The 144,179-nt window shown below is 43.8% G+C and overlaps 1 protein-coding gene across 2 annotated transcripts; it reads right to left on the minus strand.

Annotated features, from left to right (window-relative positions):
• Window positions 1-15,081: 15,081 nt before the first annotated feature.
• LOC120051928 (potassium voltage-gated channel subfamily C member 1-like) lies at window positions 15,082-121,574 on the minus strand. 2 transcript variants are annotated; one of them, XM_038998810.1, is made up of 4 exons: window positions 120,957-121,574; window positions 70,952-71,912; window positions 42,129-42,332; window positions 15,082-15,227 (listed from the first exon to the last, which is right to left on the minus strand). In XM_038998810.1, the coding sequence occupies exons 1-4, from the start codon at window positions 121,572-121,574 to the stop codon at window positions 15,082-15,084; spliced, it is 1,929 nt and encodes a 642-aa protein (XP_038854738.1). The 2 variants fall into 2 exon arrangements, with proteins under 2 accessions (XP_038854738.1, XP_038854739.1); XM_038998811.1 differs by lacking the exon at window positions 15,082-15,227 and adding an exon at window positions 39,016-39,131.
• Between the last annotated feature and the right edge of the window lie 22,605 nt (window positions 121,575-144,179).

Below are 144,179 nucleotides of genomic sequence, written 5' to 3' on the forward strand. Positions count from 1 at the left end.
CCGATTTGATATTTTTTACGTTTATGAAAATGTATGAAACATGTATTTTGAATAAAAAACATTTGGGATGTTTGACTTGAATGTATTAAATGTGCCATTTTATTAGGATAAACTAAATACATATGAGTTGACGATGTTTGTGCTGCAATAATCATGTTTTAACTATGACCCCTAAAAGTCCTCAACATGAGCATCAGTCAGTAAGCTCCATAATATCAGTCATGATAGGAATTGTTAGCTAGATGTACAAAAAATGCACAGGACACAAATAGAACATTTTGGCATAAGCTTTTAATATTTTTATAGAGTTTTTGATGTTTTCTCTTTGAATTGGATTTGCTTGTTTTTCCAGTTAATTTTGTGGGTTTTTTCATTTTATTATTCTTGTTTTATTTTCCTATCTGCAATGGAGAAGAGTTTTTCAGTTTAATTAGCATTCACTTTCAAACTTTCATACTTTTAATAATAAGAACTGTGTTTAAGTCTCTTTTTTCACAAACTTGTTTGTTAAATTATTACTGTTTATTCATCTTTTTTCTTTACACGTTTCAAAAATATAAAAGGTAAATTATAAACATTCCATTGAAATATATTTTATACAGTTCTTGTTTCTTTTTTTTTCCTGTGTTATGACATTAAAATTGTATCCAGTATCAGTCTTTATAGCATAAACCCCATTCAGTGTTATTGTAGTAACCTTCTCTTCTTCCGTCTCTGTCTTCCCTCTCTTTCTCCCCTGATAGGAAAGTGGCACGGCTGCACCCAGTGCCTTATTCCCTTAGCGGCGATGTAGTCACAACAGTTGGCAGGACCAATAGAAACATTAGCTGCATTGGCGCTAGTAGTGCAATGTTCTTTCAAATGTAAAAATCATAACACAAATCTGCAACAAAAACACAAATCAGACAAAAGAGTAATAAACAAGTCACCAAATGATAAGAAAATAAATAAAAGCACCAAATAAGGAAAAATAACAGATAAAAATTAAGTAAAGCAATGATATTGACATATCTGTATCTAGAGGGGTAGATTAATAGATACATAATCTACTGTTATAGACAGAAGAAGTGACTGTCAAAATTATATGTAGAGATGTACAGATGCAAAAGACAGATGGACATGTAAAAATATAACAGAATGGACAGATTGGCGCTATGTTACTATCACTGCTGAGATATCCCGGACTGTTGTATGTATCAGGAAAGATATCGGACTCATGAAACTGAGCCTATTTCACCTCCCAAGTGCAATACACATAGAAAGATAGCCAGTGTATTTCTACCAATTCAGTCAAGCCACACTGCAGTGAACCAAAACTAACAAAAAAATGTACATAATAAAAAGTGATATAGATTCCTTTTTTGTAAAGAGTATGTTTCAGTTTGCATATCCCCCCCCCCCCCCATCCTCTCACCACTGGCTGACAGAGAAAGAGGAAGACAGAGATTGCCGGCGAAAAGAGAGTTACTTCATTCTGGCCATTCACAAATAAGTCGTCTTTTTTTTCTCCCACGCATGCATTAGAATTGAACTTCAAACAATATGTTAGAAAAACACAACAAGGATGCAAAAAGAGCTTCTTCCTCAAACATGTGTGGAGGGAGAGAAAGAGAAGGGGATAGGAAACGGGATGAGAGGGAGGAAGACGTCGGGGAAAGAGAATTTATGACAGGGGGGTTTCTGGTTTTACTCTGCTCCTCTCTTGATATGTTTTGTATTTGGGTTTCAAGTAAAGTTATGCAAGTGTTGAGCTGTCCATCCTCTAAAGTGGGTGTGGCCAAGTTCAGGAGCTGGATCACACACACCCCCACCTGCACAACGTGTCTTCAGGTAGCCCACACACACAAACACACACACACATTCCTATTGACACACAGTCAGACTCACAACTGTGGTAGTACAGTCATTCACATAAGGTGGCGGTTATTCACAGTATATTCACCTGTTTTGTGAAAACCCATCCCAAAACTCAGAGACTAGATGTGTATGCATGCTATAAAATCAAGATGAAAACGTTTTGTGTGTTCTTTTTTTTTGGAGGTGGTAAGGTTACTTTGACAGTAAGTTTAGGTAAATGGCATTGGACTCCCCCACAAATTTGAGGGTTTGGAAGAAATTATTGCTCTGACAATATACCCCCCCCCCCCCCCGACATTTTAAATGGAACGTCTGTGTGGGTTGTGCTACCAGAAGGATGATGGGGGGGTATGATCCATTCACCTCTGTCTTTAGCTGTACCTAAGCCAGTTGTGCCCTTCCCCTCTTCTTCCCATCCACCTTGCACCCGATCCCTCTCCTTCTCTACCCCACAAACAATCATTTACATCTTCAGAATGAAACGTCTAGTAGTGATGCATCCTTCCATAATCTATGATTACTTATGTCTCTAACATTTCAAATCATTCTTTTGGTAACAAACATAGTGCCATAATAAACTTTTTTGGAAAGGGAGAGAGTGAAAGAAGGAGTAGGCAGGAGTTGAAAGAGGGAGAGAGGGAATGAATATGAAAGGGATGGGGGTCGAGGAGAAGGAAAAGGTGGAGGAATCAGACAAGGTGATGAATGACAGAGATCCAGTGTATCAAATGAAAACTGCGAGGACAGGGACATAACCGTGAGTGGCAAACTCCAGGGTCTTCAGGGGAGCCCCTATTCTAATTACTTTAACCCCCACACCCCCATTTACTTCAGTAAACAATGCACCATGCTAGATATAGTAGCTGCCCCTTTTTTTCCACCATTACCCTGCCCCATTCTTGCACTGCCACACAACAGACAGACCCAACACACTGAACTCCTTTGGCACAATGAAACACTGAAGTATAATCATATGCTACAGTCAAACTCTTGCATAGGTAGTTGCTCAGTTCTCAGTACAGTTAGCCCCCAGCATCTCTGGAACATCATCAAAATCTTCATCATTGCGTAATAACAAATAAACAAACAAAAACAAAGCAACAGTTTTGGCAAGTTAACACTCATTTGAGACAAAAATATAAACTAGCAATATGCAAATGAATGTGACCCAAATTGTATTTGACACGGTCTGTGACGTCATTTTAACCCCCCACCCCCAAACATAATTAACACGCCTCCTCCTCCATGTAACATTAAATACCACCCTTGAGATGAATCCTGCTCTGCTGGAACACTCGGCTAGACCAGAGTGTCACCAGAGACTAACCACGGCTCAGATGATGACACTCTTCACTGGGGGGGATAAACTACATCCCGCGCAATGCACTGGAGCCCAGTTGAGGGCAACAAAGAGTAGGCTACATCAGCAGCATATTATCTAAACTCTGATGTAGGCCTAGCTAAGGGTTTGCGGTGACTGGCGAGATATGACCTATACATACAGGCCTAGAAACTGAACATAGCAACATTAGTTTTCACTTGAAAATAAACATGGAAAAACAGGGGGAAATAAAACCAAAAAATCTGTTGTTGAGTGTGGTGAGGTGCCTGGTGCGATGCATCCAGCCATACTGCAAAACAGGCCGTGGTGGTGGAAGGTCAACATGAGCTTTTGTTCATCAACAGAAACAGCAACAATTTATCTAGATAAGCTCAAGATGATAGCATAGATAGACCGTTCGGCGTTCCCTTCATACATATTTGAACAGCAGTTTTCCTGGAAATATGCTATCCCCACCTGAGGAAATGGAGCAAAGATGGCTGCTTCACCAACGCCGGGGTCACCAGTATGTGTAAAACAAACACTGTTGACCGTCACAAGGGCTGTAGAGTTAGCGAGCTTGGGGGGGGGGGTTTATGTTAAATGCCACAACGACACGTTATGCACATCCCTATAATCATGGAGATAGGCCTACAGTACATTATGTCATAGCAGTACAAAGCTATGCATCGTATAGCTACAATATCAGAGCTGAGCTAATATGACACTATCTGGCCAGTCAGTGCAGTGCTACAGGTGCTAGCTAGCTACAGTACAGGGTCAGAGCTACAGTATTATTGGGCTACACGATCCAATCGATGTAATTTCTTGTATTAGGTCATCGCGAATCTCGTTCACTTGATCAGATACTTTCTCCCAATGCGCTGTAGGCAATTAGCCTGGGGACGGTGTGAGGTCTGATCTCCGCTAGGTATCGCTACACTGCTTTAGTTAGCCGAGATCTTATAGAGTCTACAACCGCGTCCTGGTGGTGAAGCTGCCATCTCCCACCTTGAGCACGAGACTGAAAGAACAACAACAGAGTCCATCATGGTCGTATTCATTAGTGCACACCGTAGCAAACAGCTTTGCAGCGGAAAACGTGTTAGACAAGTTCAGGGATAGTCCCTCCCGTTCCGAGCTGTTTGCTTCCGTTTGGATCCTAGTGAATATGACCCATCGGATCTGAGTACAGTCCAACTAAACATAGTTATACAGACAGACAGTGGAGAGGGGACGTGGATGGACAGTGGGGTGGAAGACAGAGAATTGGCAGCAGGGGACGCAATCAGGGCGGTAGGACCAGAGCGTGAGAGCAGTAGACGAAGAAGTAGCAGAGCACAAGAAGAGTAGTCATCAAAGTAGTAGTAGAGTAGTTGTAGTATCAGGGGAAGTTCATCGCATAGTTCATCTCTGGTAGATTTGGTGGTGTTTGTATCTTATTTATCTAAGAAAACATTGTTCAATGTGTATCTTGCAATCCTATTTTTTTTTCGTTATTCCTTTTTTATTATCCCAAAACAAAATATAGATCTTTTTTTTAATATAATCCTGCTCTTTTTAATTTTTTATTAGTTGCATATAACATAAATATTTTTTGTTTCCTCTCGATTTTGTTAATTTTTTCAATTCCTAGCCCTCTTTTTTTACGGAGGGGGTGGGGTGAGGGCTTGCAGAAGTAGACTCATGCAGAATAGTCATGCTGGTAAACAAAGTAATAAAAATGCATTTTCACTTTTTTCCCGGAATTGTTTATCAAAGTTCACCCTGTTCCCGCTATTTTCTCGCACTTCCTTGTGAACCTTTCTGATCCCCCCAGAGGTGCAGTGCTCTTTGATCAGCCTCCTTTCTACAGAAAGGAGAGAGACCTTTACAGTAGTCACTCTCTCAACGAGCAGTTGACCATTTGTTATCTTGACACTTGCAAATAGTTACCAATTGGATATTTTTGAAAAAGGTTGATGTGACAATGATTGTTTGGTTTAAAAAATAAAGTCTCTCTGGTCTCTCTCTCCATCCTTTTGTTCTCTACGTTTCGTTCTTCAGGTTTTTTTCGATCATGCCATGCAGTTTGCTACGGAGGAGGAGCAATGCTGAGATGCAGAGGGGTGGAGATAAAGAGAGGGAGAGATTGAGAGCAAGAAAGTGAGGGCAATGTATGTCCTTGTTTTCCAGCTGTCGCTTCCGTTCTTGGCATGCGCGTTGTGGTCATGCTTCCAGTGTCTCTCTCCTTTGGCGTCCTCCTCAACTCTTCAGCACACACACGCGCACACGCACACACACACTGGTTTTCTTTAGGTCCAAATCCTTCAAAGTGGTCGATGAGTAGATCTGTTAGGGTCAGCCGACACACTCTCATGCAACACGAGTCAGCATCAGTCAGTCAGGGAGTGTATCGTATTTCAGATCTACGCACAGGTTTATATGAAATGGCCAATGGCCTGGTATACTATATGCCTGGTTGCTCTACTATTGGGGCCCATAATTCAGCATCTTCTGAAGTGTGTCTCTTGTGAGAGGTAAGAGGAGGGCTGTCAATCAATGAAAACAGTCCAACAAGTGTGACTGACTGAACATAAGAAGGTAGTGTCAGCATAGTGGGCTGACTCAAGAGTCACTGGACGCAATGGTTGTTCAGCCTCATAGCTTTGCATAGTGTTTGGCTGTAAAACAGTAGAATTACTGTTATGTAAATGTATTTTGCCATTGGCTAGCACCTGGCTCTCCTTTTCTGTAGTCACATCCACGCTGACTATGTTGAGTAATCTCAGACCACTGCAGTAGTTTGTTTATATAGCCTACCCTACTATATGTCCGATCTTTGAAGTACTAAATAGGAAGATTTAAAAACAATTGAATATACTATATCTGAGAGCCGGTAAGATGTAATTTGACAGTGGGTTAAAGCATACATTGTCTATGACACAGTAGGATGACAACCAAGTTGTGGAACATTGTCCTACTATCCCATAACCCTTTGGCTCTTTCCTAGGGGCATTCTGTTCTATTGTTTGTTTCTTTTATTGTTTGTCTGGGATTTCAATGTCAATGACTTAGTATAATAAGACTCTGTAAAATATGCTGACATAAGGTATGTGTTTCAGTGTGATGCTTTTCCAGGTACTCAGAGTCACTGTAAGTAAGTCTGTCACGTTGGTCTGGAGTTTGTTTTCTAAGGGATGGTGCTGATTGAGGAGTCCACAGGAACGAAGGATGCTTCTGGTGTGGAGGGATGAACAAATCTTTTTGACTCTCTTTGTCTTCTATCATCCGCTCATCATCGCCTTCAGTTCTCTCTTTCTTTCTTTCGTTCTCTCGCTCTCTCTCCTTTTTTGTCTCTCTCTCTCTCTCTCTCTCCGGTTACGTATCCCTTCAGCCTACAGTGAATCCAGTAGGGAGCTCTGGGTGAATTGTGTCCTAAGGTTGTTCCTCTTCTTGGACAGAAAGGGACATTTTAGAAACTCAACACTGGAAAAAAAGAGGAGAGAAACAAGGAGAAGAATCAGTGGAAGTTTCAGCAAACCTAGAAAATCAACCAGCTACGACTGGATGTGTAAAAACCTACATGATCCAGGGTAGTTTAGTTGATATGATTAACCTAAAATGAGCTTGAATGGGAGTTTGAATTCATTTCACATTCTCAATTGTTATAGTCAAGTGTTTGATTGTATGACTGGATGGGTTTACTTATGATGAGTACAACTGTTCAAAGCAAATTATTCAACTGATCGATAGGCGATAAAGCAAACGAAATACCTGTTTTTTGCAAAGCACATCTGGCATGCATGTACACAAGATACGAAAAGGCAGAAAAGCCTGTAAGTTTTGCACAGACACACGCACAGACACCAATACAATTGGCGTGGGTGGTTTCAGTTCTTGTGGGCTGTTAGGTCTGCTGGTGTTTGTCTACCTCTTAATTCATTGGTTAGTCATAATCCAATAGGGTGCTTTTCCAGGAAAAAGGACTGAGTCAGTGATTTTGGAGGTCAATCCCATACAGGACTACAGCCCACCAGGAATGTTAGTTTAGCTTAACACAGACCAAGAGCTGAGAGCACTTCAGAAACTATTCATACCCCTTGACTTTTTCCACATTTTGTTGTGTGACAGCCTGAATTTAAAATGGATCAAATTGGGATTTTGTGTCATTGGCCTACACACAATACCCCTTAATGTCAAAGTGGAATGATGTTTTTAGAACATTTTACAAATTAATAAAAAATGAAATGCTGAAATGCCTTGAGTCAATAAGTATTCAACCCCTTTGTTATGTCAAGCCTAAATAAGTTCAGGAGTAAACATTTGCTTAACAAGTCATATAATAAGTTGCATGGGCTCACTCTGTGTGCAATAATAGGGTTTAATTATCTGTAAGGTCCCACAGTTCGAGTAGTACATTTCAAACAGATTCAACCACAAAGACCAGGGAGGTTTTCCAAATGGGTAGATGGTAAAAAAAATACATTGAATTTCCCTTTGAGCGTGGTGAAGTTATTGACTACACTTTGGATGGTGTGTCAATAGACCCAGTCAGTACAAAGACACAGGGATCCTTCCTAACTCAGTTGCCGGAGAGGAAGGAAACAGCTCAGGGATTTCACCACGAGGCCAATGGTGGCAGTTACAGAGTTTAATGGATATGATAGGAGAAAAGTGAGGATGGATCAACAAAATTGTAGTTACTCTACAACACTAACCTAAATGACAAAGTGAAAAGAAGGAAGCCTGTACAGAATAAACATATTCCAAAACATGCATCCTGTTTGCAATAAGGCACTAAAGTAAAACTGCACAAAATTTAGCAAAGAAATGTACTTTGTGTCCTTAATGCAACGCGCTATGTTGTGGGCAAATCCAACACACACATCACTGAGTACCACTCTTCATATTTTCAAGCATGGTGGTGGCTGCAATCTGGTTATGGGTGTGCTTGTCATCGGCAAGGACTAGGGAGTTTTTTGGGGGGATCAAAATAAATGGACTGGAGCTAAGCAGACACTGGGAGACAAATTCACCTTTTAGCAGGACAATAATCTAAAACACAAGTCCAAATATACACTGGAGTTACTTGCAAAGACAATATTCAATGGTCCCGAGTGGCCTACAGTTTTGGATTAAAATGGGTTGAAAATCTTGAAAATGGCTGTCTAGCAATGATCAACAACCAACTTGACAGAGGTGAACGATTTTTAAAAGAATAATCTGCAAATATTGTATAATCCAGTTGTGCAAAGCTCTTAGAGATTTACCCAGAAAGACTCAGTTCGCTGCCAAAAGGGATTCTAACATGTATTGACTCATGGGGTATGAATACTTATGTAAATGACATATTTCTGTATTTTATTTTAAATGAATTTGCAAAAAAATCTAAAAACAGGTTTTCACTTTGTCATTATGGGGTATTGTGTGCAGATGGGTGAGATTTTTTATATCTAATGCATTTTGAATTCAGGCTGTAACACAACAAAATGTGGAATAAATCAAGGGGTGTGAATACTTTATGAAGGCAGCCTACACACACACACACACACACACACACACACACACACACACACACACACACACACACACACACACACACACACACACACACACACACACACACACACACACACACACACACACACACACAGATAGGCAACATGGAGGAAAAAATGAGACATGAAACAGCGCGAAGCACGGAATCACAAGACACACACGCAAACACAAAACACAGTTACACACACACACACACTGCGAAAACACAGAGCGAAACAGCACACAGAAGACAAAACACATTCTTACACTGAGAAGTGATCAGCTGCCTTCCTCCTCTCATTTAGTATTTTTCTTTCTTCCTCAAACTGTCCTCCATTTCGTGGTTCTTCCTTTGATGACAATCCTTTTTTAATATACAGTTCCTACTCCCCCCCCCCCCCCCCCCAAAAAAAACATCATACGTAATGTCTGACAGTCTTTCTGTCCATTTCCTATCCTCGGGAGACGTTTGTAATCCACCTTTAGGGAAGATGGAACTTTAACGTTTATGGTGGGGTTCTTTTCATTTTCCCCAAAGTCTGTTGTTTCATTTTGGGGTTTTGTAATGGAAGCAGTAGAGATAGCACATCTCAAAATACCAATTAAAAAAAGAATAGGAGAAGGTGGAGAGGTCGAGATGGGGTGAAACGTGTGTGTCGGAGGGAGAGGAGAGTGGAGGGATAAAACAATCTCAGAATCACATAACAGGGTACATACTGTAGGTGAGCTGGGATGAGGACACAGGACATACAATATTTACAGGTCCATACATACAGTAGAGAGGAAGCAAAACATTTCAAACCTTCTCTCTGTTCGGCTCTGATAGACATTACGTCTGGAAGCACTGATTTAAACCAACATAGAGAGAAATATACCTGAGTTGTGAATGGAGGGAGACTGACGAAGAGAGGGAAAGGGGAAATGTGGAAAAGGGGGAAGACAGAGGTGTAGTCAAAAACATTGCACTGATGATATTATTAAATTAATTTCTACGTCAGTTGATGGCTAGACTACAAACATCCTCCATTTTAGCATCTTAAAGTAATTCTCCATTCTTAGGATTGGTAAAAAAGTGGCTAAAGAACTTCTTCCCAGAGTTTTTTTTATCTGCAATGATTGAACAAGAACATGCTATGATACACAGACCTGAACATCACTCTATTAACTGAAACTACTAACTAAACCATCAACTTGCCCATCAATAATGAGCAAAATAACCACCTATCACAACAACCTCTACTGATCCATTCTAGAATGTCACATGCTCGCCTCCTACTGCTTGTCAAAGAGCAGCACCCTCCTGTCCCAGTGACAATGGGGGAAAATTCACCACCCATCGGGGCACAGACGTCAATTCAATATCTATTCCACGTTGTGCCCAGTGGGTATTGACTATTCCTATCCCCTATAATAGGGCTCTGGTCAAAAGTAGTGCACTATATAGGGACTAGGGTGCCATTTCAGATGCATCAAAGCACTAAATAGGGAGTAGGGTGCCATTTAAGATGCAAACTAAGTTTAAAAAATGTGCAGGATGCACAAGGATGTAGCATAAGTATTTTTGTTGAGTCATGTATCTGTCTGTAGCCTACGGTTGGTTACGTGTGAATTCTACCTCCAGGGGGGAAGTATAGTCTATTTGTAGATTGTTAGTGACAGTTGAGGTTCGTTTTGCTATCTTCTTTGACTCAATATGTGTCCTAAACTAATAACCTGTAACCTGGGATATGATGTGCATTTAAATGTTACTTCGTTTTGCTACACCTTGTGGTTACTTATTATCAAAAGAAAGGATCACTAATAATGTAGATGTTGTGTGAGCTTTCCCTTCATATAGGGGAGGTTAGGGGAATTTGGGACCTGCTCAAAAGTAGTAACGTCTGTTACTTTCAAACGCTAAACCCCTAAATGTTGGGTATGTACTGTATCTCAGGATATTTCAAGCAAGAGGGGGCCAGGAGAGGATGGACTGATGGAACAAGAGAGAGGGAGAACAGAGAGGAGAGAAAGTGATGAAGTGTGTTGAAAAGTCGGTCAGGTTTGGGTGAGCTTTGGCCGATGTGGTTTCACCGGAGGGGCAATTGAGTTTTGAAGACGTTTTCTGATTAACGTGGAAAAAGGAAGAAGTAGATTATTTTTTTCTCTAGTATTAATTCACAGTTACTGCTTCTTTTTGCATATACCTGATAAGCACTGGGCTCTCAGAATAGTTCTCTGTAAAAAGATAACAAAAATTAGAAATCATAAAGTAATTATTATTACCAGTTAGTCTAGTAAGGTCTATAAGAAATAACAGAGCAGCTAAACAAGACCACTGGTTACCCTTCCCCATCCTTAAAAAATACAACTTTCCCAAACCCCCTCCCCATTAGGGTACCAATGGTCTCTTCCACCCTATAACATCTTAACATGCATATATAAGCTCAACTCTTCTCAGACAAAACTGTGAGAGGCGAGTAGTTTTTCCCCCTAATAGCATGCTGTTAGTCTATATGTTGTGTATAGAAATATACACATTCATATGCACTTAATATATACAGTAAATATATACACAATCATTAAGCTCATGATCAAATCTGATGTCTTCTCAAATCATATTTCCTTGATTTTGAATATAGACATATCAATTCCTTATTGCTTGCAATGGAAACCCCATGCAGATTGAAATAAGTCAAAACTTTACAACTGTACAGAACATTTGGACCAATAACAGGTATGAGAAGAATTCCTATAATTAAAGAACAAACACCCAAAGCACTAGATCAAGGGAGAAGACAGGGGAGGAAGGGAGGGATGTAGGGATGAAGAGAGAACATTAGAAAATATTGATTTTGTAGTTTGTAGACTGGTGTCTGGGTGTCAGCAAATCCATATATAGGAAATATATCTATGTATACTACCATATATAACTATATTATCATATATATTACTCTAGTGCAAGTTGGGGTGAATTCCATTTATATTATATCAACTCTGGAGGTGAATAAAAATGCAAACCATGAATTGAAAACAATCCGACATTTAATATAACAGGCCATTTTCAATTAATGAATTGAGATTCAATGGATCTCCTGAATTGACTGCAATCAAAATGGAATCCACACCAACCATAGTTACAGGTCAAGCTGTCACCCTCCCTGACACTCCCACCTCAAACTCAAACTCTACACAGATGAAGGCTTTTCAGATTCTCGCGCACTACTATTAGATTAGCATGGTCCCAGATCTGTTTGTGCTGTCTAGCCAACTCCTATGTCATTGGCAAGCTAATGTGACAATGAGTGACAAAGACTTGGTAATAGAGCACGAACCGACTGGCAATCAGGCCTACTATTGGATAAGTACAGATGCAGATATGGAGCTATGTCATGTGACTCACGACAACAGTTCATATTCTAATCTAATAAACGTCAAACCTCCTCACAGCATCACTTGAGCCTGTAGAGGATACAGTTCTCAACCTAATGAGTCCTGAGCTTTGAATTATCTAACGGTTTTGTCTTATTGTATTTTTTTTTGCTTCGCTCGCTAAACGAGGTTGCCCTAATAGCCTTTTTAGCTTAACGCTATCTAGAGTGTATACAGTCCACACCTGTATATGGCTAATGCTAATGTTGGTCATAGAGAATGCCCTTTCTGCGAAATGTGAAAAGATTTCACCTTCAGTCTTTACACAACCCTCTGTCTCTAGTGAGAGAGGAGCAGGCGGCAGAGTAAGAGATGAGGAGGGGGAGAAATGGGAATGTCAAACCCCAAAAAATCACATAAAATCAAACTGACAAGTTTCAAGCAACAGAACTGGATACAACCAGTTAGAGACATACGCATTACCTTAATAGATTGCAACATTCGATGCCAATAAATATCAATAATAAAATCGACGGTAACATCGGAAAATACAAAAATAAACATTTCTGTAAATCAACCGCTTAAATGAAAATATACAATCCATAAGAATGACAATAATTTAAATGTCGACATTGGGTATATCAAGATAGAATGTTTTTAACATTGTCACTATAACCTCGTCATCTTCTACATTTCAACAAACAATTTCAAAAGAAATCAGGATTTTAAGAAGTTTTGGTCTCTTTTTTTCTAATGTCTGGTATGGAGGGAAAACATTTGTCCTCCTTCAACACTTAATTTTCCCTCCTTTTTTTCCCAGAAAACAGTGAGAAAGAAAGGAATGATCTGTAATTCTGATGAATTGGCACTCTTGCATCTTGGGCCAGAGGTAGATGCATGTCTGTGCACACAAAACCACACAACTCCCATGTGTGCCACAGATATACAGCATACAGCACATCTCCATAGGATTAACTATACATAGATACAAATATATTTCTATACATTGCATATTTCTATATATGTATATTGCCTTTTTTGTTCATTTTGTCATTGATTCGTTCTGTTCTTCTACCAAGCGCTGTCAGTCCATCCTCCATTCACGGTGCCCTCTTTTTATGTGAGGTGCGATGGTTCAGCAGCCAGGACCGGGAGGTGGGGGGGTGGGAGGAGGGTCAAAAAGGACAAAAGAGAAAAAGAAAAAAGAAAACTGAAAAAATCACTACACTCAAATCATAAGAGTCATTGTGAGTGTGGCAATGTGGTGAAATGCTCGATACAGGAAGACAACGAAGGATTGAGGAAGTGGAGGGAGATCGTTGATGAAGATGAAAAAGACCGAAACTGATCTCTCGTCTAACGGGTGACCCGAAGCCACTTCTGATTATAGCCAAACCCTCCTGACACTGACATGTGCAGACTGTATAGTTTGATAAGTGTACAGATTGATTTCTGAAGAGCCATATTTAGAAAAAGAGAAAGAAGCTACATTTAATTTCACGCACCTGCATACAAGAGGGCAGGCAGGGCCGGTATATGGTCAATGATGAGAAATACTGATCTCTGCTTCGATGGCCCCGCCCCTTTTACTGCTCCCGACCAATGGGAATGAGAGAGTCCACCCCCCACCCCTTCTTCTCTACCACCCCTAACCCCGCCCCCTAGAGAAAGAAGAGAGAATCCCTCCATCCCTTCTAATCCTCACAACCATTATAAAAATAGTTTGTTATTATGTCCAACCTCTCTGTGGGTTAGGATGCTACTCGGAACCTCTTCTTTAAAACAATGATGGTTGTTGTTCAGGCTTTCATCAGAGTCTGTGTATTGCACAAAAGCCCCAGAACGCTTTGCGTTCTCTCCAGCTCTCTACATGGCACTGATAATATCAATAATGATAATAATAATAGTAGTGAATGAACGCTAGAATAATACAACTCTCTAGCACCCCCCCCCCCCCCCCCCCCCAGCTTTTAAAATGATACATTGCTGTTTGATCGATCGGTTGAGTCTCTATAAGTGTGTGTGTATGATAAGGTCTATTTTCAGCACACAGGAACACATTTAACGGTCCAATGAGTCAACTCCCCTGGGAGATCTAGCACTAACCAGTACATGGCTTGTTTTATGGGTGATACTGAAAAATACCTTTCTTATTTTGGGCTTGCCTCTTTTCTTTTCAAAGATTTTCTGTTAAATATAAGAATTTCTTTGTGTGATTTTTATTCCTACTGTTTTTCGTTCGATTTTTTCTTCAAAAAACAAATGCATGCATTTTAGTATATATTAGATATTTTGTTGGTGTTAGTTAGTGTAAGTGTGTTCTTCTCCCAAATACAAGAGGTGTGTGTGTGTGTGTGTGTGAGTGGATGGGTTTGCTGTTGAGGCTTGATGACGTGTGGAGGTGTAGAGTATTAGAAGAAGTCTCATTTGACTAAGGAGCTCTTTAGGATTAGTGGTAATATGGAGTGCAAGAACAGCACACATTTAGTATAATACAGGGAGGCCTGCTATTGTAGCTCACTACATTATTTATCAGTCTAAATCGCTAACCTACACTCAATCCCTGTTAATAAGGCAGGTGTGTGAGAGTATACGTGTGTGCGTGTTTGTGAGAGAGAGAAAGAGAGAGAGAGTATACGTGTGTGTGTGTGTGCGTTGATGAGTGTGTGTGTGTGCGTGTGTGTGTTCTCATTGCTCCATCAGGTGTAACATTGCTGGAGACTAACACCGAATATCTCTTAACATTTTGCTTCGGCTTAACATATTGCACATTGCATGTGGTGGGAAAGTGCATGTAGTCTTAGAATGAATAGCAAAAATATCCACTAAGTCCCTTATACACTGGATGCCCGCCTCTACCTGGCTTTCAATAAAGAACATTATTACATGTGGCTAAATGGCACCCCCTACAGTTCATTATCATTATCACTATAGGACTAATATCAGTACTGGGATTACAGTGGTATTGGTATGTCTCTCTTTCCTGATGCTCCTTCTGTAGTTGACTTGTTGGCTTGCTTCTCCACATCATGACGCTACAAAATGGAGGGGATGGGGGAGTGACAGCGGCGGAGGTTGGTTCCCGGGGGCTCGAAAGGGTTGGTGATGGGGGTGAGGCGCATGGGGGCTCCTGACATGCCCGAAATGTTATTGAGGCTGTGGGACTTCTCATAACCTGTCGCTGTGGTGACCGGGTTGTCATGTTTACAGGGTTACATTAGGTTAGAGGTCAAGGGGTTACCGTAGAGGTGACAGAGGTTATCAACAGTGGTGTTTTGGGGAAAGTAGTATTTGGGTTAAAAATAGTTTAAATGCAGGACATTTGGTACAAAATAAATATTAAGTAAAATTGCATAAATGTTTGTGGTTAATTTAAATGTTTTAATGATTATTATGTTATTTGTTCATGTTTAAGGAGGACATGGATATAATTTGGATGACAAAGATGTGGTGTTAAAATATATAATGGGTTAGAAATAGCAAAGAATAACAATTGTTATGAATAAAAAGGTTTCAAAAAACAAAAACAATTAAAACCCAAATCATACCAAATCAAGTCAAATCAACAGTCAAACCAAAAATTTAAATCAAGTTTTAAGGCCAAAGTAAACAAACAGACAGACAAGGGACAGAGAGAAAGACAGACAGAGACAGACAGACGGGAGAGACAGGACAAAACAGGAAAATGAGTTATGAAAATATGTCATCAAAATATTGCCACATCAATACAAAATGGTGCTCTCTGTCAGTAGTGCCAGCATACACAGTACAACACAGTAAAGTACAACACAGTAGAGTACAGTGGAATATAGTAGAGGGGAGAGTACTGATGGATAAAACAGCTGGTGTCAAGCTCCAGTGACTTTTAGCTCCCTCTGGCACACACAAAGAGAGGGAAGAACACTCATGTGTCTCTTAGAAAAAGGAGAGAGAGAGAGAGGGCAGACTCAGCATCCAGATGTTTTAGCCTCCAACACTGAATTCTAAACCTCCAGACAGACAGACTTACGACAGACAGAGGGACAGACAGACAGACAGGGCAACAGTACATACAGTCAAAGCTCTATTCAGCACCTCCCCAGAATAACGTGACCAACTTGGACCTGGTGAAGTCGTCAGGATTTGGGAACAGAAACACTAGCAGAACATTTAATGTGTGTGTGCTGTCTGAAGACCGTATGAAAACACTGACAGCTTCACCGGGCCCAACAGAACCTGGCTGCCTCTCCCTTATTCACCCTTTACACCTACCTCTCAGAGCCCCCATCACAGTAGTAATGATCTCGTATTAGTTTGACCTTTAGATCAAAACAAATAAAATGAATAAGATAATATTTGAATGTCCAGAGGTGACCTGATCAGAGATCAGCACTCCTACTCTGAGACGGTTTGTGAATGCAGGACCATACTTCCTCTCATGGTCCAAGCCTGCCTTCTTCCCTTCCTCCTCCTCCTCCTTCCCAGCGATGTAGTAGAACGCAAACATAAAACACAGTTTTTGCACCTTTTCATGTTGTGGTTAGCCTCTATGCACATATTATTATGCTAGATTAGGGTTCGAATTTGCATTACTCCCAACTAGTCATTGTGGCTGGAGTTCAGAATGTAGTTTTTGTCACTACTGTACATCTCTGCTTCCTCAGCATTTCCAACAACTTGTGTCGGTCTGTTTGACATTTTTAGAGAACAGATGTCATTAACCTGGAGAATGATCAGGTAGGGTAAAATATATCAAGGCTTGACACAAGCTCAAGCTGTTGTTGCATCTTCCAAAATCTCACACCACCCCTTTAAGGGTGAGCCTAAATTCAACCACCTTTTAAGAGTGAGCCAAATTCTAACACCATCCCTTTCAGAGTGAGCCAAAGGTCGCATTCCCCTGCTCAGACGTTGCATGCATCAACCAATGGTTGCGTGCCACATCATTGACGGTGCTGTCAGCAACATCTGAGCAGGGGAACATGACCAATATCTAACACCACCCCTTTAAGAGCAAGCCAAAATCTAACACCACCCCTTTAAGAGTGAGTCTCTCTCTTTCCAGATAAAATTTAGACTAAACTTTGTGTGTGTCTGTGTTTGTTGTGAAGTTACAATAGAGCAGCAATCTGGATATAAACCTCCCCACACATGACCAAGCAGTAGAATCCTCAGGTTAGGTGGCATAACAGGATAGGTTTGATCATCCTCTGTTCTCTAAACTCAAAGCAGCCATATCTCCTCCTAAGGTGTCCTTTCTTTGTGTTGTTTTTGTTGTCGTGAATGACTTTGTTCCATCGTTACTGATAATAGAGAATGTGTTCCCGGGCAGGAGAATGAATGAGGGCGGAAAGACAGTCACAGCACATGTCATCAAACATGAAATTGGGATCCAATTCAATCAATCACAGATAAAGAGAAACCACACTGTGGTTTACGCTGTATACAAGGTCTCACAGACATTGTCATTGGATATTTTGATTTCGTAAAACCACATCTACCCTTAAAATACAGCATCAACATTCTGTATGAAACCTGCAGCCCTGCTGAAATAAACAGCATAGACCAGCATAAATTTCCAGCTGGTCTATGCTGGTCCATACTGGTCAGTGCTGGTCGGATGCTGGTCTAGCTGGTCTGACCAGCATGTTCTGGTTCTGCTGGCCGACCAGTGTGGTCTAGCTGGTCAAGCTGGTCTGACCAGCATGGTCTAGCTGGTTATGCTGGCAGACCAGCCTTTGTTGTGTTTCCGTTCTGTTTTCGCTGATGACCAGCCTTCATTGTGTTTTCGCTGATGACCAGCCTTCATTGTGTTTTTGCTGGTGACCAGCATAAGCTGAAGCCAAAACCAGCATCAAGTGACATTTATGCTGGCTTACAAAGTGATGTTTAATTCCTATTGGAATCCAACCAGAGTGGATTCCCACAGTCTGCACTCAGAATGACTGCCAGGGTTTAGAAGATGAGGGTTGTTCAAAATTGTGACGCAGTTGTCAAGTCAACACGTCCGTCAGTGCTGCTGTGAACCGCATCACAAGAGACGTCCCAAATGGGAGATGTATATATATATATTTTTTTAAATCTCAACGTTTGAGTTGCTTTGTGAATCACTAAATTAGCTCAATGTGATTTTACTACACCGCTGCTCATTGCATCCGAGTTGCTTCTTGACATAGGCGTTTCAAAGAGCTGTCAGTCAAGTTGAGCTCATGAATATAAGCTCCCCACCCACTCATCCTGTCTTTTAAAACTTCCTGGTAGTTAGCCATGAGAGAAAAGGTACTTTTCAGAATGACTGTTCAGGACCGTTGGGTGCCATGTAGAACCCTTTGATTTGTCTCTTTAGGGGAACCTTTCGATTTCCATTTAGAACCCTCTCATTAAGAACCCTCTGGTTCCCGGTAGAACTGATGACAGGTTCTACAGTTATACTTATAGGATACTACAGATGTGCCTGAAGTATCCTATAAGTATAAGTTACCTGCTACTGAGTTGCAGTAAACATCCAGTGGGGCCATACTTGTTAACATAAGCAAGCATTTAATGTTAAATGGGTTCTCATGCACAAAATGTGTATCAGCCAATGAAAAGTGTTTATTTACTTGCATGTGACGCAAAATTGTACTGGTCCCATCAGATAACATAGCACATGTTAGCCCTATACTAACCTCAACAAATCGTACTGATTATGTCCTGGCACAACTTCTTCATCAACCTATAAAAGATCTTAGACTTTATATCGACCGACCAATGTCATTTCTTAACCCTGGACACTAGAGGGATATTTTAAACCTACAAATTCGAGATTTACTACTGTAACAAAATGTTGTGTGCCAATATTGCAGTGATGCATCCTTGATTAGGCTACTAGCTACTACTAACGTAAGACACCCTTTTCACGTTTTCGCATATATGACAAAACCCGGCGTTTTTGTTTACCAGTTTCACACACATCCATGTGCTTTTATGGGGAAAATATAAATGAGGTCCTTACAACAACAAAAACCTGTTCACTGCCGGTCCTTGATGCTCGATTCAAAATGCATGTGATGAAGTGGATGATTCTAATAATGCACAGCCTACTAAACATTGTAGCCCTACATTTAGGTGTACACGTCCATGTAATATAGCCTATGCAATATGATTATTAGACAATAGCAGTGTGTTTGTGTGCAGGCTGAAGAAGGTAGCTCCTTATTAAATTCAATCATAATCTTAATTTTCAAACTGTTGTCTGTACGTCCCTTTTCAACACAATAGCAGTGCTTGACTTGGGCAGGAGCTCACCAGAACTGAGTACTTGCACCTCAAATGTTCTAATGCTTGAGTTCCTGCACCCCTTATCAAATATTAGCTCAAAAGTATTGTACAGTTCCTGCACTTAAATATATACAGTACCGGCACCCAAAATGAGTACCGGCACCTATTTTAGTCCAAGTCAAGCACTAAACACTAACACAATACATGTAAATCAACATTTCAAAAGGGGGGGAAACTCATGTGAGATTCAAACCGTTGCCACAATCTGTGACAATTACGTGGACTAGGCACTTTACACAGAGAGCAATTTGACCAGTCAGTCAAATACACGTGATAGTTGCTTTGACGATCAGATCTGTTGGACTTAGTTATGTTAAGGACACTTCCATCCATGAACAAGTGTTGGAACGCGTCCAACTACTTTGACAATTTTAATTGGCTGACGCACCTGTGCCAGGATATAATCAGTACCACCTGTTGAAGTTAGCATAGGGTTAATTTGTACCATGTTATCTGGTGGGACCAGCTACAATTTAGTGTTTGATCACATGCAAGTAAATCAACGCTTTTCATTGGCTGATATGCATTTTGTGCATGAGAACCCATTTAACTTTAGACGCTTGCTTTTTTACAGTTGAATTAAGGTGTTATTGTTGTAAAATGACTTGTTTACCTTACTTTCACTGCACTTTGAAATGTAGGTGGGGGCAATGTGCTGGTGAGGCTCATTAGCATATTTGGAGGCATGGTCTAAAATATGTTTTATTTGTGCCAATTGTTTGTGGAAGTATTGTACCAAGTTTAAGTGTTTTATCGTTATGTTGATGAAGGTTGAGGTAGAACTATCGTACAGTGCAGTGTGCCGCCGCGATCACTGCTCAATGAGTGCAAGTCCATAGACATTGAAAACCGGTGCAATCATCTAGGTGTAGCGTGTGGTGTCTGGAAGGTGGAAAAGATGGCAAGTAGTGCAGACGAAATGGAGAAAAGGTTGGTGAAGCAACAGCTGTGCTAGAATGCGAACAATATGGGTGTCGGTTCTGATGGTATGGAGCGGGAGGATGAGGGTCAAGGACTGAAATGGTCTGTAGTGGGAAAGACATAGGAAGAAGATAGATCATGATACTGAAAGCAGTGGAGTGTTTAGTTAAGAAAGCATAAAGAGCGCCAAGGTAGGTAGAAAGCAAAAGTAATAATGTGTTGGAGTGGAAAGCGGTGACAAGGTTTTATGAGACCACAGGGCCTCATTTACACCCTGACTAACTAATGCCGTAGAAAAAGAGGTAGGTCAAATTAGCTCGGTTCATTGGAAATGGTACAGTTGAAGTCAGAAGTTTACAGACACCTTAGCCAAATACATTTAAACTCAATTTTTCACAATTCCTGACATTTAATCCTAGTAAAAATTCCCAGTCTTAGGTGAGTTAGGATCACCACTTTATTTTAAGAATGCGAAACATCAGAATAATAGTAGAGCGAATGATTTATTACAGCTTTTATTTTTTTCATCACATTCCCAGTGGGTCAAAAGTTTGCATACACTCAATTAGTATTTGGTAGCATTGCCTTTAAATTGTTTAACTTGGGTCAAACATTTCGGGTAGCCTTCCACAAGCTTCCCACAATAAATTGGGTGACTTTTGGCCCATTCTTCCGGGGAAAGCTGGTGTAACCGAGTCAGGTTTGTAGGCCTCCTTGCTCGCACATGCTTTTTCAGTTCTGCCCACAAATTTTCTATGGGATTGAGGTCATGGCTTTGTGATGGCCACTCCAATACCTTGACTTTGTTGTCCTTAAGCCATTTTGCCACAACTTTGGAAGTATGCTTGGGGTCATTGTCCATTTGGAAGACCCATTTGTGACCAAGCTTTAACTTTCTGACTGATGTCTTGTTGCTTCAATATATCCACATAATTTTCCTACCTCATGATGCCATCTATTTTGTGAAGTGCACCAGTCCCTTCTGCATCAAAACACCCCCACAACATGATGCTGCCACCTCCCCCTTTTTCCTCCAAACATAACGATGGTCATTATGGCCAAAGAATTCTATTTCTGTTTCATCAGACCAGAGGACATTTCTCCAAAAAGTACGATCTTTGTCCCCATGTGCAGTTGCAAACCTTAGTCTTGGCTTTTTTAATGTCAGTTTCGGAGCAGTGGCTTCTTCCTTGCTGAGCGGCCTTTCAGGTTATGTCGATATAGAACTCATTTTACTGTGGATATAGATATTTTGTACCTGTTTCCTCCAGCATCTTCACAAGGTCCTTTGCTGTTGTTCTGGGATTGATTTGCACTTTTCGCACCAGAGTACGTTCATCTCTAGGAAACAGAACGCGTCTCCTTCCTGAGTGGTATGACGGCTGCGTGGTCCCATGGTGTTTATACTTGCGTACTATTGTTTGTACAGATGAACGTGGTACCTTCAGGCATTTGGAAATTGCTCCCAAGGATGAACCAGACTTGTGGAGGTCTACCATTTTCTTTCTGAGGTCTTGGCTGATTTCTTTTGATTATCCCATGATGTCAAGCAAAGAGGCACTGAGTTTCAAGGTAGGCCCTCAAATACATCCACAGGTACACCTCCAATTGACTCAAATGATTATCAGAAGCTTATCATAAGCTTCTAAAGCCATGACATAATTTTCTGGAATTTTCCAAGCTGTTTAAAGGCACAGTCAACTTAGTGTATACAGTGAATTATAAGTGAAATAATCTGTCTGTAAACAATTGTTGGAAAAATTACTTGTGTCATGAACTAAGTAGATGTCCTAACCAACTTGCCAAAACTATAGTTTGTTAACAAGAAATGTGTGGAGTGGTTGAAAAACGAGTTTTAATGACTCCAACCTAAGCATATGTAAACTTCCGACTTCAACTGTAGATTGTTAATATTGTGTGGTAGCCAGGCTCAGCAAGAGAAGATTCTGAAAATGGAAAAGCTTAATGGGAAGAAGATTAAAAGCCATGTCACTGGTGCTTATGCTAGATTGAGGGGAGTCATCACTGGGGTCCCAATATCTATGTCTATAGATGATATTAAAGAAAATGTGAAGGGAGGAAGCGTGATTGAGGCCAAAGTGTTGATCAGTAGGAAAGAAGGTCAAAGAAGTGAAGCCTATCAGTGCTGCTGAGGTTTGAGAAGGTTATGCCTGGGAAAGTACAGATAGGATTCCTTAGTTTCAATGTCGTGGAATTTGTCCTGTCCCCATTGCGGGGTTTTAAAAGTCAAAGAATGGGACTGATAGCTGTTCAATGTAAAGGAAGGAAAATATGTGCTAAGTGTGGAGGGGAACATGATTACTGTAAATTTGGGAGCAATGTGAAGGTTAAGTGTTGTAATTGTGTGGGGGAACATAGTGCAGCATTCGGTGGATGCCAGGTGCAGAGAGAGGCTCGAGAGGCTCGAGAGGCTCGAGAGGCTCAGAAATATAAAATGAGTCATGATGTATCGTATGCAGAGGTGCTAAAACAGATTGGTGGAGCTACAGTGTGGAATGATGCCGCTTCCATAGCTGCTCATGTATTAAGTGGACCTAATGTCGGGGGTGGTGTTTCTGATGGTCCTGGCATGGTTTCAAGGCCTGTTCAGAAATCTTGTGCTCATGAAAGTGTGGTGTCAAAAGACACTTTGATAATGAATAAAGTTGACATCATAGCTTTTATTGGTAAGGTTATCAATACGACTCGGGTTGTGGAAAGTAGGTTATTGTGGAGACGGCAAAATAGATATTGGGGGTAACAGATGTTACTGTTGAAATGGTTGTTGACATGCTGAAAAATCCAAAGGGTGGAGTGTTTCAGCATGATATAGGTAAAGATTAATGGGGTAGGTTGGGAAGGGGTTTTGGGAGAGGGGCAGGGTGTGGTAGAAGTTAGTAGGGATTTATTTGGTTTTTATTTTCATGCTAGTACAGAATTGGAAAGATCATGATTTGATCGTACATTCCAGCACAGTAGGTAACGGCATGCACTTAAACGTTTGTTTGCGGACTGCCATGATATCATAGAAGATAAAGGTTGAGCGCCTCATTTGTCATGTCCCAGTTCTACATCTTTGTAAGAGCTTGTGACTATCAAGAGCTGTGCTGTTAAGAGGTTACTGTGCATTTTCCAGTAACTTAATGGCAGTTTTTCATCAGGAAGTTCATGTTTAATTTTTGTTAACTTACTGTCAGCTTGCTGCAAGCAGTTATTGTAAAATTCACAGTAACTTACTGTGGCTGATCTCTGTCACGCTCACTGACCTGATGGTGTAGCAGGAAGGTCAGTTTGCTACCAACCAAGAGGTTTAGGCAAGGTGAGGCTGGTTCCCAAGTGTGCTCACCACCAGGAATGCTGAGCGTTATTCGCTATCTTGTAATCAGTTAGGTTGCCAGTTAAGGTGCCAGTAAGAAACTGGCAGTTAGTTGCCAGTGAGTTACTAGCAGTTACTAGCTATTAAGTTACAGTGAATTTTTACAATAACTTACTGACAACTGGTTGCCAATTAGGTAACGCAGAATTCAAAGCAACTTCAAGGCAACTCATTTCCATTAAGTTCCTGTAAATGTAGTCATGTTACGTTTGATACCGGAGCTCCGAGGCATGCGTTGAAATTGCTAAGCAGCTAACTTCGAAGCAGTGTGCCGATGCGTGCATCACTTTATCAGTAGTACATCATCAATGACATCCGAGACTTCGTTTGATTCCATGCTTTTTCAAACCGTGTGTTGCAAAATGCGAGATCCCACTGATTTCGCCGCGGTTCAGATTATGAAAAATAGTCAACTTGAAGGCAGAAAAGGGAAGCACGATGAAAGATACAAACCTGGTATTCCAACTGATTATATGAGTTTTGATGAAAACAGTGAAAAAATACTTCCATCTGATTATCACACGCTGCTATTTATTGCTGACCAGCAGATGTCAATAATGTACATTGTGAACAGATAATGAAGCTCTGAGTAATGAACCATTTTCCGGCACAATTTGGTGAATGCGCTGAAGCCTTCAGAAGGCCTCAGTTTCCCATCACACCCCCTTAAACTGGTACAACACTTCAACTGGCGGTTGGCACAAACACACATATATACATTCCCCCACCTACATTTCAAAGTGAAGTGATGATTGTACCTTATATTCAAAATATTGGTTAGAAAAATGTACCATTATACTAGATTATCCATACATGTACCCTAAAAGGAACCAACCAATACCATGTGAGTTCCTATGTGTACCTCTGAAGGTACCTGAAGGTCTACCTTTGAACTTTTTGTACTCCAGGGAACAAGACTGTACTCTAACTGTACCCTAATTTTGAGTGTGGGGATATATGTTCTTGGTAATAAAGATGCTCCTGGTGGAAATCCCCAAAGTATTTATGCACACTTTACAACAAGCACTGCTATTTTTTCATTGGTGTTGTCAGATAATCTGACAATTATTAACTTGGTTCTTGGAAACTTTTAGCAAAGTGCAGAAATGTATTCTTGCCTTTAATCTGTGGCCAATCTCTGTCATGCCCACAGACCAGGTGGGGTTAGCAGGACATTCAGGTCATTAACAACCAACAGGTTGTGAGTTCAAATCCCAAGTGAGGTATAGTCTCAAGTAACCAACATTCAGCAGCATACTGTCCTTTTACAGCAATAACACCTTACATTTGTCTGAACCACACCCATCATTATCATATTTACAAGCATACTGTCACGCCCTGACCTTAGAGATCCTTTTAATTCTCTATTTGGTTAGGTCAGGGTGTGACTAGGGTGGGCAATCTATGTTATCTATTTCTTTGTTGGCCTGGTATGGTTCACAATCAGAGGCAGCTGTCTATCGTTGTCTCTGATTGGGGATCCTAATTAGGCAGCCTTTTCCCACCTGTTGTTTGTGGGGTCTTGTTTTTGTGTAGCTGCCTGTGAGCAGCCCAGGATGTCACGTTTCGTTTTCTTCTGTATTGTTTTTGGTGAGTTTCATATTTATTAAACATGTGGAACTCTAAGTACGCTGCGCCTTGGTCCATTCATTCAGACGAACGTGACAGAAGATCCCACCACCCACGGACCAAGCAGCGTGCCCAGGAGGAGCAGGGATCCTGGGCCTGGGAGGAAAGCCAGGAGTGGAGGACATCCTGGACGTGGGAAGAAAATCATGGCAGGAGACAGAAGCCTGCCATGGAAGCAGGCGGAGGCAGCGAAGGAGCAACAGTGACAACGCCGGGGTTCGCGGCCACAAAGACAGCCCAAAGGACAGCCCGAATTTATTTTGGGGGAGGGCACACGGGGTGGTCGGCGAAGCCGAGGTGTGAACCAGAGATAACCTGGGAGGAGGTAGAGAGGTGGTCGGTCGACCCAGCGAGAGTGCCAGAGCCCGCCTGGGAGTCAATAGAACAGTGTGAGGGATACCGGTTAATGGAGTTGGCGAGGAGTATGGGGCAACGCAGGCGTTTGGAGGAGCGTGTCACCAGTCCGGTGGAATCTGTGCCGGTCCCACGCATCAGGCCTCCAGTGCGCCTCCCCAGTCCGGTACGTCCTGTGTCTCCTCCTCATACTCGCCCTGAAGTACGTGCCCCTAGTCCGGTACGTCCTGTGCCTGCTCCTCGCGCTCGCCCTGAAGAGCGTGTCACCAGTCCGGTGCAATCTGTGCCGGTCCCACGCATCAGGCCTCCAGTGCGCCTCCCCAGTCCGGTACGTCCTGTGTCTCTTCCTCGTACTCGCCCTGAAGTGCGTGTCACCAGTCCGGTACCACCAGTGCCAGCCCCACGCACCAGGCTTCCTGCGACGATCCCCAGTCCAGAGCCTCCGGCGAGGGTTTCCAGTCCGGAACCTCCGGCGAGGGTTGGCAGCCCGGAACCTCCGGCGACGGTTGGCAGCCCGGAACCTCCGGCGACGGTTGGCAGCCCGGAACCTCCGGCGACGGTTGGCAGCCCGGAACCTCCGGCGACGGTTCGCAGCCCGGAACCTCCGGCGACGGTTCGCAGCCCGGAACCTCCGGCGACGGTTGGCAGCCCGGAACCTCCGGCGACGGTTGGCAGCCCGGAACCTCCGGCGACGGTTCGCAGTCCGGAGCCTCCGGCGACGGTTCGCAGTCCGGAGCCTCTAGAGACGGTTCGCAGTCCGGAGCCTCTAGAGACGATGCAAGGTCTGGAGCCTCCGGCGACGGTTCCCCGGTCCGGTTCCTCCGGCGACGATCCCCGGTCCGGAGTCTCTGGCGACGATCTACGGTCCGGAGTCCCCGGCGACGATCCACTGTCTGGAGCTTCCGTCGATGATTTACGGTTCGATTCCTCCGGCGATGATTCACGGTCCGGAGCTTCCGGCGAAGGTCCCCGCACCAGAGGCGCCACCTAAGTTGGCGGGGCGGGGTCTGCGTCCCGCACCAGAGCCGCCACCGAGGGTAGATGGGTAGAGGGTAAACCCTATAGGTTCAGGTTTGCGGCCGGAGTCCGCACCTTTGGGGGGGGTACTGTCACGCCCTGATCTTAGAGATCCTTTTAATTCTCTATTTGGTTAGGTCAGGGTGTGACTAGGGTGGGCAATCTATGTTTTCTATTTCTTTGTTGGCCTGGTATGGTTCCCAATCAGAGGCAGCTGTCTATCGTTGTCTCTGATTGGGGATCCTATTTAGGCAGCCTTTTCCCACCTGTTGTTTGTGGGGTCTTGTTTTTGTGTAGCTGCCTGTGAGCAGCCCAGAACATCACGTTTCGTTTTCTTCTGTATTGTGTAAATATATGTGCATGTGTCTACTTTCTAAATACAATATATTTATGCATTAGCATGCATTACTGTTTTCATGTCTTTACACATGCATCTGACTAGCATCACTTTATGTGTAGGGTACAGCACACACATCATTTTTCAAAGGTACAGTGCATGGCTGTGTAGGATAACCTCCTGCGTTGGTCTCTCTATTCAAACTCTTTGTGTTTGAGACGTCGACCCATATAACAGCCCACATCAATCCCAGCCCTGCAACTCTTAGCTGATTAGGAAGAGTGTGTGTGTGTGTGTGTGTGTGTGTGTGTGTGTGTGTGTGTGTGTGTGTGTGTGTGTGTGTGTGTGTGTGTGTGTGTGTGTGTGTGTGTGTGTGTGTGTGTGTGTGTGTGTGTGTGTGTGTGTGTGTGTGTGTGTGTGTGTGTGTGTGTGTGTGTGTGTGTGTGTGTGTGTGTGTGTGATCTTAGGGTTCCACAAGCAGTAGGGGGTGGTTTGATTGAGATCGATTTCTCCCAAACGGTTGGCCTATCGTGTCCTACAGTAATGACATGTTTGTTTTCAGGCTTTAAAGAAGCTTCGCTTAGCTCAGCTCAGCTTTACTCGCTGAGACCAGGACAGGACAGGGACCGGGACGAAGGCCCTGCTCAGGAGAGGTTGAGGTGGGAACGAACAACGTGGTAAACATGAGTAATGGCTGGTAACCGTTGGACGGATTCCAGGCATACCTAGCGTAATGATTCATTTGTGGAATTGTAATGTCATGAAACAGGGCTGGGAGGTTTTCCTTGGTCAGGTCACAGGGTTGGGGAAAAACTCTGGGCCCTCGTTATATAACTCTGAACTAGAGCCTTGGGTTTTTCTTGGTCGGATCAGGTGGTCTGGACAAAACTCCCGGCCCTATATAATGACTTAGAACTAGGCTATGTGTAAATACAATGGATAGATAGGTGAATATGTGGTTGGTAGTGACAGTTTGATTGGCAAATGGCTATTGGCCGTACTGTTCATCTAACATTACCCAGATCACCTCCTTCACAGCATCCAACACACCATGCAACATGCACCTTACAACTAGGAGGTGACAGAGAGAAAGAGACTGAGAGAGATAGAGATAGAAGTACAAGCAAAAATAGTTCATTAAGTTATCACAAAAAATGTCAAACCATAAATATCAACAAAGAGAGCAAAATAATAATATAATAATTATAATAAATTAGCCAATAAACGGTACAAATATCATCTCTTTTTGCATACTCTACTCTCTTTTTTTATTGACTTTATCAGGAACTCCTATTGTTTGATTAGCACTCGGGAGAACTTAACTCTGTTTCATAGCTTCATTTTTGACACAAATGCATACTGTATTCTCACACACACTCGAACACACACACACACACACACACACACAAACATACACACACACACGTGCGCCATAAAACAAGATGATTTAAAACTGGCCTGCTAGTATGTGATCTATATGCATTGCCAAAGATTTCTTGCTGTAAAACATGCATTGTGCATCACTATCAAAGACTATCAATGCTATTAGATCTCAGAGTATAAAAAAATCTACTTGAATTCACTTTTAGATTTGTAAAAGCTAATGTATGTAATTCTACTCCATTCTTGCATTACATCCTTACATATATCAGGTTGAACACATTCACGCCACTCTACATGGCTTTACAGCAAAGCCTGGTTGTTTAATGCAGCAGAATGCAGCACTGTTCCTGCCAAAGCCGTGACATACCAGCTTGTTCCTCCTATACCCTTTTCACACTACCGAGCCAAACAGAGCCGAGTCCAACCAAGCTGTACTGCGCTGGCCTGGTTAGTGGTTACGCATCCCACTACAGTTGCTGGAACTCTGCTGGAATGGACAATGTGAAAAGTAAAGAAGTAATCTGAGCCAGCGCAGCATGGTTCGGGTCAGCTTGATAGTGTGAAGAGAGTGTTACAGAGGAGGAGGGCAGGAAGCTAGTCGGTTGTACGTACCTCAGGTCAAACTTTAGTTATGCTACGCAGGTGCAATGACTGGGGATGTCCTGGGGATGGGATGGAACGGAACATGGAAGTTAGTCTGAGAGGGGGAGGGAGGGGAGGGGGGAGAAAGAGGGGAGTGAGGGAGGAAAACAAGGGGGTACAAGGGGACAAATATTTCCCCCAGCGCAAATCTACATGTAGATAAAGTTTCCAATATCAGAGTTGTTATATACTTTGTTATGGCAGCCATTTTGTATTATATCTAGTGTTTGGATCGTTGGTAGTGGATGTAAATAAATATGCATGCTCAGGTAGTTGATGTCAGATACTGTATACGCTATATACACCAGTATTGTGCAGTAAATAACTTTGTAGCAATAGAGTTCAATAATATGTGTGCTGTAGAATTACTGTAGTACAACTGTAGTATCACTGTAGTATTAGTGTAGTATCACTGTAATACAACTGTACTATCACTATAGTAGTATCACTGTAGTATCACGGTAGTATTACTGTGGTACAATACCACTGTAGTATCGTATCACTGTGGCATTAGTGTAATATCACTGTAGTATCACTGTGGTATCACTGTAGTAACATATCACTGTAGTATTACTGTGGTATCACTGTAGTATCTATCACTGTAGATTCACTGTGGCATTAAATACAAGCAGCTTAAATACATGAATATATACAGTTGTCGGAAGTTTACATACACTTAGGTTGGAGTCATTTAAACTAATTTTTCAACCACTCAACAAATTTGCCAAAGTATAGTAAATTTAAATGTATAGATTTCATTTGCATAAATGTTTCTTATTACTTTCCCACTTTTTTAGTATCATATATAAATTATGATATATTTGCATTGGCTGATTATTGTTATGTCACATTACGAAACAACATGTAGATTTGTAATCACCCGAGGCAATATTTGAAACACATTTTTCACATTTATGGATGTATGACAGACAACAACACAATTGACACAGTAACCATACATACAGATGTTCTACTGTATGTATCAGACATAGCATGACAAACTGAACCCCGTTTTAACACACAAGCACCATATTATCCCCATAGAACATTGAGTTGATTCATAGGAAACCACACTGGGGCCTAGATGGCCAGCTCTCTGCTATGTCACATGGACACATATATGAACACACATGCTGAACACACATTACTTATGATGGGGAGAGGGAGAGGGGCACTATAGATGAATGAATGAGTCTACTACATCTCCTCCTGAAGAATCTAATTCTACTGTTCTTTTCCTCATGCATATTGCATGTACCTTGATAGTGGCCCATGACGGAGAGAGAGAGAAAAAGAGAGAGAGTGAGAGAGAGACAGAGAGAGAGAATGGGGGCGGAAGAGAAAGAGAGAGAGAAAGAGAGAGCGAGAAAGAGGAGGGAGGGCAGAAAAGAGAGATTGAGGGAGAAAGAGAGAGAGAGGGAAAAATAGTAAAATGGAGAGAAAGAGAGAGAGGAGGGACAGGACAGACAGAGAAAGAGAAATATTCCCTGAGGTGAAAAGGGTTAGTTCAGTATTATGGTAATATTCGACGCAATCACATCTAAGAAACAAGAAACAGTTTGCTGTACTGACACTGCTACACTGAACATAGCCCTTAGATGTATATTACACATATATGTTCTGTATATACAGAGGATAACCAGAGTATATACAGTAGAAATGATTCCATGTTGGCGTCAATGACCGAGATATGACAATAAATACACACACACACACACACACACACACACACACACCCTCCAGGACTCACTGTCACATGCAGTATATCCCAGTCTATTTGTTGACATAATGCAGACTCTATGTCACTGTCACATGCGATCTGTTTACCGTCTGCCCTGGTTGTCTCCCCCTGTCTGGTACAGGTACCCCCCCCCCCCCCTCTCCTGAGCCTTCACTCGTCTCCAGCACACAAGCACTTTTGGGGCGAGTGACTCTGAACTTACAATGGCTAGCCCCATGTAGTTATATATTTTTAAAAATGATTGTGCATTTTGCTATTTGCCTCATGACTCCTGCATGCATTGTTGACTACGAACAATGTTTGTTCCCACACTCGGAACTCTTACTCCCTATTGGTTACACAGACGTTTGGCCTCCCATCCCATTCAAACTACCTCTAGCCGGCTTTGTATTCATGTTACCTGATGAAATTGCTGTACAATATGATCTTGTTGCCATCTGATGCACATTCAGATGTCATAAATCATCACTGCAGAGCTCTCCCTGTCCTCTGCCTTGCCTGATTGTATTACTGCTGATGATATCTGGAAATGTGCATGTACACTCTGGCCCATCTACTGTTGCTAGCCCCAATTCTGACTTGTGCTCTGACATCTGCTTCACTGATTTCTGCTCTTGTAAAAGCCTGGGTTTTCTGCACGTTAACACTAGAAGCTTATTACCTAAAATGGATCAATTGAAAGTGTGGGTTCAAAGCTCCTATCCAGATGTGTCGGTCATTACTGAGATGTGGTTAAGGAAGAGTGTTTTGATTACTGATGTTAACCTTTCTGGTTATAACCTTTTTCGGCAAGACAGATCTTCCAAAGCAGGGGGAGTGGCAATCCTTACCAAGGATCACCTTCAGTGCTCGATTGTCTCCACCAAGTCTGTCCCCAAACAATTTGATTTGCTGGTTTAAAGTATTAAACTTTCAAATAGCTCTTTGTTGACTGTTGCTGGGTGCTATCATCCTCCATCATCAGCAGTCTGTACCCTAAGCTCTCTCCTGGACCCTTACACTAAGTCTGAATTTGTCCTGCTAGGTGACCTAAACTGGGACATGCTTAAACCACCTGACCAAGTCCTAAAGCAATGGGACTCCCTAAATCTTTCTCAGATTATTACCAATCCCACAAGGTATGACTCCAAACACCCAGAAAAGGCTACTCTTCTTGATGTTATCCTCACTAATAATACTAACAGGCATCAGTCTGGTGTTTTCTGTAATGACCTTAGTGATCACTGTTTTACAGCCTGAGTTCGCAATGGCTGCTCAGTGAAACGACCTGTCCTGACTTGTCATAGACGTTTGCTAAAAAACTTTAATGAGCAAGCCTTCCTTCATGACCTGGCCTCTGTAAAATGGTAAAGAATCAGCTTGATCCCCTCTGTCGAAGACGCTTGGACCTTCTTTTTGATATTTTCTGTAGTATTATTAACAAACACCCCCCATAAAGAAAATGAGAATTCAAAAAAGGTTCAGCCCCTGGTTCGACCGTGATCTTGCAGAGTTACTCCACCTCAAGAATTGCATTTGGCAAAAGGCTCGGCACACGCATACTCAGGCTGACTGGCTCTCGTTCAGGCAAATGAGAAATAAGTGCACTCAGGCTATCCGGAAGGCCAAAGTTAGTTACTTTAAGGAGCAGTTCTCTCTCTGTGGGTCTAACCCCAATAAATTCTGGAAAACGGTTAAAGACCTGGAGAATAAACCCTCCTCTTCATAGCTGCCCATGTCCCTTAAAGTTGATGATGTGGTTGTTACTGACAAGAAGCACATGGCTGAGCTCTTTAATCACCACTTCATTAAGTCAGGATTCCTATTTGACTCATCGCCAAGCCTGTCTCTCCTTTCTGGGGAGGTTCCCATTGCTTATTTAAAGGGGGAGATCAAGCTGATCCTAACTGTTATAGTCCTAGTTCTATTTTGCGCTGTTTATCAAAAGTGTTGGAAAAACTTGTCAATAATCAACTGACTGGCTTTCTTGCTGTCTATAGTATTCTCTCTGGTATGCAATCTGGTTTCCGCTCAGGTTATGGATCTGTCACTGCAACCTTAAAGGTCGTCAATGATGTCACCATTGCCCTTGATTGTAAACAATGTTGTCCTGCTATTTTTATTGACTTGGCCAAAGATTTTGATACGGTAGACCATTCCATTCTTGTGGGCCGGCTAAGGAGTATTGGAGGGGGGTAAAGGGAGGGGAAGAGAGAGGGGGAACAAAGTGGCAAAGAGATAAAGAGGGAGAGGGAGAGTGAGAAGCAGAGAGAGAAATAGGGAGAGGGGAAGAGAGAGAGAGAACACCATTGTGGAACGGCATCTCCTTCTGTCCATCAAGGATTCCGAGTGCAGCACAGAGAGAGCAGCAGCCTAATGGCGGTGGTGCTTTGTGTCTATGGGGGAAAGTCAATGGTAGAAGAGATCAACTGGAACAGCGCACATGAGAGAGATTAATTGAACGGACCACTAATTCTAAACAAACCCACTCCAGTCAAATATGGCACCCTATTCCCTATATAGTGCACTACTTTTAACCAGTGCACATTGAGGGTAGTGAACTTCATAGGGAATAGGGTGCCATTTTGGAAGCACTCCTGGACTACTCCAGTGTTTTAAAAGCAGAGCCTGACAGACTGTAAGTGCCACTCAAGCTGCTCTCAGGGGAACACTATGGTCCTGGATCAGCTCTTACAGGACAAAGGCACTCTGCTCCACTAGGAATCCTTAGGGAGGAGATTCACCCTGGTCCCGGATCAGCTCTTACAGGACAAAGCCACTCTGCTCCAATAAGAGTCCTGAGGGCTGATGCTGCACTACTGTCTGCTTTAGGGTTAATAGGGATAGGATTTGTCTTTCGACAAATAATACACTCTAATTAATAGTACATGAGAATAAATACTAAAATGATAAACAAACACTGTAGAATAAATAATAATAATAATACAACTTGAACTCAGTGCATTGTGGGAGCATGGTTTGATGAATACATGTAGTATTATCTGATTTGATTACTTACTAGTACAACATATTTACATATTATTAAAGTGAAAGAATTATGCAATCATTCATTTGAATAATCTAACCCAGAATGCTTTGCACAAAAGTCCCAGAATGCTCTCTTCCACTGTTTCCTTGGCAACAGTGGGAAATAAGGAGAAAGGGGAGACAGAATGAGAGAGAGCGAGAGTATGAGAGGAAAAGAGGAGGCGCGGTAAAGATGAAGAAGGAAAGGAGGTGAAAAATAAAATAAAACTCACAAGAAAGAAAACCCCAGAATACATTACAGACAAGAAAATAACAACCACCAAGAAACAAATTATACACACATCATTGTACATAAAACACAACACAATATCCACACACACCCTCAAACACACCAATTACACTATTACAACTATACAATATTTATCAGAGGAAAGTATTAAAGAGAGAGGGAGAGAAAGGCTGCTTCCCAATATGTCCTGTCTCCTGAAGTGTACGCTTGTGCTTCCCTCGGCGCATTTGAAAAGCGTTGGATTTGTGTAACCATTGGATTTGCTCTAGACAGAGTTTCCACCATATGTTTGAGGCATACCAATCTTTTTCTTTTAAATCCATGAGGGGGAGTGAACAAGTGCACACTTCAGGAGTCAGGAGAGATATTGGGATGCAGGGTATAGACGTAAGGAGCCCAAGACTCCAAGCTTTAACCTCTCCTGACCTCTGCACTTTAGCATTTGTCAACAGAGGTCAAAGCTGCACGTGTTATAAAATAAACCACACTAAAATAAAGCCAGCAGAACCACTCTGGGCACAGAAACAAAGGAGAAGCGCCAGAAGGAGGAGTAGGAAGAAGGGGAAGAAGGGGAGGTTTAAAGCACTATATCCCACTTTAAAAGCGGAAGGCCGGCAGCCATTTTGGGGCGCCTTTGGAGGATGTCTTTTTTTGCTTTTAGAGTGTGGATGAAGCTTCTATTATTAATATTACAGGGCCGTCAGCGGCTGTGGCTCAACACACTAACCACCACTAACACCAGTCAGCTAGTCACCACAGACCGTACGGCTACTACCGTCACTTACCTAGCACTGCACGTAGCAGTGTGTCTGTCTGTCTGTCTGATGGTTGGTCCGTCAGTCGGTCTGGTTGTAAGTCTGTCTGTCGGTCGGTCGGTCGGTCGGTCGGTCGGTCAGTCGGTCTGACTGACTGACTGTCTGTCTGTCTGCTTGTAAAATCAGTCTGTCTGCCAGTCTGTCTGCCATTCTGTCTCTGTCTGTGTGTAACACTGTATGTGTGGAGGGGTGCGCTATACACCTGCCCAGTGCCGGTAAGCCGTTCATTCCCAAAGTGTGTACAGGATCTAGACTAGACCTATACGTTTTGATCTAGCCTGGTCTTAGTGCTCTCCCACTAAAAGACTGAAGCACACCTTAAAAAGCACTAGACTCGTGAACAGTGTTTCAGCACAGCCAAATGCATCCCCCACTCCAGCCACTAACATTCATAGATCTACTGCTGTATAGACTACGATAGCTTGTCAGCTTGAGTCAATGCCACTCGTATAGGGACATTTGTGGTGGTTGGGGATTAGGGAGCAGGCATAAGATCTGATCCAGAGTCAGTCTTGGTTTAGGGTTGTAAAGGAGAATGGAGAGGACTGACTCTGGACTAGCACATATGGCCTGGGCACCCCCCTGGTACTGTGATGAAACAATGTTTTGGTCACCTCAGAGTGGAGGGCAATTCCAGAAAAGAGAGAGAAGTAACCAGCTTTCACTTCAAGAAATGAACCAGTACACACCAGTGGCCTTTACTCTGCTACCAGTTTATATCGACAAACATGTTCACACTGATTTGGTTCAATCATCTGGATTTAAATAAGTCACAGTTTTTTCTCTCTGAATTCTCCAATATTGTCTATGGATTATACAGTATCTTGGATTTGTGTATTGTTTGTGTGACTGTTTGTACACTGCTAAACATGGCAGTTGTACTGGTGTCTCTGAGTAAGGCGAGAGGAGACACCAGAGTAAAGAGCCACAGGAGTGAGAAGAGGACACGGCAACACAAAACAAAAAACGACAACAAAAACAAAGGGAGCACAAAAGGAAAACACAGGACACACCACGGACAGACAGACGGACGGACGGAGGGAGGGACAGAGACTGGGGAGAGGACAGCGACAGACAGACAGCCAAGTGTAACGCAGAGCAACAAGAGCCGACATACAAACGCATGACACGACACAACCTGAGGAGGGAGACAACAACAACAGACACGTCAGAAGACATGGCCCCCCTCACAACCCCACCCTCCTCTCCATGGTGGTCCTCACACACATACACACAAACGCACACGCACATTGCAGAGAACAGAGGGCTAGCACTGCAGCCGACATACACACACATACACGCAAACGCACACGCATTTGCACGCACACAGCGCTAACCGATGGACAGAGGGACATCCACAGCCAAACACAGGTACCGTAGCTCATTCACACCCACACACTCCCGATCAGAATCTTGAGTTATGTTGGTAGCGTTGCGTAGTGGCTTAATTGGTCAAATGGGTCATGAAGGGCTCAGTTTATGGTGTGTAACAGGGCTCTAAGACGGGGAGTCAAGGGGTAGGCTACAAGTACATGTGGTGAGAAATCCTGTGTGTTGTGTGTGTGGAGGAGTAGAGTTCTGAGAGGGTGAATTTGAATGGAGGCCTGGGCTGAGATTGCAGACGAGGTCTCTGGGAAGGAGGGAGGGAAGGATGGAGGGAGGGAAGAGATGAGGAGGGGGAGGTGGGGGTGGCCATCATATAGCTCACATCACGTTACATAACGCCATTTAGCCTCCCATTGCACAATTAAGCCCGGCTCCTCTCTTTCTTCCTCTCTCTCATCCTCTCTTTCTCCCTCTATTGGATCCAATGAGTCATGTAGGTCTAATCGGGCCCATTCGCTCAGGGCACATTCTCTCACCCCTCAGTGGAAAACGGTTGTGGCATTTTGGTGGTGAGAGAGAGAGAGAAGAGAAGGTTGAGTAAGAGAGAGAGAAGAGAAGAGAGAGAAAGAGAATAGAGAGTGGGGGAGAGAGAGAGACAGAGAGGACTACACTGGTCTGCAGGAACTGAGAGGGGGTTTGGGGTCATCCGGAGGGCAGAAAAGGAGGTTAAAGGTTGTGCGTCTGTCTGTGTGTATAATGTAAGGTTAAGTGCAGAAGTTGAACTGAATGAAATTGACCAAAAGCTAAGCCATAGTTGGGGTTGAACTGTGTTAAATGTGGGGAGACGTAAACACATACATTTCCAAACATACGTTGATGTACAGTGCCCTCCTGAATGATTGTCACCCTCGGTAAATATGAAGAAAAAAGGCTGTGAAAAAATGTCATTGTTGTTTATCAGCTTGATTTTACACTCAAAATATCCTATGAATCTGTCCTGTAATTGAGTAAAAAAAACATAAAATAAAAATAATAAAAATTCATCAATAAATCATTATTTTATTCAAAAACATGTGTGTCACAATTATTGGCACCCCTAGAAATTCTTAGGAACAAAATCTAATTAATGTACTGTATATTCCGATTAAGATATGACTTTTTAAAGTTCATCTGACTCTTTGGGAACTCTTAAGTGGTCCATCCATGACTTCCTATTTCCCTGGGATATAAATATGAGGCGACACACAAGCTAAACTCCCTTAGTCATCCATCAACATGGGAAAGGCCAGAGAACACACAAATTAAATTACTTTTTTTTTTTATTTTTTTTTTTAAAGTTGTTGACCTTCACAAATCTGGCAATGGCTATAAAATGATAGCTACAACCCTGATAATACACATTTCCACGATTAGGGCAATAATTAAGAAATGTAAAACAACTGGAGCAGTGATAATCCTGCTTGGAAGAGGACGCAAGTTTATTTTGACCCCACACAGAGTGAGAAGGATGGTTCAAGAGGCCAAAAAAATCTCCAAGGATCACAGTTGGAGAATTGCCGAAGTTGGTTACATCTTGGGGTCACCAACTCTCCAGAACTACAATTAGACGCCACCTCTATGCCAACAAGTTATTTGGAAGGGTCGCCGCCTCTGCTGTCACCAAACCACAAACGTAAGCGCCTGGAGTTTGCTATATGTCATTGGAACCAGGTTTTGTTGTCTGATGAGACTAAAATACAGCTTTTTGGCAACAAACACCAGAGGTGGGTTTGGTGTAAAAAGAGCCATAGTCATACAGAAAATAACCTAATCCCCATTGTGAAGTATGGTGGTGGATCTGTGATGTTGTGGGGATGTTTTACTTCCAAAGGCCCTGGGAACCTTGTTAGGATAGCATGGACTCCATCAAGCACCAGAATATTTTCGTCCAAAACCTGTCTGCCTCTACCAGGAGGCTAAAACTGGGTCATCCGGCAGGACAACGATCCAAAGCATACCTCTGAATCCACACTAAAATGGTTCACTGACCATCGAATCAAGCTTTTGCAACGGCCATCCCAGTCCCCTGACCTAAACCCCATTGAAAACCTGTGGGGTGAGCTGAAGAGGAGAGCCCACAAGCGAGGACCATGGACTCTGAAGGATCTGGAGAGTTTCTTCCTATGTGTTTTCCCAACTCATCAAACATTATAGGAGACGACTCAGAGCTGTTATCTTGGCAAAGGGAGGGTGCACAAAGTACTAAATGCAGGGGAGCCAATAATTGTGACATGCATGTTTAGGAATAAAATATTTATTTATTGATGACCATTTGTTTTTCTTTGAACCATTTTAACTCAATTAAAGGTTCGATTCATATGATATTTTGAGTGGAAGATCAAGCTGATAAACAACAATTACATTTTTTCACTGCCTTTTTAAGTTCATAATTCAAGAGGGCACTGTATGCACACACACAAACATGCACACACGCACCTGCGCACGAACACACACTCGCAAATACGCACGCACACACCCGCATCCGCGCACGAACACAAACGCACGCGCACACCCGAACACGAACACACATACATTTACCCTCCCACCCTACACTTAGCACCATAATCTACCATGAAAATGCTGAACCAAACCTTAAAGCTTTACTGGAACAAGCAGTTAACTGTCATGCATTCTTAAACATACAACCTTTTAAGAGTGTGTGTGTGTGTGGGGGGAGGGGCATGTTACTTCATGTGTGTGTGTGTTTTGCTGTGGTTTGTGTGTGCATATGTGTGGGCGTGCACAAGCTTGCCATGTTACTGTCTTACTGTGTGTTTGCTCATTGTGCTTTCAACCAAACTTCTGTATGTGTCTTTTGTGTTACCTCTGATTCGCTATGGTTTGATCCAGGAAGAGGCTGAGTTTGCATTGAGGTCCTGCTGTAGCAGAGGCCCCTCCGGCTTGAACCACTCCTCTCCTGGGGGGGATGCCGGGCTGGCCGCTGCAGCGTCTGGTGTTTGTTGTGAGGGGAGTGTTGGAGTGGGGTTTGTAGAGGAGTGTATTTGGGATCGGGGACGTTAGGGGCAGGCCGGGCGGGGGGTTAGTTTTAGGTTGAGGTTGAGGTGGCGGTTCAAAATGGCAGGTGGAAGGGGTTGGATTGTTGGAGGTAGAACCATGGGGATGTCAGGTGAAATAAGAAGCAGGTGAGTGGTACAAGGTAAATAAAAAAGATGTCCAGTGAGAAAGCATGGAGAAATGGAGGGCAGGGGCAGAGGAGGGGAGAGGAGGATGAATGGATGGGTGTAGCGATAGCAAGCAGACAGGGTGTGGAGAGGAGAGAGAGACAAAGAGGAACAAAGCATGACCAATAAATGAGAGCCAGAATGAGAGCCACAAGATAGATAGATAGATAGATAGATAGATAGATAGATAGATAGATAGATAGATAGATAGATAGATAGATAGATAGATAGATAGATAGATAGATAGATAGATAGATAGATAGATAGATAGATAGATAGATAGATAGATAGATAGATAGATAGATACTACATGACCAAAAGTATGTGGACACCTACTCTTCGAACAAATCATACCAACATTTATGGGCATTAATATTGAGTTGGTCCCCTATTTTCTGCTATAACAGCCTCCACTCTTCTGGGAAGGCTTTCCACTAGATGTTGGAACATTGTTGTGGGGACTTGCTTCCATTGAGCCACAGCGAGGTCGAGTACTGATGCTGGGCAATTAGGCCTGGCGTTCCAATTCATCCCAAAGGTGTTCGATGGGGTTGAGGTCAGGGCTCTGTGCAGGCCAGTCAAGTTCTTCCACACTGATCTCGACAAACCATTTCTGTATGGACCTCGCTTTGTGCACAGGGGCATTGTCATGCTGAAACAGGAAAGGGCCTTCCCCAAACTGTTGACACAAAGTTGGAAGAACAGAATCGTCTAGAATGTCATTGTATGCTGTAGCGTTAAGATTTCCCTTCACTGGAACGAAGCGGCCTAGCCCAAACCATGAAAAACAGCCCCAGACCCTTATTCCTAAGCATATGGGCAGGTAGCCTTCTCTGCAAGAGAACACGTTTCCACTGCTCCAGAGTCCAATGATGCCTAGCTTTACACCACTCCAGCCGACGCTTGGCATTGGCATGGTGATCTTAGGCCTGTGTGCGGCTGCTTGGCCATGGAAACCCATTTCATAAAGGTCCTAATGAACAGTTCTTGTGCTGACGTTGCTTCCAGAGGCAGTTTGGAACTCTGTAGTGAGTGTTGCAACTGAGGACAGACAATTTTTACGTGCTATGCTCTTCAGCACTGTGCAGTCTCATTCTGTGAGCTTGTGTGGCCTACCACTTGCTCCTAGACGTTTCCACTGCACAATAACAGCACTTACAGTTGACCGGGCAACTCTAGCAGGGCAGAAACTTGACGAACTGACTTGTTGGAAAGGTGGCATCCTATGACTGTGCCACATTGAAAGTCACTTCATTAAGGCCATTCTACAGCCAATGTTTGTCTATGGCGATTGCATGGCTGTGTGCTCGATGTTATACAGCTGTCAGCAATGTGTGTGACTTAAATAGCCAAATCCACTCATTTGAAGGGGTGTCCAAATACTTTTGTATATATACATACACAGACAGAGAGACAGAGAGACAGAGAGACAGAGAGACAGAGAGACAGAGAGACAGAGAGACAGAGAGAGAGAGAGAGAGAGAGAGAGAGAGAGAGAGAGAGAGAGAGAGAGAGAGAGAGAGAGAGAGAGAGAGAGCGAGAGCATGACTACAGACAGTAGAAGACAGATTGACAGTAGAAGACAGATTGACAGCCAGATGCAGTGTGATAGCTATTCAGTCAGCGATCGTACTGTACAGATCTCGTTTCAGAACAGGCTGTGAAAATGTGCATTAAAGCTGAAGAAAGAAAAAGCAGAGCTAAACCGGTGGGTTGAAATAGAGTACCTGTAAGTGCATGTATGTCGAAAAACGATATTATTAATAATAATAATATATGCCATTTAGCAGATGTTTTTACCCAAAGTGACATACAGTCATGTGTGCATTAATTTTACGTATGGGTGGTTGAACCCACTATACTGGCGTTGCAAGCACCATGCTCAACCAACTGAGCTACAATGGAGCACTATTGATATGTATTGATATGTACTGATATGTATTGATATGTGCTGATATGTATTGATATGTACTGATATGTATTGATATGTACTGATATGTATTGATATGTACTAATATGTATTGATATGTACCAAACTCAGGCAATAATACCTATATGTTATTTTACAACTCCAGTGTCCAGAACGGCAATAGAAAGCACCACAGCACATTCACATATACAGTAGTAGATGTGGGGTGCCAATGTAATTGAATACAGCATGTGGGAACTGGTCCAACAAAATATCAATCCATTGATATTTCACGTATGCCATAATGTGTCATAACCCAGTTCATATAGGAATGTCTGGAGCGTGAGACAGCTCAAAACAGCCTGTGGGTAGTGTGGGCAGGGTCTGTGACTGTCAGTCAAAATGATTGGTTATGAGAAATATGAGAAGGGGGAGGGGTCAGGGGAGAGGAGAGGAGAGGTGGTAGGGAAATACCTAGTGTTTCCGTAGTGTGTGTGTGTGTGTGTGTGTGTGTTTATGTATGTGTGAATTGGAAGTCAAATTCTTCCAAGAGCTGCAGTTGATTACGTTTGCCTGGTACGATGGAACCAATGGAATAGTTCCAAAAGCAAACAAAAAGCTCAATCAAACACACCTCAAATACTGTTAAGTTTAATGAAAGTATTTGACCTAAGGTGTGTGTGTGTGTGTATGTGTGTGTGTGTGTGTGTGTATGTGTGTGTATGGGAGTGTCATGAGCACACAGTGAGTGTTGAGCTGCTGAGTGTCGAGCTACTGAACCCTTGGGTATGGCGGAGCGCAGCCCCTGACTCTGACCCCGGCTCTAACCCCGGCCCTGACCCTGTCCTGGGCATACCTTTCCTCACGTTGCCGTCTGTAGCACGGAACTCTCCGGTACTGAGGAGGAAGCAGGCGCGGTCATGGGGATAGCGCTCACGGCTTCCGCCGGTGCCCAGACCCCCAGCAGCAGGACTCCTCTCCTCCCCAAGCACCATGTCTATGGTGGGGCAGTCCTCATTAGCCAGGGCTGCGTTGGCCGCATCGCCATTCTGCTTGGAATCTGGAGGGGAGAGGAGGAGGGGGTAGAAGAGGGGGGAGAGAGGGGAAGGAGGAGAAAGATAGGGGAGGGATGGGTCGGAGGGAGGGGGAAGACAAAGAGGCATGTAAGAAATAGTAAGGAGGGTCGACAGAGAAGGGTGAGGAGGTGGGAGAGGGGGGTGGAGGGAAGAAAGGGTAGGGAGGGACAGAGGAAGAAATTAGTAGGGAAGAAGAAAGATACGGTGAATGGGTGGGGTGTAAGGAATGGGGAAAGGAGAAGGGTGGGAGAGAGATAAAAGGAGAGGTAAATGGATGGAGAGGAGGAAGAGAGAAAATGTGTGGAAGACAGGAGAGATAAAGTGAAGAGGAGGTAGAAAGAGGAGAAGGGGAGGAGGAAGAATGTGTAAGAAGAGGGGGATAAAATGGAGAGGAGAGAAGGCAGAGAAATAAATAAGTAGCAGGAAAAGGGGGGGATGGGGAAAGGTATGACAACAAGATCAATTAGGTTTAAGGTGAGATAATAACAACAAGGAAGTAGAGAAGGACAGGAATGAAGAAGGAGACATAGAGGAGGGTGAGGTGTGAGAACGAGAGAGGGGGAGGAAGATAAAGGGTGAAATGAATAGAAGACGAGATGAGATTGTTAAAAGCGAGAGTGCGGGTGTACATGGTGAAGACGGTGAGGCGAGAAGAAGGAAAGGAGGCAAAGAGGGGGGAGAAGAACATCAGTGTCCTGTGATAGCCCTGCTCGTCATGTGACCAAAACACTGCAGTGGAGGAGAGGAGGCAGGAGCCCAGCGTCTCCAGGTCCACAGACACACTGACACACACACACACACACTGAGCTGAGCATCATTACATTAACACACACATTACAAAAGAGAGAGAGGGAGAGCGAGAGAAAGAGAAGAGAGAAGGGGGAGGGTAAGAAAGAGAGGAGGAACTGAGAGATACAACAGAGTGTAGATACTCACATACTGTACATGCGCACTCGTACAAACACACACACACGCGCACACACACACACACTCATGGTGAGATGCTGCGGGGTAACTTGTGCTTATAGCTTCCGACACAGCTGTCAAATCTAATTTGACTTGAGTTACTGCTCAACAATTTACAGAAATAACCCAGAGGGCCAAACCTCACAATGACACACAGAGAGACAGCGAGAGAGAGAAATTCAGTAAATAGCATATTACAGAGAGAGGGAGAGAGGTGTGTGTGTGTATATGTGAGTATGTGTACAGTATATGTCATTGAGCGAGCGTGTGTGTGTGAGCGTGCGTGCGTGCACATGTCTGTGAGCATGTGTGTGTAATATTCATATGTGTAAACATACTGAATTGTAATTGGATGCATTTTACCGCCGTATGATTGGTTAATAAGAATTTGCCACTTTTTTTCAATTTTCGCCGAAAATGACATACACAAATCTAACTGTCTGTAGCTCAGGCCCTGAAGAAAGGATATGCATATTCTTGGTACCATTTGAAAGAAAATGTGTGGAAATTTAAAAGGAATGTAGGATAATATAACACAATAGATTTGGTAAAAGATAATACAAAAGAAAAAAACAACCGTTCTTTGGTATTTATTTTGGTACAATCATCGTTGAAATGCAAGAGAAAGGCCATAATGTATTATTCCAGCCCAGGTGTAATTTAGATTTTGGCCACTAGATGGCAGCAATGTATGTGCAAAGTTGTTGACTGATCCACTGAACCATTGCATTTCTGTTCAAAGTTTTGTATCAAGACTCCCCAAATGTGCCTAATTTGTTTATTAATAACTTTTCACGTTCTAAACTGTGACCTCTCCTCAAGCAATAGCATGGTATTCTTTCACTGTAATAGCTACTGTAAAGTGGACAGTGCAGTTAGATTAACAAGAATTTAAGCTTTCTGCCAATTTCAGATATGTCTATGTCCTGGGAAATTGTCTTGTTACTTACAACCTCATGCTAATCGCATTAGCCTACGTTAGCTCAACCGCCCAGCAGGGGACCCACCAATCCTGAAGAAGTGACCACCCAGGTGGTGAGGTCATGGTCAGTTAATCATGGTATGAGACACGTGAACATGCCATTTATAGCTAGCTAATGAAGAGCTACGTTAAGAAATATCCTATATTTTGTTATTTTGTGTGCAAAATAAGACATGGTGTCAGAGTAAAAGGACAAAAATATGGATTTTGCTGGAGTTCCTTCACCTCAAATGGACTGGGAGTCTACAAACTTACTCGATGCTTTGAGTAAGTTCAAGGAGCTAATGTTCGCAGGTCCGCTGAGGGAAAGAGAAGAATAGGAAAATTTCAGCTACCTGCCCCTCTGGATCGGTGAAAAAGGGAGAGATATTTACAACATGGACACTTACCGAGGCTGAATCAAAGGAACTGAAAACATACTACGATCGTTTTGAAGCAAATGTTGTGCCGAAGACCAATACGATTTTCGCTAGGTACAAATTCCATGAGAAAGTACAGGGAGTTAGCGAATCGTTTGAACAGTTTGTGACTGAGCTGCGTCTGCTTGTGAAAGGCTGTGATTATGTAAACCGCGAGTAAGATTACTCACCGTCAATGAGAGAGAAACTTTTGAATATTGGGTCTGAGCTAACGCTGGACAAAGCTATTGACATAGCCAGATCTCACGAGCCAGCACAGGTTCAGATGAAAACCATTTCAGGCGGCATCACGTGAACAAGCAGTGCACGCAGTCAGGCAGACGTCAAAACACACCTCCAGTGCGCAGAGAGCGCGTCTCAGAACGGAGAGAGACATAACTCCAAAACAGAGCGACACAGACTCAAAATGCCCCAAAACATGTGGATATTGTGGATACAAAGTGCATGGCGAACAGGGAAATCGCCCAGCTAAAGGCAAACACTGTACAAAATGTGGAAAATGGAATCACTTGGCAGAAGTGTGCTGAGCTTACCGTGGAAAAACAGTACACACAGTGAGTGAAGATAATGCCAATCAAAGATTAAAATGCTGATGAACTGATTATTGATTCAGTTCTCTAATATCAGAGAATCAGAACAAGCTTTTGCTGACATTGAGATAGGAACACAAGGCACTGAGCTAAAGTTCAAACTAGACATTGGTGCACAAGTAAACATTATTCCTCTGAATAAGTACCGCAGCTTGACATCTGAGTGCGAGCTACAGCCCATCAGGCGCAGACTGACTGGTTATGGTGGTGAACAGCTCCCAGTAAAAGGCACATGCACTTTCAAATGCAAATACGAGGAAAGTGACAGGATGTTGGACTTTCACGTTGTTGACACTCGAGCACCTGCAGTGCTAGGTCTTAAATCATGTTTAGACATGGACCTCATCAAGCTAGTTTTATCAGTGACGGCACCAGTAGAGACAGAAAATGTTTGCTGATGTTTTTACAGGAATAGGACTATTCCACAGAGAATGTACCATTCACCTTGACCCAGACGCAACCCCTGTGGTCTACCCACCGAGAAAGATTCCCCTTGCTCTCCGTGCCCGTCTGAGGAAAGAGGTGTAGAGCATGGAGCAATCTGACATAGTCACCAAGGTTACAGAACCGACGTTAGTGGTGGTGGAGAAACCACGCACAGGCAAGCTCAGAGTATGTCTCGACCGAAGAACAAGGCTATCAAATGCCCCCATTACCCTTTACTGACGCTAGATGGAATCACACACAAGCTAGCGGGAGCACGCTACTTCAGTGTCATGGACGCCAGATCAGGCTACTGGGCTATCAAGCTCACAGAAGAGTCATCTAAGCTCACAACGTTCAACACACCGTTTGGACGCTACAGGTTCCGTCGCCTGCTTTTTGTGATTATCTCAGCCCAAGACGAGTTTCAGCGAAAGATCGACGAAGTGAACGAAGGCCTAGATGGACTTGTGGCAATTGTGGATGACATCGTTGTCTATGGTCGAACCAAAGAGGAACACGACAGAAACCTCTGCGCAATGCTGCAAGGTCCCGCGAGAGACGAGTCCGGCTCAACCCAGAGAAGAGCACAGTCGGCGCTACAGAGGTCAGCTACTTCGGACATCTTCTCACAGCTAACGGAATCAAGCCAGATCCACAGAAGATCTCAGCCATAAAATAAATGGAGCCACCAAAGAACCGTGCAGAGCTGGAAACACTGCTTGGCATGGTCAACTACTTAGCCAAGTTCGCACCCAGCCTCTCCAATGCTAAGGCACCCCTGCGTCAGCAGCTAAAGCAGTCCGGTGAGTTTCTCTGGGACAAGCAACACGACATTGCTTTCCAGAAAGTGAAAGACTTGATCACGAGAGAACCAGGGCCAATCCATGCCTACTACGACCCCAACAAATAGCTCAGACTCCAAGTGGACGAGTCAAAGTATGGACGAGGTGCAGTGCTACTGCAAGAAGGAAAGCCCATTGGCTACACTTCCAAATCTCTCACAGACTATGAAATCAACTACGCTCAAATCGAAAAGGAGCTCTACGCCATTCTGTTCGAAGGTAAGTGTTTCCATCAGTACGTATATGGACAACAAGTCATTGTGGAGTCCGACCACAAGCCCCTCGAGTCAATTATGAGGAAATCGCTAGCCGCAGCCCCGCCATGGCTACAGAGAATGATCCTTCAACTACAAAAATACGACTTCACAATCACTCACCGTCCAGGCAAAGACATCCCTGACGCAGACACACTCTCCAGGAAGTTTCTTACCTACAAGGACAGCAGCCTCAGTGAAGACATGGACATGCAAGCGCATACTGTGTACAGTAACTTACCAGTTAGTGACACAAAACTGAAGGAGATCCAAGCAGAAACAGAAAAGGATTCACAACTCACACAGCTGAGGAAAGGCATACAGGATGGATTGCCTGAGGAGAGGAGAAAATGCCCCCAGAGCGTCTCAGAGTTCTGGAACCATCGTGATGAACTATCAACGTAATAATTTTCAAAGGAGAGAAAATCATTATTCCTACCAGTCTCAGAGAAGACATTTTGACAAAGATCCATGCTGGACACATGGGCATGGAAAAGTGCAAACAGAGAGCACGGGACATTTAGTTTTGGCCCGGAATGTGCAAACAAATAGAGGACATTGTTGGTAAATGTGCCACCTGTCTTGAACGACGCCCCTCAAACACCAAAGAGCCAATGTTACCTCACTGTATCCCAGACCGACCCTGGCAGGTCGTGGCAACCGATCTGTTCACCTGGAACAACGAGGACTACATTGTAACAGTGGACCACTACAGCAGATATTTCGAACTCGACAAGCTTCACAGCACTACATCTGCAGCTGTGATACACAAGCTGAAAGCAATTTTTTGCCAGGCATGGCATTGTAGAGACTTTAATATCTGTCAACGGCCCCTGTTACAAATCCGATGAGTTTTAATCCTTCACAAAAGCATGGGAGTTCACACGTCATCACAAGCCCACATTACCCTCAAAGTAATGGCCTTGCTGAAAAATCTGTGCAGATTGCTAAATCACTCATGGACAAAGCAAACGCAGACGAGAGACCCCTACCTCAGTCTCCTTGAATACCGCAACACTCCAGTTGACAACCTCAAATCACCAGCCCAGCTGTCGATCAGCCGCAGACTTCGCTCAATCCTTCCCAGCACCAACCAGCAGCTGCAACCTGAGGTCATAGGCTACAAGGAAATGCATTAAAAACGTGCACAGAGACGACAGCAACAACAAAAGCGATACTACGACAGGTCAGCTAGACCACTGCCACCCCTGATCGACGGAGAGTCAGTTAGAACCCAGGAGCATGGCCTCTGGAAACCAGCAGTCGTCATCCAGCCAGCTGACACTGAACATTCATATCACATCCGTACCGCAGGAGTGGTGTACCGAGGCAATCGTCGTCACCTACTGAACACAAAAGAACAATAAACTGTCCCCTGAAAGAGAACGTGATGGACTAAAACACACACACAACACACACCATACTTACCTGCAACACCACAAGAGCTGTAGACTTACACAGAATCATGCTCAGCATCATATCACACAAGGTCCGGAAGAGAGGTCAAGCCCAGAGCTGTCCTAGACCTGTGAAATGTCAAAAGGTGTAGGCAGATCGCTGCCCTAAAAGAGTTCCAGACTGTAAACTTGTTATTGAAAAGTTGACTTGAAATGCTTTGGTATTGTATTTGTTTGAAATGTTAAGTGAAAGCTGAGTGAATTGCTACAGTGAAAGCTGAGTTGCTGAGAATCCTTTGTTCTAAAAGTGACAGTATGCTGAATCATTGTTTCAGAGTCTGTTATGTTGATTCAGTTGGTGCAGTATGCAGTATAAATGGTTATTTACCTTGAGTTCAAACTACAGAGCATGTATTCAAAAGAAACGCTTATGTGTAAACATACTGAATTGTAATTGGATGCATTTTACCGCAGTATCAAACTGCGCTATGATTGGTTAAGACCACCCAAGTGGTGAGGTCATGGTCAGTTGATCATGGTATGAGACACGTGAACATGCCACTTATAACTAGCTAATAAAGAGCTACGTTAAGAAAATATCCTGTCGTACTGCATTTTATTATTTTGTACAAAGCGTTCAAAACAAGACAGCGTGTGTTCAAACAGGCGTATAACACCTGGTAGTGGAGCCAGGGGGCGTCGGAACATTAAGAGGTCAAATATTCATTAAAGTAAGAGGCTTCATGAAGATCACTCACTATACCAACTACAAAACTGAAGTATGAAGATCGCTATACTGTCTGTCCCTCCTTACCTCTTCTTACCTTCCTCTCTCTCATGTCCAAATAGCTACATGTTAGAACACTGATATTCTGGATGAATCTGTAAATATCTGTTGTATTTGCCTGTTTATACCTGTATTAGGATACAGCCACACACCAGTTGACAGCATATTAGAAAAAAAGAAAGGGCCATATTTTATCTTCCTTGATGCTGTTGTTTTTGATGGCAGGTTTAGTACATCTGACTAACTATTGTGTGGAGGCAACATGGAGACCAGATGCACTCGGGGAGGTAGCTCCGCTCTGCTCTTCTCAGCAGCATAGACTGTTGGGACAGTTCAAAACAATACAAAAGCAACATGTCAGGCTACATTTTTCATTGTAAATATGCTATTGGTACTGACCCTGGAACTGACCCTGTATATAGCTTGCTTACTTTCTCGTTCTTATTTCTATTAGTTCATTTTCAGCTGTTGTCGAACACACATGGGTGTGAAAAGACTATTCTCTTCCTCAATAGTGTGCAGAGAATTCTACTAGGAAAAAAAGCCAAAATGAGTATGACATCCGGCATTTAATGTACAATTGATTTTTGAAATTTCACATAGTATAAAACTAGGGATGCAGTGATATTACATTTTTGGCCGATACCCAATGTGCTCCTTGCCAAAACAAACCCGATACCAATAACTGATATTTACAATTTTAGCTGCCTTTTAATCATTCTAGTACAGTTAAATAGTTGAAACACACACACACACACACACACACACACACACAGACCAAAAAGTTATTTTGTTGGCATTTACCTATGTCCCCATTACCAGTAAAACATAATCAAAACCTATTTTTTTCACTTACTTGCTGTGCTGTTTCGTTGTTCATTTGTTCAGTCTCAACCAGGATTTCTTCATAAATGTCAAGCAGTGAAGTTTCAGCTCTGTCTGTCCGTGGCCTCTCTTCCTCGGTGCGCACTGTCACTGTGTCCGTTTCCATCTTGTCCAGCTGTGTCTGTAACATTTCACGTAAACTCTGTTTCTTGTCTGCATCGAAGTAGCGGTCCTTGTACCTAGCATCGTGCATGGTGATGACACAGTTAGAGGCTCAGAGAGAATGCCACCGAATCGCTTGTTCACGGCCTCTAGTAGAATACTTTTCCAAGTTAATCCAACGGTCTGTGTTGGCATTTTTGTTGAGCAGGCGTTTCAATGCCATGACAAGTTATCACGTCTGCTGCAAATGCAGTTGAGCTTATTTCTAGAAAGTAGCTCATGAATGTGAGTTTCAACAATACTGTGTTACTCCGGTAGGGCAACATCTGGAAAAATAGCGCCTACTTGGTAGTGTGTACCGGTGCTCGACCAGTTGGCAAAAGCCAACATCATCCACGACAGAGAACAGTTGATTGTCATGGGCAATGAATTCCATTATCTTGGCATTAATGGATTTCGCCTTTGAGTTGTCTCGCTGAAATTTTCTTACTCCTTCAAATGACTGCTCGACTTGTTGACTGCTCGATCCACACAGCAGACATTGTGCTGTAGGTTAGGAATGCTGTGTTGCACATGTAGCGCTAAATTCTTTGTGGCATCATTACGTCATCTACCTACGTTATATAGGTATGCACGTCAGCTTTGACATTGGTTTTGCACATCGGCGTTAAACTAGACATCGGGCTGATGTTGGCATTTTTAGCTAATATCGGCCGATTCTGATATGCTTACCGATATATCGTGCATCCCTATATACAACTTTATTTTTTCACAAAATCAAAAAGCCTACTATTTAGGACTATTTATGGGTATTCGGACACGGCTTTAGACATCAGAGGCCGGTTTCCTAGACACATATTAAGCTTAGTCCTAGACAATTTTTTTGTATTTATTTAACCTTTTATTTAACCAGGTAAGACCCATTGAGGTTAAAAAGGCAAAACAGGGAAATAGCAGCGTGTACATAAGATATTACAGAAAAATACTAAATACACACAAAAGACAAAGTGTCACAAATTACAGATACAATTGAAGATTAGAAACAACTACATCTATCACAAACAGTGTCGTCGATCAGAGTCTTAAAAACAGGCATGGACAGTAACCTCCCCTAACTTTAATATATGTTGAAGCATGTTCTAGGATGAAGGGGCATTATGGGAAAAATATTGTTTCCCCATCTCAGTTATAGCCTTAGGAACAGACAAGGACAGCAGCGACTGTGAACGAAGACTATTGAGTGACTGATCTGGTAAAAAGGAACAGAGATACAAAGGGAGTTGTCCTATCAATGCTTGTACACAAATGTGTACCAGTGCTTTAGCCTCCTGGTGGAGAGAGAGGTCCATTGCACCATCGCATACAAATCACAGTGATGGGTGATCTAATGTAGCGTTTGCAATACATCTTAAAGCACCATGATACACGGTGTCCAGAGTTTTCAAGGTACTTGCTGAGGCCTGCAATTATACAATATCACCATAATCCAGCACTGATTTTTTTTTAAGTGCTTTGAACATGATCCTTTCTGACTAACATTGAAAAGCAAGATGTGTTCCTAAAATAGAAATCCAATTTCAACTTCAGTTTCTTGGTTATCAACGTGCTGTTTAAAATTCAGCTTTTCATCTAACCAAATCCATAGATACTTATAAGAGGTGCCCCTATCAATTTGTTGGCCTTTTATTGTTAAAATCTGCAAGTGACTCCATCTGTTTACTTTCAGGGAAGAGAAAACCATTCATTTTGTTTTCCTTGCATTAAGCACACGTTTCAATTTAAAAAGCTGCCTTTGAATAACATCAAAAGCCAACTGTAAGTCCTGAACAGCCTTCTCAATATTAGATGCGCTAAATAATTTTGTCATCAGCATACAGATGGAGATTTGCAGAGTCAACAGTCTTCCCTATATCAATTATATACAGTGTAAAAAGGATCAAACCTAAAATTGAGCCCTGGGGAACTCCTTTTGTAAGCCTTTGAAACTCAGATTTCATACCCTCCACACTGTGTTCTGTCAGAAAGGTAGTTTTGGAACCAATCTAATGCATCAACACTTAAACCAACCTTTTTTAGTCTATACAACAGCAGGGCATGGTCAACAGTGTCGAAGGCCTTCGATAAATCACTAAAAAGTGAAACACACTGATTTTTCTTGTCCTGAGCATCTAGAATATCACCTACAACCTTACTTACTGCAGTAATTGTACTATGCTTGGCTCTAAAAACCCGACTGGAATTGAGATAAAACTGAGTTATTGTGAAGAAAGTCTTTCAACTGTGAGTTTACCAGGTTTTCCAAAACTTTTGCCAGTGCAGACAGTTTAGATATGGGACGATAGTTATCCAACTGGAACGGATCTCCACCCTTATGTAAAGGTGTGACATAGGCGCTTTTCCAGACTTTTGGAATGGTATTACTCTCCAAATAAATATATGAGTGCAATGCAGCAATGCTCTCGGCACCAATTTTTTTTTTTAAATAAGGGTTTAATTCATCAGGGCCAGCCACTTTCTTAATATCAATATATTTGAGTGCCTTCTGAACTTCTGAATGCTCAATCTTGGTTAAATGAAATAGATGAACCATAGGCCGGCATGCGGCAGTTTCATTCACAGCCTCATTCGAGATGTTAGGAAAGAGTTCATTATCAACTAAATGCCCAGCTTTAGCAAAATGCTCATTAAACATGTCAAGCAGTTTATTCTTGTCAGTCACGTCCATTGAATTTGAGGTCAGACCAGAGGAGTTTGTGTTAGCATTCATGGATTTAATGGTTTTCCATAATTTCGTCGGGTTATTGAGGTTTGCCTTGGTAGATTCGTAATAGAAGCTAGATTTGTATTTCCGTATTGACACGGTGCACTTATTTCTCAATGCCCTGGATAACTGCCATTCAGCCTGGGAATTACCCTTTCTAGCTTTGGCCCATTGTGTATTTTGTTTATGGATCAAATCAGATAAACCTCTTGCCCGGTACTTTTTGAGAGGGTGTGTTTGTCACAGATAGTATAAAACATGGAATGAAAATAGGAGAATGCCTTTTTGATGTCTGGAATAAGCGCAATCCTATCCAAGCTGCATGCATAAATTCATGCAGGAATGCCTGCTCACAGAACTGCGTAAAATGTTGTTTGACTACGAAAGAGGGGGCAATTTGGGGATTTTGGTGTCTCTAATGCAACCAACTGCACAATGATCACTTAAATCATACCAACGGCCGAGTATTTATGCTGATTGTTAGTTAGAATGACATCAATAAGTGTTTGACCCCCCCCCCCCCCCCCCCAACCACGCATCAGTTCAGCCAGAGAATCCAGGGATTCTACTTTTTCAGATGGAGGTCTATAGCATCCTATTAAATCTAAGTTCACAGCTTTCGATTAACTGCAGTTTCAATGCTAAAAACTCTAACTGTTTTGGTTTAGATAAAGACCTTAGTTCAGTAACCATATATCTGTCTAATATAGATGGCTATACCTCCCCCTTACTTCGTCGGTCACATCGATAAACATTATAACCATCCAAGCCTATAGACTTATTTAGAACAGATTTCTTAACCCAGGTCTCGGACTGAACTAAGACATCTGGGTCAGCAGTGTGAACCTAAACTTTTATCATGTCCATTTTCGGCATTAGACTCCTCACATTAATATGAGTCAGTCCCAACCCTGATTTAGTTTTTAAATCATTTGGAATCAGAAGTAAAGTACAAAGAACAAGAAGAAGCCTGAAGGAGGAGAGATTACAAGAAACAAACTCGGTTTATCATTTTATCTGTGGATTAATTGTCGGATTAGAGTACCTTGTGCATTTCAGGTAAAATAACAACCCAATGTTTTTATCCCAGGACAAATTAGCGAGCTAGCTAAATTGCCACAAAAGTTTAATGATTTTCGACCTGTCCCCAAATTAATATAGTTGGTTCAGAGTTAATTTTGATATTTCAACCTGTGTGTCCTGATCGCATCTGGTGTGGTTGGACAAAATCAACATGCGCGCGATGGCACACGCGAGCGGTCTGGTCAGCGGTGCATGTACACTAGATAGTGGTAAATTGCAGCATGCTACTTAGGCCGCCCTGGTGACTTTCTTTTGGGCGTGCTGGCAGCATATAGCAACATGCTCGATTGTGCGTCAAGAATTCAGCATAGCAAGTTTGTATGAAGGTCTGGTTATTAAATGGGTAGATAGTTCAATAGTAATATCCTCTAAAACGCTCTGGTGACAAATAAACTTTGCTGCCCTGTTTCCAATTGTCCACATGGGTGGGAGAACCTATTCAAGTAAGTAACGTTAAATACATTTCGAAATGTATAAAAAAAAACGATGTATTATTAGCTAACTAGCTACTGTGCAGGATAACTCAAATGAGCTGCTAAATGAGTTAGCTAGTTGGCTAGCTAGCTATCTAGCCAACGTCATATACTGTATAGATAACAGGCCAAGTGAATTAAATATCACCAGCTACCTAACTTCATATTAGCTAACTATCTTGATGTATTTATCACCGTAAAAACTCCAAATGCAGCTAGCTAACAGCCTTGGAGGATGGTGAAAGGATAGCAGCCCCAACTGTCAAAGTGAGTAGGCTATTCTGGATAGGGCAGGTACTTTTGTGTAGTTCCTGTCCCTAGAAGTGAGGACGGAGATAATAGTAACATAATATTCAGTGCCCCAGGCAGTGATGCAACCGGTCAGGATGCTCTCGATATTGCAGCTGTAGAACCTTTTGAGGATCTGAGGACCCATGCCAAATCTTTTTAGTTTCCCCGAGGGGGAATACGTGCTGTTTAAAATTCAGCTTTTCATCTAACCAAATCCATAGATACTTATAAGAGGTGCCCCTATCAATTTGTTGGCCTTTTATTGTTAAAATCTGCAAGTGACTCCATCTGTTTACTTTCAGGGAAGAGAAAACCATTCATTTTGTTTTCCTTGCATTAAGCACACGTTTCAATTTAAAAAGCTGCCTTTGAATAACATCAAAAGCCAACTGTAAGTCCTGAACAGCCTTCTCAATATTAGATGCGCTAAATAATTTTGTCATCAGCATACAGATGGAGATTTGCAGAGTCAACAGTCTTCCCTATATCAATTATATACAGTGTAAAAAGGATCAAACCTAAAATTGAGCCCTGGGGAACTCCTTTTGTAAGCCTTTGAAACTCAGATTTCATACCCTCCACACTGTGTTCTGTCAGAAAGGTAGTTTTGGAACCAATCTAATGCATCAACACTTAAACCAACCTTTTTTAGTCTATACAACAGCAGGGCATGGTCAACAGTGTCGAAGGCCTTCGATAAATCACTAAAAAGTGAAACACACTGATTTTTCTTGTCCTGAGCATCTAGAATATCACCTACAACCTTACTTACTGCAGTAATTGTACTATGCTTGGCTCTAAAAACCCGACTGGAATTGAGATAAAACTGAGTTATTGTGAAGAAAGTCTTTCAACTGTGAGTTTACCAGGTTTTCCAAAACTTTTGCCAGTGCAGACAGTTTAGATATGGGACGATAGTTATCCAACTGGAACGGATCTCCACCCTTATGTAAAGGTGTGACATAGGCGCTTTTCCAGACTTTTGGAATGGTATTACTCTCCAAATAAATATATGAGTGCAATGCAGCAATGCTCTCGGCACCAATTTTTTTTTTTAAATAAGGGTTTAATTCATCAGGGCCAGCCACTTTCTTAATATCAATATATTTGAGTGCCTTCTGAACTTCTGAATGCTCAATCTTGGTTAAATGAAATAGATGAACCATAGGCCGGCATGCGGCAGTTTCATTCACAGCCTCATTCGAGATGTTAGGAAAGAGTTCATTATCAACTAAATGCCCAGCTTTAGCAAAATGCTCATTAAACATGTCAAGCAGTTTATTCTTGTCAGTCACGTCCATTGAATTTGAGGTCAGACCAGAGGAGTTTGTGTTAGCATTCATGGATTTAATGGTTTTCCATAATTTCGTCGGGTTATTGAGGTTTGCCTTGGTAGATTCGTAATAGAAGCTAGATTTGTATTTCCGTATTGACACGGTGCACTTATTTCTCAATGCCCTGGATAACTGCCATTCAGCCTGGGAATTACCCTTTCTAGCTTTGGCCCATTGTGTATTTTGTTTATGGATCAAATCAGATAAACCTCTTGCCCGGTACTTTTTGAGAGGGTGTGTTTGTCACAGATAGTATAAAACATGGAATGAAAATAGGAGAATGCCTTTTTGATGTCTGGAATAAGCGCAATCCTATCCAAGCTGCATGCATAAATTCATGCAGGAATGCCTGCTCACAGAACTGCGTAAAATGTTGTTTGACTACGAAAGAGGGGGCAATTTGGGGATTTTGGTGTCTCTAATGCAACCAACTGCACAATGATCACTTAAATCATACCAACGGCTGAGTATTTATGCTGATTGTTAGTTAGAATGACATCAATAAGTGTTTGACCCCCCCCCCCCAACCACGCATCAGTTCAGCCAGAGAATCCAGGGATTCTACTTTTTCAGATGGAGGTCTATAGCATCCTATTAAATCTAAGTTCACAGCTTTCGATTAACTGCAGTTTCAATGCTAAAAACTCTAACTGTTTTGGTTTAGATAAAGACCTTAGTTCAGTAACCATATATCTGTCTAATATAGATGGCTATACCTCCCCCTTACTTCGTCGGTCACATCGATAAACATTATAACCATCCAAGCCTATAGACTTATTTAGAACAGATTTCTTAACCCAGGTCTCGGACTGAACTAAGACATCTGGGTCAGCAGTGTGAACCTAAACTTTTATCATGTCCATTTTCGGCATTAGACTCCTCACATTAATATGAGTCAGTCCCAACCCTGATTTAGTTTTTAAATCATTTGGAATCAGAAGTAAAGTACAAAGAACAAGAAGAAGCCTGAAGGAGGAGAGATTACAAGAAACAAACTCGGTTTATCATTTTATCTGTGGATTAATTGTCGGATTAGAGTACCTTGTGCATTTCAGGTAAAATAACAACCCAATGTTTTTATCCCAGGACAAATTAGCGAGCTAGCTAAATTGCCACAAAAGTTTAATGATTTTCGACCTGTCCCCAAATTAATATAGTTGGTTCAGAGTTAATTTTGATATTTCAACCTGTGTGTCCTGATCGCATCTGGTGTGGTTGGACAAAATCAACATGCGCGCGATGGCACACGCGAGCGGTCTGGTCAGCGGTGCATGTACACTAGATAGTGGTAAATTGCAGCATGCTACTTAGGCCGCCCTGGTGACTTTCTTTTGGGCGTGCTGGCAGCATATAGCAACATGCTCGATTGTGCGTCAAGAATTCAGCATAGCAAGTTTGTATGAAGGTCTGGTTATTAAATGGGTAGATAGTTCAATAGTAATATCCTCTAAAACGCTCTGGTGACAAATAAACTTTGCTGCCCTGTTTCCAATTGTCCACATGGGTGGGAGAACCTATTCAAGTAAGTAACGTTAAATACATTTCGAAATGTATAAAAAAAAACGATGTATTATTAGCTAACTAGCTACTGTGCAGGATAACTCAAATGAGCTGCTAAATGAGTTAGCTAGTTGGCTAGCTAGCTAACGTCATATACTGTATAGATAACAGGCCAAGTGAATTAAATATCACCAGCTACCTAACTTCATATTAGCTAACTATCTTGATGTATTTATCACCGTAAAAACTCCAAATGCAGCTAGCTAACAGCCTTGGAGGATGGTGAAAGGATAGCAGCCCCAACTGTCAAAGTGAGTAGGCTATTCTGGATAGGGCAGGTACTTTTGTGTAGTTCCTGTCCCTAGAAGTGAGGACGGAGATAACATAGTATTCGGACAGTAACATAATATTCAGTGCGGTGTAATTTGACTATAATGAAGTCTGTTTCTTGTGAGGTTTTCTGTCCTCAGATAAAGAGAGCTATGAAAACCTGTCTACATATATAAAGAGGTCCCAATGAAGAGCAGTGGTTCTCAGTCCTGGTCCTGGGGACTCGAAGGTGTGCACATTTTTGTTTTTGCCTTAGCACTGCACAGTTGATTCAAATGATCAACTCATCATCAAGCTTCAAGTGGTATTTATGTGTTCATTTGTGATGCTATCCTTGATATGATCCTGTTATTGTCACAAGCTTCACATGCAAATATGTGTGCCCAGGCATCTATCAATCCAATGTTATCAGGGATAGTATACTTTAGTAATCCCCGATGACCTGGTAATGTAAAAGTCTAATAATTACATTGTCTTACATATTCCTACAGATACCTTGTAACTGGAGATTCCTCAAAACGATTGCCTACAGTTAATTTGTAGGGCACTGCAAGGTTGGGTGACCAGGGCCATCTGGGACTGCCTCCTGGAGGAATTCAGGTGTGTGAAGGCTACCTGTGTTCTGCATAACTTCATGAGGATGGACCAGGAGGGGATCTGCAGCTTGCCACCGTGTGTCAGAGGAGAAGTCTGCTGCTCTGCAGGATGTTTCAAGGATGGGGTCCAACAACACAGCAAGAGAGGCAATCTGTGTGCGGGAGATCTTTACCTACTACTTCGAAGAGGGTGCTGTTCCCTGGCAACACCATAGACTACACTATGCATAGCCAAAGGCTCTTTTAAGAGCCATTCACATTACAATAAGAGTATTCTTCCATTTGCTTAGCTATGTCAACTGCAGTTATTCAATTTCCAGTTTCTCTCCCTTTGATTTCTACTTCTCAGGTGAGGGTGCTGTTTAGGTAAGGGTGTAATGTCTGTACAAAACAAAACAAATCAAGTTTATTTTATATAGCCCTTCGTACATCAGCTAATATCTCGAAGTGCTGTACAGAAACCCAGCCTAAAACCCCAAACAGCAAGCAATGCAGGTGTAGAAGCACGGTGGCTAGGAAAAACTCCCTAGAAAGGCCAAAACCTAGGAAGAAACCTAGAGAGGAACCAGGCTATGAGGGGTGGCCAGTCCTCTTCTGGCTGTGCCGGAAGCGAAAACAGGCTATTTTAAAATCCCCCATATTGAAAAAATGTAGGACAATTAGACACCCTATAACCCACACTCATGTATCAATCTGATTGATGGATTATGTTGTGCAGTAAGCAGGCTCAGGTGTATAACTGTGGATCCTTCAAAGAATAGGCAAGAGGGCCAACAATGGAGAATAGTAAGACACTTCATTATTTTTATAACTACACTATATTGTTTGTCCTCGTGTGTCCGTTCATGTTCTTCAGCATAAAGTACTCTGTAGCCACTTAGTGTGGTGTGGACACCAGGTGAGGCCACACACACAGATTCCTGTTGAACACTGTCTCTTTAACTACCTTATTTTCTCAATAACAGTACCTCTCCTTCCCTTCATCCCTCTCTCCTCTTCTCCCTAAATCCTCTAGGTTATATCAGCTGTGTCGGTGAACCCCTCCCGCATCTGAACTAGCTACATAGAAGGCACAGCATGATCAGAGGTGAGAGGTCACTTGGTCAGGTCAACAGGAAGTATTATTAAAGAGAAGCTTTACATTGAAATACAGATAGAGATGCAGTAGTCCCAGAGTTAATGATCCAAGGTCAGTTTTGCATGTCACCTCCTGATGATTGACTAACAATGTTAGAATAAAAAATAAAAACACAAGGATTAAACATGCTCTCTCTCTCTCGTCTGCAGATGTTTTGATGAGAGGATGCCAACCCCCAGTCCCATCATCGCCACCTCACCCGCTCTTAAGATAACCTTCGGGCCGACTAGAGACACTTATGTAATTGTGATGAACTGAGAGAATATTTGGGTAGCACTGATTCATTAATCATATACTGCCTTCCCTGCTCCTATGTTCTTACCCCTTTCCCTTTGTCTTATACACCTCTCGCCACCTCCTCTTTCTTCCTCTGTTTTTATAATGCACAACAGTGCATTGAAGTACAGATTGAACTTGTATTTATAATCTTACAATTATAATATTTATAATGTATGTATTTATAACACTTGGATAATAAACTTCTTTCAGTAAAGTATTTCACATTCTCTACTGGTTGAAATTAAGCCTCATTTGATGAAATACTACACCTATCCTGTGTTACCAGATCAATGCAGAAGGGCATTATTTAACCTTTATTTAACTAGGCAAGTCAGTTAAGAACAAATTCTTATTTAAAATGACGGCCTAGATATTGAGATAAACCTGTCATGATGTTTATGACCCCCATAAATACCTTTCCCCCTTTTGTCTACTCTACAGAATGGACTCTTGGAAAGCCCTTTGTTAAAATAGAGAGAGTATGGTGACATCAAAAGGTTGGGAACGGAACAATATTTCAGTAATCCAACCAGTTGAAAGTATCCATTGGTACTTAAAGAATATGATGTCAGTTCAAATCAAAGTTTATTTGTCACGTGCGCCGAATACAACAGGTGTAGACCTTACAGTGAAACGCTTACTTACAGGCTCTAACCAACAGTGCAAAAAAGGTATTAGGTGAATAATAGGTAAGTAAAAAAAATAAAAACAGTAGTGAGGCTATATACAGTAGCCAGGCAATAATAGTAGCGAGGCTATATACAGGATGTACATGTAGATATGGCTAAAGTGACTATGCATATATGATAAAAAGAGAGTAGCAGTAGCGTAAAAGAGGGGTTGGCGGGTGGTGGGACACAATGCAGATAGCCCGGTTAGCCAATGTGCGGGGGCACTGGTTGGTCGGGCCAATTGAGGCAGTATGTACATGAATGTACAGTTAAAGTGACTATGCATATATGATAAACAGAGTAGCAGCAGCGTAAAAGAGGGGTTGGGGGGGCCATTTGATTACCTGTTCAGGAGTCTTATGGCTTGGGGGTAAAAACTGTTGAGAAGCCTTTTTGTCCTAGACTTGGTGCTCTGGTACCGCTTGCCATGCGATAGTAGAGAGAACAGTCCATGGCTGGGGTCTTTGACAATTTTTAGGCCCTTCCTCTGACACCGCCTGGTGTAGAGGTCCTGGATGGCAGGCAGCTTAGCCCCAGTGATTTACTGGGCCGTATGCACTACCCTCTGTAGTGCATTGCAGTCGGAGGCCGAGCAGTTGCCGTACCAGGCAGTGATGCAACCGGTCAGGATGCTCTCGATATTGCAGCTGTAGAACCTTTTGAGGATCTGAGGACCCATGCCAAATCTTTTTAGTTTCCCCGAGGGGGAATAGGCTTTGTCGTGCCCTCTTCACGACTGTCTTGGTGTGTTTGGACCATTCTAGTTTGTTGGTGATGTGGACACCAAGGAACTTGAAGCTCTCAACCTGCTCCACTACAGCCCTGTCGATGAGAATGGGGGCGTGCTCGGTCCTACTTTTCCTGTAGTTCACAATCATCTCCTTAGTCTTGGTTACATTGAGGGATAGGTTGTTATTCTGGCACCACCTGGCCAGGTCTCTGACCTCCTCCCTATAGGCTGTCTCGTCATTGTCGGTGATCAGGCCTACCAATGTTGTGTCGTCTGCAAACTTAATGATGGTGTTAGAGTTGTGCCTGGCCATGCAGTCGTGGATGAACAGGGAGTACAGGAGGGGACTGAGCACGCACCCCTGAGGGGCTCCAGTGTTGAGGATCAGCGTGGTGGGTGTGTTGCTACCTACCCTCACCACCTGGGGGCGGCCCGTCAGGAAGTCCAGGATCCAGTTGCAGAGGGAGGTGTTTAGTTCCAGGATCCTTAGCTTAGTGATGAGCTTTGAGGGTACTATGGTGTTGAACCCTGAGCTGTAGTCAATGAATAGCATTCTCACGTAGGTGTTCCTTTTGTCCAGGTGGGAAAGGGCAGTGTGGAGTGCAATAGAGATTGCATCATCTGTGGATCTGTTTGGGCAGTATGCAAATTGTAGTGGGTCTAGGTTTTCTGGGATAATGGTGTTGATGTGAGCAATTACCAGCCTTTCAAAGCACTTCATGCCTACGGACGTGAGTGCTACGGGTCTGTAGTTTAGGCAGGTTGCCTTCGTGTTCTTGGGCACAGGGACTATGGTGGTCTGCTTGAAACATGTTGGTATTACAGACTCAATCAGGGACATGCTGAAAATGTCAGTGAAGACACCTGCCAGTTGGTCAGCACATGCCCGGAGTACATGTTCTGGTAATCTGTCTGGCCCCGCAGCCTTGTGAATGTTGACCTGTTTAAAGGTCTTACCTATGTCGGCTACGGCGAGCGTGATCACACAGTCGTCCGGAACAGCTGATGCTCTCATGCATGCCTCAGTGTTGCTTGCCTCGAAGTGAGCATAGAAGTGATTTAGCTCGTCTGGTACGCTTGTGTCACTGGGCAGCTCACGGCTGTGCTTCCCTTTGTAGTCTGTAATAGTTTGCGAGCCCTGCCACGTAAGACGAGCGTCGGAGCCGGTGTAGTACGATTCAATCTTAGCCCTTTATCTGTTTGATGGTTCGTCGGAGGGCATAGCAGGATTTCTTATAAGCTTCCGGGTTAGAGTCCCGCACCTTGAAAGCGGCAGCTCTACCCTTTAGCTCAGTGCGAATGTTGCCTGTAATCCATGGCTTCTGGTTGGGGTATGTACGTACAGTCACTGTGGGGACGACGTCCTCGATGCACTTATTGATAAAGCCAGTGACTGATGTGGTGTACTCCTCAATGCCATCGGAAGAATCCCGGAACATGTTCCAGTCTGTGATAGCAAAACAGTCCTGTAGTTTAGCATCTGCTTAACCTGACCACATAAATTGTATCTTGGAAAGTCTACACATTCTAGTTATCAGATTAACATGGAATTGTTGTGCACTTTAAATGTTTAAATATGAAACTATGTGAAAATTTAAATGTAATTTTAGTTTTAAAATTACAGAATTGTTCTCATAAGTAAAATATGCTCACTCAGTGGCCACACCCACGTGAATAGGCATTGGTTGGAAATTATGAACCAACCCCTTTTCTACATTTCTATAAGAGCCCCCATGACCCAATTCACGGCGAACTAAGCCAACCTCAGTGTGAGCTCTGGTTGCGAATGGTTGAACGACTACAACCTAACGAAATTAACATTGTGTTCCTGATGACGTGAGGACTGATGTCCATACGTTTAAAAGGGTGAATTTCAACGTGGAGGTGACGAACGCCACGCTGGAAGGATGAATTTCGACTATACCAGCCAGAATATAGCATGAGCTTATAGTATGGCAACTTGGTATGAACTTTGAACTCTTATTCAATAAAGAAGTGATACATCCTAGACGTCGAGTTATCAGCAGCAGCTGTAAATGTGCGTGGTCTAGGAAAGGACGGACAATCTCTTCGGAACGACAGTGCACGACAACGTATTCCTTCTACCACACGACGACAGGGTACTACAACGTATCCGTTCTACCACATGACGACAGACTACAACGTATCCGCCCAGAAATATTCTTGAAAGGACAAGGGAGATCTCTGCTAGGCAACCCAGCCTTCCATCTTCGACCAATCTATCGAAGCGCAGCTCAGGGGTAAATATATTTCTTGCATTTTCCTTTTCCGAATGGGCGGTTACGATAGCATAGCTTCATAAGGTCCGATAGAGACCCAATCCTTTTGTTCCTCAGTCTTCCCGCTCTTTCATTCAGCCGTCATATCGGTTTCGTCCGCTAGGGATGTTTTCTTTTATGACATAATTAGTAATCAATGTATGATCCATCCTGTGTATATGTAATTCTGTGTGACTATTTAGGTATTTAGTAAATAAATAATTAAACCAAATGTTGTATTGCTGATTCAACTTGTTAGCCATGTTCGTGAAGATAACCAATAATTTTACGACGTTCAGATGAGACTGAATAAGGTGACGATTAATAATTGACTGCTATTGATATAAAAGATTACCAGGTCTTTAAGAGTTTATTCGGAAGACAACAGCTCTATAAACATTCTTCTGAGGTGCCCCGACTTCCTAGTTAATTACATTTACATGATTAGTTTAATCAGGTAATATTAATTATAGAGAATTTATTTTATAAAATAGCATGTCATATAATTTAATCCATAGTAAAGACACGACAAACCGGTTTTAGAGTATTTACATGATACATAGGAAGTGTAGTATACTGTTTTTTCAATTCTATTTCTGTATATATTAATTACATATCAGCTTTTAACAAGTTAAATCCTGTTTCTAGTCTATTAGTCACAATGTGTAACTATTGATGTTCTAAGACCAAGATTGGTAAACACAGTTGAAGTGTATAATTGTAATACATACATGCAGACACAGCATCATTAAAAGACCGGAATTTGATACTCCTGGTATTGGATATGACTGAAAAATAAAGACATTCATACCTGAACTGCACCTTTATTTGCCAAGGTAGAGTACATGATCAGTGAATATATGAAATGTACAGGCTACAATGTGGGGATCTCATGCATGGTAATAACTACATGTATATACGACTTGTATCCTTGGCAAAAAGTTACATTATATTCTACTCAATCCATAGGCTTCATTAATGTCATTCAGACTGTTTTGAAGTTGATACACCTGGCTATGATAGCTGAGGTTCATAGCTAGGTTCTTAACTAATATGTATACCAAACGTTTGGGTCCATAAACAGATTGGCTAGATAGCCTGCTAACGTACGCTAACCCCATTCCGTACAAATGTGCGCAACCGCGACATTCAAACGAGGCTGCAAAGAAAACTAATGGGACTGTAGCGACTGTGTTGACATCTGGGGTGTGAACTACGTTTCTATTCAAGCATTGATTGACATGCTAATGGCTCTATAATATTGGAGAAAAGTTGAAAAAACAGGCCCCTCCGACACTGTACGTTACATCGTGACGTGTCATGGCGTAACGTACAGCACGCATAAAGCAACTGATTCTGTTTTACAGCCTCTCGCCACCAGGTGTAGCATTTCTCTCACCGTTTAAAAAAACAAGAAAGGGACAGAGACAGGGTAAGGGGGATACCTATTCATTTTTTGCATCATCACTGCAAGCTATCATGACTCTCAAAAGACGCTGTTTACTTCTGAAGATCACTTTAGCACCGCCCTAAACACCCGATTCAAATTTGACACAAACCTTGAAATAGGTATGTAATGACACATTATATAAACTCTTTATAGTGTTTTATTTATATTTTAGAGGTGACAAGGTGATAAGTTGGACAGATCGAGTGAAAAAAAGCCGTTTCGACGGAGCTCATTGCCTTCTTGAATCATGCAGAGATGGGCATCATGAGGGACTCGTCATTGATTTTGTTGGAAAGGGGAGAAATTGTGCTTTACAATGGTATTGATATTACAGTTGATCTGGAAGTATTACGTTTTTTGGGTGCTAAAATAAGGTCAATTGTACGGACTAGCACGATGTACAAAAGTGAGTTAGTTTACGTTACACATCCATAGGCATACAGGTATTGTTATCCTCCACTGCACAATAAGCAAGAACATAGCTACGTTATTTCACCTATCTGCATTGCATGGCAAATATCAGCAAGGCAAGCTTACAAAATTGTACATTCAATTTGCAGTAAATGCTTTAGCTAGCTAGATTCTTTACATCCACTGTTTCACAAGACAACAGCCTGGTTTGCTGGTTGTTTCAGGAGTCGATAAAACAACCAACCGGAATTACAATTTCATACTCATGTCACAACACCCATAAAGCTAGCCAGCTAGCTGGCTAATGTTAGCTTGTCAGCTAGCTTGCTAAATCGCGATTTTCGTAAATTAACTTTATGATTATAAAAATATGCATAATCGTTTGTTTCTACATTAACTAACATATTCCTGTCAACTGTACATTTTTTGCATGATTCGTTATGACGTTATAATAACTTACATTTGTTTCCATCCTGGAATTTTTGTCAGACATCTTTGCTAAAGAAAGTCTCCAGCCTTGGGTCGCATAGCGTCAAATTCGTCATGAGAACCACTCGATATGATTGGTCATCGCCCAGCGGTTGCCGCTAGTGATTTGCATAAAGTTGGGAAAAGTTTATTTTTCCACCACCTCCCACGCCACCTTCGCACCGCCCAAAGGTCCCCCGCCCTCTCCGCTTTCCTTCCATTGAAATGAATGGGAAGCGGTGTTTCACCGCGCGACACCCTGTGCTAGTGTATTTTGCCCGCAGAATGCCAGCGCGTTCGTGCCCAGTAGACCAGCCAATCACAGGTGGCAAGTCCACCCAGCGGGAATATGCTGGGCTAGGAAGCCCAGCGCATCAAGACGTTATCTCACAGCTGCCAAATTTCTCACTACCAAATAAGGGACAAAAAGTGGCGTGCCAGTGCACGGTGCCACGGCGGTGTAGGTATGGTGTTGTGTGAAAGAATATACAGTGTATATTCATATTCTTATTAAATAGAAAAGGCAAAACGTTGTTATATTCCATTTAGTCTATAGCTTGACTAAAACCGTATCATTATGTAAACTTATGTGAATAAACCTCAAAATAAATTATCAAAGAAATCTAAATTTTGACCATTACAGCAAAAATTTTAAAAAACATTTCAAATGCAAAAGAGGGGCATGAGTCACTCACCAAGTCTACTTTTTCCATGGATATTTTTTGCTGCTCTTGACTGATTTAAGCAGTCCTTTGTCATTTTGCATAGCCAGAGAGAAGTCCTTACATGACAAGTCACAGTTCACAGATATTTGAAGTTCATTTTTGATCAGCTCTGTCACAGAGCCTCTGTGCTGCATCTGTTTCTTGAGTTTGACCATTTAATGGTCATCAGAGAGAAAATCCTCTCTACAAAGGCAATCCTGAACATGTTGATCAAGTTGGCTTTCCCTAGGTTTTGGAAAACTGCCACCCACTTCTCACTGGTGGATTTTGTGGTATCCTGGCTGGCTTTCTGTATTTCCTCCCAGCAAGCACAAAACTCTTCATAGAGTTGGTCCATACTGACTGTCTCTGTCATTTTGAGGGCAACCACCACCTGCTCCAGGTCAGTGAAGGAGAGCTCCTCATAGAGGCCGATCGGTTTCAGTTTCAACATTACATTTTCTGGTGAGAAATCAAACCACTTGTCAATGTATGCAATGACAGTGTCATAGAACTTCACAAAGTCCTGTTGCTCCTTGGATCTTTGTGCTGACAATTGTTTGTCCATCAGCTGCTTGGTCTGGTATCCAAAAAAGCTGTCCTGTTTCCGCTGAAGCATCTTCATTTTAAGCTTTTGGACTTCCTCGTAAATATCTGTCATGCAGAGCATTGTTTCCTCCAGGTTTTTTACGAGTTGGTCAAAAACACACCCCACGTTGTGGAAAAAGCACAGATAAATCTCAGCAGCTTCCGTTTTTTCTTCATACTCAAAAATACTCTTAGTCTCCCCAGGGGACCTGAAGTATGAAGTAAGAGCTGGCCAGTTTTGCAGGAGACGATCGACAGCTGGGTGAAGAGAGAGCCATCGTGTGCAAACATGTCGCAGAATTTCACAACACGTCAACAAAGGCTAAAAATGTTCGCAGTTCCTCTCTTCGGGAAGCAGATACTGAGAAGTGGCTGTAGATCTTTAAAACAATTGTCTCAATATCCACTGACAGCTGATCGCAGGCGTGCTTGAAGGCATTATGAGCTATGTGAGCTGGGCAATTAGCTTTCAGAATGCGATTGTTGGCAATGCTCAATAGCTGGTAAACGGAGTGGTGTTTTCCAAAGTTGACATTGGCATTATCTGCTGCATAGGCTGTGATGTGTCTAATATCCAGTTCATGCTTTTTCAGACAGTTCATCAGAGCTTGATGTATGCCATTTGCAGTTTCATCACTGTCTTCATGAAAGTCAAGTAACTTGCACTGCATTCCATCAGTCACAGAGAAATATCTCACGCGCACTGCAAACATTTTTCTATTTCCCTTGTTGGAGGCATCACTGGCAACTGAGAAATACACTGGATCACCTTCGGTCGGGGACAGATCATCCAAAATATCCCCCACGGTCTTTGGTCCTAAAACATTCATTGTAACCATCTCAGCTTTCGTTCTTCCCAAGTGCATCGTCTTCACAACATTTGAGTCACGGAACAAAGCACCATTGAGCTTAAAAAGGTAGTCGGTGCTGTTGTAGCTAAGTCCGTGTTTAACTGTATGGTACACATACGAGGCTTCACTTGCCGCGATTTTGTCATTTTCTGCAGTCGACATCACGAAGAATGCACTGATATTGCTAGCACCTTTAGCTAGCATGGCCTTCTTGTGCATTTCTGTGGATGCATGCTGAGTTAGGTCATTCTCCGCTCCATGGCCAACTGAGAATTCCCGACAGCATAAAGTACAGAAAGCTTTCGTCGAGTCACCACTGACGGGGTTTAACCCACGTCTTTTTTGCTTCCCATTGTTTGTTGTAGCTGCACAGTCTTTTCTTTTTTTGCAGGTTTATCCATATTTCCTTGATATGCCAAACCGACCGAACAACAACAGAAATTACTTTGCAGGAATTTGGCGTGTTTACGCTACACTGTGATTGGATGAATATACGGGACAAGGGAGGTCCCGTATGGGACAAACCAATTTAGCCCAATATAAGGGACATCCCGGCTAATACGGGACAGTTGGCAACCCTAAGCACACAGCACAGCAATGCAGGAAAGGAGTCAGAAGACTCTGGTAGATTGCTGGAACACAGATGAAAAACCTGACCGTTGAGGAGTATCCAAGGCTAGTCGGCCCAAACGTGTCTAGACAGTCACAGCACAGATGTATCCTCTCTCGGCTTTCAGGGAGGGCACCACACCGGCATTATCTCCTTGTGTCGAAACCAGCAGATGTCCCTGCTTGGTTTACTAGCGATTTTAACACTTCGATTGCTTTGATCCTGTAGGATTTTAGATTTTGCCTGTTGTTTAACTTTCGCAGCCTATAACGGTTTTGCAAAGCAATAAAAAAGTTTAACACTTGAAACAAACAAACAGCGTGACACAACACGCTTAGCGAAACTGCCCTGCCGCCATCTTGATTGTAGAAATGTGCTGGTCCATGCCTCACGACCTGAAATAAAAGATCCCAGGACTAAAAAGCATGTTCAATGGAAATTCTTGATTTAAATCATTTTTTACTCTAAGCTTAATCTGTTTCCCAGAAACTGTCCCTACAACTTTCAAACAGAGCCTAGTTGGTTACTCCACACCAATCCTCTCTCCCTATCTACATTTTAGTCATTTAGCAGAGGCTCTTATCCAGAACGACTTACAGTAGTGAATGTATACATTTTAATACTTGTTTTGCTACTAGTCCCCTGTGGGAAGTGAACTCACAACCCTAGCGCTGCAAGCAGCCATGCTCTACAGACTGAGCTACACTTGTCTCCCCTCCTGGGCTGTAAGCTGTGTTGACAGAAGGAGCTCTTTCGGCTGTGTGAACTCACCAGCTGATCGGGACTGGCATGTCCCGACAAACACACACACACACAAAAAAGCCTATTTATTACTAGTGTGGGGGGCTGCTATTGCAAGAGGGAAATAGGCCTATATGATGTACAAATGTATGTAAGTGTGTGTGTGTGTGTGTTTAATGTATTACTTGTCAATTCAGTGTGCAGTGTTTCCCCTATATTTATTTAGCTGCAGTGGCCTACCGCTGGTTGTTCTGATACACAACTTTAACATTCACTGCCCTTGACATACTCACATCTTGCAGAAATGTTGTCAGCGCTTTTAAATGTAACCTGCTAAATAGTTGGATTTGAAAATGTTGAGTACTCAATTATTTAATTGAATACAAACACAGATTCCAGTCCTGGAGTACTCGCGCACATCCCGAGTGTGTGTGTGTACATGCACGTGTGTGTGCGTGAGTGAGTGCACGCGTGCGAGCGTGTATGTATCAGGCTCTGAGTAGCCTACATATGTAAATTGAGGGGCCCTCTAGAATGCCATTTTACATGCTTCTCAACTTCTCTCTTGTCATAACTAATCCTTCTCCCAATCCACCCGCACCCGCACCCCAACCCTCCACCCATCACCCGCTCTACTCTTCAAGTTTAATTACATTTCTGTCCACTGTCAAACAGCGTTTTGACAGGCCAATCTTCCCAACCAAATATTTATAAACGTTAAAGCCGACGTGTTGAGAGCTCCCCAGCAGAGAGAGAAGGATGAGGGTGGAGGGGTGGCTGGGGGGGTTAGATTATGGGATCACCCTGCTCTATACAGAGCTACGGTGTCTATCTGCCCTCATCAGCTTGTGTGTGTGTGTGTGTGTGTGTGTGTGTGTGTGTGTGTGTGTGTGTGTGTGTGTGTGTGTGTGTGTGTGTGTGTGTGTGTGTGTATGTGTGTCTGTGTGTGTGTCTGTGTGTGTGTCTGTGTGTGTATGTGTGTGTGTCTGTGTCTGTGTGTGTGTGTGTGTGTGTGTGTGTGTGTGTGTGTGTGTGTGTGTGTGTGTGTGTGTATGTGTGTCTGTGTGTGTATGTGTGTATGTGTGTGTGTGTGTGTGTGTGTGTGTGTGTGTGTGTGTGTGTGTGTGTGTGCGCGCGCGCAGCCTCAGCTTCCCTATTTAACATGGTTACAGATCCACTTCATTTCTCCCCACACTCTCTAATCGGGTTAATTCTACAGACTGGAGAGGGATGGAAACACACACACACACACCACATACCCACACATGCGGTAGAAAGGGAGGATTGTGACGGTTGGGAACCATAATCTGACAAAGTGCTATTTAAGACTGTTCCAGTATTTTATGGGTGTTCTTTATTGGCTAACGTTCAGTACAGTGATTCAGACGTGAGGTATATGTTTTGGTACATTGGGTTAGTTATATGTGACTCAGAGACAAGCCGAGACACCACATCATGTAGAGAGAGTGATCGGGGTAATTTGATCATAATATTGCAATATTACTGTGGGATGCTGCAGGTCACCAGCAGTCAGTCACTCTAGATAGATTCCAAATATACTTCATCCGCACACACAAACACTCACACAGGCGCGTGCACGCACACACATGCCTCTCCTCCCCTTCTCTCCCTCCATCCAGCTCCTCCCTCCCCTGCTCTACTCACCTGTCCTGTTGATCTCGATGATCTCCTCCTGGGCCAGAGGGCAGTCCCCTCCCCCCAGGCTGCCTGAGCTCACCATACCCGGCCCGGCAGTGGCCATGGCCAGGGCGTCTGGCTTGCAGTAGTTGGGTGAGCCCGGCATGGTGGGCCGAGGGATGTGCTTGCCCTTCCTCTTGGGCAGCTTCTGCTTGGCCATGGCCAGTGAGTAGTACATGCCAAAGTTGTTGACGATGACAGGCACAGGCATGGCGATGGTCAGCACCCCCGCCAGGGCGCACAGTGCGCCCACCAGCATCCCCGACCACGTCTCGGGGTACATGTCCCCATAGCCCAGAGTGGTCATGGTGACCACAGCCCACCAGAAGCCAATGGGGATGTTCTTGAAGTTTGTGTGTTTGGCGGCCGTAGGGTCGTCAGGGTCGGCACCGATGCGCTCGGCATAGTAGATCATGGTGGCAAAGATGAGCACCCCGAGGGCGAGGAAGATGATGAGGAGGAGGAACTCGTTGGTACTGGCGCGGAGCGTGTGGCCCAGCACCCGCAGACCCACGAAGTGACGAGTCAACTTGAAGATACGCAGGATCCTGACGAAGCGCACCACTCGCAGGAAGCCCAACACGTCTTTGGCGGCTTTGGAATCCAGGCCGCTCAGCGCCACCTCCAGGTAGAAGGGCATGATGGCAATAAAGTCAATGATATTGAGGGTGCTACTGAAGAACTCCTTCTTGCAGGGGCAGAAGATCACGCGCATCATGACCTCAATGGTGAACCAGATGACGCACGTTCCCTCCACATAGGTGAGCCAGCCATCGGTCACCACCTCGTAGACTATCTCCTGACTTGTCACATTGCCCACCGTCACGTTTTCTGTTTTGTTGTAGATGGTGTTGAAGGCCTCGTGCGTCTCCAGGCAGAAGGTGGTGATGGAGATGAGGATGAACAGAAGGGAGAGGAACGCACAGTACTGTAGGAGAGAAGAGAGAAGGAGAGAGAAAGATGGTTAGGTTCAAGTTTTTTTTTACTTAGTTGCCTGTTACAGGATTATGTTTCTTGGGCTCATTGAATTCTCACCAAAGGATCACATCGATTTACAGATGAATGTCATTCACAAACTGTATCACAGAAAACATGCAGCAACAGAGGTTAACCTAAACTGCAAAAAAATAAAAAAAAACACTAATGGTTCCCACTTTGCATGAATAGATCTGTTTTACACAGTTTTAGGTCTAAAGCCAACGATTACACAGGCACTCTGATGAACTCCCCGTTCAAGTGAACAAACCACATACCCAACCATGCAGTCAGGATTGGGGAGTAACGGATTACAAAACAATTGTGACTAATTCGTTATGTTACTAGCAAAATATTGTCATCAGATTACAGAGACTTTTGAAAAACTAGATGATTACTTCTAGGATTACTTTTACATTCAGAAAAGACGTTTGCACAAAAATTATTTGACACCTTTCTGTTTTTTCAATTACATTTTCAGCGCAAATTTAAGTTTGTTCCGCCTGAGCGAGTGACCACAAGTCAGAGACCAATATGATGACACACAAAACTAGCTGAAATCACTCAGTTCTGCCTCAAGGACAAGACTCATAAATGTCAAACTGCTAAAGAGGTCATCAGAAGAAGACAAACATCGTCTTCTTCTAATGATTACCAACAACGATGAGACAGGGAGGAGATGAGGGCTCTGGGAATGTGGTGCCAGGAAAATAACCTCTCACTCAACGTCAACAAAGCTAAGGAGATGATCGTGGACTTCAGGAAACAGCAGATGGAGCACCCCCCTATCCGCATCGATGAGACCGAAGTGGAGAAGGTGGAAAGCTTCAAGTTCCTCAATGTACACATCACTGACAAACTGAAATGATCCCCCCCACACAGACAATGTGGTGAAGAAGGCGCATCAGCGCCTCTTCAACCTCAAGAGGCTAAAGAAATTTGACTTAACACCTAAAACCCTCACAAACTTTTACAGATGCACAATTGAGAGCATCCTGTCGGGCTGATTCACCGCCTGGTACGGCAACTGCACCACCCACAACCGCAAAGCTCTCCAGAGGGTGGTGCAGTCTGCCCAACGCATTACTGGGGGCAAACATCCCGCCCTCCTGGACACCTACAGCACCCGATGCCATAGGAGGGCCAAAAATATCATCAAGGACATCAACCACCCGAGCCACTGCCTGTTCACCCCGCTATCATCCAGAAGGCGAGGTCAGTACAGGTGCATCAAAGCTGAGACAGAGAGACTGAAAAACAGCTTCTATCTCAAGGCCATCAGACTGCTAAACAGCCATCACTAGCACATCAGAGACGGTTGCCTATAGACATAGATTAGGAATCACTGGCCACTGTTAGAAATGGACCACTAGCCACTTTAATAATGTTCCGTATCTTGCATTACTCATCTCATATGTATAAACTGCACTCCACACTATTCCACGGTATCTTAGCCACTTTTAAATTGTGTTTACATATTGCATCACCCATTTCATATGTACAGTAGAAGTCGGAAGTTTACATACACTTAGGTTGGAGTCATTTTAACTGGTTTTTCAACCACTCCACACATTTCTTGTTAACAAACTATAGTTTTGGCAAGTTGGTTTGGACATCTACTTTGTGCATGACACAAGTAATTTTTCCAACAATTGTTTACAGACAGATTATTTCATTTATAAATCATTGTATCACAATTCCAGTGGGTCAGAAGTTTACATACACTAAGTTGACTGTGCCTTTAAACAGCTTGGAAAATTCCCAAATATGATGTCAGGGCTTTAGAAGCTTCTGATAGGCTAATTGACATAATTTGAGTCAATTGGAGGTGTACCTGTGGATCTATTTCAAGGCCTACCTTCAAACTCAATGCCTCTTTGCTTGACATCATGGGAAAATCAAAAGAAATCAGCCAAGGCAAAATTAAAAAAAATTGTAGACTTCCACAAGTCAGGTTCATCCTTGGGAGCAATTTCCAAATGCCTGAAGGTACCACGTTTATTTGTACAAACAATAGTACACAAGTATAAACACCATGGACCACACAGCCGTCATACCAATCAGGAAGGAGACGCGTTCTATCTCCTAGAGATGAATGTACTTTCGTGCGAAAAGTGCAAATCAATCCCAGAACAACAGCAAAGGACCTTGTGAAGATGCTGGAGGAAACAGGTACAAAAGTATCTATATCCACAGTAAAACGAGTCCTATATCGACATAACCTGAAAGGCCGCTCAGCAAGGAAGAAGCCACTGCTCCGAAACCGCCATAAAAAAGCCAGACTACGGTTTGCACATGGTGACAAAGATTGTACTTTTTGGAGAAATGTCTTCTGGTCGGATGAAACAGAAATATAACTGTTTGGCCATAATGACCATTGTTATGTTTGGAGGAAAAAGGGGATGCTGCCAATTATTGGGCTAGCTAGCTAGCTAGTAATGTTAGCATATCAAACATGAACGTTCACCCCTCTCATACAAATATAAAAGTACATTTTTATTAATTTCATGTAAGTCAACACCTTTGAGCTTCCCTTTTTCTAAACTAGGGCGACAATTTGAGAATGTAACAAGTTGTTAATGCAATTTCAGATGAAAAATCAATAAAACTAGTTTAAAATACAATGAACATGTCTACATTTCAGCTGTTTCAAAACCATTACTCTGCTAATAGTATTTCTACTGTATGAATGTTGGGCTCAAGGACACAATTCTGTTTTCACTCCCCTGCTTAGAGGGGGGGGCATCTGTCGGACGTGTGTCGTGCGCGACCTCCGGAGGTAGCATTCGAGACGTGAGAAATACACAAGTTTACATTACAGTAGTTTCTCTCGAGAATAGATACCATTAGAATCTCTCGAAATTCTCCTTAATTCTCGTCAATGAGAATAGACACATAGCTTTGGCCAATCAGCTGACTGTGAATGTAAATAAAATATTTGCTGAATGAATGTTCTATGATAGGTAGCTATATCCAGTGAAGTGTGCTGCGTTTTGGGTCATTGCAGTGGTACTGTAGTGTGCATTCAGACCTGTGCTTCTGATAAAAGATGGAAGATAGGTGGTGCCAGACACCACGAACAACAGACCAAAAATACACACTAGAGAGAGAGGGGGGGATTAGAGAGGAAGAGAGAGAGAGAGGGAGGGATGCAGCTAAAACTGTATGGACATCCTGAATGCTGCAATCTCATTGACGCTGCACTGAGACAGAAAGAGAAATGGTGAGAGAGGGAGAGAGAGAAAGCTGGGGGAAAAGAGACGCGGAGGTAGAAAACGGTGAGAGGGGGGTACAAGATGGAGTGCGACTGTACAGTAGAGGCAGAGAGAGGTGGAAAGAGGAAGAGGGAGATGAATAGAGAGCGAGGGAGAGAGATGGGGTTTAGTGAGTTCCGACGCTGTGGGCAATGCGCGGCCACCATTATGAAAACAGACATGTCATGTTCGCCTTCACATAGATAAATGTCTATCGATTGAGCCGGCGTGCCTGTTTAAAGCACCAGGCCTTTTCTCTTCTTGGCCCCTCTGGATCAATAGTATCTGTTCATCTCAGGCACACGGAACCTCACTCTCTCTCACACAACCGACCTGAACCCAAACTAACTCAACCCAGCTTCAACCCAACCCAACCTCAACCCAGCCTAACCCAACCCAACCTCAACCCAGCTTCAACTCAACATAACCTAACCCAACTTCAGCCCAGCCTCAACCCAACCTAACTCAACCAAGCCTCAACCAAACTCAACCTAAACCAACCTCAATCTAACCCAGCCCCAACCTAAACTAACTCAACCAAGCCTCAACCTAACCAATCCGCAACTCAGCCTCAAACTATGGCTGGGCAATATACTGAATTAATTAGATTCATTCGAATGTATGTTTTAGCACGATATTCCAAATGCCTGTATTTTTTTATGGGGGTTTATGTCCACTTGTTCTCGTGTTGTCTTTTTGGTCTCGCTCCTTCTGCTGTGACTGTGCAACTTCCAATTTACACACAAACACCAAAGTCATCCCCCTGCCACTGAGAACAACAAATAGGAAAAATAACTTCTTCCTCTCCGACAACATGCGGTTTCTACTCGCCATTTGCGGTTTTGGTCCAACAGAACCGCTCATATGGACGCCGAAACACATTGAGACATTATTTTACAATAATAAACGAAAACTTAAAGATGCACTATGCAGAAATTGCTCCCATATTTCCGGGTTGCTAAAATTCTAATAGTTTGCCTAATTTCAGTTTATGTGACAAAACAAGCAAGTATAGTGTAGAGAATCATTGTACCGTCTAAACTGCTGTGAAATATATTTTCGATTAACAAAAAATATTGTATTTTAAGCTGTTTGAAGCTTAAACCAAAAGTAAAAGACGCAAAAACGAAAACTTAAGAACAAAGTGGACAGGCTAGCATGCTGTTCAAACAGTGGGAGATGGACAGAAGGGTGTGTTCATACCAAATGCAACTGTTCTACCTTGTTAGATAGCAAATAGATCCAAGTTGGCTAAACTTTAAATATAAAGATTAGCTGGCTACTCACTAGCACATGGGATTGTGCTTCAGAGATTGCTTTTGAGACCTGTGTACATTTTCTATAATGGCTGCTACAAGAAGTTGGTCATTATTAGTGATTATGCATTATGCATGGTTCTGGTAAAATTTGTAACAAAAATGGCATTTTCATAGACAGTTAAACTAATTTGATAAAATAATTACATTATTAGTGGGTCATTATTGTGGAAGATAGCCAAAGTATAATTTCACAAACACTGAATTCATTAAATTATTGTTGACTGTTTCAAATGCAGTGTATTTTACCTTTACTTGTACAACAAAGCTTATTTAGAGAAAACATTTCAAAAATCAAGATATACACTACCGTTCACAAGTTTGGGGTCACTTAGAAATGTCCTTGTTTTTGAAAGAAAAGCAATTTTTTTGTCCATTAAAATAACATCAAATTGATCAGAAATACGGTGTAGACACAGTTAATGTTGTAAATGACTATTGTCAGATTTTTTTATGGAATATCTACATAGGAGTACAGAGGCCCATTATCAGCAACCATCCGGGATTCCGGGATGCTGGCCTTCTAGGCAGAGTTGCAAAGAAAAAGCCATATCTCAGACTGGCCAATAAAAGATTAAGATGGGCAAAAGAACAGACATTGGACAGAGGAACTTTGCCTAGAAGACCAGCATCCCGGAGTCGCCTCTTCACTGTTGACATTGAGACCGGTGTTTTGCAGGTACTATTAAATGAAGCTGCCAGTTGAGGACTTGTGAGGCATCTGTTTCTCAAACTAGACACTAATGTACTTGTCCTCTTGCTCAGTTGTGCACCGGTGCCTCCCACTCCTCTTTCTATTCTGTTAGAGCCAGTTTGCGATGTTCTGTGAAGGGAGTAGTACACAGCGTTGTACGAGATCTCCAGTTTCTTGGCAATTTCTCACATGGAATAGCCTTCATTTCTCAGAACAAGTATAGACTGACGAGTTTCAGAAGAAAGTTATTTGTTTCTTGACATTTTGAGCCTGTGATCAAACCCACAAATGCTGATGCTCTAGATACTCAACTAGTCTAAAGAAGGACCGTTTTATTGCTTATTTAATCAAAACAACAGTTTTTAGCTCTGCTAACATAATTGCAAAAGGGTTTTCTAATGATAAATTAGCCTTTTAAAATGATAAACTTGGATTATCTAACACAGCGTGCCATTGGAACACAGGAGTGATAGTTGCTGATAATGGGCCTCTGTACGCCTATGTAGATATTCCATAAAAAATCTGCCGTGTCCAGCTACAATAGTCATTTACAACATTAACAATGTCTACACCGTATTTCTGATCAATTTGATGTTATTTTAATGCACTTTTGTTTGTGCTTTTCTATCAAAAACAAGGACATTTCTAAGCGACCCCCAAATTTTTGAATGGTAGTGTATATTCTGAATCTCCCATAAATTTGAAGAAAAAAAATAGAGGTATGATTTTTAGGCCATATCGCCCAACCTCTCTTTCTCTGCCTCGCCCTCTACCTCGCCCTCTGCCTTTCTCTCTGTCTTTCTCTCTGTCTTTCTCTGCCTCAGTCTCTATATGCCTCTCTTTTTCTGCATCTCTCCAGCTCTCCCTCTGCCCCTCCCTCTGCCTCTGCATCTCCCTCTGCATCTCTGCCCCTCTGTCTCTGCCCCTCTGTCTTTGTCTCTGCCACCCAATGAATTCCCTTTATGTAACACATCATTACAGTCACTTATATATGTGTGTGTGTGTGTGTGTGTGTGTGTGTGTGTGTGTGTGTGTGTGTGTGTGTGTGTGTGTGTGTGTGTGTGTGTGTGTGTGTGTGTGTGTGTGTGTGGTGATGCTGCTGTTTCCCCCTCTGCAGCGTTCCCCTCCCCTCCTCTCTGTTCCCTCGCTATCCTCTTCCTCCTCCCCTTTCTTTCACACAGAAATCCCCCTCTCTCTCTCTCTCTCTCTCTCTCGCTCACTTGCTCGCTCTCTACCTCTAGATCTTTAGCTCTCCCATACCTCCACACTCCTCCTCTGTCTCTCTCTCTCTCTCTCTCTCTCGCTCTCTCTCCCTCCCCTTCCCTCTCTCTCTGGTCTATGCAGTAAGCTGCCTGAATGTATCGGGGTCCTTCCAGAGCCCTGGCTGCAGAGTAGCAGTCGTCTTGCGAAATGCCTGCTCAGATCTCAGTATAGAGAGAAACACGTACATCTGGATAGGGAGCTTGCATTTCATACTACACAAACATAAAACATACATGCACAAGCACAAGCACATGCAGGTACACACATACAACAAAATCCCTCTAATTTCCCAAAATATTCAAACCTAAACACACTCAACCGACATTATGAGTATCAAACCAACCCAGCCCAAAATGACAATTGGCTCCAGTGTATATATACCTTTACTACAGTACATTATATTATAGACGTCTTTGAGGATGTGTCTCAAATGCAGCAGTCGGGGTCAATCTTCTCATGACAGATTAATTTTTAAAAACACAGCCCAAATGAGTGGTCTGGATGCTCCTGGGAGAGCTGCTTGATTCCCCCAGACTATTAACATGAACTCATTTAACAAGCCTCATCTCATCTCACTGTGGCCTGGAAACGCTGATGATGAGGAGACCCGTTTCCGTGCCGACTAGAGACACCGCCGAGCCCATTGCCTGTGATGTCACCTGCCTCGCCTCGCCATCCTAAAAGCACTCAAGCTCCACTTTTGGGGACACTTTTTTTTGTATGTGTTTGCAAATCTCGTTTCTCTTTCCATTGGATGTTTCTCTTTCTGTTGCTTTATCAAACATTTAACGGTTCCCTCCATTGACATGCATGTTTTATTATAGATGGTGTGAGTATTTGTGTGTGTGTGGAGATGTTTAACTATACTTGTGAGGCGAGAAGTCCCCACAAGATTGGTTAACAAACAAACATTTGACCAACTGAGGACATTTTGCCAGCCCCCACTTGGAAAAAGGCTAATTCTATTGAGTTTTGGGTTAGAATTAGTGTTAGGTTTAGAATTAGAGTTTAGGGTTAAAGGTTAGGTTTAGGAGTTAGGTTTAGGGTTAAGGGTTAGGGTTAGGTTTTGGTGTTAAGGTCAGGATTAAGGTTAGGTTTAGGGTTAGGGGTTAGGGAAAATATGATTTGAGTGTCCACAAGCTAAAACAAGAGGTGTGTGTGTGCATGCATCTGTGTGTGAGTGTGTGCATGCGTGTGTGTGTGTGTGTGTGCATGCATGCGTGTGTGTGTGTGCATGCATGCATGTGTGTGTGTGTCTGTGTGTAACCTTGGCTGGAGCAAAAGCCTGCCATTCCCCTGGCCATTGCAGTTGCAGGGTGAGATTTTCCCTTTTTCTAGCAGCTCACAGGCCCCTACTATCCTCCTAACCTTTAGTCCATGACTGTGCCTTCAAATCCTTACTTCCTCAGTCCTTGTTTCCTCCATCCTTGTTCCCTTGGAGGAACAGATCGAAGGTCCCTCCCCTCTGACCTCCTCTTCGAAAACGCTTTGAGAGGGAGGCGAAGAATGGAGGAAACAATGATAGAGGAAGCAAGGATTTGACAGCTAGTGATATTTTCAGACACAGGAGGAAAGTGTGCTGAATGAACACTGTAGGTTCATTGAGCACATCACGTCTTAAAGCTCCCTAGGGAGTTCCTGAGATGATACTGTATGGCTGTGTCCCAAATGGCACCCTATTCTCTAGATAGTGCACTACTGTTGACCAGGACTCATAAGGCTCTGGTCAAAAGTAGTGCACTATGTAGGGGAATAGGGTGCAGGGTCCTGGTCAAAGGTAGTGCACTATATAGGGAAAAGGGTGCCATTTGGGATGCAGTCAGACTAACAACACACCTACTGATGGAGATGGACTGGCAGACGGCCCTTCTGGTAGAGGTCAAGTCAGAGGGATGGCCTAATCTCTACCTCCACCCTTCTCCTGATGTGTATGGGTTTAAAAATGGTGGAAACTCTCCTCCAGCCAATGCTTACACCAATCCAATTATTTTAAATGCATGCAGGGAAGGGTGGCGAATGGGGATGCATGGGCCCTGGTTAAAAGTTGTGCACTACATAGGGAACAGGGTTCCATTTCAGACACAGCCCTGGTCTACCTGACCCAGATGTAAGAGTGACAGTGACGAGGGTAGTGCTGTGAGGAGAACCCTTAGTAGTGGGTTTTCAGTCACACTGAGACAATGGGGTTGTCTTGAAGGCTATATTGTTCTGAGCTCCGACACACACACACACACACACACACACACACACACACACACACACACACACACACACACACACACACACAAGCAGTGAGTCTGTCAGTCAGTCAGTTGCTCACACACACACACACACCGACAGATGCAGACACACACACACACACAGACAGACTAAACACTGCAATGGTCTTAACATCATACTGAACACTGCAATGGTCTGAGGACATCTTTAAACACTGCACCAATATGAAAACCCTCGACATTGCAGCATAGTAGAGGAGGAGGGGGGAAGAGAACAGAAATAGGAGAGAGGTAGAGGGAGAGAGATGAGGGGGAGAAAGAGAGAGAAGGGGAGAGAAGGGGGAAGGAAGAGAGAGAAAGAGAGAGAGAGGGGGAGAAAGAAAGAGAGAGAGAGGGGGAGAAAGAAAGAAAGATAGAGAAAGAGAGGGAAATGACTGGACCGATGTCTAAGAGAGAGTAGGAATTAAATTAAAATGTAGGATGAAGGTGGCGCTGATGAATAAATTGTTGTTTTCATAAATAAGTGATTATTTACAGTGGTTACGTCTTATGAATAAACGTGTGATATCAGTAGATCTGTCTGCCTGGAAAAGTGACCAGCAGGAATACTTTAGAATTAGAAATTACATTTGAAAGGTCTTAGGTTTGTCAATGGACATGACGTGGGTGTTTCTAAACAGTTTTTGGGGTATTTTTGGTATGTTATTAGGATCCCCATTAGCTGTTTCAAAAGCAGCAGCTACTCTTCCTGAGGTCCACACAAAACATGTCATAATACAGGACATCAATAGACAAGAACAGCTCAAGGACAGAACTACATTAAAAAAAATGAAAGGCACACGTAGCCTATATATCAATTCCTACACACAAGCTATCTAGGTCAAATAGGGGCGAGACATTGTGCCGTGAGGTGTTCCTTTATCTGTTTTTTGAAACCAGGTTTGCTGTTTATTTGAGCAATATGAGATGGAAGGAAGTTCCATTCAATATAATACTGTATGCTTTCTTGAATGTGTTCTGGATTTGGAGACTGTGAAAGAAAACCCTGCTGGCATGTCTGGTGGGGTAAGTGTGCGTGTCAGAGCTGTGTGTAAGTTGACTATGCAAACAATTTGGGATTTACAATACATTGTTTCTTATAAAAAGAAGAAGTGATGTAATCAGTCTCTCCTCAACTCTTAGCCAAGAGAGACTGGCATGCATAGTATTTATATCAGCCCTCTGATTACAATGAAGAGCAAAACGTGCTGATCTGTTCTGGGCCAGCGGCAGCTTAACTAGGTATTTCCTTGCAGCACTGGACCACACAACTGGACAATAATCAAGATTAGACAAAACTAGAGCCTGCATAACTTGTTTTTTTGGAGTGAGATGTCAAAAAAAGCAGAGTATCTCTTTATTACGGACAGACATCTCCCCATCTTTACAACCATTGAATCTATATGTTTTGACCATGACAGTTTACAATTAAAAGGTAACGCCAAGTAATTTAGTCTCCTCAACTTGTTCAACAGCCACACCATTCATTACCAGATTCAGCTGAGGTCTGGAACATAGGGAATGATTTGTACCAGATACAATGCTCTTAGTTTTAGAGATGTTCAGGACCAGTTTATTACTAGCCACCCATTCCAAAACAGACTGCAACTCTTTGTTAAGGGTTTCAGTGACTTCATTAGCTGTGGTTGCTGATGCGTATATGGTTGAATCATCAGCATACATGGACACACATGCTTTGTAAAATGCCAGTGGCAGGTCATTGGTAAAAATAGAGAAGAGTAGAGGGCCTAGAGAGCTGCCCTGCGGTACACCACACTTTACATGTTTGACATTAGAGAAGCTTCCATTAAAGAAAACCCTTTAGTTCTATTAGATAGATAGATCTGAATCCACGATATGGCAGAGGTTAAAAAGCCATAACATATGTTTTTTCAACAGGTTATGGTCAATAATATCAAAGGCTCCACTGAAATCTAACAGTACAGCTCCCACAATCTTCTTATTATCCATTTCTTCCAACCAATCATCAGTCATTTGTGTCAGTGCAGTACATGTTGAGTGCCCTTCTCTATAAGCATGCTGAAAGTCTGTGTTGTAGCATTGTATTTGGTCAAACACATTTTTTCCCAACAGTTTGCTAAGAGCTGGCAGCAAGCTTATAGGTCTGCTGTTAGAACCAGTAAAGGCCACTTTACCACTCTTGGCTAGCGGAATTACTTTGGCTTCCCTCCAGGCCTGAGGACATGTAAGGCTCAGATTAAAAATATGACAGATAGGAGTGGCTATAGAGTCAGCTACCATCCTCAGTAGCTTTCTATCTAAGTTGTCAATGGCAGGAGGTCTGTCATTATTGATTGATAACAATAATTTTTCTACCTCTCCCACTCGAACTTTACAAAATTCAAACTTGCAATGCTTTTCTTTCATTATTGTTTTTTTATGCATGAATACAATTGCTCACTGTTCATTGTTGGCATTTCCTGCCTAAGTTTGCCCACTTCGCCAATTAAGTCATCTTTAAAATAATTGGCAACATCAAATGTTTTGGTGATGAATAAGCCATCTGATTCGATGAAAGATGGGAGTTGAATGTGTCTTTCTACCCATAATTTCATTTAAAGTACTCCAACATTTTTTTCCATCATTCTTTATATCATCGATCTTGGCTTCATAATACAGTTTCTTCTTCTTTTTTGTTGAGTTTAGTCACATCATTTCTCAATTTGCAGTAAGCCAGTCAGATGTGCAGCCAGACTTATTTAGCCACTCCTTTTGCCCCATCTCTTTCAACCAGTTCTTAATTCCTCATCAATCCATGGAGCCTTCACTGTACTAACAGTCAGTTTCTTAACAGGTGCATGTTTAGCAATAATTGGATACAGCTTTAGAACAAAGTTCTACAGTATTCGTAAATAGTAAAAAATGTGATCGATACATGTGGATGATCTTGTTCCTGTAGAGTTTGTAAACACACTGGTAGGTTGATTAATAACCTGAACCAGATTACAGGCACTGGTTACAGTAAGAAGCTTCCTCTTGAGCGGACAGCTTGATGAAAACCAGTCAATATTCAGGTCCCCAAGAAAGTAGACCTCTCTGTTTACATCACATAGACTATCAAGCATTTCACACATATTATTTAGATACTGACTGTTAGCACTTGGTGGCCTATAGCAACACCCCAAAAGAAAAGGCTTTAGATCTGCCAAGTGAACCTGCAACCACAACACTTCAATAACACTTGACATACTGTAAGATCTTCTCTAAGCATTACAGGGATACGGCTCTGAATATATACAGCAACACCTCCCCCATAAGCATTTCTGTCTCTTCTATAGATGTTATATCCTTTTATTGCTAATGCTGTATCATCAAATGAATTATCTAAGTGAGTCTCAGAAATAGCTAATTTATGAATGTTATCTGATGTTATCAAGTTATTGATTTCATGAACCTTATTTCTAAGGCTACATATATTAATATGGGCTATTTTCACACCTTTCCTGGGTAGCTATTATGTCTAGACATAATACTGAAAAGAGCAAACAAAGCAAGAGAAAAAAATATACATTCAGCAGTCCATTAATCAATTGCTGTGTGTGTATGTGTGTGTATGTGTGTATGTGTGTGTGTGTGTGTGCTGCGGGGTTGAATCTACGAACCCATAGGCTTGGCTCTCTCATCCATTCCAGGCTTCTGGGAGGGAGGGTGAACAATGAGCCTGTCATAGTGGATGTAAGCAATGTTCCCACACACTCTGGCAGCTTTCATGACTGGGATCAGTTCTTTCCTCTTCTGGCGCACAGCTTCAGGATAGTTCTTGTTGAGGAAGATATACGTTCATCTCAAGTTCTTGTCTCTTTCCAGAACAGCTACCTTGTCCTTGAACCACAGGAACTTGACCACTATTGTCCTGGGCCTATCACTTGGGCCGGTGGTGGGTTTTCCAGTTCTGTGGGCGCTCACCACTTCAATATTTCTGTGGTCCATCTTCAATTTCTCAGAGATCATTTCCCTCACTTTGTCCTCAGACTCCATCCCTAACCCCAAACTCAAACCCTAACCCTAACCACCAACCCCAACCCCTAACCCTAACCCTAACCCCAAACCCTAACCCCTAACCCTAACCCTAACCCTAACCCTAAACCCTAACCCTAAACCAAACCCTAACCCCTAACCCTAACCCTAACCAGATCTTATCAAAAATATATTATCGGTGCTGGATAGGTGAGACAGCTAGGAGTATTTGGAAAGACAATGTGATCTTTTCTAAGACATACCTTCATACCGTCATACCACATGAGGCTACTGAGGAGAAAATGACTCATAATAAAGTCCGGAACGGAGCAAATGGCATGGCATCTGGAGACCTTGTATTTGATGTACTTGATACCATTCCACCATTCTTCCCAATTAAGGGGCCACCAACTTCCTGTGCTTCATACCGACCTTGTACCGTCGCGGGGTATTCGGTTAAACTGGCACTGAACAAGTAATCCGAAGTTTAGCAACGCTAACAAGTACATATAAAATCCCATAGTGAATGCTAGGTAAATGCTAAGGAGCGCATTGCAAAACTTTTATACAGTCTCTGACAAAACTATTTGCAGGACAGACATCCCAGCCCATAAAGTTCTGCAAATAACAAAAAAATGCTACTCACAGTTTGCTGCACGCACAAAACAAATATTAGAGAGCAAGGCTCTTGTTTCAGGAGGGGATTCCCTGCTGTTACCAAGATAAACTTGATTTTGCAAGAAGCTCACCACTTCTAGATAATTAGCTACTAAATTAGCAACCCAAATGCACAATTGCAGAGAATTTAGCACATTTTAGACAGTTCACTTAATAGTTATAAGATACTGTATCTAGCTGGCAAACATTTAGTTGTGAATTCCATACTGTAACTAGATCACCTGGCGCTTACTGCACAACAGTGATTGACTCACAAGGCTCCGGTCTCTCGTCGTTGTGTGCTTGTAAACAAACACCATGTGACTGGGGACTACCGGTAAGCTTCATAATGAAAAATAATGTGACAGCTGAAATGAAGAACACGATGTGCTTTATCTCCCAATGTATTGCACAAGTTGACTGCAGGTATTTACTTAAAAAGTAGCTACAAATATTCAAATGTATTAAAAAAACTTCAAAGAAATAGTTAACAGTTTTGAAAAAACATCCCGTGACTATTTCCAAATACCCCGGGTATATGTTATATACGGTATGCCACCCAAGCCTACCCCGAATGTCTAATTTTACCCACATTCTTACCTAAACTATTTCTAATCTAAATCTGAAACAAGCACAGACTTCATCATCATCATCCCCATAGCTCTCTCTGTTTTGCCCTCCCTCTCTCCGTCTCGCTCTCTCTCTCTACTCCCTCAAAGTTAATCTCTCGCTCTCTTTTCTTTTCTCTCCTTTCCCCTCCAATCTAGCCCTCTCCCTCACTCACCGCTCACTCAAGTCCAAGTGACCTCATTTTCATTAAAGCCTCCCCAATCTCACAGCTCTCCTATAGCTTCCTCTCCTCCTCTTCCTCTCATATCGTTCTCTTCCTCCCCTCCGCTATTCCTCTCCTTCTCTTCCATGCCTCTCCTCTCCTTCTCTTCCTCACACTGATTTTCCTTTCTGTTTCGCCATCTCTGGCCCACTTTAATCGAAAAACAACTTTAAGAACCCTTCATAAAACCTTCTAAAATCCTCCATAGATGCTTCACAAATCATTTATAAGAAAAAGTCATGAGCTTCAAAGTTGTTTGTTTAATAGTAGGACGGCCATCTCTTCCTCTCTTCCCGTCTCTTTTATTGTTCTCTCTTCCCTCGTCATGGTAACTCTACCTCTCCTTTTTAATCTCTTAGTGCTTCCACCTTGTTTAACCCCTCTTTCTTTCTGTCTTTCTCCTCTCATTCCTCCCTCTCTCCTCTTTAACCCTTCCATTGTCTAGTTTGAATAATACATGTGCTTGGAAACATTCCACAGTCCACTGACATGCACACTGGCCATTAGGCAAACTGGTGTTCCCTCCCCCTAAAAAAGGCATTTTAACAAATTACAAGCCTTTTTGGCTTCTTGAAAGAAACTAAGTGGTCTCAGGATCAAGACGTTCGTACACACACACACACACACACACACACACACACACACACACACACACACACACACACACACACACACACACACACACACACACAGGTCTGCTTGTATATAAAAGAAGACATAAAAGTGGATATTAACAACATTCTCATTAATGGTCTCTCACTTAATAAGAGAGAAAAAGGGAGAGAGAGAAAGAGAGATAGTTAAAGAGATTGGGAGAAAGAAAGAGAGAAGGATTGAGAGAGAGGGAGGGACTGAGACAGAGTGAGTGAACGAGAGAAAGGGAAGAGAGAAAAATAGACAGAGTGAATGAGGGAGAGAGAGAAAGATAGATGAGAGAGAGAGAGATACGGGATAAAGGAAATGAGAGGTGGCAGGAAAGGAGGAGTGATGAGAGAAGGGTAGGAGAGGAGGAAAAGAAGAGGTAGTGAGGTGTAAAAGGGAGAGAGAAAGAGAGCTTGGGACAGCAGATCACAACAGACTATTATGGAGACGAGCCCCGCTCACAAGTCATCACAGTCAGATCATACAGCACAGCACAGCACTGATCTAACATCACCGAGGGGGAGGGAAACCGAGAGCGAGACAGAGAGAGAGAGGGGGGAATCAGGTTAGACTAGAGAGAGAAAGTCAAGAGAGGTAGCAAGAGAGATGTGTGCACCCTAACTATGTGAATGCTGGTGATCTAGGGTGCACTGTCATATAGAAGGGTGTTCCATGAAACTAAACTCATCCCTTACTGAATGTGAACAGCTCATGAGACCACCTAGCTATCTATTTATTCTGGTACTTTAAGATCACTTTATTTGTCAATTGTACACAAGGTCCAACCGAAATTTGACTTCTGCTTTATCCCAACCCATCCAAAAGACACATGCATATACAGGCTGGAGAGGTAAGACCAGGGGGTTGCCACACTGGGCACACGGAACAGTTGTTAACTGCCTTGCTCAAGGGCACAACAGCAGGCGATGGCATCTAGGATTTGATACCAGCAACTCTCCGGTTGCCAGCTCACTTCCACCAGATCTTTCCCGTCAGATCCGGGATCCAAACTTGGCAATCCTCCGGCTGCTGGCTCGCCTCTCTAACAGCTAGGCTACCTGCTGGCCCTATACATGGACCTACAGTGTCCTTCCACAATATAGTCATGATAGACTAGTCAATAACTAAATGCATGTTGTTACCATAACATGAAATGACAAACAAAAGGTACGTTTCCTGTGGCCTAGATGGTCCAGCGGTCCGTGCCGCCGCCTACAGCAGCACACCGATATGCGTTTGAATCAGACTAGTTGACCCACTGTCTATGTGACACACTCTCTCCTCCTATCCTTTCCACTTTCTCGCTCCTCTCTGTCAAATAACATTTTGGGGTGGGGGGGTTCCAACTACATGTCATTGTATTTGGCCAAAGTGTCCCAAATGACTAGCCACTGACTGGTCACTAACACCCCAGTACAGAGGAGCTGAAAACTTTGCTCTCTATGTAAACAAAGAAAGAACACGAGATTAATATTGCAGTTATATAAATATTGCAGTGCAATACAACAAATGGGCTAGCCCAGAGCCCAAATACAGGGAGAAGATAAGTTATTCTTATAATGGAACAGCAACAGTAAGATACCTACAAACACTGCCCTCTATCTGTGTGTGGCAGAACTAGTCCTCTCCTGTGCCTAGGGTGGTACTGTAGTGCATTGGAGGTATCTCTCTCTCTCTCTCTCTCTCTCTCTCTCTCCCTCTCTCTCTCTCTCTCTCTTTCTCTCTCTCTCTCTTTCTCTCCCTCTTTCTCTCCCTCTCCCTCTCCCTCTCCCTCTCCCTCTCCCTCTCCCTCTCTCTCTCTCTCTCTCAGCACTAGCACTGTGCTATATTCATATCCCAGACATTAGACAGCCCCAGAGCTGTGGAGTGGCTCTCCAGAGTAGTAGCACTGAGTCGGAGAGAGAAAGAAGGGATGGAGAGAAAGAAGGGACGGAGAGAGAAGGGACGGAGAGAAAGACGGCGAGTGGAGATGGAGAGAGAGACAGACCGAGAGAGAGGAGAGATGAGGAGAGACTAGAGTTGCTACCTAAAACATCCCAGCCGGCTAAACACTAATGCACTGAACCACCTCTTCCTGTCTGAATAGACAACACAACACGCAAGTACAGTTGATGAGCAAGAAGTGGAGGCAGAGTAAAACAAACACACACAAGCACACACACACTAGCACGGGAAGTCTTAACGTGAAGAGACGCAGGACACTCTTCGCCTGTCCCCATAAGAACCCTTGTTGGTTCCAAGTAAAACCCTTTTTGGTTCCAGGTAGAACTATTTTGGGTTCCATGTAGATCCCTCTGTGGAAAGGGTTCTACATGGAATCCAAAAAGGTTCTACATGGAACCAAAAGGGTTTTACCTGGAACCAACAAGGGTTTTTCAAACGGTTTTCCTATGGGGATAGCCAAAGAAAGCTTTTAAGTTCTAGATAGCACCTTTTTTTCACTAAGAGTGGAGACACAAACCAATCATAATGCACACACACAAATCACACACACCTTGGCCCAACCCAACCCCCGGTGTGCAGTTGAGGCCAAAGCATAAAACATAGATCATAGACTAGAGGACAGAGCATAAAGATTAGAGTATAGAGGACAGCCAGGCCCAGGCAGCATCCAGGCAGGCAGCATCCAGGCAGGACACAGCATTTATTGACACCTCATGGGGAATAACTGATGCAAATGTAAAGAGAAGCTATTTGTAGTCCGGTCACCTCCATGTCGCTCCAGTCAGCCTCACCCCACTGTAAGAACATGCACACACACGCACACACACACACGCTGGCGTGCACACAGCACTGGTAAGGACACACACACACTCTCATCACTGTAAGGACATGGTCATGACGTCAGCTCCGTTTGAGTTGAGGAGGGGACACTGACATACTGTACATTAGACCCACTACAGTTCATATTCTGCTGAATCTTTTTAAGCTATACGTGTGATGTAATGTACTGTAACCCAAACCTGGTCAATACTACTATATACTATTAGCAATATACACTGAGTGTACAAAACATTAGGAACACCTTCCTAATATTTAGTTGCACCCCCTTTTCCCCTCTGGACAGCCTTAATTCTTCTGGGCACAAGGTGTCGAAAGCGTTCCACAGGGATGCTGGCCCATGTTTACGCCAATGCTTCCCACAGTTGTGTCAAGTTGGCTGGATGTCCTTTGGGTGGTGGACCATTTTTTATGCACACAAGAAACTGTTGAGCGTGAAAAACCCAGCAGTGTTGCAGTTCTTGACACAAACCAGTGCGCCTGGCCCCTACTACCATGCCCCGTTCAAAGGCACTTAAGTATTTTTTCTTGCCCATTCCCCCTCTGAATGGCACACATACACAATCCATGTCTCAATTGTCTCAAGGCTTAAAAATCCTTCTTTAACCTGTCTCCTCCCCTTCATCTACACTGATTGAAGTGGATTTATAAAGTGAGATCAATAAGGGATCATAGCTATCAACTGGATTCATCTGGTCAGTCAATGTCATGGAAAGAGTATTGTACACTCAGTGTATACTACCACTATATGCTACTACTACCATTATATACTACCACTATATACTACCTACCACTGTATTCTACTACCACTATCCTACTACTATATACTACTACCACTATACAGTGCATTCAGAAAGTACTCAGAACCCTTTTCCACATTTTGCCTCATTCTGAAATTGATTGAATAGTTTTTTCCCCCTCATCAATCTACACACAATACCCAAGCAAAAACATGTTTTTAGCCATTTTTGCAAATGTATTTAAAAAAAGAAATGAAATATCACATTTACATAAGTATTCAGACCCTTTACTCAGTACTTTGTTGAAGCACCTTAGGCAGCGATTACAGCCTCGGGTCTTCTTGGGTATGATGCTACAAGCTTGGCACACCTGTATTTGGGAGGTTTCTCCCATTCTTCTCTGCAGATCCTTTCAAGCTCTTTCAGGTATGATGGGGAGCATCGCTGCACAGCTACTTTCAGGTCTCTCCCAAGATGTTCGATTGGGTTCCAGTCCGGGGTCTGGCTGAGCCACTCAAGGACATTCAGAGACATGTCCCAAAACCACTTCTGTGTTGTCTTGGCTGTGTGCTTAGGGTCATTATTCTGTTGGAAGGGGAATCTTCGCCCCAGTTTAAGGTCCAGAGTGCTCTGGAGTAGGTTTCCATCAAGGATCTCTCTACTTTGCTCCGTTCATCTTTCCCTCAATCCTGACTAGTCTCCCAGTCCCTGCCTTTTGGCAAACTCAAAGTGTGCTGTCATGTGCCTTTTACTGAGGAGTGGCTTCTGTCTGGCAACTCTACCGTAAAGGCCTGATTGGAGGGGTGCTGCAGGGAATGTTTGTCCTTCTGGAAGGTTCTCCCATCGCCGCAGTGGAACTCTGGAGCTCTATTAGAGTGACCATCGGGTTCTTGGTCACCTCTCTGACCAAGGCCCTTCTCCCCCGATTGCTCAGTTCTTCTAGGAAGAGTCTTGGTGGTTACAAACTTCTTCCATTTAAGAATAATGGAGAACACTGTGTTCTCGGGGACCTTCAATGCTGCAGAAATGTTTTGGTATACAATCCGGTCTCGGAGCTCTACGGACAATTCCTTCGATCTCATAGCTTAGTTTTTGCTCTGACATGCATTGTCAACTGAGGGACCTTATATAGACAGGTGTGTGCCTTTCCAAATCATGTCCAATCAATTGAATTTACCACAGGTGGACTCCAATCAAGTTGTAGAAACATCTCAAGGATGATCAGTGGAAACAGGACGCACCTGAGCTCAATTTCCAGTCTCATAGCAAAGGGTCTGAACACTTATGTAAATAAGGTATTTCTGTTTTCCATTTTTAATACATTTGCTAAAATTTCGAAAAACCTGTTTTCACTTTGTCATTATGGGTTATAGTGTGTAGATTAATGAGGGAAAAAAATATTTAGTATATTTTAGAGTAAGGCTGTAACATAACAAAATGTGGAAAAGGTAAAGGGGTCTGAATACTTTCCAAATGCACTGTATCTACAATCCAAATGGCCTCAGTCATTTTTACAGACATCAAAAGTCATACAATTCAATTCATGTCTGTGTGTTGTTCTTGTTTCTTATTTTGTATTATGTTGTGTTTATTTATTAAAACACTCACTCCCTGAACTTGCTTCCCGACTCTCAGCGCACATCATTTCAGTCTGGGCAGATTTGAATTTCTGAATTGTATTTGTTAGAAAGCATTAAGCATGATGGTGGCCCAGTGTAGTCAAAATTCTGTTCTTTCCTGTGTTTCGTATCACATTGCATATTGCAACAGCTGATGAAACGAACACTGTAAAAGTGTGAAGAAATTTGATCAGTGTTATTTCCTGATAGTTGATTGAAAATACAATCTACACAGGACCTTCTAATCAGCAGGTTGGCATGGGTGGGAGTTTCAGCTTCAATGGTGACATCACCATGTGGTAAATTGGTTAATAGACCAATAACAAAGAATTCCAAACCTCTGCCAATAACAGCTAGTTATCAGTTTTCCCTTCCCTACTCAGACCACTCCCAGACAGTCCTAGCACAATTATTGCTTGAGAAATACTTAAGAGCCTTTTAATGGAAATCTATTACGGTAAAGTACTTAATTGTTACACAGAAATTATTTGATAGAAAAACGACTGTATTGGACCTTTACCTGACAGAGAGGCTTCTGACAGGGTGAAGTTTACATCTGGTATAGAACAGATATCCAAAAGTTTCCACTGAGCTCATGAATGACAGCTCAATATGAGGGAAAACTGCCATAACGCTGCAGTGGCCTATGGTCAAATGGAGGCTGGTGAGGGGAGGATGGCTCATAGTAATGGCTCGAATGGAATGAACGGAAGGGTATCAAGCACATGGAATCCAGACATTATATGAGCCCATCCTACAATTTAAAGTGCCACCAGCCACCACTGACGCGGTCTATACTTCCACATTCACACCGGTCAAATGACAAGGGTTCCCACCCAACAGCGCAAAATCTGAAAAAAAAGGTCTCTGTTAGCTCCTTCAAAACCTCAGATGGACAAATAAGTATTAAAGCAGAAGAAAGACCTACAACCACTACTAGCACCACTACTAGCACCACTACTAGCACCACTACTAGCACTCACATTTGAATTGCTTTGGGCCATAAGCAGCGCGTAAGCACTGAATCGCCACGTCAGAAATCAATAGGATCATAGGATCAAAGCATCCTATTCCATAGACCATAGAAGACAAAAACAGAAAACACAGGGTTTATTGGGGTAAAAGTAATATTTTCTGCTCATTTAATCTGCTAAGCAAGCGTGTATGTATCTCTAAAAGATTGGGAGGGAAGGAGGGGACCAGGGACAGAAGGAGGAGGAGCACTCCAGCTCCACGCTAATGTATTGCCTTGAGCGCTTTGCCTCTTTCTCTCTCTCTCTCTCTCTCTCTCTCCTGCACCATAATGACACGGACCAATGGATACCCAAGGTGGAACTGGGAGGGAGGTGAGGCAGGAGAGAGAATTGAGAGCGAGAGAGAGATGGACGCAGCGGTCTAAGGCACTGCATCTCAGTGCAAGCGGCGTCACTACAGTCCCTGGTTTGAATCCAGGCTGTATCACATCCGGCCGTGATTGGGAGTCCCATAGGGCTGCGCACAATTGGCCCAGCGCCGTCCGGGTTTGGCCGGGGTAGGCCGTCATTGTAAATAAGAATTTGTTCTTAACTGACCTGCCTAGTTAAATAAAGGTTACACACACACACACACACACACCACTGACCACTGACCACTGACCAAAGAGTTATTTTGTTGGCTTTTACGTGTATGTCCCCATTACCAGTAAAACATCATCAAAACCTATTTCTTTCACTTCCTTGTTGTGCTGTTTTGTTGTTCATTTGTTTAGTAGTTTCATTCTCAACCCGGATTTCTCATACTATGGAACGGCGTTTGGGTCTTTGCGTGTCAAATAACAATATCACATACGCTTCTTGACCAATCAGGACCTGAATATGACTGCACATCACATAATAATTTAACGCGTTCATACATTTTTTACGTAATTATTACACATTGATTACACTATCACTCGTATTTCATATGTCACAACGATTCATCGATGCTATGATGCTGGTAAAGTTGTCTCGCGCACCTTCAGTGCTGGTCATAAAAAAAGCTAGCTAGCTCATCGATGCAAACAATGTTCTTCCCCAAAAACATAGAAAAACGACATAATCTGTTATAGTTAGCTAACTGTATAGCTAGGTGTCATCATCTAAAATAACCCTAATTTATAAGACAGTTCTTATTGGAGTAATGGTGGTTGGAACCATCTATGTGAAGCTAGCCACAATAAGGATTAGCCACAATAGTGGACTTTGCGGTTAGCCTTCAAAATAAAAGTATGTCATTGACAGTGACGCAAATGAATACAAATAGTAGAATTATGCCATAATTGAATAGATCATGTTAATCGAGGTTGGAAGGTTGTTATATAAAATCAACAAAAGACAATCATTTGTTAATTTGACAAAAAATTTGTTGAAATCACACTGGATGTACTATACTTATTGCTTTGGGGGCATACTTATTTCACTGTACAGCCTTACCTATGGATTGTGGATCAATGACATGTGGTATCAGTCTACTCGGTGACACCCAGAGAACATTAGCATCGTAGCTCTTGTTGCGGGACTCTGAAACAACTGTGAATTGAGCCACATTTATTGTCAACCCATGTGTATTGAACACTATTCCAGAGGAAAAACAATACAGCGTGGATGTTTTGGAGTCTGATAACTTTGGGTATTGAGTAGACTGATACCCCCTTTCATTGATCCCCAATCCTTAGGTAAAGCTGTACAGTGCAATACGAATGTCAAAACACACAATTGGCTGACTGGAGAGGTGATTTCACACAGTCACAGTCCCGCGATAAGAGCTAAAACGCTAATATTTGCGTAAACTTTTCACAGTTGTGTTCTGTGGGTTTCACCGAGTAGACTGATACCCAATTTCATTGCTTCACATTCCAAACTTGTTTAACATTATCTAGTCTAAATATGGCATGATTCCACCAATTGTAACATTCTGCATCACTTTCAAAGAGGTACTTTTATTTTGAAGGCAAACCACAAATTCCACTATAGTGCCTAATCTTTATTGTGGCTAGCTTCACAACACATAACCCGGTCTGGTCGAGCGTCACTAGCCAAATTAAGCTTGCTGGCTGCTTATAACGTTAGCTTTGGGCAACAGAGTTAAGTAGCTGGCTAGATATTTATTTTCATGAACTGTTCAATTTCAATAGGCGAACAACATGTGGCTACCTAGCTAATAGTTACTCACAAGGATTCCTAAATCATTGCTAAGAACAATGAAAATGACTGCAGTTTCTACTGGTCATTGTTTTCAGGCTGGTTGCATTGGTGCTAGCTCGGTACCAAGCTAAAGCTAGCTACCCCAGAAGTTGTGGTCAAACAAATAATGCTTTATTATGAACAGGGTATTGTAAACACATCGTTCGTGGCCGGTGTTTGCAGACTTTTTGTACAGCTTTGACAGTGCTACTGATAGTAGTGGTGCTTGGCTTGCACGTGCAAATTCAGAACACACAACATTCTATATTACAACTGTGTTATTTGACGTGTCAAATTAAACGCTTATTTAACGCGTCAAATAGTGTTATTTGACGTGTATCTTTTTTGACACGCAAAGACCCAAACGGCGTTCCATAGTATGTCATGAAGCTAGTAGCAGTGACGCTATTACTGTGTAACTCCGGTAGGGCAACATCTGAAAAATGGCACACTTGGTAATGTTAGTGTGTACCGGTGCTCGACCAGTCACAAAAGTCAACATCACCCACGACAGGGAACGGTTGATTGTCAACGGCAATGAATTCCATTATCTTGGCGTTAATGGATTTCGCCTTTGAGATGTCTCGATTACATTTTCTTACTCTTTCAAATGACTGCTCGACTTGTTGACTGCTCGACCCACACAGCAGACATTGTGGGCTAGGTTAGGAATGCTGTGTTGCACGCGTAGCGCAGCATTTTACATGGCGTCATTACGTCATGTACCTACGTTACATATAGATATGCACGTCAGCTTTGACATTGATTTTGCACATCGACCGATACCGATGTTGACATTTTTAGCTAATATTGTCCGATTCCGATATGTTCACCGATATATCGTGCATCCCTAGTCATAGGGCTATAGCACAAAGAGCTTCCATCCGCACAGTAGCTACAGTACATAGAAGTGCAAACAATCCCAAGCCAGAGGTGCAAACCCGCATAACGAGTGTGAACGTGAGAATGTGTGCATGTGTGTGTTGTGTCTGAGGATATTGATAGCGGCTAACAAAAGGTACATTATGAGCAGAGCAATTATGCTAAAACAGAGGAAGCGGGGGAGAAGAAAAGGAAAGAAGGAGATGAAAGGAGAAGAGAGGAGGATGGGGATCGGAGAAGAGGAGGCAAAAAGGAAAAGAGAGAGAGAGAGAGAGAGAGAGAGAGAGAGAGAGAGAGAGAGAAAATGAAAATGTGCTCACTCCAGCTCTGCTAGTGGATAGAGATTGGTGCAATGCTATGTGCAAGGCAGAGGTTGGCCTAATACAATGACTACTGCTCTGTTCTGAACGGCATGAACAGGCAGCTGCCAAATCCTGCTCCGGGCTCCTACACAACACAGCCATAACCGAAAGGAGGCCCTGCCAGAAAGAGATCGCTAAAGGTCTTTAGAGCTGCATGAATGGAGAATACCATAGGGAGCAGTATCAGTCACGACTCTAATAAATAATGCCCCATGTACTGAGAGAGGGGGGGGGGGGGGGGGGGGGTGTAAACCATACATTGTGGGTTGGGCTGTAGTCCACTGTGACATCATCTGCTTCAGTCACTCTGACATCATCTGTTCTGCTTCAACCACTGTGACATCATCTGTTCTGCCTCAACCACTGTGACATCATCTGCTTCAACCAGTATGAAATCAATTGCTTTATTTTTCCCATCTTAATACGAAAGCAACACAGCTCTGTGTCCAGTATGTGTAGAGGGATATCCATGTGGTAGTAGTTTTAAAACAATATATTTTGGACAGTATTGGATCCTAAGTTAATCTAACAAAAAAGCACAGATCTAGGATCAGATGTATAACCTCAACTACAAAAGAGATGTCAGAATATCTGACTCTAGGTAATTTCCACCTACTGTGAGGTATAGCCTATGTGGTGGGAGGGGCTGTGTTAGTGTGCGATGTGACCGGTGAGCAGGTACTGAGATGATTGCCAGCAAGGCTCCGCCCACCTGCCTCTTACTGACCCTTTAATGTGCATGAGGTCATCAACCCATTCTCTATTGATCAGCAATCAGGCAGTGTGTGTGTGTGTGCGTATTTATGTTTGAATGCTCAACACCAAGCAGAGAAGTGTGTGTTTGAGTGTGTGTGTGTTTGAGTGTGTTTACGTTAGAGAGAATCCCACAAAAGCATAGAGATGGTGTGTGAAATACAAAGACCCTGCAGTACGGGGGAGGAGCGAGGAACGAGAGCCAGACTGTGTAAAAGAAAGAGGAGAGGGGGGGGGGGGAAATCAGCATGTGAGAGGAATAGAGAGAGAGAGAACTGCGATGGGTAGTGTGTGAGAAGGAGAGGATGAGAGAGGTGGAACTTTTGTGAGTGTTCACTTTTTATTGTTTTTTATATTTCACTTGCTTTGGCAATGTACACATATGTTTCCCATGCCAATAAAGCCCTTTGAATTTGAATTTGAGAGAAAGAGACCGAGAGCGGAAGAGAGAAAGCAGGATAAGAAGGAGCGAGAGAGTTAGAGAGATTGAGAACGAGAGAGGAGAGAGAGAGAGAGAGAGAGAGAGATGAAGCAGTAGACGCAGGGACCAATCACACCATCATCAGTAGCAGCATCAGAGCCATCTGGGGGAGGGAGGAGGTTAGGACAGGACATACTGTGCACCATACCAGCCAGCTCTCCCTCCCTCTCTGTCTCTCTATTTCCCTCTCCCTCTGACTATATATTTATCTCTCTTGCTTTCTTTCTCTCTGTTTCTCTGTGTCTCTGTGTGTCTCTCTCTCTCTCTGTCTCATTCCCTCTCTAATTCTCCCATTTGACTCTTTCTCAGCTTCTTGCTCCTTCCGTTTCCCTTCTGATTTGAATAGTGCCAATAAAAGCTAGTTAAATAAAATATATATACAGTATATCGCTCTCTCATTCTGTCTCTCTATTTCACTCTTTCCATGCTTCCCTCATTCTCTCTTGCTAATATCTCTCGCTAATATCTCTCTCCATCTCTACAGTCTGCTCTCCTCTTTCTCTCTCTTTCCCCCCCTCTGAATCTGTCTCCATCTCTCTCTTTCTCTCTCCATCCCTGGCAGCAAACCAAAGGGAGGGAGAACTGGCCAGAGCAACAGAGCCACAGAGTGGTTGAGCCACAGGGGCCAGGGGCCTGGAGAACCCCAGCAGCCCAGCAGCTGGTCCCTATCCGGGGCCAGAGAGAGAGTGGAGGGGGGGATGGATGGGTGTATGGATCAAATGAGGCTAAGGCCAGGGAAAATTCTGAGCCCGGACAGTTATAGCCAGTTATATCTCTTCTGACCATGTGACCGGACCAGGAAAAATATACAGGAGTTGATATAAAAACATTACTTAGTGGCAAATTGTAGCTGAATAGTCTTATTAGTTTGAGCCTCAGTGATAACCTATCTCTACCTTATTCCACAATGGGTGCCATTTGGGAATAGGGTGCCAATGGGGTGCCTATTCCCTTAATTGTGCACACATTTTGACCAGGGCCCATAGGGCTCTGATCAAAAGTAGTGCACTAAATATTGAATAGGTGCCATTCTAGAGAACCACAGGGTGTACATCCATCCAGCTCAGTCAGATTCAGCATATAAGATGTTATTTATTTATTTATTTTATTATTTTGAAATTTTACCCCCTTTTCTCCCCAATTTTCGTGGTATCCAATTGCTAGTAATTACTATCTTGTCTCATCGCTACAACTCCCGTACGTGCTCGGGAGAGACGAAGGTCGAAAGCCATGCGTCCTCCGAAACACAACCCAACCAAGCCGCACTGCTTCTTAACACAGTGCGCCTCCAACCCGGAAGCCAGCCGCACCAATGTGTCGGAGGAAACACCGTGCACCTGGCTCCCTTGGTTAGCGCGCACTGCGCCCGGCCCGCCACAGGAGTCGCTGGTGCGCGATGAGACAAGGATATCCCTACCGGCCAAACCCTCCCTAACCCGGACGACGCTAGGCCAATTGTGCGTCGCCCCACGGACCTCCCGGTCGCGGCCGGCTGCGACAGAGCCTGGGCGCGAACCCAAAGTCTCTGGTGGCACAGCTAGCGCTGCGATGCAGTGCCCTAGACCACCCGGGAGGCCCCCATATAAGATGTTTTTGAACACTTCTACAACCATTCTGATGTTACAGAGGATAAACCAACCACTTCCCTGTTTTTGGTGCTGTTGAAAGGTTAGCATCTCATTGGTCTACGATACACCACTTTCCATTACGCACTACACACTATGCAATATGTATTATGCACTACACACTATGCCCTACACACATCAACCTTGCATGGATCATTACAGTGTCTAAACTCATGACTAACAGTATGGTGTGTGTGTGTGTGTGTGTATGTGTGTGTGTGTGTGTGTGTGTGTGTGTGTGTGTGTGTGTGTGTGTGTGTGTGTGTGTGTGTGTGTGTGTGTGTGTGTGTGTACAATATGTAATTGTGTAAAGGTACAGTATGCATGTGTTGCTATAAGTGTGTGCATATGTGTGCATGTCTCTGAGAGGGGGGGGGGGTAGGTGAGGAAGAAAGAGGGCGAGAGTAAGTGGGAGCGGGGAGAGAGAGAAGAGAATGTGTGTCATAGTTGTGTGTTGAGTGTTGAACAGTACTTGTGAATGGTTAGATCACCTCTCATTGATAAAAACATCTTCCATAGGAGCTGAGCCTCCATTCTCCTCAAAAAACTTGAGCCTTCTAACGCAATCTCTCCATCTCCCCACTCTCGTGTGTATATATATATATTCCTCTCCCTCCTCTCTTTGTATATTTCTCTTTTCCTCTCTCTTTCTCGCTCTTCCTCTCTTTATCTCTTTCCATCAAAAGCAAATATGGATAAGCTTGAATTTACTAAGCGAATGTCAAATGCATAATGTAGAAGACAATAGTTTGACAACAGCAGCGACATACAGTGAATTCTATATGTGAACAGCAAGTTGCAAGGAGTAAGGGAAGTCTACGTTATTTATAAAATGGGTGACCTGGAGAAAATCAAGCCTCTCTGAAATGAAAATGGATGGCCTCTTTTCAGCAAAATACATTTGAACTAAACCCTCCCCTGAACGCTTTAAAAACAAAACAAGTGACTCTCTCCTACACCCAAAATAATAATTAATATAGCAGAGAACATGCTTACCATTTACCCTCTAGGACGGACCAGAGACTTAGATATGCAGTTTTAGAAACTGCTATTCGTCCTGTAAGCATTACATGGCAATGCAGGAATTTTGATATCACAGAGCTGCGGGCCAGAATGTTGTGGGTTAGCAAACCACCGTGGAAAGTAGGGTGGGAATAACTACTTTATAATAAAAGCATTGCATGAATCGATCTTCGTATTTGCAGGTCTGAGAAGAATAAGCCTTTTATAAACATTTCATGCAATTCTACGTCATTTTACATGACAGGAGAACGTAGCAGTTTTTTTAATACCACACAAATTACCAAAATGATAAGCGAAGAATGGACAGAGAGATAGGCCTATGTGTTCATCTCATCATATTTCTCCAATGCCAAATCATTGTGACTTGTTTGCAACAAAACTGTCCCTGTTTGCAACTGAATAAATCTGAGACTTCACTATGAATCCGAGCATGGTACTTTCAAAAGTTAGGCCTACCTTTCCACTCCAGACAGAGTAGGCCTACCGACGCAGAAAAATGTAACCATTAACTGCTGGCTACTTTTCTTCCAAGGCTTAAACCAACGAAAGGTCACAAGTGTTTCCCTAAAAGCTGTCTGGGTGTTAAACCAAATCAAATCAATGTTTATTTGTCCCGTGCGCCGAATACAACAGGTGTAGAAGACCTTACAGTGAAATGCTTACTTACAGGCTCTAACCAATGGTGCGAGAGAAAAAAAGGTATGTGTGTGTGTAGGTAAGTAAAGAAATAAAACAATAGTAAAAAGACATTTGAAAAAAAGAGTAGCAAGGCTATATACAGACACCTGTTAGTCCGGCTTATTGAGGTAGTATGTACATGTAGGTATCGTTAAAGTGACGTCTTCTATTGTACAGATAGTGAATAGCTTAATCATTTGATAGCGACAGAATTAGACGACTTCCCAAGCAAAAGTCTATTTTTTTGTCTCCTCGCCTTTAGAAAGTTGTAGCTCAGCCAATGAATGTCATAGGAACTAAACGAAGATGTCCGCATACGCATTCAAAGTCCCATCTTTCCCAGGATTTTTACATCCTGTTTTTGGCATAAAGCATAAAAGCACATTGTATTAGTCACGTGCGCCGAATACAACAGGTGTAGACCTTACAGTGAAATGCTACTTACAAGCCCCTAACCAACAACGCAGTTAAAAAAATATGAATAAGAAATAAAAGTAGCAAGTAGTTAAAGAGCAGCAGTAAAATAAAAATAGCGAGACTATATACAGAGGGACCGGTACAGAGTCAATGCGGGGTCACAGGTTAGTCAAGGTAATTGAGGTAATATGTACATGTAGGTAGAGTTATTAAAGTGACTATGCATAGATAATAACAGAGAGTAGTAGCAGTTCCAAAGGGGGGGGGGGGGGGGGGGGGGGAAATCAAATAATCTGGGTAGCCATTTGATTAGCCTTTCAGGAGTCTTATGGATTGGGGGTGGAAGCTGTTTAGAAGCCTCTTGGGCCTAGACTTGGCGCTCCGGTACCGCTTGCCGTGCGGTAGCAGAGAGAACAGTCTATGACTGGGGTGGCTGGAGTCTTTGACAATTTTCAGGGCCTTCCTCAGCTGTAGAACCTTTTGAGGATTTGAGGACCCATGCCAAATCTTTTCAGTCACCTGAGGGGGAAAAGGTTTTGTTGTGCCCTCTTCACGACTGTCTTGGTGTGCTTGGACCATGTTAGTTTGTTGGTGATATGGACATCAAGGAACTTGAAGCTCTCAACCTGCTCCACTACAGCCCCGTCGATGAGAATGGGGGCGTGCTCGGTCCTCCTTGTCCTGTAGTCCACAATCTTCTCCTTTGTCTTAATCATGTTGAGGGAGAGGTTGCTGTCTTGGCACCACACGGCCAGGTCTCTGATCTCCTCCCTATAGGCTGTCTCGTTATTGTCAGTGATCAGACCTACCACTGTTGTGTCAACGGCAAACTTAATGATGGTGTTGGAGTCGTGCATGGCCGTGAAGTCATGAGTTAACAGGGAGTACAGGAGGGGACTGAGCATGCACCCCTGAGGAGCTGTGTTGAGGATCAGCGTGGTGGATGTGTTGTTACCTACCCTTACCACCTGGGGGCGGACCGTCAGGAAGTCCAGGATCCAGTTGCAGAGGGAGGTGTTTAGTCCCAGGGTCCTTAGCTTATTGATGAGCTTTGAGGGCACTATGGTTATGAACGCTGAGCTGTAGTCAATGAATAGCAATCTCACATAGGTGTTTCTTTTGTCCAGGTGGGAAAGGGCAGTAATAGAGATTGCATCGTCTGTGGATCTCATAGGGCGGTATGCAAATTGGAGTGGGTCTAGGGTTTGTAGGGTGATGGTGTTGATGTGAGCCATCACCAGCCTTTCAAGGCACTTCATGGCTACAGATGTGAGTGCTATGGATTGGTAGTCATGTAGGCAGGTTATCTTAGTGTTCTTGGGCACAGGGACTATGGTGGTCTGCTTAAAACATGTTGATATTACAGACTCAGACAGGGAGAGGTTGAAAATGTCAGTGAATACACTTGCCAGTTGGTCAGCGCATGCTCGCAGTACACGTCCTGGTAATCCGTCTGGTACTGCGGTCTTGTGAATGTTGACCTGTTTAAAGGTCTTACTCACATCAGCTGTGGAGAGCGTAATCACACAGTCGTCCAGAACAGCTAGTGCTCTCATGCATGTTTCAGTGTTATTTGCCTCGAAGCGAGCATAGAAGTAGTTTAGCTCGTCTACTCTAGGACCAAAGCGCTGTTATAGATCACTTTATATAATCCGATCAGTTTTATTTTCTTCAAAATCTTAAAATGGATACTTCGGGATTTTGAAGCATCCCTTTAACAGTTTAATGGCGTGTACGATAGTGTGTTCCAGTTCCAGTCAATATCCAGCAACTTCGCACAGCCATTGAAGAGGTGTGGGACAACATTCCATAGGCCACAATCAACAGCCTGATCAACTCTATGCGAAGGAGATGCTGCATGAGGCAAATGGTGGTCACACCAGATACTGACTGGTTTTCTGATCCACGCCCTTAGATTTATTTTTTTTGCATCTGTGACTAACAGATGCATATCTATATTCCCAGTCATGTGAAATCCATAGATTAGAGCCTAATACATTTACTTAAATTGACTGATTTCCTTACATGAACTGTAACTCATTAAAATCTTTGAAATTGTTGCTTGGTGTGTTTATATTGGTGTTGAGTATAGTTCCATCATGGGCTAGAAACATATTGTTTATATTAAAATCAATTATAGTAGTAACAACCTATCAAAGTTGACTTCCGGTCCTCCTTGTCATCTTCTCGCTTTCCCGCTCAAACTGAATAGAATAGGCTAGTCCGGACGCACGACATAGACTTTTGGGGGAATATAAATAGATAAAGATTTCGGAGGAAGCCTTTGACTCTCCTCCTGAACTGCCATTTTAGAGCTACACAGCAGAGTCACTGGTTAAGCAGCATTTTTTTTTTTTTTTATGTATCAGAAAGAACATGGCAGCCTAGTTGTATTTACACCATCCCAGTAGCGCAAAAGAAGGAAGTACATTTCCTTAGAAATATAACTTTGCTCTGTGCTTCTGTAGCCTAGCCGATGGCCTATGGAGCATTTGATTGAGACCACACAAAATAGCCTATAGGTGCACTTGATATTGCGCTTCCAGCAGAGAATCAGCGATGAAGGGCGGCATCAGGCACACATCAATAATAGCCTAGAAAGCAACTAATTCTAGAACACTGAGAAATATTGAAATGTCATCAATTACAAATTACATGACCCTCCTCTGGATTAGATTTAAAAAAAATACTAATCCCACCCCATGACTGAAATTGAAAAAGCATGACCTTCTCCCATTTTCCTCCTGCTCCCCATTCTGTAAATTTCGAACCATCCCTAATGACAAGCAAACCCTCTTTCCACACTCTCTCTCTTCTAGCTCTCTCTTGTATCCCCCTCTCTCTTTTCTACCTCTCTCTCTTCTCTCCCCCCTCCCCCCTCTCTTCTCTCCACATTCTCCTTCTCCCTCCCCTCCCTCTGATCCATATACTGTATTTTGCCCATGCCCATTGAGACATATAGATGTTGAGACAGTCCCACGCATCCAGGCCATTTATATAACCAGCTCATTCAACAGTAATGACACTACTGCTCAGTCCTCACTAACCAGGGACTAAAGTGTACCCTACATAGGGAGGGAACGTCCCCATGCCCTTAGGAGTGTGCATTGATGCTACCAAAGAGTGGAATAAACTCTCACATATCCCATTGGGTCTGTGTGTCCCTGTGTCCTAAACGGACCTCATTCCTGAAGAGAAGTCAGTGGAGACATCTTAGCACCCGAGTGGACATTACTTCCTATCTTCCCTAAGGAGGGAACATTAAGAGCCCTTAGAAGTGGACACACGTTTCCGCTGGGAGAGAGAGTCTGAGTAGCAGATAGAGAGATGAAGATAGACAGACAGAAAGAAAAGAGACAATAAGAAGAAAAGGCAGGAGGACGACAAGGAAGCAAAGAAGAAGAAGAAGAAGACGAGCTGACAAGTGAAGAGAAAGAGAGAGAAGGACAGAAAGAGAAGGACAGAAAGAGGAGGGAGATGCTCCCATGTGGGACTGGGAACAGAAAAAGCCCAGCAGCCTTGGGAATATTCATGGAAATTAGGACATCTTAAAGATGGAGGTTTGGAAGGATGGAAACACCATAGGAATTATATTTAAGGGAAAGTGGAACAGTAAAGTAATGTTAGCTTCAGTAGGTAGAGCACTAACTCTTGAAGAACAGTGAAGTATAGAGGGTAATGTTAGCTTCAGGTAAATAGAGCACTAACCCCTAACTCTTGGAGAGTGCTTATGGTGTACATTGTATTCCGGTTCATTAGACTGTGGAAAGTACAGTAAGTGCAATAGGAAGCCATAAACATGCAGAATTACACACACAGATACACACACACACACACACACACACGTTAGAACACACACCATTAGAACACACACGTCAACTGGTCCTTACTCTCGCACACACACATGCAGACGGACACAGACACCCACACACACACACACACACTCCCTCTCTCTCTGGCCAGGACACACACACACCCTGTCCATTGAGGTGCAACCAGAAAAAGAGAAGGCATTGCATTTTTTCTGCTTAGTATTCAACCCTGATCACTGCAGTGCACTATGCATGTTTGTCCTTGCAAATGTTCCTCTCGTGTCCTCCTCTCCCTCCCTCCTTCTTTACCTCTGTCAGTCTCTCTTCTCTCTCTGTGCCCTCATATCACTCACCATTTTAACATGTTCTCCCTCATTGCACCTCTCTCTCTCCTTCTCTCTCCTTCTCTCTCCTTCTCTTTCGCTTTCTCTCCATCTCTCTCCCTCTCTCCCTTCCCGTGTTTATCTCCAGCACTTTATCAACCACTCCACACACATACGTTCTGTAGTAAAGTACCCACACTGCATGGGGAAAAAGCATTCTTGTCCTAGAGAATAAACACACACAGGCTCTGGGCACTGAGTCATTGCGTCTGTATTTGTACAGGAACAGTCAGCAGAGAGCGGAGCAGCCACTATTCCACAAAGACACACTGGAATCTTCTCCACACACGGGCCAACTGTGTCCAAACCGTCAGAGACAGGGCCACCCGTAGATTGACTGGGTTGGCTGGTAAATGTACCCACGCTTCACAGATTTTGTGTGAGAGAGAGAGATTTTATTAAAATGCAGAACTTTGCTATCTATCTCTTTCTATCCCTCTTTACAAATCTCTCTCTTTTCTTTCTCTCTTATTTCTCGCTCTCTACTTCTTTCTGTCCTGTCTTGCATTCCTGTCTGTCCAATCGCCTTTATTCTGCACGTGTGTGTTTTTTCCCCAGCAGTCCGTTGCCTGAGGTGCTTTGATACTGCTAAGCCCAGGATCATCCCTCCATCACTGCTCTCTCCTTATTTTCTCTCTCAAATCATCCCTCTTTCATTCCCAGGCAGCGTCCGCCCCTCATCTCCTCCTCCTCTTCCTTCTTGCTCCGCCGCATCTCTCTCTCTCTTCCTCCTTCCTACCAGCCTCTCTCCACTCATCCCCCTCTCTCTCTCTCATTCTCCCTCCCCTATACAGAGCTCTGCAGCATTACCGTCATCATTTCAAGAGTCCCCCTCCTCTCACAGGCCTGTTCTCTGCAGTGCGCACGCGCACACACACATTCTCACACATTCTCACACGCACACATATACATGCACACATACCGATACACTCGGTCTTTGCCTGTAAAGTTCCACGAGGGATTTCAACATCGTGAACACACTGAGAGGGTTTACGGAAATCATCATGTTATCGAAGTGGTGCACAGAGATTGAAGGAGAGGTTTATAATGTGTGCGTGTGCGTGTGCGTGTGTGTGTACGTGCGTGCGTGTGTGTGTAATGTATTACTTGTCAATTCATTGCCCCTTAGGCAATGTTCGATTCGACTTGGTGGGCCTCACACATTAAAGGCTTGGCTACAATAACTATTCTCTACTCCTGTGTCATTTCTTCACTGGTAATCCGAATGCCATTCACTTATCTCCACTGATCCATAAATACTAATCAAGGATCCAAGAAATGGGGAACTGAGTGGTAGAGGGGAAGACTGGATTGGAAGAGGGGAGAGAAAGAGTGGGGTGGAAGGGAAGTGGAGGAGGAGAGGGGAGAGAAAGAGCAAAGTGGAAGAGGAGAAGGGAAAGAGGGTGTTTAGGTGTTGTTGTTTTTTTGCCCCCAGTCCTGTGCCAAATTAGCCATTTTTACACAAGGGGAAAGAGTGTTCCCTCAGAGCCAAGAGGAAAAGCACCATCCCAACCCTACCCCTACCCCTTCCCCCAGAGGGACTAGCGGGACAGAAGCCCTATGTCACATGAACACAGGCCCTTATTGCTACCTCTCCTTTCGATAATAATAATACGTTGAATTTATAATGTGCTTTTCATTGAAAAACAATCTCTATAATGGTTCCTATGAATAGAATTAAAGGCAGTATAAATGAACAAAAACAAAAAAATTGCACACACTAAAAACTCCCAAACTACCTTTTATATGACAAATGTTTCGGTCCGAGGTTTTGTTTTATCAGGTCAAACATTACAACATATCCATATCATCTCACATTGCAGTGTACTGGATCAAGTTAATTCAGAGGTTGCTTGAGTGTCTCGCTGACAAGATGTAACCCTAGTACTATACCTTAGTTGGCCTGTATGACTGGCTTGACCCTTGGACTGAAATCCGTTCGTAACAACTTCTTGTGGCTATCTTTGACGTTTTACATTATACCTCAACTGATCCCAGGCCTCTTTTAATATTTTTTGCTCTAACTGGTGCTGGTTAGCAGTGAGATAAATAGATCTGATCAGAAATCAGCTGTTAGAGGCATAAAGTGACCCGAGCCACACACTGGTTGAATCAACACTGTTTCAAAGTAGTTTGTCAACGTATTGTGATATCGAATCAACATGGAAAATACATTGGATTTGAAAAACGAATCAACCAATACTGTTTTCATCTCATTTCAACCAGTGATGTAAACATTGAAATTAGGGTAAAACTTCAACTTAAATACATTGTCTTGTATTTAATTGATGGTGTCCTTTGGGCAAATCAGATGTTAATGTAGCCTACATAAACCCAGCCTCACTTCAAATGTTACTTTCACACACAGCGTGTGTAAGAAAAGTTAGAGGAGTTACTTTCAACGAGTCAACGTTATTTAGGTAGTCTACGCAAATGAGTATGGAAGCTGATCAATGTCTAAATGTGTTGAACATGATAGCTCAGCTGAATCAAACACAGCTTGTTTCCAAAGCTAAGTAGTCTACATAGAGGTAGGCATCTGGATGGTAGACTTGTTCTCACTGATGTGCATTACCTCTCATGCACCAGTAGGAGTCATTGTTCAGCCAGGAGTCGTTGGACTGTGACTTCACATTATATTTCAATATACCTCTTTATTTCGGTTGATGGCATGACGTTGAAACAATGACTTTGATTCAAACATACCATTTTACTATCAACATTGAAACAAGGTCAAATAACATATGTCTTCTCAAATATCAAATTCAATACTTCAAACACCATATATTGAATGTATTTCTATGTGGAATTTTCAATGCAATTTCATCGTGTACATAGTTGTAATGACTATGTTGAAATTAGATTGATGTAACAACCTGTTAGTCAGGTTAAGTCAATCTATTTAAGTTGAAGTTTTACCCTAATTTCAGCGTTTACAACGCCGGTTGAAATGAGATGAAAACAGTACTGGTTGATTTGTTTTTTCAAATCCAATGTATTTTACACGTAATTCCACGGCACAATACGTTGACAAATTACGTTGAAACAACGTTGATTCATCCAGTGTGTGCCCAGTGGGAAGATCCATCTGCACTGCAGCACCCCGTGGCACTCTGCTCTCCTCTGTCTGTCCCCTATCAGCCTAATGGAGAGGTGGTGCTTTGCCAAACTAAACTCACGTGACACAAGTCACCTTGCCTGGGACTTGGAGATTTGTGTTCGCTCCCAGAGGCAAACGCCAAGTCTTTAGCACAGTAGGCTAGCACGGCTATCATGACATTGACTCCAGGGCACACACAGGGCACGGTTCGAATACTTTCAGACTGCATCCTTCCTTTCAGCTGTTTCTCAAGGTTATTACTGATATGTATGATTGGATGACAGAAGGATGCATGTTTAAAGTATAAGAATGGGGCCAGTCGCTGACTAACTGAAGGAAGGAAGGAAGGAAGGAAGGAAGGAAGGAAGGAAGGAAGGAAGGAAGGAAGGAAGGAAGGAAGGAAGGAAGGAAGGAAGGAAGGAAGGAAGGAAGGAAGGAAGGAAGGAAGGAAGGAAGGAAGGAAGGAAGGAAGGAAGGAAGGAAGGAAGTTTTGAGCATTTGAATGGGGCCAGTTACTGACTTACTGAAGGAAGGACGGATGGAAGGATGCATATTTAAATATTTGAACAGGACCAGTCCCTGACTAACTGAAGGAAGGATGGAATTATGCATGTTTAAAGTATTTGAATGGGGACAGTCCCTTATGAACTAAAAGGACACTGTAGAACAGCATGTGTGGGTGGTACATAAGGGGTGATGCAAAATTAGATGATGCAGGGATTGACAGAGAGAGAGAGAGAGAAAGTGTGTGTGTGTGTGTGTGTGTGTGTGTGTGTGTGTGTGTGTGTGTGTGTGTGTGTGTGTGTGTGTGTGTGTGTGTGTGTGTGTGTGTGTGTGTGTGTGTGTGTGTGACAGAAAAGCTATAGAAGGTGGTCCCTGCTGCTATTCAATTCAGGAAGAGGAAAATAAAAAGTTTTGTGGTGCAGGCCATAGCATACTATTGACTGTTCTCTATACAACATAATCTTGTTATGGGAAACACAGGGCCTAAACCCTATATGATTCATACCTCTAAACATAAACCTACATAAAGTCCATGGTCTGCATTCTGCCTGTAAATAAATGACATTGATTGAATTTATTAGATCGTTCAAAAACAGGCTACACATAGTCACATGTAGGTAGATTACCTCTCACACATGTTACAAAAAACGGTTAAATTAACACAAATAACGAAGCTTTTTATTTCTGTTTTTGACTTCATTCAAAAGCCCCCTTGACTGGGCCCCATGTGCGAACACCGGCGCTGAAAGCGTTCAGTTCCCCCGACGTTTGTCGCATCTCTCCCAGCAGAGGGGCCCTGCTGCCGCCGCAGTGGATGCAATTCACACGAAACACTCCGAGCTGGTACAATCGACGACTACAAGAGCGAAAACGATTTGGCTCGGGTACACGCTGCAAACCAGCCAGCGCTGTGTAAGGGAAGCCAAGTAACCGGCTGCTGGGGGCGGGCCACGGGTGGGAATCACGCACATCGGTAAAAGAAAAGATAAAGGGGAGAGAACCACGGGCGGTTTTGATGCACACGGTGGCCGGTTGCTTCTGAAAAGCACTCGGCTGCATGGGAATGTGCAACGGAGGTGCAGTAACGTCCAGGGAAAACCACCGGGGGGAGGTGTGCGTGTCAGTATGGTGAAGAGGAGGGGAGATGCAGCCCATCTCCCCTTTTTCGTTCTATATTTAGAGGTAGAAGGGAAGAAGGGGGACGGCAGAGGGGTAGAATCACAAATAGGATCAAGCTAAACAGAAACCGTAGCAGAAAAACGGCAAGGTGGTGTAAAATGAGTGGAGTGCAACGTTTGTATACACAGGGAGATTTGAGACAGTGTTTTCACGCAATGTCAACAACACTCCAAGTAAGCTACTCTGTCACATGCGTTTCCCATTACATTTACTAAAGAACAACACAGAAATGCCAATCCGCAGCAGCAGCATTTACATCGGCCTCAGACAGACCAATACGGCCTGGAAATGAAAGGTTTCCCAGTGGTCAATCCCTCCACAGAGGACCCACTACAAATACAGGTTGGTGATAAATAAAACTGCCGACGGTGAAAGACGAGATCCCTGCCGGCTCGAGCATGCGCGCGAGTAAGTCTGTCAGTGCGCACGACACACTTTTGAAGTATACAGTACAAATTAATCTAGTTCGAGTTCACACACTCGACATGCACCGGTTTATTTTCGGAACCCGTGTCCCCTATTCACAGATTGTTTACAAAACACCTGAGGAGAGAAAGAGACAGCCGATAACTTACACACCGAAACAAGGGCGACTTAGCCCCATTTAAAAAGTGGAACACACAACATCAAAGTCATCAAAAACGTTTTTTTGCTCTTTATCTCTACAGCCACGTCACAAATGAGTTGATTCCTAGGTGAATAGTATTTTTCATGTGCCATGCAGTAGGCTAGCTTATTTTTACGCTATGGATAGAAATAAAATAAAGATTTCGTAAGCTATGCAGTTTCCGGGGGGTGTGCACATTAACATTAGGAAAATTGATGCCCCTAAACTTATGATAGGCTATACTGTTTATTTTAGGCCTATAGTTTTTTGGCAGGTACTCGAGGACTGGAGTTGGATAACATAAAGTGACCAATATGGTTCGAGAATAAACTTTGTTGAGTTGTTCCCTTGACGCTCAGTGATGTATCTTACGGAGCCAATGAGACCTGAGAGAGTTGAGTCAGTCAGAGAAGTTCGAACACTTTGGAGACCAGCAGCACGAACTGAATGATGTAACTCAGTGACATAACGCGTCCTCGACAATCAACACATTGAGTAGGCCTAGGCTATAAGTAACACCAACTTGCCTGGTCGCATTGTTGTAAACATAATAGTTTGCTGCAAAGTAAGATTGCAAGAGCAGCCATTATACAGTCAGACACTTTCGTTCACATTGAAAAGGCGAGTAAAGTAGTAAAAGGAGAGGCCTAGGCGCTGTCCAGTGCTGAAATAGGCCTACAGACTGCTGCTGTCCAGTGCTGAAATACAGAATGTGTGGGTGGAGCTGCCCGGTTCTAGAGCAGGGATGGGAAAGCCAGGACGCAGGGGTCGGAGTTGTGCTAAACCTTTCCCCATCCCTAGCAAACACAGCTGATTAACGTAATTGCATTCCAAACTGCAAATCATGATTTCTTGATTATTGGAGTCAGGTGTGATAGCTGGGGCTGGGGCAAAATTGTGACACCAAGCAGGCCCCAGAGGACTGGAGTTGCCCATCCCTGTTCTAGGGGACTGCATTTCAGCGGACAACTCAGCCTAGGCATGCTAGTCTCCATTGTTTCTCGCCTCTACTACTGTACCTACTCACCTTTCTACCTGTTCATTTAGACTCAAATGACGGACTCTACTCACATCGTTTGACCAAAATAGCCATAGCATTCCATGTAGCCTACCTAATATACACAACGGGATAAATCATGAGCAATATGTCAGTTAAAAAAGCGAACCAATGTGAGACAATGAGTACTAATAACCTATAAGCACCATAGGCCTAGAAATGTGGCCACTCTTACATCTGGGGGAAGACTGTAGGCTTACTACTAAGGGCTTTGTGTGAAAAATTGGGACTAGAATGAGTTTTATTTAATAATTAGCCTATTACCTTCATTTACATGAAGTCCATTAAACACTTGCTCGTCCATACCAAATGGGAGAATGAATAGGCTAACTGTTCACCTGCAGGATGTTGTTGGTGTTGTGTGTACATGTGCCTATAGGAAATATGGTGCCGGGGTCAAATAACTACATGCCGGTAGGTCTATACGCAGATCAGCTGTATATTTGGTCTAGTCCTAAAGAGAGTAATTTGCTATTTTTTTGTGATGCCATTTATTCTTCCTCACAAGCGCAGGTCTATCTGGGAGGGGAACACAGCTATGAACGACCGGCAGTGTCATCAGCCAAGACGCGTAAGGAGGCGGGTGACATGGACAGAGCTGAATCGCACAAAGGTTAAACAGATATTTTCATGACATGTCATCAAATATCACGCGCTCCCTCTGATATCTAGGGTAACTTCTGTAGCAAAAGCACAATGTGTGTGTGTGTGTGTGTGTGTGTGTGTGTGTGTGTGTGTGTGTGTGTGTGTGTGTGTGTGTGTGTGTGTGTGTGTGTGTGTGTGTGTGTGTGTGTGTGTGTGTGTGTGTGTGTGTCGTAATTGTAACACGAGTGAAACTGGACCAGGGTCATTCGTGAAGTTTACAAGGTGGACGAGGGTTCATTTCTCTCTAGAGGTGTGATATTGAGCGCCCGTCAGTCTGCGCGCACACACACACACACACACACAACATTTGGCAGAATAATTCAAACTGACCAAACAGCGCAAGCGTAGTACGCGAAAGGAGGTCAGAAAATACAAAAACACAACCTTTACGGGCATGACGTGAAAAAGAAGACTAGTCAGCCATTCTAGAGCTTGACAGGCAGTGCCACTAACAGCGGGCACTCGGCTATCGTCTACCCGCATTACCACCCTCCCCTCTCTGTGTCTGTGTGTGTGTGTGGGGGGGGGGGAGCTTCGGGGGGGGGGGGGGGGGGGGGGGGGGGGGCTTCGTTCTACAAGACAGCCACGTGAATGGTGCAGACGGAGACATATGGATTAATCAATAAGCGGATACGCATATCCAAGCTTGCAAGGCTAAGCAAAACAAAAAATACGCGAAAGGGGAGAAAAGTGACCACGTCCAATAGTTTTAGTGCTTTTATTCTCGATCGAAGTCTTAAAAGGGCTAGCACAAACAGCCCCCGATCTCTCCACCTCCCCCTCTCCTCTTCTCCCTTTCCCGTTCTCTCTCCTTTTAGACAGCTGCTTCGTGTGTTGCGCTGCAGCAGAAATCGGCGCGCAGTCAGCTACTATCAGCACCGCAGTGCTACGCTATAGCACAACGAGAGAGATAGTACGAGAGGGGGGGGGGGGGGGAGGGGGTCTAGAAGGTGATAATAAGCAATCCAGCGCACACCCCTGCATCAGTGATAATACAACAAGTAGTGTGTTGTATATGATAAAGAGTTGAGGGATACACTATCGGCGCCGCAGAGCGATGACGACATTCAACCACCGTACGAGGAATAAGCCACCACCAACCGAGATGCTGTAGTCAGTTATGTAGCCTAACCAATGCTATGTTATAGTCCTTTTGTCCTCTCCGTTCTACACCATTTCCCATTATTTCATTCATTTTTCAGAACGTATAATAATATATTACAGATGCTTTATCCAAAGCGATTTACAGTCACGTGTGCACACATTTTACGCATGGGTAGCGCCGGGTTTTGAAACTCCAATCCTAGCGTTGCAAGCGTCATGCTCAAACCAACTCAGCCATACAGGACCACAGCATGTATTATGTTGCAAACAGGTCAGGGGCCTCATTTATCAACCAATTTGCATGTTCAACAAATTATTGGGATTTATCAAACATACTGTGCATTCGGAAAGTATTCAGACCCCTTGACTTTTTCCACATTTTGTTACGTTACAGCCTTATTCTAAAATGTATTCCATTGTTTTTTTCCCTCATCAATCTACACACAATATCCCATAATGACAAAGCAAAAATAAGGTTTTTAGAATAATAAAAAAACATCACATTTACATAAGTATTCAGACCCTTTACTCAGTACTTTGTTGAAGCACCTCATGTCCAATCAATTGAATTTACCACAGGTGGACTCCAATCAAGTTGTAGAAACATCTCAAGGATGATCAATGGAAACAGGATGCACCTGAGCTCAATTTCGAGTCTCATAGCAAAGGGTCTGAATACTTATGTAAATAAGGTATTTCTCTTTTTTATTTTTTATACATTTGCATTTGCTAACATAAAACCCTGTTTTCGCTTTGTCATTATGGTGTATTGTGTGTAGATTACTGCGGATTTTTTAAATAATTTCATCAATTTCAGAATAAAGCTGTAACGTACTGGAGCAAAGTGTGGAAAAAGTTAAGGGGTCTGAATTCTATCCGAAGGCACTGTATACGCATGTTTTCATTAGCAAATATGAGCCATACTGTTTTTGCGCGCTATGAGCGCTACAACCCTGCCTGGAAACCTTTCATGGTAACAAAAACTCCCTCATTTTCTGTGGGATTAGGAGATGTTGGAACTGGGCCATGATAGTTTCTAAAGCGCAATGGCAAATTTGATCAAATTTATGTAGAGGTGTGGGCAGAATGTTAAACATTTTTGCAGTGACTTTTTCAAACAAAAAAACGCATTCTGACTATTGCAAGTGCCAAACACTGGCTGCGCATTGTGCAAGATTGATTGTCTATTGAACAATTTAAAAGTAAATGCTGCCTACAGCCCACACAAAATATGAATTGTTGTTCAATATTTTGTTTAGCAATACATGATCAATACATGTTATAGGCTCTGAGATTAAACAGGTTATTATGTCGCGCTCCTATCGCACAATACTACTGTAGCCTACTAATACTGTCATAGGCTCCAGGTCTATTTACTAATATTGATGGATAAATAGTAGATTCATATTTGTTGTGTAGCGGGAATAAACCAGTCATGTCAGAAAGAGAGAGACATGCCCTGCAATATGATTAGGAATTAGGAATATATAATACAAGTAAAATAAATATATTAGGTGACTTGCCGCTATGCAAGCTTATCAACAGCAAATGCATTTGTTTTATCATTAGGCCTAGGTTTGAATGTTTTTATGAGCCTACCATTATTATAATTCCCCTGCATCAAAAACCTCCATTTCCCCCAAATGTTGCTTGCAATACAGTTGATCAACCACTAGGTGTGCATACGCATGGTCTGAGATTTGCATGGAGATACAGTATGCACACTTTCCCATCAAGTTTTTTTTAAATGATAAAAACCAACCTTTGCAGGAAAACTGACACACGCAAGGTTTAGAGTAGTTTTTGTGCACAAGCACTTTTGATAAATGAGGCACCTGGTATCTTACTATTCTCCAAACCTTTAGGAACCTGGCAGGCAAGGTCACTTGTGCCCTAACTAACTTATAGGCAAACCATGCCATTCAGCTAGATTTCATTCCACTTGAAACCAAGGACTCACCATGCTTTCATTCCTCAGTAATTCATTCCTGGCTCTGTTAACATCTCTGTTACAAAGGAAGCCTGCAAGAGACAGCAACACAAGCATCTACAACATCCAGTCTCTTCATACAGGCCAAACCAGGGACCAGGCATGCAGGCACAGCCCGGTCAATACGCTGTCTTGATGTGCCCAGTTGACAGAAAATACTATTTTAACACACAATAATCTGGGTCATGGCACAGCTTTGTCTCCATAAATGGATATGGATTTTTAGAGACAATTAAGCATGAGGAGGGGGAGCAAGAGAGAGAAGGAGAGAACAGGTTTATTGTGGTAGCGACCCTGCTATAGTTACATTTAGTACAGCCACTACCGGGTTGATTAATCATATTGGCACAGGTGACGGTGTGCTCCCGCTTCCCTCCAAAGTGTGTGGTGGTGTAAAGTCACGTCCCACTTGGGCTAACCCCCTTTATTCTCTTCACAATGTCTTGCATTATGAAGTTCAAAATGTGACCATCCCAAACGACACAAACTCATCTGTGATTGGTTTACTTCTGTTGTGTTATAAACAGTGGTGGAAAAAGTACTATATTGTCATACTTGAGTAAAAGTAAAGATACCTTAATAGAAAATGTCTCAAGTAAATGTAAAAGTCTTCCAGTAAAATACTACTTGAGTAAAAGTCTAAAAGTATCTGGTTTTAAATGTACTTAAGTACTGTGGTGGAAAAAGTACTCGATTGTCATACTTGAGTAAAAGTAAAAAGTACAAGTGCGGACAGCCAGGGGCACACTCCAACCCTCAGACATCATTTACAAACAGTATTTGTGTTTAGTTAGTCCACCAGATCAGAGGCAGTAGGGATGACAATGCATTATATTGATAGGTGTGTGAATTTGACCATATTGTTGATCTGCCTGAGCATTCGAAATGTAACAAGTACTTTTGGATGTCAGGGAAAATGTATGGGAGAAAAAATATATATATTCTTTAGGAATGTAATGGAGTAAAAGTTAAAGTTGTCACAAATATAAATAGTAAAGTACAGATACTTCAAAGTAGTTTTTGCTTAGTTACTTTACACCACTGGTTATAAAGCAAAACAACTTACCCTTGTTTTACACTATGTTACTAATCAACCCTGCAATGCAAAGAAAAAGTCCATTCAGAAGCATCAGCTTGTTTTGGATCAGCCCACAGTTGGCCTATTGCATTGTAGCCTACAGGAAAAGACCATGCAAGCTCAATCATGGGGTGGTTATTTCAGCTTACCAGGAATTTTCTCCATGCACATCACACTGTAAACTCCCTCATCTGTGAAAGTAGTAGTACTAGCCCCAATAGTGTACATACGTCTATGAGTAGCCCCCCAATAGTTTTTTAGATGATAGAGCAGAGGGGCACTGATCAGCAATAGGTCTATCCAGTGTTTACCCTCTCCTGTCTACCTTGACAAAAAACAAACAAATGTTAAGTGATTATAAAAGTAATTTGACATTAGGCCTACTTACATCGATTACATGTATTAATTTCATTCAAGCATTTGAAAATTCAGCTTTATAGTCTGAGGGGATAAACGACAAATGTGTAAAATTCAACGCCAAAACCAGGAGGGTTATCTTGGCAACACTACCTGCTGAGTAAGCCTGGCAAGAGACCTAGCTGTAATTTCTCTCTGGGGTATGGTGACATTAGCCCTAGACACTGATCTAAGGTTAGATTTCCATTCCCTCCTCCTATTGGGTAAGGCTAGGATTGGAGGAGAGTAAACTGATCCTAGATCTGTTTCTGAGGGCAACTTCTATACCTGGACTGCCACACTGTCTTCGTCCCAAATGGCACCCTTTTCCCTATAGTGCACTACTTTTGACCAGGGCCAATAGGACCCTGGTCAAAAGAAGTGCACTCTTATAGGGAATAGGGTGCCTTTTAGGACGAAGACAGTGTGGCAGTCCAGGTATAGAAGTTGCCCTCAGAAACAGATCTAGACTCTGAATCTAAGCTCGTTGTGCCCTCTAACACAAACCCCTGGGAAACAAAAGCCTGCAGTATTGTGTTCCCATGGAGACAGCATCCTTGGAGGTCAGGTAGAGGGCCACCACACCAGAAAGAGAACATCAGGTGAGTTAATCTCATAGAGCTAGACTTAGTAGAACAGATACACAACTCTAAAAACCCACCGCATTGCATCGATAGAATGTCCAGTCTACCAAGGACTTGCGTTTAGAAGGACAAGGAGCTATAGTTGCCGCAGGACGACTTTTGATATAAATTACGCCTGTTGTATGACGGTGAATATTCTAGTGTCACTCCATGTACGAAGATCTCAGGCTTAAACTGAAGCAATCAGCCCTATACAGACCATTGATGATTATGCCATTTTTAATCAAGAGCAGAATTCCTTAGTTATCTTCTATTGACACCTTTCCTTAAACCTTAAATAGGTCTGTGTGTTCTCTATAGAACGCATAGGTTCTACTAATTATATTTCTATGTCAAGCCGATACCTGTAATAGCCTATTGTAGCCTGGGCCAGAATACAGCACAGCATATATCCTGTTGCCAGGGAACCACATGTGTTCAGTGTCACCCGCATGAAGGTGTTAATTTGTGTTTGGGTGCAGGTGTCCACAAGTAAGCCGTTGTAACAGGTAAGGTTACAGGCCTGGCCTGGCCTGCATATCCTCTACAGTCAACACATTTCAGTCAACAGTTCCTGAATACTCATACAGATGTGTCTTTGTTAATTTGTCACAGGTGCAGGCCTGTTGATGTCAATGTTTTCACACACAGATAGCCTATCACCTCGAAGGAAAACAGTGAAGACAGTGAAAACAGTGAAGACAGTGCACACTGAAGATAAAGGGCTATATGGTTTGTCATGTTGAAGGGATGAATGTTTATGGAAGGGGAATAACCAACTGCTGGGGCGTTATACCTACAGGGTCACATGTGACATAGGGCTACTGTATGTCACCCTCATAGCTGGCATGCCAACTGCACTGACTAGGCCTACACTGTAAAGGGCTTACCGTGAATTTGTCAGTAGCTTACAGGCAGCTCAGTGGCAAGTCAAATTCTGTATTTCACATTACAGTACACAGTATCAAACCAAGTACTGTGCAATTACACACAGTACAATACCGTAAAATTAATAAATTAATGACTAAACTAAGGGGTTTGTATTTCACAGTATTTTACTGTAATTACAAGGGATTGGTTCAAGCAGTTTGGCTGCTAGGTAATGTGTTTCCAAACATTACAGCATATTAATGAATATTTTGTGTTTTATATCACTTGCACTTCTAGAGTCCTTAACAAAGGCTTCCAAACTGTCAGCGACCACAGGGCAAAACAGACCAAAAGGATATGGCAAAATGCTTAACCATTAAGGTTTAAGGCTTGCTGCCATTCCCCTTTACATGTTAAGTTGATGGGGCACTATAACTACATATTCATTATTCTCACTCGCTGGTGCAAAAAATATAGCCTCAACAAATATTGTAATTACAGTACCATTTGAAATAGAGCAATTTTTTCCATCTCACAACAATTTTCCACAATGACCATAACTTACAGTATGCTGCAGTAAAACATTTATAAAGTATTTTACTGTTGATAATACACAAAATCACTGTATCATTTACAGTTTTCCATTAGTGTATGTCACCACTAGCAAAGTGAGAACAATTGATAGGCAACTGTAGACAATTGGTCAATCAACATATAGAGAGACAAGCAAAGCACTCATTCAAACTGTTGGTTGGCAACAAAACCCTAAACTAACTAAGCCTAAAATAACCCTTCACTTGTATAAATTGAGACTGGGTGAGACGAGATGGAGACGTTGATTTTCGGGAAGGACAGGTGCAATGGTGACAGGTAGGTTGGTGACAGGTAGGTTGGTCAAACAGCAGGTCAAAGCATTAGGTCGAGATTAGCATGAAAAATGGTGAGTTAATGAAGTATTTCTGTGGAGGGCAAAAACATGACAAAGGTTCCATTCATTAACGATTAAAAAAATGGTTTTGACCTTATTTGAGTTAGGTAAGTGGACACTCGACTAGTTTACAATACTAGCTGCTTAAAATGCGCCAAAATCACGGCCAGGGTGTGCAAAACGCGGGTAGCCTATAGACTGGAGAGGGACGCAGCACGAGAAGGCTTGTTAAAACGAAAAAGTTATTGATGTGAAGAGATACATGGAGAGGAGGTAAAGAGAGGGGTGAAAGTGGGATGGAGAGAGTGAAAGGCAAAGAGACATAGAGAGATGCGCAACGGGGGAGTGAACAGTGTGGAAGACGAGAGAGTGAGCGAGGAGAGATAATGCGCTAATCGAGATTGAGTGAGGCGCTCGATGACAACGACGAAGTCGGGCGCTAGAGGTCCACAAAGAACGACAATTTAATCAAGCGTAGGAACATGTGTGTTTATGTGTGTGGGGAGGGGGGGGGGGGGGGGGGGGGGGGGGGGGGGGTATGCGGTACGCGGTACGCTCGAGACGCAGTGGTAACAGGGAGACAGTGCGTAAAAAATGGAGGAGAGAGGGACGAGGAGAGAAGCGTATAGGAATAGAGGACCGACCAAGTGACTCCGTGAGAGGGAACGAGGTACATGGGAGAGGGTCTACCCACACAACTTTAATGGTGTACTGTGGTGCTAAATTAAATGATTTGTGAAAATAGAGAAAATAACACACCATAGGCCACAAAAGTCCAATTCCAACCGGCAACAACTACTAGGCACACCAGCACTGGTCTGAGTTGGTTGCTTGTTGGAAATTCCTAACGATGTTTATGACATTCACTGTTTTTTTTCTTCCAACTAATTTTCCTTGACTATCAAAGCGAAGAACACCATCATTCTGACGAGAACACAATGAACTCCATTCCAACACACCCTCCCTCATCATCGTAATACATGGACATAGCAGACAACTTTCATTGACTGCAGTCTGTACACATGACGTCCATTATAAAATACGTCAATGATATTCAATATATAGCCCAAATAAGCGGTAGGCTATGCGGGATCTCCCTCTTCTAAATCCAGTTTAACATTCCAGTGCACCTGCAATAGACTTTTGTGGGACGGCAAAACATTTAAGAGGAAATGTCATAACGAGAGAGAGAGAGAGAGCGCGCGCGCGCAATACAAGCATCGCAACAGAATGTAGCCTATGTATAGTGCTCGAGGGAGGACTCACCTTGGCATTCTTGGAAGAATACGGATCCTCAAAAAGATTCCAGAAATAGGGTTGCCACACACTCCACCAGCTCCTCTTGCGTCCGTCTTCGTGCAGGCACAGCCTCTTGAGCTCTCCGTCCGCAGTCAGCTCCAGGTCGTCTTCCGGCTCCTCTGGCTCGGGCTGCTCGAAACTGTCCAGCGCCTCTTCGGCATCCCTGTGTTGACGGTAGTTCATCCAGCAGCACGCCTCCACGTCCGTCTCGTCGATGCCCCAGAAGGCGAGCTCCTCCTCGAACAGTGGGCCGCACACATCGTTGGGACAGTGAAGCTTGCCTGTGCGGTAGTAGTTGAGGATGAATGTGAATGTGCCGGGGTGGCGGTCGAAGAAGAACTCGTCGATTTTGGGGTCATAGTCGAAGTTGCTAAACGCGTCCGGATCGGTAAGCCAAGATAAGCGGGTACCGGGCAACGTCTTGAGGGTGCTGCGGTAAGTCTCGTGTCGCACCCCTCCGCAGTTTATTACGATTTTCTCGCTGTCTGACGGACAAGTCATGTCTGCACTGTAACATGCTTTGTTGGGCGACTTGTTCCCACCCTTGCGTCCTTTGAAAGAGGAGACACAAACCGATCTGAGCATAGGGGAAAGGAGGAGGGAGAGGAAAAGAGATAGAACACAAGGGGGAGGGGGGAAGGAGGAGTCTGTGGAGAGGGAAAGAGAGAGGGGTAGAATATTTAGTGGAAAAGGATGGAGTATGGAATAGATTTTTTAACATGAGGGTCAAATCTACAGGTGAGGGTCAAATCTTTGAAATATAAATAGACCATTGCTTAACATGTGTGCACCATACATACAGTACCAGTCAAAAGTTTGGACACACCTACTCATTCAAGGGTTTCTTTATTTTTACTATTTTCTACATTATAGAATAATGGTGAATAGATCAAAACTATTAAATAACACATATGAAATCATGTCGTAACCAAAAAAGTGTTAAACAAATCAAAATATATTTTATATTTCAGATTCTTCAAAGTAGCCACCATTTGCATTGATGACAGCTTTGCACACTCTGGACATTATCTCAACCAGCTTCACCTGGAATGCTTTTCCAACAGTCTTGAGTTTCCACATATGCTGAGCACTTGTTGGCTGCTTTTCCTTCACTCTGCAGTCCAAGTCATCCCAAACCATCTCAAATGGGTTGAGGTCGGGTGATTGTGAAGGCCAGGTAATTTGATGCAGCACTCCATCACTTTCCTTCTTGGTCAAATAGTCATTACACAGCCTGGAGGTGTGTTAGGTCATTGTCCTGTTGAAAAACGAATCCTACTCCCACTAAGCGCAAACCAGATGGGATGGCGTATCGCTGCAGAATGCTGTGGTAGCCATGCTGGTTACGTGTGCCTTGAATTCTAAATAAATCACAGACAGTGTCAACAGCAAAGCACCCCCACACCATTACACCTCCTCCCCCATGCTTCACGGTGGGAACCACACACACCGAGATCATCCGTTCACCTACTCTGTGTCTCACAAAGACATGGCGGTTGGAACCAAAAATGTCACATTTGGATTCATCAGACCAAATGACAGATTTCCACCGGTCTAATGTCCATTGCTCATGTTTCTTGGCCCAAGCAAGTCTCTTTGTATTATTGGTGTCCTTTAGTAGTGGTTTCTTTGCAGCAATTCGAACATGAAGGCCTGATTCATGCAGTCTCCTCTGAACAGTTGATGTTGAGATGTGTCTGTTACTTGAACTCTGTGAAGCATTTATTTGGGCTGCAATTTCTGAGGCTGGTAACTCTAATGAACTTATCTTCTGCAGCAGAGGTAAGTCTGGGTCTTCCTGTGGCGGTCCTCATGAGAGCCAGTTTCATAATAGCACTTGATGGTTTTTGCGACTGTACTTGAAGAAACGTTCAAAGTTCTTGAAATTTCTTGAAACTAGTTCAGACAGGACAAACCGTTCGGTAAGAGAGAGAAATGGTTAAAAAAAATCAATTAAAGGGAATGTTTCCGATTATGGGGGAGAGGAGGGGAGAGCTTAAGGGATTGACTGACCTTCATGTCTTAACAGGTGTTCCTTGTTAAAAGTCAATTTGTGGAATTTCATTCCTTCTTAATGCGTTTGAGCCAACAGTTGTGTTGTGACAAGGTAGGGGTGGTATACAGAAGATAGCCCTATTTGGTAAAAGATCAAGTCCATATTATGGCAAGAACAGCTCAAATAAGTAAAGAGAAACGACAGCCATCATTATTTTAATTGAAATGCATTCCAGGTGACTACCTCATGAAGCTGGTTGAGAGAATGCCAAGAGTGTGCAAAGCTGTCATCAAGGCTAAGGGTGGCTACTTTGAACAATCTCAAATATAAAATATATTTTGATTTGTTTAACACTTGGTTACTACATGATTCCATATGTGTTATTTCATAGTTGTGATGTCTTCACAATTATTCTACAATGTAGAAAATACTAAAAATAAAGAAAAACCTTTGAATGAGTAGTTGTGTCTGTCACGTTCCTGACCTGTTTTCTGTTGTTTTGTATGTGTTTAGTTGGTCAGGGCGTGAGTTGGGGTGGGTAGTCTATGTTATGTGTTTTCTATGTTGGGTTAATGTGTTGCCTGGTATGGTTCTCAATAAGAGGCAGGTGTTTGACGTTTCCTCTGATTGAGAACCATATTAAGGTAGGTTGTTCTCACTGTTTGTTTGTGGGTGATTGTTCCTGTGTCTGTGTATACCACATGGGACTGTTTCGTTTGTTCGTTCGTTTTAGGTAGTCTGTTCCTGTTCGTGCGTTCTTCGTCTATATGTAAGTTCGTATGTTTCAGGTCTGTTGCCTTCGTTTATTGTTTTGTAGTTTGTTCTAGTGTTCATTAGTGTTTCGTCTTTCATTTAATAAATTCAGTATGTATTCATCACCCGCTGCGCCTTGGTCCGTTCATTCACCACAAGACGAACGTTACAGAATCACCCACCAAACCCGGATCAAGCAGCGGGTTAACGGGCAGCAGCGACAGCAGCAGTGGTTCAAGGAGGAATGGACATGGGAGGAGATTCTGGACGGAGAAGGACCCTGGGCAGAGCCAGAGGAGTGTCGCCGCCCAAAAGCGGAGCTGGAGGCATCTAAAGCGGAGAGGCGGCATTATGAGGCGCTAGCAAGGCAGAGCGGCTGGAAGCCTGAGAGGCTGACCCAAAAATTTCTTGGGGGGGGGGGGGGCTAAAGGGGAGTGTGGCGAAGTCAGGTAGGAGACCTGCGCCAACTTCCCGGGCTTACCGTGGAGAGCGAGAGTACGGGCAGACACCGTGTTACGCAGTAGAGCGCATGGTGTCTCCTGTACGTGTTCATAGCCCGGTGCAGGTTATTCCACCTCCCCGCACTAGCCGGGCTAGATTGAGCATTGAGCCAAGTGCCATGAAGCCGGCTCTACATATCTGGCCTCCAGTACGTCTCCTCGGGCCGGTGTACATGGCACCAGCCTTACGAATGGTGTCCCCGGTTCGCCTACACAGCCCAGTGCGGGTTATTCCACCTCCCCGCATTGGACGGGCTACGGGGAGCATTCAACCAGGTAAGGTTGGGCAGGCTCGGTGCTCAAGGGAGCCAGTACGCCTGCACGGTCCGGTATATCCGGCGCCACTTTCCCGCCCCAGCCCAGTACCTCCAGTTCCAGCACCCCGCACTCGCCTTATGGTGCATGGCCCCAGCCCAGTACCATCAGTGCCGACACCACGCACCAGGCTTCCAGTGCGTCTCCAGAGCCCTGTACGCACTGTTCCTTCTCCCCGCACTCGCCCTGAGGTGCGTGCCCTCAGCCCGGTACCACCAGTGCCGGTACCACGCACCAGGCCTATAGTGCGCATCGAGAGTCCAGTGTGCCCTGTTCCTGCTCCACGCACTAGCCTTGAGGTGCGTGTCTCCAGTCCGGTACCACCAGTTCCGGCACCACACACCAGGCCTACTGTGCGCCTCAGCAGGTCAGAGTCGGCCGTCTGCCCAACGCCGCCTGCACTGCTCGTCTGCTCAACGCCGCCTGCACTGCTCGTCTGCCCAGCGCCGTCTGAGCTGCCTGCACTGCTCGTCTGCCCAGCGCCATCTGAGCCATCCGTCTGCCCAGCGCCGTCTGAGCCATCCATCTGCCCAGCGCCATCTGAGCCATCCGTCTGCCCAGCGCCATCTGAGCCATCCGTCTGCCCAGCGCCATCTGAGCCATCCGTCTGCCACGAGCCATTAGAGCCGCCCGTCTGTCCCGAGCCATTAGAGCCGTCCGTCAGTCAGGAGCCGCTAGAGCCGTCCGTCAGTCAGGAGCTGCCAGAGCCGCCAGCCAGTCAGGAGCTGCCAGAGCCGCCAGCCAGTCAGGAGCTGCCAGAGCCGCCAGCCAGTCAGGAGCTGCCAGAGCCGCCAGCCAGTCAGGAGCCGCCAGCCAGTCATGAGCTGCCCTCCAGTCATGAGCTGCCTTCCAGTCATGAGCTGCCCTACAGTCATGAGCTGCCCTACAGTCATGAGCTGCCCTACAGTCATGAGCTGCCCTACAGTCATGAGCTGCCCTCCAGTCATGAGCTGCCCTCCAGTCATGAGCTGCCCTCCAGTCCGGAGCTGCCCTACAGTCCGGAGCTGCCCTACAGTCATGAGCTGCCCTACAGTCCGGAGCTGCCCTACAGTCCGGAGCTGCCACTCAGTCCGGAGCTGCCACTCAGTCCGGAGCTGCCAGTAGTCCAGAGTTGTCCCTCTGTCCTAAGCTACCGCTCTGTCCGGAGCTACCTCTCTGTCCTGAGCTACCTCTCTGTCCTGAGCTACCTCTCTGTCCTGAGCTACCTCTTTGTCCTGAGCTACCTCTCTGTCCTGAGTTGTCTCCTCTATTTAGGAGGGGCGTTGGTGAAGGTTCCTGGACCATGGTCGGGGGCGAGGGTCGCCACTCAAGGGACGCTAAGGAGGGGGACAAAGACAGTGGTGGAGTGGTGTCCTCGTCCACCGCCGGAGCCGCCACCGCGGACAGATGCCCACCCAGACCCTCCCCTTGAGTTTTAGGGGTGCGCCCGGAGTTCGCACCTTGAGGGGGGGGTTCTGTCACGTTCCTGACCTGTTTTCTGTTGTTTTGTATGTGTTTAGTTGGTCAGGGCGTGAGTTGGGGTGGGTAGTCTATGTTATGTGTTTTCTATGTTGGGTTAATGTGTTGCCTGGTATGGTTCTCAATTAGAGGCAGGTGTTTGACGTTTCCTCTGATTGAGAACCATATTAAGGTAGGTTGTTCTCACTGTTTGTTTGTGGGTGATTGTTCCTGTGTCTGTGTATACCACATGGGACTGTTTCGTTTGTTCGTTCGTTTTAGGTAGTCTGTTCCTGTTCGTGCGTTCTTCGTCTATATGTAAGTTTGTTTGTTTCAGGTCTGTTGCCTTCGTTTATTGTTTTGTAGTTTGTTCTAGTGTTCATTAGTGTTTCGTCTTTCATTTAATAAATTCAGTATGTATTCATCACCCGCTGCGCCTTGGTCCGTTCATTCACCACAAGACGAACGTTACAGTGTCCAAACTTTTGACTGGTCCTGTATATACACCTAAACCTACAGGCTAGTTAGAGAAACAATTCACCCAATAGTGACTGGAACTACAGCTAATTAACAGGCCAATTCATCAGTTCTATAGGCTAGTTAACAACAGCATATGAACCTGGGACAGATGAGGGGAGGTTAGGAGGTGAGGCAGGGAGGTGTTTCCTTTTCAATAGAGGTCCAGGTTACTATAGTGACAGCAGGTGAACATACACTGATGAGATGGAGCATGACATAAGGGGCACTGCATGAGAAACCTTGTGTTATCGATAGTGCTTGGTCCGTAGTGGACAAGGTGAGTAATAGTGAACAAACACACGTGCACACACACATACACACGTACTCACAGACACACCTGTAGGGCAATGTTGAATTGTGGAGAGGTAATGTTTTAATGTGATATTACATAACGAATGGGTCTCTCTCTTCTCTCTACCCCCCCCCCCTCTCTCTCTCTCTCTCCCTGCATGGCCCCACTCTTCCTGTCCTCCTGTCTTTCATTTCACTAAAACACTTTTTTCAATTAGAGAGGAGTGAGATGAATATGACTGTGTTTCACGCCCCCTCACTCCCTCACTCCGTCTCTCCGTCTCTCTCTATTCCTCCTTCTCTCGCCCTCTCCAAGTTTCAGGCTTATCCAATGGGAGAGAGGGGAGAGTAGAGTGGGAACGGGAGAGAGTGTGAGGAGGGGGAGAGGAGAGCTAGAGGCAGAACGATTATTTGCTGAGCTGCACAAAATGGGGAGAAAAGACTGCAGACGATTAATGCACCCTGTTCTCTCTACCTCTCTCGCGCTCTCCTCTCTCTCGCGCTCTCACTCTTCCCCTCTCTCACCCATCTCTCTCCCTCTTCCTCTTCACTCTCCTCTCCCTCCCTCCCTCCCTCCCCCCCTCTCTCTGTTCTTCTCTCCATCTCTCGTTCTCAGTGCAAAGCTAATGTGCCGTGTAGTCGATTGAGTATATTCTGATTATACTGTATTAACCCTTACTGCGGTGATGCAATGTCATTGATTACACTGGATCAACTTAGCATGTGGCTACATTCCTCCTTTGGTGCAGTCGTTGGAGTGTGTGTGTGTCGCTATACAGCACCTTCACATACAAGCACAGGGTCTCTTCACTGCAAAGTCTTAATATAGTTGATACACTGCTGGTGTAGTATGTAAGCAGAGCCCTATTCATATCATCGGTGTGTTTGCAGAGTCAGTATGTGTGTGTGTGTGTGTGTGTGTGTGTGTGTGTGTGTATATTGTAGTAGGCTATGCAGTGCCCTTGTACAACGAGGGCTGCATCTCAATAGTCTCCCTTCCTTCGTCTGCACTGATCTGTAATGAGAGGATGAAGGGAAGCACACTAGTAAAGCCTACAGGGGGACTGGATTTCACTATTCCTGCACTTACAGATCAGAGGGGATGAAGGAAAGAAGATGAAGAAAGGAGACGAGCGAAGGAGATGAGAAAAGGAGACGAGCGAAGGAGACGACGAAAGAAAACGAGAGAATGAAGCAAATTACTTCGAGTTGCAGAAATTCGTCTAGGCATTATCCCACCATATGTGCCCTTTATTGAACGGTGATATACTACAGAGCGTATGGAGTGATATTAGTCTGGATTGAGAGAGAGATTCAGAGGAGGGAGTTAATAACACACATGGAGGGTTAACACACAACTACGTGGATCTGTATCCGCACACACACACTCTCTCTCACACGCACGCACACACAGTCGTAGAGCTGCACTGCGAGCGGGGACCGGGTCCATGCTGGAAAAGTGAATGATCTTTTGCTGCAGTGAAAACAAGAATGAGGCTCCCTCTCTCTCTCTCTCTCGCTCTCTCTCACTATATCCCTCTCTCCAATCTCTCTCCACTCTGTCTCTCTCTCTTTCTGAATGGCCCAGTCAATCTACCATAGTCACATTTTGTCCTTTACCTACGCAAAGTAATCCATCCACTTCAGCTCTGCTCTCTTCTCTCCTACTCTTCTTCCCCTCTCCCTCTTTCTCTCTTCCTTCCATCCCTCCCCTGGCTCACTCGTGTTCTGCATAAAATAATCGGATTTCACCGGGCGAATCAGAACCTGTCCTCTTAACCGTCCTCTGCTTTCCTTCCTTCCCTCGCTTTCTACTCTTACCATTCCTTTATGTTCCTGCCCTTCCCATGCTCTCTCTCTCTCTCTCTCTCTCGCTCTCTCTCTCTCTCTCTCATCCTCCCTCCCTCTCTATAGTTTCATTTCCTTTTCCGCTATCTCAGTAAAGGTACTGCACTCAACAAATGTACTACCTCCCTCCATCCCTCTCTCTTTCACACACCCCTATCTCTCCTTTCCTCCTCTCCCCTCTGTATGTCCTTCTCCTTCATCCCTGCCTCTCTCTCTGTTCTTTTGGCTTTTGGCTATTCACGTCCGCAGGACCATTACTTTGCTGCCGGTGCTATTTCAAACCCCCCTCCTCTCCTCTCTCCATCTCTGAGTTGAATGCCCCCCCCGAAAGGAAGGAGGGAACCACAGTCAGAGAGAGAGAGAGGGAGAAAGAGGGGAGCGGGGCTACAAACCTCCAAGTCAAATTAGTAAATTAAAATTGTATGGGGCAGACATTTTTTGTATTGGGGAAGGGGTTTTCATATCTGCCACAATAAAATTAAAATGTAGGAATTTGAAGGAAACATGATATGGAGAGATTGATTTATTTTAAACGATGACATTTCATTTGCTGTATAAAACACGTCACCAATGGTCAGCACTCATACTCTCTGCATAAATAACTGCATAGTAGGATTATTGGAGAGGGAGAAGGGGATTGAAATGTGACCTGAATTGTCCTATAGTCCTGCACGGGAATGCTGTAGCTGCCGTGGTTGTCTGTTTCATCACAATGGACAGCGGGCATACCGCGCGTCAGTGAAAACACGTGACACCTTCGGCTATTTCCGGACAGGGCCGAAGAAAAAAAGTAGCGCGAGTAAAGGAAGCCCGAGGGCGAGATTTGCATTGATTTCTGTTTCTGCTGGGACTTTACTGAAATGACGGAGTACTTTCCAGATAATATACCATGCCCTTAATGTGTCTGTTGTTGCAAATGTCTCCAAAAACCAGTAGGCTATTAATACAAACACATGTAAATACGAAAAAGGTCCAACCTAATAGCTAATTACTACATCAGAAAGCGTTTATCAATGTAAACACTAATGTTATGGATCATGGGTCTCCGACAAGTGGATCGCGAGCTACCAGTAGTTTGCAGCCCACCTATGAGTAGCTCACCAAACAATTCTGAAAGTACCTGGAATTTTCACGTTACACTGCAAGAGCCCAGCTACTATTTCATCAACGCAACATTGACATTATCGCACCGTGGTTAGCCACTATTAGCTTAAAAAGCCAAACCTAACACAATATCTGACTATTAATTTCCAGCAATATTGCCCAACTGTCTGTGTGGTGCGCACGTTGGTCTATCACTACGTGTGTAGACAATTGATGTGATAACCATCTTGTGGGTTGACAGACATACTTTCCCCAAAACCTTCTCAATTAAATATTAACACCAAAGTATGCTTACCTGGCAGAAGTATATCATGAGTAAGTATATCATTTGTATCTATTATTATTTGCAAACTTTGCCATGAAATTGGCAGCAGCATTACATAACCATTAGTAGACTGACACATTAGACAACGCATTCCTCACTCCCGAGATGTGCAATTAAAGGGCCAGATGCGCAATTAAATGGGAATTACACTCAAACATCTAGATGCGTTAGTTTTCTTCCAGACCCCCCTAAAAAGGTATTCTGATGTGATTTAACCATTGACATTGACTCAGAACATCACATTTCGTTGTTTCTCAATGAACAATTGTAATTTTGAGAGTGAAAAACAAATCTAAAACCAGGAAAAATACAACTGATAAAACATAATTTGGAAAAATATGAAACATAATTTTGACGAAAAAAACTGATTTTACAGGGACCCCCTTAGAGTTGTTTATTAACTATTATTTTACCAGGTATAGTGACAGAAAACAGTGCAGTGCACTACTTTCTTTTGTACACCAAGGACCCGGGGAAGATTTGCAGGGGAGAGGAGAAGAGAAGAATGTGCCTATTTGAAAGCTAGAAAAAAAGTGTAGCTTGTGACATGTTTCATTCAAGTAGCTCTCATGCTGGAAAAGATTGGAGACCCCTGTTATACAGTGCATTCCGAAAGTATTCAGACGCCTTGACTTTTTCCACATTTTGATACATTACAAGCTTATTCTAAAAATGAGTAAATTACTTTTTCCTCATCAATCTACACATAATACCTCATAATGACAAAGCAAACCGTTTTTTATACATTTTGACAAATATATATATTTTAAAAAATGGAAATATCACATCTACATAGGTATTCAGACCCTTTACTCAGTACTTTGTTGAAGTACCTTTGGCAGCGATTACAACCTAGAGTCTTGTTGGGTATGACGCCTGTATTTGGGGAGTTTCTCCCATTCTTCTCTGCAAGTCATCTCTAGCTCAGTCAGGTTGGATGGGTAGCTTCGCTTCCCAGCTATTTTCAGGTCTCTCCAGAGATGTTCGATCGGGTTCAAGTCCGGGCTCTGGCTGGGCCACTCAAGGACATTCAGAGACTTGTCCCGAAGTCACTCCGGCATTGTCTTGGCTGTGTGCTTAGGGTCGTTGTCCTGTTGGAAGGTGAACCTTCACCCCAGTCTAAGGTCCTGAGCGCTCTGGAGCAGGTTTTCATCAAGGATCTCTACCATAAAAGCCTGATTGGTGGAGTGTTGCAGAGATGGTTGTTCTTCTGGAAGGTTCTCCCATCTCCACAGCGGAACTCTAGAGCTCTGTCAGAGTGACCATCGGGTTCTTGGTCACCTCCCTGACCAAGGCCCTTCTCCCCCGATTGCTCAGTTTGGCCAGGCGGCCAGCTCTAGTAAGAGTCTTGGTGGTTCCAAATTTCTTCCATTTAAGAATGATGGAGGCCACTGTGTTCTTTGGGGCCCTTCAATGTTGCAGACACAATCCGGTCTCGGAGCTCTACGGGCAATTCCTTCGACCTCAAGGCTTGGTTTTTGCTCTGACATGTACTTTCGCCTGAGGGACCTTATATACACGTGTCCAATCAATTGAATTTACCACAGGTGGACTCCAATCAGGTTGTAGAAACATCTCAAGGATGATCAATGGAAACAGGACGTACCTGAGCTCAATTTCGAGTCTCATACCAAAGGGTCTGAATACTTATGTAAATAAGGTATTTCTGTTTTTGCTTTGTCATTATGGGATATTGTGTGTAGATCAAATTAATTTAATACATTTTAGAATAAGGCTGTAATGTAACAAAATGTGGGAAAAGTAAAGTGGTCTGAATACTTTCCGAATGCACTGTAAATGATATCAACGAATGAATAAACTCAACAAATATGCTTGACCAAATACTTCATCATGGCCTTGTCACCATTGTGTTTGAAAAGTAAACTCCAGCATACCGGGATTCTTCTATGTTCCACATTCTAGTAGATCATACAAACCAATACTGCCGTCAACAGACTCTTCTCAGAGTTCACCAACATGCAGTTCACCATATTACCAGCTATGTTACCAACATATATACCATTTTCTCTCTTGAAACAAATCCATAATCTATATACCCTCATCATGTTGCCATGATTATTTATATTATAACATGTTAATAATAAAGGGGCAATCTGCAGTTCGACAAAGAACAACATGCCAATGTTTCGGTAAACAGCCGAAGGATGGTTTTAACCATGTTTTGAGGCTATACAGTTTTTTTTTAGAATCAATGGGTATATAATTAATTCAAAATATGAATGTAGCAACTGTAGATTGCCCCTTTAAATAGATTTAAAAAACAATGTTGTGGTCAATAGACCCTTCTCAGAGCATGCCATGTTACAGCCAACAAACATGTCACCATAACAACTTAAATCATAACATGTTCATATCAACGCGAATATTGAGATTATGATCATATCAAGAGGCAAATATGTCATTAACTAATAGTAGATGTGGGACATGGTTTCAGCACCACGGACAGCACCCATCTTCAAAATTACAAAAAGGTTATAGGTCTACATCACAACCATTCAGATACCTATGGTAATATACTCATTCACACACACTCACACACACACACACACACACACACACACACACACACACACACACACACACACACACACACACACACACACACACACACACACACACACACACACACACACAGTAGCCCACATTTTGGAGAGGTTAATACAATGACTGAACAAACAACCCAGAGACTAGGATCAGTACTGACACTACACCGAGAGAGAGAGGTGGTGGAAGGAGGGAGGAGGTGGAGGGATGAAGAGAGTGTGGAAGGGAAAGAGAGTGTGAGCAAGAAGAGAGAGATTAGTAGAGGAATAAATGATTGTGAAGTAAAAATAAATAAACACAAATGGCTTCGAGAGAGGGAGGGGGTTAAAGGGAGGGATGGAGGGAGAGAGAGAGAGATAGGGGAGGTAGAGAGAGGGAAAGATAGGAAGGAGAGAGAGAGAGAGAGAGAGATAGAAAGGGAAGGAGGGAGGCTTGCTGACTGAACAAAAAAAAGGCTTCTACTGGAAAACAGGAAAATCCTTGCTGTGTGTGTGAGTGTGTAAGATGGTGGGATGCGACAACATCAGAATAGAGCCAGAGATAGAAGCGAGCCGAGATAAATGAGAGTATAAGAAGCAAGCGAAAAAAGGGAGAACAGAGGGATAGGGGCGGGATGGTGTGATTGTAGTAGGAGAGAGAGGGAGAGAAAAGTACACTGGTTCTGAGAGGGGGGGCGATTACCAGAGAGAAAGAGAGAGTGAGGGAAGGGAAGGGAAGAGAGAGAATGTGTGTGAGACAGTAAAATAAGAGGTGGAATACAGCAAAGACAGAGAGAAGGAAATAAGAAAGAGAGGAGAAGAGGAGGAGGAGGATTCAAAGGGGAAGTACGCAGATATGGAATACCACATATAAATATGAGTACCTCTGGGGAGACACAGTGAACACAGTGAATAGAGAGAGAGAGAGAGAGAGCTGGAGGGAGAGAGAGAGCTGGAGGGAGAGAGAGATCTACCCAACCGTCTCAGTATGTGGCTGGCTTTTATGCACTGTAGTGTATCTGCATCTCTCTCTCTCTATACAGTGCAGTGCCTCTCTCCTTATCTCTGCCTGCATCTCCCTCACTGTGGTACACAAGAGACATCTAGAGGACACACTGGGGTATTGCGGACTGATAAAATGCTGCAGTCTCCCCCTCCCTTTCTCCCCCCATCTCCTTCTCTTTCTCTCCCTCTCTCTTGGTGCAGTGTGCTGCTGGTTTACGATATCCATCTGTTTCTGGCTTTCACTCTATTATATTCCCCTATTTTTAACTGCCATGTTGGGAAGCTTTAAAATCTACCCCCTTCTCTCTCTCTCTCTCTCTCTCTCTCTCTCTCTCTCTCTCTCTCTCTCTCTTCCTCAAATATAAGGTTGTCATTGTCCTTTGATGACCTGTTAACCTGTACTGCATGAAGAATTCTACTATGCACCCTACCTCGTATGTATGTGTGTTTGTGTGTGTGTGTGTGTGTCAGCAGGGCCCAGTTATAATGAATGAACAGCCGAGACCAGTGGGAGATCGGGAGGGGTGGGGGAGAGAGGAAAGGGTGGAGAGAGACAGGTAGGGAGGAATGATAAACAGAGGGAGAGAATAGAGAGCGAGACGAATAGAGACACACACACAAACGAGCACTACAGGAGCTCACACCGGCTCCTCGACAGTAGGCATGAATCACCTTAAGACTAGGGGTACTGCTGGGGTGGAGAAAAAAGACTCTCACACACACACAGCACTTCACACAGCAAATTGGCCAGTGTTGATTTTTCAGTGTGACATTTCTAGTGTTGATTCAGGAGTTAAATTCACTCTTTAAGAGTGAAATTAACACTCAGTGGTGTAAAAGAACCCCCAGTGTTGGTGTTAATAACCAGAATTATTGTTTTACACTTTGAAGAGTAAAACAGTCCCATCCAAACCACAACCATCATTATCATCATATTTTCCAGCATGCTATACTGGAAGCAGATCTTTAATGATTGTTTTTAATATCTGTGTTTTGCGTGTACATTGATTGATTGATACATTGATCTTATGCCACACAAAGATAGATAACATTTATTAGTTAGGTAGTCTTCTTATCAATTTTCCTAACCCTGACTGTTATTCTGAATGCAGGTTGCGGGTGAATAAAAATGGCAACTGTTGAATATCCTAACTCATGCTGGATTCCAATAGGAATTACACATTACACATGACTTGCAGGCCAGGAGACAAAGGGCTGGGAGACATGGGTTTGATCCTAGACACATGAAAAGTGGGATGTATATGTGGGATGTATATGGAGCATACGGGGCAACAGAAGACGGACAGCAGAGGGGCTAATGATCTTGGAGATGGGGAAAGGGCTGATAAACTGAGGGGGAAAGTTTGCGGTACTCCACCCGGAGGGGCAGATCTCGGGTGGACAACCATACCCTCTGCCCGAGATGATACCGGACAAACATGTGGGCCGAGGGTATGCCGACATCTTCCTCTTGCTCAGGGAAGAACGGGGGCTGATAACCCAGGGAACACTCAAAAGGCGAGAGACCCGTGGTAGAGCAAGGAAGGGTGTTGCGGGCGTATTCGACCCACGCTAGTTGCTGGCTCCAGGTGGTGGGGTTGGTGGAGACCCGGCAGCGAAGAGTCGTCTCCGGGTCTTGGTTGGCTTGCTCCGACTGGCCGTTGGACTGGGGGTGGAACCCGGAGCACAGGCTGGCCGACGACCCAATGAGTGTGCAGAACGCCTTCCAGGACTGGGACGAGAACTGAGGACCCCGGTCGGAGACCATGTCCACTGGAAGTCCATGGATCCGGAAGATGTGCTGCATCATGAGCTGGGCCGTGTCTTTGGCAGAGGGTAGCTTGGGGAGAGGAATGAAGTGTGCGGCTTTGCAAAACAGGTGCACTACTGTCAGGATGGCGGTGTTGCCATCTGATGGGGGAAGACCCGTGACAAAGTCTAGGGATATGTGAGACCAGGGACTGTGAGGAAGGTTGAAGGAGACCAACCGGAGCTTGCCGGGGAGTGTTGTTCTGCGCACAGATCGTGCATGCAGCAACGAACATGGAGACGTCAGGAACCATGGTAGGCCACCAAAAGCATTGTCACACACAGGCCAGTTCCGATGGGAGCCCGGTTGGCAGGCAAGCTTGGAGGAGTGGGCCCACTCCAGGTCCGAGGAACGGACAGTGTCAGAAACAAACATCCGGTTATCTGGGCCCTGGCTGGGAACGCTGTGCCTCACGAACCTGCTTCCCTATTCCCCAGCTGAGTGCCGTCACCAGGCACAAGGTGGGAAGGATGATCTCAGGTTCCGGGGATGTAACCGCGGGGCTATAGCGGCGTGACACCACACCCAGCTTGACATTCTTGGATCCCGGTCGGTATGAGAGGGAGAAGTTGAACCAGTTGAAGCAGGGCCCACCTAGCTTTCCTGTAATTGAGACGCTTGGCGGTGCGGAGATATTCCAGGTTCTTGTGGTCTGTCCACACAATGAATGGATGTTTTGCCCCCTTCAGCCAATGCCTCCACTCCTCCAATGCCATCTTCACCGTGAGAAGCTCACGATTCCCCACATCATAGTTCCTCTCCGTGGCATTGAGGCGATGGGAGAAGAAGCCGCAGGGATGTAACTTGAGGTCCAGGGCAGAACGCTGGGATAGGGCAGCCCCCAATCCGACATCTGAAGCATCGGCCTCCACCACGAACTGGTGGGATGGGTCAGGATGAATCAAGATGGGAACTGGGGTGAAACGGTGTTTGAGATCCCGGAATGCCCGGTCAGCAGCTGGGGACCACGTGAACAGAACCTTGGAAGAGGTGAGTGCAGACAGGGGGGAAGCCAGGGTCCTGTAACCCCAGATAAAGCGATGATAAAAGTTGATGATCCCAGGAAACGTTGCAAGTGTATTCTGGACGTAGGCTGGGGCCAATCCACCACTGCTCTTACCTTCCCGGGACCCATCTGTACACTCCCTGCAGCGATTCTCCTGGGATGGTGGAGTGATGTAATTGGCAGTTCTCTGCTTTCACAAAAAGCTGGTTCTCCAGGAGAAGTTGAAGAACCTGTCGGATGTGGATTACGTGTTCTTGGGCGGAGCAGGAGAAAACGAGAATGTCATCGAGGTAGACGAAGACGAACCGGTTCAACATGTCACGGAGAACAACATTCACCAGAGCCTGGAACACCGCAGGGGCGTTGGTATGGCCAAATGGCATGATGAGATACTCATAGTGACCGTTGGCCGTGTTGAAGGCAGTCTTCCACTCGTCCCCTTCCCATATCCGCACCAGGTGGTAGGCGTTCCGTAGGTCCAGCTTGGAGAACACGGTGGGCACCTGGAGCGTCTCGAAGGCCGAGGAGATGAGTGGTAGCAGGTAGCGATTCTTCACCTTGATATCGATGAGGCCCTGGCAGTCGAAGCACAGGCACAGGGTTTTGTCCTTCTTCTCCACAAAGAAGAACCCTGTGCCGGCGGGGGAGGCAGAAGAACGGATGAACCCTGCAGCTAGGGAGTCCTCAATGTAGGTCTCCATAGCCTTGGTCTCTGGACCCAACAGAGAGTACAGTCATCCCCGGGACAGAGTGGTGCCTTGGAGAAGGTTGATCCCGCAGTCATAGGGTCGGTGCGGCAGAAGCAAAGTGGCCTGGGCCTTACTGAACACCTCCTGGAGGACCTGGTACTCCGCGGGAATGGCGGAGAGGTCCGGGGCAACTTCTGAGCACCCAGGGAGACGTCCCGGGCAGGCTGCGCTGACTTCAGGCAATGAGCGTGGCAGAACGGGCTCCAGCTCATGATGGCACCAGCAGACCAATCAATAAGGGGATTGTATTGCTGGAGCCAAGAGAATCCCAATACCACGGGAACCTGAAGAGACTTAATAAGCAGGAATTGGATCGTCTCGCTGTGATTCCCTGGCACACGTAGGTTGATGGGGGTGGTATTGTGGGTGACCCAGCCTATAGAGCGCCCGTCCAGTGCTCTAACATCCATGGGAATGGAGAGGGGCTGAGTGGGGATGCCCAGCTCAGATGCCAGGGTAGCGTCCATAAAGCTCTCATCGGCCCCAGAGTCGATGCGTACCCGGAGAGACTTCGACTGGTTCCCCCACAAGATGGCATGAAAAGGGGTGTGAGTAAGGGGAGAGGAAAAGTTCTCCGTATGGCCCACCAGAGTACTTGCTCCTACGGGTGAGCCTGGTCTTTTAGTGGACACGAATTGACCACTAGACCGCAATACAGGCAACTCTTCGTGTGAAGCCTGTATAGCCGTTCGGCCGGGGACAGCCTAGCTTTGCCTAGTTGCATCTGCTCGGGAAGAGGTGAATCGGCAGACTTTGGAGACACTCTGTGGAACTCTCGGCAACGGAGCCATCAAGGACTTCCGGGATGTCTCGAAGGCGAGGTGGAAGCCTTGGGCAGGTGAGTGGAATCGAACCTCCTCTCCTTCCTTCGCTCCCGTAGTCACCCATCGATCCGAATGGTCATGGCGATGAGTGAGTCGAGATCCGTCGGTAGTTCCTGGGCTGCAAGCTCGTCCTTGACTTCCTCCAATACTCCGTGCAGGAACATGTCGAACAGAGCTTCCAGGTTCCAGGCACTCTCAGCTGTGACCTCCAGCAGGCCACAAATGTGCATGTGTCTGCTCAAACGGTCAGAAACAGACTCCATGAGGGTGGTATGAGGGCCTGACGTCCACAGGTGGGGGTTGTGCTTACAGCCCAACACCGTGCAGGACATTTGGCATTTGCCAGAGAACACCAAGATTGGCAAATTCGCCACTGGCGCCCTGTGCTCTTCACAGATGAAAGCAGGTTCACACTGAGCACATGAGCACATGTGACAGACGTGACAGAGTCTGGAGACGCCGTGGAGAACGTTCTGCTGCCTGCAACATCCTCCAGCATGACCGGTTTGACGGTGGGTCAGTCATGGTGTGGGGTGGCATTTCTTTGGGGGGCCGCACAGCCCTCCATGTGCTCGCCAGAGGTAGCCTGACTGCCATTAGGTACCGAGATGAGATCCTCAGACCCCTTGTGAGACCATATGCTGACACATGCACATTTGTGGCCTGCTGGAGGTCATTTTGCAGGGCTCTGGCAGTGCTCCTCCTTGCACAAAGGCGGAGGTAGCGGTCCTGCTGCTGGGTTGTTGCCCTCCTACGGCCTCCTCCACGTCTCCTGATGTACTGGCCTGTCTCCTGGTAGCGCCTCCATGCTCTGGACACTACGCTGACAGACACAGCAAACCTTCTTGCCGCAGCTCGCATTGATCTGCCATCCTGGATGAACTGCACTACCTGAGCCACTTGTGTGGGTTGTAGACTCCGTCTCATGCTACCACTAGAGTGAAAGCACCGCCAGCATTCAAAAGTGACCAAAACATCAGCCAGGAAGCATAGGAACTGAGAAGTGGTCTGTGGTCACCACCTGCAGAATCACTCCTTTATTGGGGGTGTCTTGCTAATTGCCTATAATTTCCACCTTTTGTCTATTCCATTTGCACAACAGCATGTGACATTTATTGTCAATCAGTGTTGCTTCCTAAGTGGACAGTTTGATTTCACAGAAGTGTGATTGACTTGGAGTTACATTGTGTTGTTTAAGTGTTCCCTTTATTTTTCAGAGCAGTGAAGATATGTATATACATTTCAGTCAAAAGTTTGGACACACCTATTCATTCAAGTTTTTTTTTTTTTTTTTTACTATTTTCTACATTATAGAATAATAGTGAAGACATCCAAACTATGAAATAACATATGGAATCATGTAGTAACCAAAAAGTGTTAAACAAATCTAAATATATTTTATATTTGAGATTCTTCAAAGTAGCCACCCTTTACCTTGATGACAGCTTTGCACACTCATGGTATTCTCTCAAACTTTACCTGGAATGCTTTCCCAACAGAGTTCCCACATATACTGAACACTTATTGGCTGCTTTTCCTTCACTCTGCGGTCCAACTCATCCCAAACCATCTCATTTGGGTTGAGGTCGGGTGATTGTGGAGGCCAGGTCATCTGATGAAGCACTCCATCACTCTCCTTCTTGGTTAAATAGCCCTTAAACAGCCTGGAGGTGTGTTGAGTCATTGTCCTGTTGAAAAACAAATGATAGTCCCACTAAGCGCAAACCAGATGGGAAGGCATGTTGCTGCAGAATGCTGTGGTGTCACCAGCAAAACACCCCCACACCATAACACCTCTTCCTCCGTGCTTCACGGTGGGAACCACACATGCAGAGATCATCCGTTCACCTACTCTGCGTTTCACAAAGACATGGCGGTTGGAACCAAAAATCTCAAGTTTGGACTCATCAGACCAAAGGACAGATTTCCACCGGTCTAATGTTCATTGCTCGTTTTTCTTGGCCCAAGCAAGTCTCTTCTTATTGTTGGTGTTCTTTAGTAGTAGTTTCTTTGCAGCAATTCAACCTTGAATGACTGATTCATGCAGTCTCCTCTGAACAGTTGATGTTGAGCTGTGTCTGTTACTTGAAGCATTTACTGGGGCTGCAATTTCTGAGGCTGGCAACTCTTATAAATGTATCCTCTGCAGCAGGGTCTTCCTTTCCTGTGGCAGTCCTCATGAGAGCTAGTTTCATCATAGTGCTTGATGGTTTTTGCGACTGCACTTGAAAAAATCTTCTGTTTACAACCCCTACCTTGACACAACACAACTGATTGGCTCAAATGCATTAAGAAGGAAAGAAATTCCACAAATTAACTTTTAACAAAGGCACACCTGTTAATTGAAATGCATTCCAGGTGACTACTCCATGAAGCTGTTTGAGAGAATGCCAAGAGTGTGCAAAGCTGTCATCAAGGCAAAGGGTGCCTACTTTGAAATATCTCAACATTAAATATATTTGGGTTTGTTTAACACTTTTTTAGTTTCTACACAATTCCATTTGTGTTATTTCATAGTTTTAATGTCTTAACTACTTTTCTACAATGTAGAAAATAGTAAAAATAAAGAAAAACCCTGCAATGAGTAGGTGTGTCCAAACTTTTGACTGGTACTATATATAGCATCTTTCAGTAATGCTCAAAGCATGCCATTCCATGAGCTTAGCATTTATTTTTCAACTCAAATCAATAAGCCCAATCAGTCCTCCATGACAACAAAATCATAAACAGAGTAGGGCTGGCTATAAAGTCTTTAGTTGGGGGTTATTGTCACGTTCGTCATAACGATGAGACCAAGGCGCAGCGTGATTTGAATACATACTTCTTTAATAAACGAATAAACACTAAACAAACTAACAAAACAACAAAACGAACGTGAAGCTATTTAAACCGAGTGCTGACATGCAACTACACATAGACAACTACCCACCAATACAGGTGGGAAAAGGCAACCTAAGTATGGTTCTCAATCAGAGACAACGATAGACAGCTGCCTCTGATTGAGAACCAGACCCGGCCAAACACACAGAAATACAAATCATAGAAAAAGGAACATAGAATGCCCACCCAAATCACACCCTGACCAAACCAAAATAGAGACATAAAAAGCTCTCTACGGTCAGGGCGTGACAGTTATGCTCAGGTAAAACAATTTGGATAATCTATACTTCCATAATTCCATATTTCCAAGTCTTATTCTTGAAGATCAAGGGGTATAACATTTATTGGAATGCCTGGAATTCTGATAGACTTTGTTTTTTAATGTAAACATATAATTTAATCGTATTATTATATGTAATAGAAAGTGATGGGTTAGAAGAAGCCTACATAACCAACCCATAAAGTGAAATGTAGCATCCATATATGGCCAGCTATATAAACTTTAACATTGTGTGAGCGGACCAAGTAATTGGGCGTCACTCTAAAGCGGGAAGGTGGAACAAACGAGTCAGGAGTAGGTTTTCTTGATTGAACAAAGTTCTATATTGAGGGCATTTGGACAACACAAACACTCCAACAGAATCAATGAAACTTTTCAAAGGAAAAAAACATATATCTTCTTCTCCAGAGCAAAACAGGAACACAATACGATTGTCTTTAAATTACCACAAAAAGTCACGACATTGTCACCGTCTTAATGGTTCTTCCTAGATAGCTCCTCTGTCTCGGTGGCCATCTTCCAGAGATAGTCTCCCTTCTTGCTGGTTCCATACTCTCTCTTATAGGGGAAGGAGAATATCTCATTAGTAATGTCAGCTGTGCTTAATTGCCTCTGGTTCACTTGTCTCCCATGCCTTGTTGGGCTACCATCCGTGAGCCCAGCCTGCCCTCTGGTGGTCCTTCCACATACCTTCCCCCTCAGGACCGAACCGGAGGGTCGGGCGCCAGACGCACCATCTTGGTCGCGTCGGAACAGCGCGTCTGCATTCCCGTTCCTCGATCCGGCCCTGTGGATGAAATGGAAAGAGAACGGTTGTAAAGACAAAAACCATCTGGCTATTCTGTTGTTATTGTTTCTCTTACCAGCCATCCACGTGAGGGGCGCATGGTACGTAACTAAAGCAAACCTCCGACCCAGTAGGTAGTACCGGAGATAATCGAGGGCCCACTTAATGGCTAAGGCCTCTTTCTCTACGGTAGCATACCTCTGTTCCCGATCGCTGAGCTTCCTACTTATGAAGAGAATCGGCTTCTCTGCTTCGCCTTTACCCTGAGCTAGTACGGCCCCGAGCCCTGTATCCGAGGCGTCGACCTGCACAATGAACTCTTGTGAGAAGTCCGGAGCCTGTAGGACGGGATCAGAACACAGGCCATCTTTTAGCGATTGAAAGGCCTCTTCCGTCTCGTCTTTCCACTCTACCTGGTTTGGCAAGTTTTTCTTGATGAGGTTTGTGAGGGGATTGGCAATGGTTGCATATCCCGGGATAAAACGGCGATAATATCCCGTTATCCCTAAGAAGGACCGAACGTCCCGCTTGGTCCGGGGTCGCGGCCAGTCCCGAATTGCCCTGGTCTTCTCTGCCTGTGGGCGTATTTTCCCATTCCCCACGGTGTACCCCAGGTATTCCGCTTCGGACAGACCCAGGCAGCATTTATTTGGATTGGCCGTCAACCCTGTGGCTTCCAAACTCACGAGCACCGCCCGTAATCGCAGGAGGTGACTATCCCAGTCCTCGCTGTGGATAACCACATCGTCTATGTACGCCGCTGCATACTCTTGATGGGGCCGTAGAATGGCATCCATGAGGCGTTGGAAAGTTGCAGCGGCACCATGCAGTCCGAAGGGCATCCTCACATACTGGAAAAGCCCCTCTGGTGTGGCGAAGGCAGTCTTTGGGCGATCCTCCGGAGCCACCGGCACTTGCCAATATCCCTTCGTCAAATCCAGGGTGGTGATGAACTTGGCCTTTCCTAAGCGCTCCAAGAGTTCATCCACGCGGGGCATGGGATACGCATCGAATGTAGAGATGGCATTCACGGCCCTAAAATCGTTGCAGAGTCTCATACTACCATCGGATTTGGGGACCAGGACTATGGGACTGGACCACTCACTCGTCGATGGCTCGATCACACCCATCCTCAACATCTCCCTTACCTCGTTCTTAGCGATGACTCGGCGAGCCTCAGGAATCCTGTAAGGGCGGATATGCACCTTCTTGCCGGGTTCAGTGTGGATATGGTGGAACAGGACATCTGTTTGTCCTGGGAATGGAGAGAATATTCGACCGAAGTTCATAATCAGCTTGTCTAGCTGCCTTGACTGCTCCGGCAGGAGAGTTTGACCACGGCGCACCGGTGGTAGAGCCTCCTCTTTTCCTTTTCCCTCCAGGGCCATCAAAGCCACCTCCTCCTCTCTTCCATGGTACGGCTTTAACAGGTTTATGTGATAGAGTTGGACCTTCTTCCTTCTATCAGGTTGCTTGATGAGGTAATTGACCGGTGAGACCCTTTTCATTACCTCGTAGGGTCCCCTCCACTGTGCCAGCAAGCGATGTTCGGCCGTGGGCACGAGCACCATCACTTTCTCTCCCACGGTGAACTCACGGGGGGTCGCGGACTTATCATAGGCCCGGCCTTGGGTCCTTTGTGCCTTCTCCATATGCTCCTTGACTATGGGCCACACTGCTGACAGGCGGTCTCTCATCAGGGTAATATGTTCTATTGTGGATCGAAAGGGGCATGGTTGGGTCTCCCAGGTCTCCTTGGCTAAGTCGAGGATCCCTCGACAGGGTCTGCCATAGAGCAATTCAAATGGAGAGAATCCAGTGGATGCTTGGGGTACTTCTCGCAGGGCAAACATTAAGTGTGGGAGAATCATGTCCCAGTTTTTCCCGTCTCGGGACACCACTCTTCTCAACATGCTTTTAATCGTTTTGTTCAAGCGTTCACACAACCCGTCTGTTTGAGGGTGGAATATGCTTGTACGTATCTGTTGAACCTGATACAACCGACACAAGTCCTTCATCAACCGCGACATGAATGGGGTTCCCTGATCAGTTAAGATCGTCTTGGGGAGGCCCACCCGAGAGAACATCATGAATAATTCCTTGGCAATTCCCTTTGACGACATGTTACGCAGGGGTATGGCCTCCGGGAACTTGGTAGCGTAATCTATGACCACTAGGATGTACTCGTGTCCTCTGGCGGATTTTGGGAGGGGTCCTA

This window comes from Salvelinus namaycush, chromosome 8 (genome assembly GCF_016432855.1).
Source record: "Salvelinus namaycush isolate Seneca chromosome 8, SaNama_1.0, whole genome shotgun sequence".
Lineage (NCBI taxonomy): Eukaryota > Metazoa > Chordata > Actinopteri > Salmoniformes > Salmonidae > Salvelinus > Salvelinus namaycush.

What these genes read in the sequence shown, in the direction of transcription:
- LOC120051928 (XM_038998810.1), bottom strand. Translation starts at nt 121,574, where the DNA reads ATGCTCAGATCGGTTTGTGTCTCCTCTTTCAAAGGACGCAAGGGTGGG. An exon ending in ATTCTTCCAAGAATGCCAAG is followed by an intron (nt 71,913 to 120,956) that starts GTGAGTCCTCCC and finishes TCTCTCCTACAG; the next exon opens with TACTGTGCGTTCCTCTCCCT. An exon ending in CATCGAGATCAACAGGACAG is followed by an intron (nt 42,333 to 70,951) that starts GTGAGTAGAGCA and finishes TCTCCCCTCCAG; the next exon opens with ATTCCAAGCAGAATGGCGAT.